General features: G+C 47.4%; 2 protein-coding genes across 2 annotated transcripts; one reads left to right on the forward strand and one right to left on the reverse strand.

Annotated features, from left to right (window-relative positions):
• Nucleotides 1–5,291: 5,291 nt before the first annotated feature.
• On the reverse strand, nucleotides 5,292–44,423 carry LOC128843167 (protein eva-1 homolog C-like). The gene is made up of 7 exons (XM_054039760.1): nucleotides 44,318–44,423; nucleotides 26,978–27,177; nucleotides 16,064–16,187; nucleotides 15,247–15,399; nucleotides 14,259–14,402; nucleotides 11,310–11,381; nucleotides 5,292–7,242 (listed from the first exon to the last, which is right to left on the reverse strand). The coding sequence occupies exons 1-7, from the start codon at nucleotides 44,421–44,423 to the stop codon at nucleotides 6,854–6,856; spliced, it is 1,188 nt and encodes a 395-aa protein (XP_053895735.1). The 3' UTR covers nucleotides 5,292–6,853.
• Nucleotides 44,424–49,802: 5,379 nt separating this feature from the next.
• Nucleotides 49,803–67,285, forward strand: CLIC2 (chloride intracellular channel 2). Its single transcript, XM_054040505.1, has 6 exons — nucleotides 49,803–50,248; nucleotides 57,664–57,773; nucleotides 58,939–59,064; nucleotides 61,767–61,873; nucleotides 62,952–63,133; nucleotides 65,059–67,285. Exons 1-6 carry the CDS (start codon nucleotides 50,192–50,194, stop codon nucleotides 65,218–65,220), a joined length of 744 nt encoding a protein of 247 aa, XP_053896480.1. The 5' UTR covers nucleotides 49,803–50,191; the 3' UTR covers nucleotides 65,221–67,285.
• The last annotated feature ends 43,585 nt before the right edge of the window (nucleotides 67,286–110,870 follow it).

Genomic DNA, 110,870 nt, shown 5'->3' on the forward strand with positions numbered 1-110,870 from the left:
CTCCATGTTCCAGCCAATTATCCAGATGTCATCAGGGATGGAGAAGCCACCATTTCTACACATACACACATCCTAGAGCATGAAATAACAGCACTTCCATGAGAATACCCCAGGGCAAAGTGGTGACAAAAACTGGCAACTAGTATTACAAACGTGTATAGTCAACTGGCTGTAAAACTGGTATGTAAAATCATACTCCCTGGTGCCCATTAGATTCTCCTCCTGCAGTGGAGGAGGGATGGGAGACTGCCTTCTTGAAAAGGGCAGTGAGAAGGCAAACCAAATTGCTTCATAGATTATAAAGCTAGAAGGGACCTCTGTGACCCTGGCAACTCTGCACTGGCTGGGGAACTCCTTTACGCAGAGGGTATTCCCCAGGGGCATTATTTTCTGCAGCATTACGACCCCTTTGTGCTGCCTTGATGCCATAGAGAAGCTGGCCTTACTTTCTACATTTTCACTGACCAAACAAATAGTTTGTTTCCCTTTTCAGAAATGCTTCCCTGGCCTCTACCTCTATCCCTGAAATTACACTGAATCGATTCAAAAGCACAGCACCTGAAACATGCTAAAAACCATTTATACCCAAAGTGTAATTGTAGCTTCTTTTAATGTTGCATAGCAGTTAGGACAGAGGAGAAGCCAGGTCCATATGAGCAGCCAGCTCTCTGCGAGTCACTAGCAAGCGTCTGCAGGCCACAGTCTGGGAATCTCTGTTCTCTGCCAAACATACAAGATGGGGTAGCAGAGTGGAGCAAATAATGGATTTTTCAGGAGGCTAATCCCACCTAGCATTTATAGAGACCTGTCATCAGTGGATCTCCAAGTGCTTTACAAAGCAGGTCAGTAGCATTAGTTCCATTTTACAGCTGGGGGAACTGATGCACAAAGTGGGCAAGTGACCTGCACAGCACAAAGGCACCAGCAGGCCAGTGGCAGGGCCCAAGACTAGAACCAGGGCCAGCGCAACCTATTAGGCGACCTAGGCGGTCGCCTAGGGCACTAACATTTGGGGGGCGGTGACCGCGGTGGCCGGATCTTCGGCCACCCCGGTCATCGGCGGTATTTCGGGGGCTGGACCTTCCGCCGCCTCTGTCAGGAGCGGCATTTCAGGGGTGGGACCTTCTGCCTCCTCTGTCGGGGGCGGCATTTCGGGGTCGGGACCTTCCGCCGCCTAGGGAGGCAAAAAAGCTGGCGGCGCTCCTGACTAGAACCCAGGTCTTCCAAGTCCCCGGGCTCTATCCACTAGGCAACATTGTCTCCAAAAGTGCCAAAGGGGCTAGGAAAGTTCACCAGAGACTTTTTGAACCAATCAGAACCAAAGACTCCCATCCTGCCCATCCCCCAGGGTGTGGGGCAGTAGAAGGGTGTTGAGAGGCCATCCGAAACTGTGGAGTCAGCTGGGAGCTCTGGGGGATGGAAGGCTCAGCCAGAGCGCTCCTAAGTCATCCTCTGCAAGGCCCAGGTTGAGTGGCAAGGCCAGATAGAGTCTGCTTGCCAATATCCTGATGCTCAGTTACTATGGTGACGGGGGCCAGGAAGACAGATTAAGAGATAGGATGAAGAAGCGAAGTTGGATGTGGAGGAGGAGTGCTAACCCATGGCAAAATGGCTTTTGGACCTACCACAAAACTGCATTCTCCCCTTTTCACATTTTAAACTCTCCCACCATTTCCATTCCTAATGTATCATCTCCTTCCCCAAACAGACCTCAGGTCAGCAGCCAATGCAGAGATTCCTGCTTTCAGAGCTCTCTAGTCAGTACCAGACCCCAGCTTTGCAGTGTCGGAAACTCAGCCTGGCAGAGATGTGTTCCAGGAAACTTTGTCGTTCTCATTTAATTTCTCCTTGGTCAGTAACTGGGATGTGACCAGCCCTTGCCCTTGTTGCCCAGCTGCAGATGTAAACATCTGGCCCTCAGCAGCAGGTAAATGAAATCTCTGCATCCCCCGTCATGGAACCCCCAGCAGCAGCAAGCTGTCGGGCTTGGTTGATTGGTTTTCATTCTGGGTATGCAAGTGAATTATCTGATCACCTCTGCAGCCCCCTAGCAGAAGGGCAACAGCCCTTGTTATCAGTAACCCAAAAATCTTTTATCCTTTAGTCCAGTGTTCTTCAAGTGGAGGGTCCTGCCCTGAGGGGGTCACAAAAGACAAGGGGGGAGCGGAAGAGGAGGTCTTGAGAGACACGGAAAATGTTACTACAATTCTAAAACCAAGTGTGTGGCTCTGGTGTTACATACACACATGTAACAGTCTATGACACAAATGGCACGCATGCATGTCTAATATACCATATGGTCTACAGGTGGGAGGCATGTGTTGGCATCAGATGCATTAAGAGGAGACAGAAGCAGTGGCTTTGCCCATGCTGCCCTGCCAAAGGGCCTCACTGCCAGGCCTCAGGGTGCATTGCAAAGAGGGAACAAGTCATTCCTTGTCTCCCGGCTGAGCCTGCCCCCAGAGAAGGCTGTAGCTGATACCAGCGCGTGCTCCACCAAGCCAGGATGGCTGTGCTACATCTATTTCTCCTCAGATTCTACGGAGCTAAGGGAGGCAAATCAGTGTAGGATATTTGCTCTAGATACAGGTGATTTGCTATAGACAAGTGACCCTTCACACACGTAACGTAACCAGGACACGATACACATTGGCACCCCCAGTTCCAGCTCTCCCCACGTCAAAGGAGAGGGCTGCTCTCCCAGCTCAGAGTGATATGGCAGCCCACTGCTAAAAGACCAGCACGCATTTGACACAAGTGTGTGTTTCCAACAGTAACATCAATGTCTGATGTGAACATGTCCAGGCTAATAACTGATTTTTTGGTTTGATGGGTGAACCAAAAAATCAGGGAGAAAAAATCATTTGGGATCGACTCAAAATGAAATTTTTTTGAATTTTTCTCAAACCAAAAAAGTTAAAAAAAAAAAATTGGTTCGGGTAGAACAAAATGTACTGTTTGACGCAAAATGAAACATTTTGTTTTGGTTTTGAGAGTTTTTAACCTTTTAAAAACAAAATTGAAATAAAATTTGAAGGAAAAAGTCATTTTGAATCAAAACATTGAAAAGTTTTGATGTTTTCAGAATTTTTTTTCTGATCAAAACAATTCAGCAAATTAGATCCAAATTTACCTGATATTTCAAACAAACTGAAGTTGCATTTTTCAGTGAAAAAAGGCTCTTCACATGCCTGTGTGATTGGCAGCAGCCCAACTTTAATGAAATGTTTAGTGTTTATTTGCTGAAAAAGGACCATGCCAGTTTAGCCTGTTACCTAGAAACTGAGTGGCGCTGGCCAAGCTGGAATAATAAAAGCAGTGATAAAGGACTCACGGAGGTGTTAAAGCTGAAATGTAGCAAAAGAATTTCACAAAGCTTTCAATGACAGTTAAGTGACTCCTTACCTTTGGAGCAGTTATGAAAGCACCATGAAGGGATAATTCATTTACCTTGAGCTATGGAAAGAAAACCTGTTTGATATGTTACAAGTGCATAGCACATTATTGGTATTTTGGGGCGTGGTTTTTCTTTCAGGGCAATAGCTGATCTTCCTGAAATCGAGGGACAGAAAACAACAACTGCAGACAGAAGAAGGCAAAACTTGAGCTGCCAGTTTGTTGCCAGGGATCGGCAACGTGGCTGTACACGGACACAAGTGTCCATGGTAAAAATGTTGAGGTCCCTGGGGGTGCTCACCTCGGGAGGCTCCCCACAAGTGGCTCTCCGTCCATGCTGTTGCTGGCGGAGGCATGGCCAGGTGAGTCTACAGGCTGCCTCTGTCCCTTCTCCCTGAGTGCTGACTCTGCGGCTCCCAGCCTACTGGCAGTAGCAGCAGTGGCGGCGGCCGTGAGCCCTGGGCCCTTTTAAATTGCCCGCGCGGGCCGCAGGGCTTCTAGGCACGTGCACCATAGCTACCCAGAGTCAGCGAGAACAGGGGGCAGCAGCAGTGCCTGCGACTAGCGCCGCCCTGCAGAGCTCTGCCCTTTCCTGGCGGAGCAGGGGGTTGGGAACATGGGGAGGGGAGCGGGGAGGGATCCTCTTGGCTGTGCCCAGAGCCAGCCTTCCCCAATGCTCCACCTTGCGGGCCACGCTCCTGCAGGCTGGGCTGGGATCTCACGGCAGTGCACGGAGCTGATCTCGCAGAGGGGTCTCTCCTTATGCCTGGCCGGACCCTGTTTGCATTAACATCCCCCTCTGCATTTAAATAGCACCAGCCAAATATTTCAGGCAGTTCTCAGAGGTGTTGAGACTGTGTCAATCTCCACTTCCCTGGGGAGTAGTGAGGGGCTGGCTGCCCCTTTGAAGAGGCACTTTGAAATGAGAACTGGGCTGCTCCGGTTTATCTGCATGTGAATTGCTGTGAATCAAGGCAATCAACTGGGGGCACTGTCCCTTTAGGAGCTCACAAGGAGTTCATCCCCCAAACCAAGGGGAGCCCCCATTTAGAGTGACCAGATGTCCTGATTTTATAGGGACAGTCCCGATTTCTGGGTCTTTTTCTCATATAGGTTCCTATTACCCCCCACCTCCTGTCCCGATTTTTCACACTTGCTGTCTGGTCACCCTACCCCCATTGCACTGCCTAGTTCCCACTCCCAGGCCTTGCAGGTGGCTCTGGATCAACCCCCCGAAGATTAGAGCAAAGGCCAGTAACATTACACTGCTGCTTCAAAACCCATTCCCATACTAGGTTACTGTTTTTTTTCAGTGTGGAAAATTATTTGCACTATTTTACAGGTTGAATGACTGAATGACATAACCCCCCGCCAATGTCAGTCACTAAGGCCGGTAATTTTGTCAAGTGTCTGTCGCACAACATGGTTGTGCTGACTCCTGTTTGTTCCTAATGCGCTCAACCTTGCCTGTAGCATTGCCAGTTCAAGCACTGGATCTTGCACAGCTCTGACCTCCTGAACCCACCTCTGTTCTAGTCCAGTGCCCAGGGCCGGCTCCAGGCACCAGCTTGCCAAGCAGGTGCTTGAGGCGGCCACTCCAGAGAGGGGCGGCACGTCCAGCTATTCGGCAGCAATTCGGCGGACGGTCCCTTACTCCCGCTCAGAGTTGCGGTCCCTTACTCCTGCCGAATTGTTGCGGCTTTTTTTTTTTTTTTTTTTTTTGCTTTGCACCACTTGGGGCGGCAAAAACCCTGGAGCCGGCCCTGCCAGTGCCTCACACAACTCGGTCTGTCTTACTTATTCCTCTCTCTCTCTCTCTCTCTCTCTCGTTTTTACTTGGCATATGCATCTGTATTGATTTTCCCATACACACCAAAAACCAGACTCTGATCTCCTTGGCTCTCTATCCACACAATGTTATCACATATCATTAAAGAACATTGACCATGAATTGTAATGTAAATTGACATAACTGGAATAAAAAACAAAAGACAGGAATCAGTGAAAAGGAGGATAAAGGGGCCTTATAAATAGGCCAATAGACAAGAAATTAATTGAGTAATTGAGTGTTAGCAACTGACTGCAACACAACCATGAGTAAGCAGAGCATTCAGTATGAACTGAATCATTAATTGGCTAAAATTAATTACATCACTAAGGCCTGGGCTACACTGGTGGGGTGGGGAGGTGTTCGAACTAAGATATGCAACTTCAGCTACGCTATTCACGTAGCTGAAGTCGAAGTATCTTAGTTTGACTTACCTGGCCGTCCTCACGGTGGCGAGTCAACCGCCACGGCTCCCCCGTCAACTCCGCTTACTTCTCCTGCCGAGGTGGAGCACAGGCGTCGATTCGGGGATTGATTTATCACGTCTAGACAAGACGCAATAAATCGATCCCCGATACATCAAACACTACCCGCCGTATAGATGTACCCCAAGAAATCAGACAAAACACCACGTAATGTACCAGTCTGATTCCTTGCTTGATATTGTTGAGATAGCTTTTCATAACTGGTCGGTTCACTGACCTTACAAACACCCAACTGTAATGACAATGCAAGGTTTCCACCTCTGAATTCTTCTTGGTAACCAAACCAGGGTAACTCCCAGTCAGAACTTTCAGTTGAAATGACAGACAATCCCATTCAATCCTGCCCTGCAGCTCTCCCTGCTGTTTTAGACCAGGATCTCAGGGAGGACAGAAGGATTTTGAGATTTCAAAATATGTGTTTTTCCTAAACTGAAGATCTCAAGTGCAAAGGAACATTCCAAAAAATATTTTGTTTGGGGTCATCCGAAATGTATTGTTTCAATTTTGACTTTTTTCATTTTGTATTATAAATATATTTTACTACAAAATGCAAAAAATTTTAAACTAAAAGTTGTTTCAAAACAAAAAAAAAAAAATCAAAAAAGTTTCATTCTGAAAATGTTGGTACGGGTCATTTCAACATTGTTGGAATCCCTTTTCCCCCATGCATTTCTTCCTAAACAAAGTTCAGGCAGAATTCAACCCAATTTTGCTAAACGTTTTGCTTTCAACAGAACTGTATATTCTGATGGAATATGATTATGTCTACATTTCTCCAACCAGCTCGCCTCTTGAGCAGAGACTGCCAATTGTAACAAATGTGCTTTTGTTGTGTGTGATATAAATACTGATTATGGAATCTATGGTTTCTATAGCAGGAAAGTTATTACATGGCGTTCACAGAATGTATATTAGTTTGCCTAGCTTTGTTTGAGTCATGATAAATCTCTATCAGGGATCAGACTGTTATCAACATACTCGTTGCACGTGACCTAAGCCTGTTATGAGTTTGGGTCCCCGGAGATGAAAATTGTCTCCCTTCCCACCCTGTTCCCACTCCATTATTTGGATCTGTAACTAGGAAGAGCTGCTTGCTGATGTGGAGCTGGCTCATTGCCCTGCCAGTGGCCCCTGCTCCTCATTCTCATTTGGTAGCAGATTTGAGTTTGTGAATAGCGTAGGGGCTGGAATCTTTGAGCATCCAGATCTCCTCTCCCTCTTGGGCCCTATGCTCAGCAGCACCCTCCAGGGCTGCGGTCAGCTCCGGGCTGAAGATGTTGTTGGATGCACGGTAGGTGCGGGTGAGGTGGCGGAATGAGGAGTCTGAGGAGCTGTCGTCGTTGTGGTTGTCCTCGTCGTGGTCATCCCGTAACTTGGTCCGGCTTAGCTCTGAGCTGCTCCCCAGTTTTGAGTCTTTTAAGACCTCCTTCATGTCCTGTATGAAGGCCATTTTGGGGCTGAAGATACAAAGCAGGAACACCAGGCCTCCGGAGACCCCACACAGAAAATAGAGGCCCACCTTCTCGGGGACACCTAAGGAGAGACGTGCAAACACTTCAGAAGAGAATATGAATTACTCCTAAAGAGCAACAGGAATCATTCTCCCTTGCAGTGAGCTACCAGTCTCATAGCCCTACTGAGCAAGCATGAGAGCAAGTGGGAAGAAGGGATGTAAAAGAACAAGGGCTCTCAGTCCTCATGCTTCACAGTATAGGGGTCAGGAAGGAACCACCTCTGTCCCCCATGATAACATATCATGGAATTAGGACAGTGTGCCATTCTATACCTTGGGGCAGTGTCTTGTAATCCCCATATTCCTCATTTTTATATAATCATAATCTTACATATAAAGCATGCCTTGTAAGGTATCAGGGGAAAGAGTATGATTTGCTGAAAGTCATTTCTCTATCCATATATGTATATCATTAATACAAATGAAGTTATGAGAATTGTGTGGTATGGTTGTCACTAAATCATGCTGTAAGTTGGGGAATCAGACAGATATTAGCTCCCCAGAGGCAACAGCAAGGAAAGTAACCAACGCTCAGGCAGCGTGTGAAACAACCCATCAACGGCCATTGTCCAGCAAGGGAGCTACAATTCAGTGACTTACCTGCATAAGGCCACACCAGGGGAATTGTTCAACGTTGCCTGGAGACTCAGCAATGTCCCCAGACATGGGACTAAGGGTATAAAACAGAACACAGCAGGCCCATGCTGCTGGGCCTCTCTCCTGCCCCCACCTATGCTGCAAGCAACAAAGACACTGAGAAGAAGACTGACGACTCCAACAGAGGACACTCGCCCAGATTTAAGGGACAAATCTGTATATTAAGGACTGCAATATCCAGTGGGGTGAGAAAAACTGCTTAATCTAGATGTTGCCCAGTCTAATATGGTTGAGAGTTTAGACTGCATGATTATATTTTATCTTATTTTGGGAACTAACTCTGATTTTTACCTATCACTTAATATCATTTTAAATCTATCTTTTGTAATCAACACATTTGTTTTACTGTTTATCTTTGCCAGTTAGTTTGTATGAAGTGTGTGGCAAATCTACTCAGGTTTTGCAAAGGCTGGTGTGTATATCCACTTTCCATTGATGAAGTGGTGAACCAATTATTAAATCTGCATTACTCGTCTTGAACAGAGCAAGATGGTATATTTCCTGTAGTGTAAGTCTGGGAGCTGGGGGGATTGGGCTGTTGCCTTTCCCTGTGTGATTCATGAGTGGCTCTGGGAGCATTCATGTAATATAGCTGGGTGTGGGGCTCCACATGCAGATGTTCTGAGTGATAACAGCACCTGGAGGGGTTTGCTGCTTGTCACTAGCAAGGCATTGTGAGTGACAGCCCAGGCTGGGAGAGAGTTAAGGGGGCACAGCAGGCCCATGGTCCCAGGCTACACCCCAGGGATCCCATCGCAGACGGTACAGGGTGTTACACCTTCCTCAGAAGAATCTGTCACTGGTCCCAGTAGGAGACAGGGTGCCAGGCTGGAAGACACTGCTTTATTCCAGCAGGATAAATTCTGTGTTTCTCTGACTAGCACTATCAAAGATGGGTTTGACTCCTGGTAGGGTGGGGGCAAGACACACAGTGAGTGGACTGGTAACTCATTTTTTTAACTCATTTACACTAGTAATTTCTAGAATGGGAGGCTAGTTCGCCAAATGGTACAGCTCACACCGAGCTCAGGGGTCTGAGCTATAAACCCTGTGAGGCACTGTCCTCTCTCTCTACAGAAACGGATGCAAAACAATGTCCCGCAAAAGGTTGAGGGTCTGGCTACACTGCAATCAGAGGTGTGACTGCAGCATGTATAGACAGACACAAGCTAGTCCTGATCTAGCTAGCTCCAGTGACAATAGCAAGGAATCTGCAGCGGCATGGGCAGCAGCATGGGCTGTACAACTCCACCCAGGACCCTGGGTATGTTACTTAAATGGCTAGCCTGCACTGATGCACCTTCACTGCTATTGCTGTTGGAACTAGCTAGATCAAAGTCAGGTTGGGTCTGTCTACATGTGCTGCAGCTGCCTCCCTGATTGCAGGAGGAAAGGGGTGGCCCTGGAGTTCCAACAAGTGGCCAATCAGACTGGCATCTTTGCTTCTCCCTAGAGTGAGTGAGGAATTCAGCGGGCATCACATTCATTAACATCCTCTCTCAGCTAGACTTAGTACTGTCTCCTTGCCTGAGGGAGAGAGAATTCAGTCCTGGGGTCATTCAGTCCTTGAGTCTCCATGACATTGCTCCACCCCTACGGATGTATCTTGGATGTGGCTTTAATGACCAGCCTACACCAGAGGAGCATTGATGGGTATAAAGGGAGCGCACGGTGCTGCGGGCTCTTCGCCAAGTGCCCCCTAACATGCCCATGTCTCCCGGCACGCTAAAGCAAGAGAGACAGACTGGAATGTGACTCTCTCCCTGCACCCTCTCCACAGAGCACTGTGCACACACTCAGCGAATTCACATACCCCAGAGGTGGGCAAACGTTTTCAGAGAGCTAGTAAAAATCATCAGATCTTCACGGAGCCTGGACAGCATCGGCCCATGGTACCAGCCACCTGCAGTGAACAAGGGGACATGGTCTTACTGGCTAGGGTACAGGGGCGAGGCGCTTCTCAACGCCCTCATCCACTCTGTGGACTTGAACCTTAACCTATCACCACACATCTGCCAACTTTCACTCCCACCCCTCCCGCCTCAGCTCTGCTCCTCCCAGGCACTCGGCACATTTCTCTTCCATGATCCTCACCATCCCATCCCTAAGTTCTTCCCATCCACTCTCAGCTCCTCCCATTGTCTGCGCTCCCACTCTTCGCTCTCCCCCTACCATCTCTCTCTCCTCCATGCCATGTTCCAAACCTTCTCCTCTAGCTTCTCCTAGTCTTCCTTTGCTCTTGGCCACTTTTCTCCCCCTCAGATCTGTTCTTCCCTTAACTCTTCCATGGTCCACTCCCCTTTGCTATGTTCTGAGGCACCCCTGCTCTGCAGGCTTCAGTGCTTCTCCTATCTGTCACTTTGCTCACTTCTCCTGGCTGGTCTGTGCCCATCTGTCATCTCCCCTCCAGAGATCCCCATGTTATTGCCAGACCATTTGGCCACATCCTCTAGATCTCACTCCTGGTTTTGCAACCTTGGTTTTCCTCATGAAAAAATGTTACAAAGCTAAGTGTGTGTGGAGGCGGTGGTGCAGAGGAGGTCTCTTCCCAGTTCTTGCTAGCCTTCCACCTGCTGCCTTTTCTCTAATTCATCTGCCATGGCATGAACTCCCAGTGCAACCTCACTGCCACTGCTACCGCGCAGGGTGCTTCAAATCCACCAAAGAGACACGCCTCACAGAGCAACTCCACTTCCCTTTTGCCACTGGCAAAATGCACCCTGCAGCATTGGGCTGGGATCCTAGCCCACACCCAGATAACTATGGGGACTGAAACCTGCCCTTAGTCAAGAAGAAGGTGGAGTCCCCAGGAAGAGCTGGGAGAGTGTGTGATACCCAGGAGAGAACAAACATGGTGAATGAATTCCCAGTGGAGAGGAGCCACCACAGGGCACAGCTGGGGTCTAGCGAGAGTATTGGTGGAGCAGCATTAAGAAATCAAAGACTGAATGAGCCATTCTAGTGACCAGCACTGCACTGAACTGCCTGTATAACCAGGCCAGGGAGCTCAAAGTAGTTTCCCACACACGGGAGACACAGAGGCTGTGTGAGTAAAGAAGGGAATAGAGCCCTCCTTCTGTCAGCACATCTAGAATAGGCACATGAACTGAATCTCTGTGAGCCCTGTGACCATCAGCCTGGTCCATGGAGGTAAAAGCCCTGATTTAGGTTTCTGCTTCCCTTTCTCTGGACTCGGACTGCATTCCTCATGGAGGGTAGAAGTGCCTGGCTTAGGGACTTCCCCTCTTCACTGCGATGCAGGAGCCAGATTTTGGGCAAACCTTCCAGCGCACAGCCTGTGTGAGAGGAGCCAGCCTGGCACATCACACACATGTGGTCCCCAGCCAGCCAGGAAACCCCAACCTGACACTCAAACAAGAGCCTTCCTTAGCCCACACAGCACAGCTCCAAGGGAACAGCAAGTGTTTACCATGTGTGTAGTCGGAGAGCGAGAAGGGGTCTGGGGAATCCTGGCCCACCTCCTCAAACAGCTGCCTTGGCACTGAAATGAGAAAGGAGACTGCTCTGAAAGGGCAGCTCATGAAGAACCCCTGGGATGGGGGTAGCAGCCAGGGATGGAGAGGAGACATGAAGGCTGCACAGATACCTCAGGTGAGGGGTGTATGGACAGAGCAGGACCAACCCACTACTGCCAGAAATTTACATACAAAATATTTCCCTATGTCAAAGCAGTGGGCGAAGAGACAGCACAGGTGCCATCCTCAGTCTGACTGGGGGAATTCTGTGGGTCAAGGAGGGAGGGGCCAGGTTGGGTAAATAATGTCCTTGGCCTTGACCACCAAAGACATGAGTTCAGTAAGTCACGTGTCATCCTTGTCTGTATTGGGCAGAGAGCAAACCCCGGGCTGGAATAGCAGGGGGGCTACTGGCAGGATGGAGGCGCATTGGTAAAGCTCCCAGGGGGTGCTGCAAGTCAGGAGGCCAGTATGTAGTAGAGCCATGCAGGGCTGGTGCAATGATATTTTGCACCCAAGGTGAAACTTCCACCTTGCACCCCCCCTTCTCCCTTCCCTCCCCCTGGACCATCACTTATTATAAACTTTCAAAATACTTTCAGAAATACACCCTTTTTAGTCACATATATTTCCTTCTTTCATATAAAATCTACTACATTTTATTCTACCTTTAGAGTATCCAATTATTGTTATTAATACAATTTATAAAATTAGAATGTCATACAACAACAACTGACAATATCAATATGACAAATTTCAATAATCTACACACTCATATTCGCACAATAGTGAGTTTGGATCCCACGCCACTCCCGGGAGTCAGTGGTGGATCCCTGGGGAGACTAGTGGATCCAATCGGAGAGAAACCGCCATGCGGCTCTGGGGTGGGCAGGTGGCCTGAACTAGGTCCTTTGTCCGATGTCCCTTGACCCTTTTTGCTTGGTGCCAGGGAGTCCCACTTTTTTGACTGCTTCTTGGGCACTGGAAGGGATAGCGGTGTCAGACTCAGCCCGGTGCCAGGGGTGCACTACAAACCGAGGCCGAGGTGCTGGGCCTAGAGTCCTGCCGAGACTGCAGTCCTGCGCCGGGCAGAGCGCAGCCCCCATGAGGAGAGCCCTCAAATGAATATCATGCTCCTTCTGCATTCTCGGACGAAAGTTTTTACAAATCCAACACTTGTCTTTCATGTGTGATTCCTCCAAGCACTTCAGGCAGCTGCTATGGGGGTCACTCACAGGCTTAGGCCTGTTGCAGGCATAACAGGGCTTAAAACCCACATACTGGCAGGGGTGGCAGGTTTGTAGAAATGTTGGTGGTGCCTAGAACCCGCCCCCCCAAACTCTGCCCCCCACCTGCCTAAGGCTCTGGGAGGGAGTTTGGGTTGGGGGAGAAGGTCTGGAGAGCAGGCCCTGGGTTGGGTCAGGAAATTGGGGTGCAGGATCTGGGAGGGAGTTTAGGTGGGGGAGGGAGTCTGGGGTGCAGGCTCTGGGCGGAAGTTTGGGTGCTGGGTGCAGGCTCTGGGCTGGGGCAGAGGGTGGGGGTACAGGAGGGGGTGAGGGGTGCAGGTTCTGGGAGGGCGTGTGAAGGGCTGCGGTGCAGGCTCTGGGAGGAAGTTTGGGAGCAGAGAGGGTGTGTGGGAAGGGGGTGGGGCTGGAGGGGTGAGGACTGTGGGGTGGGGCTGGGGATGAGGGGTTTAGGGTTTGGGAGGAGGCTCAGGGCTGAGCAGAGGATTAGGGTGCAGGGGGATGAGAAGTCCCCCAAGCCCTCTCTCTGCCGGCAGCAGGGCTCTGGGGGAGGGGCCCCCACTTTCCCCCCCCCCACCCCAGTAGCACACTCACCTTCCACCACTGTCACTGCACGTGCTCTTAGCGCCCCTCTCAGGTCCAGGAAGCCCCCTCGCCTCCCCAGTGGTGGGTGCCGTTGGGGGGCTGCCATCACAGGTGCGCCTCCTCCCCTGCTGCTGCCCCTCACTGTAGCCTCACTGGGGGTGACCCTTGCCCAGTGTGGGGCAGGAGCGGTGACTGTGGGCAGGGGGTGGGGGCTGTGCTGGTGGAGGGTCCCGCCGGAAAAGGGAAGGGTCTGAGGGGGAAGGGCAGCCTGCCCTGCCACTAGTAGGTGAGGGCACTAGGACCCTGTGGCAGCAGTTGATGCTGGGAGCAGAGCAGAACTGAGGCAGTGTGGAGCTGCAGGAGAGGGGCAGGGACGCTTCTGGGGGCTGGGGGACACTTGAGGAAAGCACTGGGGGTGGTGGAAGGCTGAAACGCTGTAAAAAAAAATTGTGGGGCACCGCTTTTTGGAGCCCCCAAATCTTGGCGCCCTAGGCGACCACCTAGTTCGCCTAGTGGTTGCATCAGCCCTGGAGCCATGGTGGGAGAGGCAGCTTGCATAGAACCTACCCATGCCCTGGCTGGCTGGATGTTAACCTTGCTTTCATGGGCCCTCAGATCCTTACGATTTGCTACTTACAGAGAAAGACAAAAATGTTTCATCTAATGGGGAGCTTTGAGGATTCACCTTCTGTCTGTATCTGTGCACCCTGAAGCTTCCCATTTCCCCACTCCCCACCCGCATGCATGTGGTTAAAGATCCATGCCACAAGAGGAGGAGACAGAGCAACAGCTGCTCAGCATCTGTCCTGTTTCTCGGGGGCTCAGCTTTGTAGCCATTTCTATAGTTCTCAGCCTGCTGTTGACGGAATGCACAAGCATCTCTCAAGGAGACATATGGCACCACTCTCATCTAAACTGACCCTGCCCGGCAGCCTCAACAGCTATGCTATTGGCTTGCTAGGCCAACAGGTGCCCTTAGTCCTCAAAACGCCCCCGTGTTGTACATCGTAAAGCACTTGCTGAAGTCCTTCCAGCCCCTCCCCAGGGCGTGTCAGGGTGACTGGGGACTCTTACCACATGTATAGGAGACCCTCAGCTGTTTCTTCACGCCAGGGAAGCAGGGGTCACCAAAGGTGGCCTTGTTAGCCAAGATGGTGCAGTTCTCCTTCCTGTGACACTTCCGAGAGACTCTCCTCAAGGCATCAGGAGCTAAGCACTCTGGAAATATAGACCAAGTGGTCACCAGGCTGTGGCCCATGCATTCTCAGTAGCAGGCAGAAAAGCTTCTGGAAACCATGTAGCCCAAAGCCATACTTGGTCTGTAATATCCCATTCACATGCACCACGTAGGAGTGTATATGAATGAGCCCATATTGGTGACCTTGTCAGGATCGCATGTCTCCCTGCCCACTGAGCAGGGAGCTGGCTGTGAAGGAAGGGTGCATGTATTGTGTCCATGTGGCTGATTATATGCATACTCCCTCAGCCCACATGGCAGCGAGCTGGCTGAGAGACTGCATATCCCAGCGCCCATGCAGCAGTGAGCTGGCTGTGTGTGAGTGCAGTGCTGTGCCTGGGTGGCAGTCATCTATCCCTAGCAATATGGGGTCTTGGCTGGGAGCGTGTATGTCTCGATGCCCACACAGCAGTGATATGGCTGTGCCCAATGTAATGTCTCTGACAGCGTAATGACTTATTAAGAACATAAGAACGGCCATACTGGGTCAGACCAATGGTCCATCCAGCCCAGTATCCTGTCTTCCAACAGTGGACAATACCACTTGCTTCAAAGGGAGTGAACAGGGCAGTTAGTGAGTGATCCATCCCCTGTCCATGCCCAGCTTCTGTCAATCAAAGCTTAGGGATACCCAAAACATGGGGTTGCATCCCTGACCATCTTGGCTAATAGCCATTGATGAACCTATCCTCCAGGAACTTATCTAGTTCTTTTTTTAACCCAATTACACTTTTGGCCTCCACAACATCCCCTGGCAATGAGTTCCAGATTCTTCAACGTGAAAGGGGCCCCGCCAGATTTCTAGTTCACACCTTCCCAACATACCTACATTGAGTCCAGTCCTGTTCGCAGAGTCACACTCTGGTTTGCCCCGCATGGATCTGCCATAGCTTGCGGAGTAAATTGCTAGGACAGATTTAGCCCTGCACTGCAGCCTCAGCTTGTCATTCTCACACACGGTCTTAATGCGGTGGTTAGCTGGGAAACAACATTACACAGTATTCTGTTGCATCATTAACAGGCCTTTACCATTCCAAAAGTCAGAAAGCAAATTTTATGTAGCCCTCTCCGAAGTGGCAGCTCTCAGCTCCTCCCATTTGGCCTAAAAGCATCCCTTCCCAATCAGTGCATAAAACACCTAACAAGAAGAAACCAAGAGACTGAGCAATTCCCTTCGCTGTTCTCTCTGCAACCAGCTGGTGAATGCACTAGCTATTTGTTAGCATTTGCTTAAATGATTTGGCAGATATTTTTCATCCTATGGGATTTTGGAAACTGTTTGCTTTGACTATTTATCTGTGTCACCTACATTACACGGCATAGTTTAGGCTCCTTAATGGAGACCATTGTCTTCCTGTGTGATTGCACAGCACATTGTCCAATAGGGCCTGATCTGGACTGAGACCTTGGAATCCTACTGCAAGACAAGCAAAAAAATTATGATCTCCCTCTCTCTTCAGGAGAAGGATGATCTGTCCAGGACACAGGTGGGGTAATTGACAATGGATTGACAAAGACAATGAATCCCCTTCTTGCCTCTGGTACACTTATAGTGCTGACTGCACCAATAGTCTATGGAACAAACAGAGAGGATGCTAAGCAAAACCCTCCTTTGCACTTTAAAGCCATTTGCAGAGCTCACCTGGTCTGCACTTGTATGAAACTATCAGGTACTTGTGTGTCCCGGGACACGGGTCGGGCCCAAACACTGGACTATGCACAGAGAACTGGCACCAGCGCTGGTCCTGGCATTCATCCAGAAGTTTCTGTGGAGGGGAGGGGGCAGAAGGGGAAACAGATATGAATTTAACATTAGAAATCCTAAGGTCACATTGACATACACTAGAACACCTCTATAATAACAGAGCCAGGCAAAGTGCATGTAGCCCTGGTGACAGTGACCTGCTGCTGCCACTCCCAAGCTCTACGTTGCTAGCAAAGCATCAGACTGCAACAACCACGCAAGTGCTGACTTCTATAGCTGACCGTTTCCTCCATAAGAACCTTTCAAACCATTTTAAAAACTGCCAAGCAAGCAATCTCCTCTTGACAAGACATTACCGAGTGGAGCAGACTGGATGATCACAATGGTCTTGGAATCTATTAAAGAGAAAACCTTACAATGAAATATCACTTTAGTTCAATTGCTCCCACTGACTCCCCTTCTTTTTTGGGCTGTTTAATATATTGTCCTGGTGGCTGAATTTGAAATAGGCCAGCCTGACTTGTCTCTGTCTTCTCTTCATCTCAGGACGTACAGCCACATCTCTCTGGGAATGACACAAATCATGTTTACAGCCTTCCCATATTTGTATCATGAGCCCTCCTCCTTAGTTTAGCTCTTTGAACCTTTCCTCAAATCCCCTTGCATTTCTCTCCCGTCCTTCTTGGGCTTGACTATGATTTGTGATGCTCAGGGTTGGCCATGCTGCCCTGTGATGGGCAGTGTGACCACAGGCCTTTGCATAAAGCTAAACCAAGGGAGACACACATAACACCCAATGCACACAGTGGTAAAGAGTGATCCGGTCGTGATTGACAAGGTCACTTCTAAGAAATCCTGCAGCCCCAGTCTGGTTTCAGGGCCCTCTACTGAGCGCAGAACTCCTCCCCCGAACACTGCTGCTCCCTGCTGAATTCTGAGCCTGTCATTGATCCAGGAAGGGCCAGCCCAACCCCAGTCTGGGCCAGCCACTCTAACAGCAGGATGAAGATGTAAAGAGACCGGAAACTATTTTTAATGTACTTAACTCCAGGTGGCTAACTTGGCTGCTCTCTTGCTGGGCCTCTGCCTCCACGGTGCGTCTATTCGCCCACTGATCCTTATCTAAGGATACCCTTCCTCTTCATGCCATCACCTGATAGTATGGCTTTGGCCATGGGGTAGGAGCAGATAGTTGCAACCCCCATCTGTAAAGTGGGCCAGACCTGCTATCACCCCATGATCTCTTTTAGGATTACTGCTTTCCAGACTTCACCCTCCCATTGAATATCTACCCTTCAAATTATCTTTTCACAGAGATACTGGCCTGGATTATTCCAAATTTAATCTAATCTGGTTATTTTCTGACCATATATTAAAACCATTGCACAAGGCCTCATCTGGAATACTGCACACAATTCTAGTCACTCCTAGAGGGATAGGTCAGTGGTTTGAGCATTGGCCTGCTAAACCCAGGGTTGTGAGTTCAATCCTTGAGGGGGCCATTTAGGGATCTGGGGTAAAAATCAGTCAGGGGGTTGGACTAGATGACCTCTTGAGGTCCCTTCCAACCCTGATATTCTATGATTTAGGAAAGATGCATTCAAATGGGAACTGGCGTTGAGAAGGGCTACAAGGATGATCGGGGAAGGAAGGGCCGATTTCATGCAAGGAGGCTGGAAGAGCTGTACTAAACCAACATAGGTTTAGTGGGGAGCTGGTTGTGCTCTATTAAATCCATCAGGAGCAAACACCAGGGAGGGAGGAGAGCTATAGATGCAAAAGGACAATGGTGGGCCAAGGACAAATGGGGATAAACTAGCCATGAATAAATCTAGGTTGGAAATTGGAAGAAGGCTTCTAACCGTCAGAGGAGGGAGGTTCTGGAACAGCCTCCCAACAGGAGCAGTGGGGGTAACAACGGAACTGGGATTAAGAGGGATCTTGATAAATTTATGACTGGATTATATGGTAGGGGTTACCAGCAACAGCAAGGGACAGGGTGTGGTGACCCAGGAGCTCCCTTCCAGTCCTGCTTCATTGATCCAGTCCCTTTGTACTATTTCTCTGCCCTCACGTTCACAGCTCGTCTCAAGTTAAAACCATCTGCCGGTTCCATTAACCATGGCATTTATTCCAACTTCTAGGCCAGTTTTCTCAACACTTTTCAGATTGGCGATGCCTTCTTCAAAGTCAAACATTTTTACTATACCGTAAATACCATTTACGATAAAAGTAAGAATAAAAAATAATAGCAATGTTATGCCTATAGAATCAATTTGTGTGTGTTTCAAGAGGTGGACAGAGCTACCACTTTGTATAACAAGATGGCTAGATCATGTCCCAACCAAGGATAGATTTCTTCAAATAATTCAAGTGTTTCGTATTGCAAAAGATGGAGAATTAGGAAAATAGGGCCACAGTTTTGCTGGACATTGTAGCTGTATATTAATCTCCTTAGCTTCCCAGGTAAAGGCATTCAGACATACTGAACACTGTTGGAAACTTAGCTCATCAGCAGATAAACCAAAGGGACCCTAAGCTAAGAAGAGATCCTGCATCATTCCAAAGTATTGCTGCTTTGTCACTCTTTGGCTCAGGGCTCTCCCGACCTGTTTCTTTTACTGCAGCCACTAGGCATCAGGCTTTTAAATCAGACTTTTCCAATGAGGACTTGCACACAGTTTAAAGACTGCCAGCTTATTTTTTCTGTCTTGCATTACAATGCTGCGTGTGCCGCTCCAGTGTCATGAATGCACAGCTGCTTTTCAGTAGCGGGTAAGTGATATACTCTCAACAGCATAGATTATTACAGGCACTGGCCACTAGATGGCACTTCCTCCCTTCACAGGCATAGTTCAACAAGCAAACACAATTACTGGCTGCAACTCAGTTGCTCCCTGAACAGAGTAGAATTTGGTCTTACAGAGAAATCCTTGAGTTAGATGCTGGCAGCACAAACACTGCAGCCAGAGACTATAACACAACATGTATTTTAGCTCAACAGCAGCAGCTCACCGAAAGCTATGGCTTGTAGCACTTGGTTTTATGCTCAAAGAAGGAACACTGACCAAGACACCAAGGTTAATAGAAGAGTGCTCAGTGCAACACCCACACAGAAATGCCCCACAGTGACAGCACTGGGTCGAAGCTCCAGACCTGAACTCATGGGACATGTAGGATTTGAGCCCATGACCTCTTGGCCCAGAGCTGAGCAGGTCAGCGTCAGGTATTTTAAAGGAGCAGTGCTCCAATGGGGCTAAAGACACCCATCAACGTACACAAAAAATAAATTCAGACGTGGCTGTTGAGGAGTTCTGTGCGGATTGTTTCCAGCAAAGGATGGAGCTGGTTGCAGCATGCAGGATCTGAGCTGAACTAATCCAAGGGTCATGGCGTTAGTCATCCTGCGTGATCTCCAGTGATGGGCTGGAGCAGGCGCTCAAAAGCCCCTTCTTAAAATACAACAAACAGTTTGAAAAGAAGTTTGGGGGTGATTGTCCCAAGATGGAGGCACTCCTGCTTTGGACTTCAATATGGTGAGTTCCTTGGGGGAAACATTCCCCAGTCCCTCCCCACTACTCTCAGCAGAGCCCATGCATCCCAGAGACATGGGGTTTAGCACACACAGAGAAGGCTCATTTTCACTGCAGTCCTTAGGTAAAATACTGGCTTTGCTCCAACCTCAGTCAATGGAAGCCCCATATATGCAACCAAAGCCAGGCCTGAGGTGGAACCAGATTTGAAAGAATTATTTTAAGAGGACAATGTCAGCTCTTCCATTGAATAGGCAGAGCAAGGAGGAGCTTAACTCTGTACGAGCGTTTCCAGAGCTCCCTAGGCTCCACAGTTCACCAACTCTAGAGAGAGGTTTAGAAGAGCCTGCAGCAAGATGCTGGGGATTTTTTCTAATGGGAGTGCCTGGGTGCCTGTTCCCAGCTTTGCAGAGGGCAAGGAAAAAAAACCCACCCCAGAATGGCATTACTGAAAGCTTGGTAGCAGCCGGGAATGGCATTGGGAGACCCAGAAATAGCCAAATCAGGGATAAGAACTGATTGGCTGGTCTAACCTCATTTAATCTAAACTGATCTACTGCATTCTGAGCCTGTGGTCAACCCAAGAAGTTCTGGCCTGACCCCTACAGCTGCCATTCACTCAGAGACAGGGGAAAGATTTAGAGAGTCAGGAGCCTATTTCTCATTTATCTTACTCCAGTCTTTTCAGAGATTCACAGATTCCAAGGTGGGAAGGGGCCATTGTGATCATCTGGTCTGACCCCCGTATAACACAAGCCAGGGAACATCCCCACAATAAGTCCTAGAGCAGATCTCTTAGAAAAACATCCCTTCTTGAATTAACAATAGTCAGTGATGGAGAATCCACCATGATTCTTGGTACATTGTCCAGTGGTTAATTACTCACTGTTAAAAATGTTTGCCTTATTTCCAGTCTGAATTAGTCTAGCTTCAACTTCCAGCCATTGGATCGTGTAAGACCTTCCTCTGCTAGACTAAAGAGCCCATTATTAAATGTTTGTTCCCCATGGTCTACTGACTAATCAAGTCGCCCTTTAACCTCTAAAAAGAACAGGAGTACTTGTGGCACCTTAGAGACTTAACAAATTTATTTGAGCATAAGCTTTCGTGGGCTACAGCCCACTTCTTCGGATGCGTCTGTAGCCCACGAAAGCTTATGCTCAAATAAATTTGTTAGTCTCTAAGGTGCCACAAGTACTCCTGTTCTTTTTGCGGATACAGACTAACACGGCTGCTACTCTGAAACCTTTAACCTCTGTTTGTTAAGCTAAATAGATTGAACTCCTTGAGTCTATCACCACAAGGCAGGTTTTCCAATCCTTTAAGTTTTCTCATCACTCTTCTCTGACCCTTCTCCAATTTATCAGCACACTTTTTGAATTGTGGGCACCAGAACAGGACACAATATTCCAGCAACGGCCACACCAGTGCCAAATATGGCTTCCTGGTTCCCTGAAGCCTTTTTTATTTTTTTTATTTATTTTTTAGGAAAAAGCTAAAACCAGAAAGGTCACATACAATAATCCCTTTCTATCTACTGATGCTACTTTAAATTTAGCCAATATGGAACAATTCTTTGACATTCTCCCTACCTAGCTTCCAAAGCTCCACCGATGGAGACACATGTTGAGAAGAATTATTTTAAAAGGACACTACCGGCCTGGGGCAGCACAGCTCTCCTATTTACTATGGGCAGAACAAGTGGAAGCCTAGGGCAAAACATTCTGTATTAGCACTTACAGATCCCCATGTACAATGAGGGGGTAGTACTGAACTTAGCAATGAAACCACAGCCGAAAGGAACATGTGCAGGCAAAGAGGCCTTAGAGTCCCAGACACTCCAAAATTTATGAGCTGCAGTTTCACTTCTGGGCCATATATGACTCTCTGTGTCTCTTCTACTGCTGTGCCCATGCACACTCTTTCAGGTGTCCGTTGTTTCTAAAACCAGTGCTGGCAAGAGCCTACACTAGATATGACAATAGAAAAATGCCACATGAAATCCAAGGCTCCTGACAGGACTCCACTGTCTGAGGGCTGTGTATCCAATCAGGTCATTCCGATCTGGTGTTATATCTGCCCTGCATCTTTCAAAGCAGGCTGCACTGGTTTCAGGGTGACCCCACACACCAAGACAAGACATTTGCCAAAGCCTGGTCTTTATGACTACCCCAAAAAGCAGGCAGCCTGCAAGATCCAGGATGCTTAGTAGAGGTGATGAGATGCAAAGGTAGACTAGGCAATGAGAGAGTTTAGCTACCGCCCTGGAAACAATCCTGGATCAGTTCAGGGCTAGACCCCAGCAGACAAGCCAGGCATGCTGCGGAGAGAAAGGATGGTTCAGTGATTAGAGCATTTGTCTAGGCTGGGGGAGGGTTTGATTCCCTCCTCTGCCACATGTTACTATGGACAAACTCCTTAATCTCTCTGAGCCTTAATTCCACACCTTGTAAAATGAGACACATAGCCCTGCCTCACAGAGGGCTGCTGGGATAAGTGCATTACTGATTCCCATGGTGGGGCCAGATAGAAACCTGGAATGTATATGTGTGCTGGGCTGAGCTGAAAGCCACAGAGTGGTGTCTCTGAGACCCCCTAGGAGGGTGAAAAAGTGCTCTCTAAAATTGTGAGATGTCTCTTATTCCTTGTACTTAGCCCTAGGGTGACCCTTGATGGAGTGTCACACCAGAGCTGTTATTTACATACCATTTCTTTGGTTCTAATCCTATCATCTTTGTGTACAATGAGATCACTGGAGGCTTGAATGACTTCATGCGTCTAGCATAGGGACTTCCCTTAAAGGGCCGGCAGCCTTCTGACCTCGTGAGAGGCAGTTGGGGGGGGGGGGGGAAGGGCACATTCCCCAGAGCACTTGGTTTAGAAAGCCCTCTAAGAAATGCCCTGCATCCTGGTTGTGGTGAGTAAGGGAAAGTCAGTGGGCCCCACAAGTGGCAGGAATAGGGGACTGATGGCTACAGGCCATAATGACAAATAACTCAATAAGCCTCCAAACCTGGTGACTGGTTCCCTCTACACTGTATCTGTAATGACACAAATGGAAAACAACTTTGACCCATTTCACACTTAAGCCTCAATACCTTAAGTCAATGGACCCTGCAATCAATAAGCATAATACATACAATGTGATATGTACAGCTAGGGTCACAGCTCGTCCTCAATGTTCATAGAAAAAGATTACCCGGAAGTGGATAAGCACAGGGTTCCTGTCCCCATTGGCTATGCAGAGCATGGGGGTGGGGCTTCAGAAGGACCAACTAAAATAAGCCAGTAAAGTTTGCAGAAGAAACAACTGAGCCATTTCAATGCCCATGCAGGAGTCAGTTGGTGAATACTATGCCTCTCAATCCATGATTAAGGCTAAGATTTAGTCACAGGTATTTTTGGTAAAAGTCATGGACAGGTCACGGGCAATAAATAAAAATTCACGGCGTGAGACCTGTCCATGACTTTTATTATAAATACCCATGACTGAATCTCTGCTTCAGGGGGCCCCGGCGCTCCCCGGAGCCAGCTGCCCGGGGACACTCAAGAAGCAGCCGATGCGGCTGGCCCTGGGGACAGCCTGAGCAGCTGGCCCTGGGGCCGTTCCAGCAGCGGCTGGTGTGGCTGGCCGTGGGACACCGGAGCAGCTGGTCCTGGGGCCATCTGTTTGAGTGGCCCTGGAGTCGGCCGTATCAACTGTTCTGGAAGTCCCGGAGGTCACAGAAAGTCATGGAATCTGTGACTTCCATGACCTCTGTGACAGAATCACAGGCTTATCCATGATTAAAATGATCAGCAGCTGGACCAGATGATATTTTCTAGTTTGCATACTTGGATTGGCCAGGGAGATTCAGTCGCTGGAGGGAAACCAGGGAGTTACCCTACCCTCCTCTAGCTGGGTTGTAACTAAAGAGAGGCACAACACAAGGACAGCTCAGGCTGATGTGAGACGTTTGATGGGGAACAAAAGTTGCAAATTGAAAGCCCAGCCCATGGGTGAAAAGCCTTTGGTGTGTTTATTAAGTCAAAAGTGAAATGGCAGACAAAGAACTAGAGCTGCTGCGCTGGGGAATCTTCGAAAGAGTTGTGTGATTTATGCTCATTATCAGCACCATTATTTTCATTGAAATCAGGTTGGTTTCCAGACAGCCAGGAAAGTTAGTTGATTCTGAGGGTTGAGGGGATTGCCCCAACGGTCACCCATGTTAAGAGTGGTGATGAATAACTCTGGATGGATAACTATGATAACTCTAGTATTAGAGGGGTAGCCATGTTAGTGTGGATCTGTAAAAGCAGCAAAGAGTCCTGTGGCACCTTATAGACTAACAGATGTATTGAAGCATGAGCTTTTGTGGGTGTATACCCACTTCGTCAGACGAATGATAACTATGAGCTATGGGGAGATGGTAACACTGCTATCCCCGGTCGGCCTCATTCCTTATTCTATTCCTGACTCAGGGAACATGACATCCAGGGCACTCCTAACTGCCTATGGAGGGTTGCTCTTATTAGTGAGACGTGTACTATGAAAGGTTCAGTCTGAGGTTATAAGGAAGGTTCTGATCAGCTCTTAGTTCTCCTGGGCTGCTCTGCACACCTCTTGCTCTAATATTCTCTTTAAGTCCCGCTGCCCTTGGCAGCCAAAGGCACAAGGACAAGGATTTCCACTCTCCTGGTGAATCTAGAACAAGGAGGTGATAGTGAGTAAAAAGGAGCTTAGTGGTGTTACCATAGGCTCAGCTACAAAACAAGTCATAGCTCTCAATTCAATAGCAAAACCCAGTTGCATCCTATCCCCAAGATAAGCCAACAAGAGGCAATAAAATTTCACAAGTATAAAGTCCCCTGGCTCATGAGATCAGAGACCCAGGATCAGTCTAGGCTCATAGCCCCATTTTGACTCCCTGATATGTCAGCTGGGACAGTCAAGAATGTTTCTATTAAATGAAGAGGATGAAGATCAGCTTGCACTAAATGGTGAAATGGCCTGTCACTAAATAAAAACATTCCACTGTGATTGTGATGAGGATCTAACTGGTGTTAGAAAAGTCACTGCATGTTCCAGACAGTCAGAGGATGCCACCCACCTCAAACAATTTTCACAGTAGTTGTCAGAACCTAGTGGGGTGGGTGAGGTTCAGTTGCTTTAAAACCCCAACATATCTCCTAGTTTCCTATCCAGACACCCCTCCTTAAAATGGTGACACACAGAATGAAAAGTTAGTTACTGCTAATGTCAAAGAACCTGTGCCTCTATCTGGCTTTCTGACTCTTTGACACACAATCTCTTTCCTTCATAAGCCCATGTGAAGGCAGATCTCTTCCCAGCAAAAGTGCAATGTTAAGGAAGTATTTAATTAGATTTAAAAATTCTTTTGCTATTGGACTCTACACAATAAAAGCACCTCTCAAAGAATCTCTTGGCATTCACCTCCACCATACATGGCTCGAGTATCCAGAGTCAAAGGAAAACAATGATTTCCTTTGGTTCTATATTAGCCCCAGTAAATTAAAAATCATGATCTTTCTTATTTAAATCTCTGAAATTTACATTTCCTAAACTAATGGTTGATACTGGGCATGTGCAAGTGAGGTAATTGCTTCTAAGAATAGAAAGGTATATTAGGAGAGAGCCACAAGTGCACCATAAAAGGCCAGCTGCCAGCAGGCAGTTTCAGAGTCCGAGTCAGAGAGAGAGAGAGGGGAATTCAGTCGGGAGCAGACGGAGGAATTGGAAACCAGTAAGAGTAGCCAAAGAAGTCAGAAAAGCTGCAGAGAGAGAGACAGAGCAGAGCTGACTGACCAGGAGCTGAACTGCAATTAAAGAAGAATAGTAAAAGATTTATCACAGCAGCAGTAGTGATATAAAGGGATACCAATGGATTTATAAAGTAAGCTTGCCAGTTTTAATATAATTTTTAGTGTAGTGTAGTCTAGCATAGTATTTAACATGTGTATGCTAGAAGTGTGTGTCTTTTAATTGTATTTTACTTGTGTGAAATTTAAAGCAGTGGTTCTCAACCAGGGGTACTCAAAGGTCTTCCAGGAGGTACTCAACTCATCTAGATCAGTGTTTCTCAACCTGGGGTTTGAAGCCTCCATGGGGGTCACGGGATGGGGTTGCAAGTGCAGAGCCAAAATCAGCTGGTGGCATGCAGGGCTTCAGCCCTGGACAGCAAGGCTTGGGCTTCAGACAAGGCTCACAAGTGAAAAAAACAGGCTCAATATCACACTGAAATGTAAGTACAATATTTATATTCCAACTGATTTATTTTATAATTATATGATAAAAATGAGAAAGGCAGCAATTTCTCAGTAAGTGTGCTGTGACACTTTAGTATTTTTATGTCTGATTTTGTAAGCAAGTAGTTTTTAAGTGAGGTGAAACTTGGGGTACAGAAGACAAATCAGACACCTAAAAAGGGTACAGTAGTCTAGAAAGGTTAAGAACCACTGATTGAAAGAACAACTGTCTGCGATTTGTTACAAACTGGCCACTTGTAACAAAGCACTTTGCTTAGAATCATAAACTATATACTATTGTGGTTTAAATGCTCTTTAAACTTGCAACAAGGGATTTTGTGTTTTTTGTTTAGAATTTTTAGGATACAGTGTATTAGGGATTATTAGTTACGTTGTTTTGAAAAACAATACTTCCTGTGTCAATTTCTTTATCCGAAGGTTATATCCGTGTCCTTTAGTGTTTCCTTAACAACCCTGGAAACTTATATCTCGGGAAGGACAGTTTAATGGGGATAGATTATTGGAGCGGCATCCCAGAATCAATTTTTTGGGGTTACACAGCAACTGGACCATCCTTCGTCTCTGGGTTAAGCCCTAACATGGATAAATTTCTCACCATTAATTTTTTGTATGCATATTCCAAAATTCATCTTGGTTAAAATGAATCTGTAACGCCTCTTCCTAGATTTATATCTTCAAATGCAGTTCCAGGAGGTGAACCCACCCAATCCATCACAGAAGGTCCCATTGTGTCAGTACCTTTCATCACTCCACTGGTAAAAGAGCATCCTGAATTCCTTCTGCATGTATAGGTAAGGGGCGAGAGTTCACTACAAGGTCCCAAACCACCCACCATTTTTTGGGATGGGACCTGAGGCTACAGTGTTTGAGGGCCAGTTGGCAGATGTGGGAGCACTTTGGGGGCCCCCAATCAGACAATCTAATCTCCCTTGCCTGAACCCAAAAGTATCCCATGTCACCCTGAACACCTCCATGCATGGTACTGCCCTGGTTTCCTGCACTCCCTTAGAATGTTGTTACTTGTGAATTTCAAGGATGTTTTTGCTTTTACCTGGCGGGCTGTGGCAGATACACACATGATGCTCTCACCAGAGATATTGCCAGTACTCGGGCAGAGGTTCTGGCTGGGCACTCGACGCCCATAAAATGCAGATAGGATGCTAATGGAGGTCTTGTGGGGACAAATGACTCCCAGTTGCTCCCCATCACAGGCGTGGGCTGTGTGGTTCTTCAGCACCTTTTGAAGGTAACCTGAGAGGAGTAAAACACACAGATGTTGTATGCAGGGTTGTTGTAGCCATGCTAGTCCCACCTTGTCTCTATAAAATAGAGAGAGTCATTAGAGCTGGGAAGTGCTAGAGCCGCAGGGAATGAGAACACAGCCCCCAGACTCCTGGCAGCAGGGGGGAGGAGGGCGGAGGGGGAGGAAAGGGATGGCCCTGAACTGGGGCAGTATCCTAGGCAAATGCAAACTCAAAGAGGGAGGGAGATGTTGTGGCAGGGAGGGGAATGCACTTTTCTGCCAGGCAGGGGAAGGGGAATATTGTACCAAGGTCTACACCAGCAGTTCTCAAACTATGGGTCAGGACCCCAAAGTGGGTCACAACCCCATTTTAGTAGGGTTGCCAGGGCTGGCATTAGACTTGCTGGGGCCCAGGGCCAAAGCCTGAGCCCCACCACCCAGGGCCAAAGCCAGAGCTCGAGGGCTTCCACCCTGGATGGCAGGGGCCTGGGGATGAAGCCCTTGGGCTTTGGCTTTGGCTTTGATTCTCCCCACCTGGGGTGGCAGAGCTTGGGCAGGCTCAGGCTTTGGTCCCCACTCCTGGGGTCTTGTAGTAATTTTTGTTGTCAGAAGGGGGTCGCAGTGCAGTGAAGTTTGAGAACCCCTGGTCTACACTAAGGGTTGTCCAAAGTGGGATAAAAGTAACAAAAACCAGCTCAGCCACTTGGAAAGAATAAGCAAGAGTTGGAGACAAAATTTGTTTTTTTTTAACCCGTCTTTAAGCTAAAAGAACCAATTGGGGGTTTTCAAGGTTTTTGGTGACATAACAAACTTACTGTAGAAACAGACCAAGATGGTTCATAGATTCATCGCTTCTAAGGCTATAATCTAATATTTTTCATAACAGAGCTTGGGGATTTAATAGCCAGGATGGGTAGTGAATTGGTCAACCTAATGCCAGCATCCCTTCTAGGTTTTAGGCCTTGTCTACACTGGAATTTCAACCCCTGATGTAGCTGCATCTGTGTCTACAGGAGTCTGCACTATTTACACCAGTTCAGATCTCACCAGAGAGGCTACACTAGGCATTTGTAGACAAGGCCTTAGAGATCCACAAACCAACAGCACCCCAGTTTTACAAGCAGGGCCGGCTCCAGGTTTTTTGCTACTTCAAGTGGCAAAAAACCCCCCAAAAAAACGATTGGCAACACTTTGGTGGCAGCTCAATCGAGCCGCTCCATTCTTTGGCGGCAGTTTGGCGACGGGTCCTTCACTCCCTCTCTTCCTCTTCAGCAGCACTTCGGCGGCAGCTCAAAGAGGAAGAGAGGGACTGAGGGACCTGCCGCCGAATTCCCGCCGAAGACCCGGACGTGCCGCCCCTTTGTATTGGCCGTCCCAAGCACCTGCTTCCTTAGCTGGTGCCTGGAGCCAGCCCTATTTACAAGCAAGAGTCAAAGTCTCAGAAACCCTTGGCCTAATCTATGACTCTGAGTAAAGGAGTCAATTGACCAGATTCTTTTTCAATCACTGGTCTGAGAAGCTCTGAATTCACAGCTGGTGAAGAATCTGGAGAGCCGTGTGGTGGGGCTGTGTACATCCAGCTATCCCCCATCCCTCCAGCTGGGCTATCTGGGGAAGGAGCTGCCATCCACACCGAGTGTATCCACACGTGCTCTCTGAATCCATCCAGAAACCCTGGTACCAAGCTCTGCTGTACAATGGCCTCTTTTACCTTCCCAGTACTCAGTGCTGACACTAACCCTTTGATGTCTGGAGTCAGAGCTCCTGATAGTGCAGGGTTTCCTGTATGCAGACTCATTCCGGGCCCCAAAGGGTTAATTATACACTTGGACACAGCAGCAGATTTTTTGATCATTTTCTTTCCTTCTCTTTTCATTGGTGAGAGAAGAATAAACATCTGAAATCTGTCCCTGGAGGGCCTCGGGGTTTCACAACTGGTTCATTCATCTTAATGTAACTACAAAGAAGAAAACAAGAAAGGAAGGGAGGAGGACGGAAATGCAGCCAAGAGGGCAGCAGATCAACAGCTTTGGTGGGGTCCCTGCAAAGCCCACCTCCCCCAGAGGGGAAGAAATGGCATTCCTTGGAACGGGTGCTGGTTCCAGGAAAGAACAGTGCTGACCCAACAAGGGCAAAAGAGGGAGGCTCTTGGGGCACTGGTGTCCATTGAAAGAGGCTGACAGGATCAACAAGGCCACAGAGCAACATTCATATCCTGGAAAAGTACTGCTCTTCAAGGGTCCCCACAGAGTACAGTGATTCAAGTGTGGAATATGGTTGCCTAGAGGCCCCAATTAGGATCAGGTCTGATTTGTTCTAGGCACTGCACATACCTGCTAAGAGACAACCCCTGCTTCAAAGGACTTATGATCTGAAGAGATGAGACAAACAAAGGGTGGGAGAAAGCAAGTGTAGTTATTCCCATTGTACAGATGGGGAAATTGAGGCAAAGAGAGATGAAGTGACTTGCCAAAAGCCATGCAAGGTGGTGGTGGCAAAGCCAGAAAATGAACCCAGGGTTCCTAATTCCCAGCCTGGTGCCTTATCCTTTAACATTTAATTTAGTGCTGTGAAACAAGACAGACTGACAGCCCCAAAGACCAAAGTGTTCCACTGAGCCAAAGGACAGGGCTGGCTCAGACGATGGCAGTGCCAATTTCCCCCATTGGGACCACTCTTCATAGCCCATTCAGTCAGTTGGTCTCTTTGTGCCATGGCCTGCAAAAGACCAATTACTGTAAATTAATGTGGGCACCTCTCCATCAAAAGCTAGACACAGTGCACGAGTTCATGTCACAAGCAATGCATCAATAGCCAGCAGAATACAGGTGTCCATCGACCAGTGAATCACAGGTCAGAGCATGCCTCCGGGGCACCACAGCAAATACACCTTAAGTGTAGGTGGCAAGCAAATGACAGAACCAGAGGCTCAAGTTGATCGGTGGAGGAGGGTTCTGACATGTGAGATACAAAACAATAGCCCACCCAAGTTAGAACTTACTGCTAAGGTGCTTAACCAGCACCAGTAATAATTCCTAGCAGAGGTGTGTCATTGATACACCAAGGAGGAAAATACACTGTGATAGGTGAATCTAAAAGCCCAAAGCTGCCAAAACCTCAGGATTCAGCATCCAAAGAAGTGTTGGCATTTCTCTGTAACATGCAGGGTGCTGGGAATTGTATAACAAGACAGATATGTACAATACACCACACTCCGTAGGGTTTAATTTTTGTAAAGAAACACACCAACCTTGGCTGTACAGCTAAAAATCCACTGAGCACAGCGACAAACCCAAAATATAACTTATTTTTAGAAACATTCATCATCTTGATGCATAGTCACGGTTGTAAGCATGTCATATTCCCTTCTAGATAAGCACATATACTCATAATCACACGGTCTTCTCCCACATGCTTCCCTCCTCTTAATTCACTTTCTTACTGTTGTCTCATCTGCACAAAGGTCCAATTGTACAAAAATGTATGCATCTGCTTAACTTAATACACATGAACAGTCCATTGAAGCATTGGGACTACTTATGATCGTATGATTTTGCAGGATGACCAGCTTAGATTGTAAGGTCTTCGGGACAGAGACTCAGTCTTTATCTATATTGTAAAGTGCCAAGCACATCTATGATTCTATGTAGGTTACAAATGATAATGTTAATAATTATTACTCCTTGTTGCAGATTCTAGGTAGTATAGTCCAAACGGCAGTGCCTATGCTAAAAAGTACTAGGATTAGAACTACCATTACATTAATAGATTTTAAAATCAGAAGATACATTTTTATCAATGACTTGGAAGTAGGGCTGTCAATTAATCGCAGTTCACTCACGCGATTAACTAAAAAAAATTCATCACAATTTAATTGCAGCTTTAATCACACTGTTAAACAATAGAATACCAATTGAAATGTATTAAATATTTTGGATGTTTTTCTATATTTTCAATTATATTGATTTCAATTACAACATAGAATACAAAGTGTACAGTGCTCATTTTATATTATTATTTTTATTAAAAATACTTGCATTGTAAAAATGATAAAAGAAATAGTATTTTTCAATTTACCTCATACAAGTACTGTAGTGCATTCTCTTTATCATGAAAGTACAACTTACAAATGTAGATTTTTTTTGTTACATAAAAACAAAACAGTATAAAACTTTAGCATCTGCAAGTGCACTCAGTCATAGTTCTTGGTCAGCCAATCACTAAGACAAACAAGTTTATTTACACTTATGGGAGAAAATGCTGCCTGCTTCTTATTTACAATGTCATCTGAAAGTGAGAACAGGTATTTGCATGGCACTTTTGTAGCCGGCATTGCAAGGTATTTATGTGCCAGATATGCTCAGTATTTGCGTGCCCCTTCATGCTTTAGCCACCATTCCAGAGGACATGCTTCCATGCTGATGATGCTCATTAAAAAAATAATGCATTAATTAAATTTGTGACTGAACTCCTTGGGGGAAAATTGTATGTCTCCTGGTCTGTTTTACCCACATTCTACCATATATATCATGTTATAGCAATCTCAGATGATGACCCAGCACATGTTCGTTTTAAGAACACTTTCAATGCAGATTTGACAAAACACAAAGAGATGTTTGTGAGATTTCTAAAAATAGCTACAGCACTTGACCCAAGGTTTAAGAATCTGAAGTGCCTTCCAAAATCTGAGAGGGACTAGGTGTGGAGCATGCTTTCAGAAGTCTTAAAAGACAACACTCCAGTGAAGAAACAACAGAACCCGAACGTCCAAAAAAGAAAATCAACCATCTGCTGGTGGCATCTGACTCAGATGATGAAAATGAACACGCTTCGGTCTGCACTGCTTTGGATCGTTATCGAGCAGAACCCATCATCAACATGGACACATATCCTCTGGAATGGTGGTTAAAGCATGAAGGGACATTTGAATCTTTAGCGCATCTGGCACATAAATATCTTGCGACGCCGGCTACAACAGTGCCATGCAAATGCCTGTTTTGACTTTCAGATGACATTGTAAACAAGAAGTGGGCAGCATTATCTCCCACATATGTGAACAAACTTGTTTGTCTGAGCGATTAGCTGAACAAGAAGTAGGACTGAGCAGGGCTGCCCGGGGGGGGGAGGGGCAAGTTGGGCAATTTGCTCCAGGCCCCGGGCTCCGCAGGGGCCCACACGAGAAGGGCTGAGGCTCCCTCCCTGGCCCTGGCCCGACCCCGCATCCGCCCCTCTCCCGGAGCCTCAGCGCATCCAGGTGGAGCCTGAGCTCCTCCCCGCTTGGAGCCGCGTGGTAAGGGGGCGGGGCTATGAGCTCCGGGCCGAGTGACGGGAGCTCAGGCCCCGCTGGAGCTTGCAGCCCCGCCCCCTTACCACACGGCTCTGAGCAGGGAGGAGCTCAGGCCCCACCGGAGCCACGCTGCAGTGCTGTCCTGGATGCGGCGCGCTGAGGGAGGAGCCGGGGGTAAGGGGCCCAGGGCCCGGGGGGTTGGATAAGGGGCAGGGAGGGGCAGAGGTTGGGGGGTGCTCAGGGGACAGGGAACGGGGGGGGTTGGATCATGGGCATTCTGGGGGTCTGTCAGGACTCAGCCGGGGGCTGCATAGGGGTCGGGGCAGTCAGGGGACTGGGAGCAGGGGGGGGGCTGTGGGGGTGGGGTCCCGGGATGGTGGTTGGGGGGAGGTCTCTGGGGGACGGTGAGGGGACAAGGAGCAGGATGGGTTGGGGATTCTGAGAGTGGCGGGCAGTCGGGGGGCAGTGGATGTGGATGGGAGTCAGATAGGGGGCAGGGCCAGGCTGTTTGGGAGGCACAGCCTTCCCTACCCTAAAGCTCATCAGCAGTTTGAGGCTTGCAGAAGAGCCAAGCTGTTAGCTTTTCCATTAGGGCTGCCGTCCCTTTCACTTCTCAAATGTCAAATTAATTTCAGTGCCATAGGGAGATTCATGTCAGGGGAGTGTAGCTTCATTTAAAATTAGCCACTGTGGGAGGGATCATATGAGAAGAGCAATATCCTACACCACCTACCTCCTACCCAACCCTAGCAAGGGAGACCCCCCTCTCTGCATTCCCTGAGGCTTCAGAGGGGTTAATTCAGTGTTTCTCAAACTTTTGTACTGGTGACCCCTTTCACATAGCAAACCTCTGAGTGCGACCCCCACCCTTATAAATTAAAAACACTTTTTTATATATTTAATACTATTATAAATGCTGGAGGCAAAGTGGGGTTTGAGGTGGAGGCTGGCAGCTCGCGACCCCCAGTAATAACCTCGTGACCCCCTGAGGGGTCCCAACCCCCAGTTTGAGACCCCCCTGGGTTAATTTAATTTTAGCACCCTGTGTCCATTCACATGCATGTGCTATTTTGAGCATTTCAGTTTTCACGACATAGGCTCATCCCAGATTCTGGAACAAGCTCAAATGCTCAGTTTGTGGAATATGTACATAAGCTATACTAAAGACAAACCCCAGTAACCGTCTCCAGTTTGTGAGGGACCCCATGGAGCCAGTCTCTAGGAAACAGAGGTTAAGTCTCTCGGAAATGGAGGTTAAGTCCATTAATGGCTATTAGCCAGGATGGGTAAGGAATGGTGCCCCTAGCCTCTGTTTGTCAGAGGGTGAATGGAGATGGATGGCAGGAGAGAGATCACTTGATCATTAACTGTTAGGTTCACTCCCTCTGGGGCATTGGCCATTGTCGGTAGACAGGATACTGAGCTGGATGGACCTTTGGTCTGACCCAGTATGCCTGTTCTTATGTTCTAACCTAAATTAACCCAAAGTTGTGGAGACAGATATGAGTCAAGGAAGCCAGCAGAGTATCAGAAACCTGGAAAAATCTCTGACTGGATGGGCTCACGCGTTTGGTCACAAGCTGAAGTGGTTCAAAAGTTTTGGATTTTTTTTTAAGCAGAATTTGTTTATTGTTTCTTTAAACAATCAAACATAGCAAGTAGCAAATATTTGACCACACACTTCTGAAACCCCAAACCATATTCAGGTTTTGGCAGACTAATTTCAGCTTTTTAATTAAAAAAAAAAACAACACAACACATTTTGAAGGAAAGCAGACATTGTCCGTGATTTTTTCTGCTTTTTAAAACCCCCTAGTTTTTGATCCAAAAAAAGTTTTGACGGAAAATATTTGTCCAACCCTTTTAATGAGCTTTAGTGCCTTTTAGCACTAGCTGATGCTGAGAACCAGTGATACCTTGTAAAGAAGTTTTCTCAAAACTGGGTTTGTGCCGAGGTGTGGAAGATTTATTTTTCCCAGGGCCGCCCGTGGGTGGGGGGTGGGGGGAAGTGCGGCAATTTGCCCCGGGCCCCACAGGGGCCCCCACGAGAATATAGTATTGTATAGTATTCCGAAATTGCTTTGCCCCAGGCCCCCTGAATCCTCTGGGCGGCCCTGGGACTGAGTGGACTTGTAGGCTCTACAGTTTTACATTGCATTCAAAAACAAAGTCATTATTTTTTGTACATAATTCTTCATTTGTAAGTTCAACTTTCATGATATAAAGGTTGCACTACAATACTTGTAATGGGATAATTGAAAAAAATACTATTTATTTTATCATTTTTACATTGCAAATGTTTGTAATCAAAAATAAATAAAAAGTGAGCACTGTACACTTTGTATTCTGTATTGTAATTGAAATCAATATATTTGAAAATGTAGAAAACATCAAAAATTATTTAAATGGTATTCTATTATTGTTTAACAGCATGATTAATCACGCAATTAATGTTTTTAACGTGCAATTAATTTTTTTAAATCACTTGATAGCCCTACTTGGAAGAAAACAAAATCATCACTGATAAAGTTTGCAGATGAGACAAAAATTGGGAGAGCAATAAACAAAGACAAGGACAGGTCACTGATTCAGAGAGAGCGGGATCACTAGGTAAACTAGATGCGAGCAAACAATGTACATTTTAATACAGCTAAATGTAGATGTATACATCTAGGACCAAAGAATGCAGGCCACACTTACAGGCTCGGGGACTCTATCCTGGAAATCAGTGATTCTGAAAAAGATTTGGGGACTGTGGTGGATAATCAGCTGAACAGGAGCACTCAATGTGATGCTGTTGCCAAAAGAGCTAATGTAATTCTGGGATGCATAAACAGGGGAATCTAGAGTAGGACTAGAGAGGTTATTTTACCTCCCTATTTGGCATTGGTGCAACCACTGCTGGAATACTGTATCCAGTTCTGGAGCCCACAATTAAAGAAGGATGTTGATAAAATACAGAGGGTTCAGAGAAGAGTCATGAAAACAATTAAAGGATCAGAAAACCTGCCTCATAGTGATAGACTCAAAGAGTTCAATCTTTTTAGTTTGACAAAGAAAAGGTGAAGGGGTGACTGGATCACAGTCTACAAGTATCTACCTGGGAAACATATTTAATAATGGGCTCTTCAGTCTAGCAGAGAAAGGTCTAACACAAGAATCAGCAACCTATGGCACGAGACCCAGCAGGGTAAGCACCCTGGCGGGCCGGGTCGATTTGTTTACCTGCCGCGTCCGCAGATTCAGGCAATCGTGGCTCCCACTGGCCACGGTTCACCGCTCCAGGCCAATGGGGGTGGTGGGAAGCAGCGGCCAGCACATCCCTTGGCCCGCGCCGCTTTCCACAGCCCCTATTGGCCTGGAGTGGCAAACCGCGGCCAGTGAGAGCCACGATTGCCTGAACCTGTGGACACGGCAGGTAAACAAGCCGGCCCGGCCCACCAGGTTGCTTACCCTGGTGAGCCGCATGCTAAAGGTTGCCGATCCCTGGTCTAACACAATTCAATGGCTAGAATTGTAAGCGAGACAAATTCAGACTGGTAATAAGGTGTAAATTTTAACAGTGAGAGTAATTAATCCTTGGAATAATTTATCAAGTGTCATTGTGGATTCTGCATCGCTGACCCTTTTAAAATCAAGATTGGGTGTTTTTTGTAAGAGATCTGCTCTAGGAATTGTTTTGGGGCAGGTCTCTGACCTGTGTTATACAGGAGGTCAGACTAGATGATCACAATGGTCCTTTGGACCTTGGAATCAATGAATCTGGCCTCCTGCATAATCCTGGTCATAGACATTCATCCACTGATTCCTGTAGTGGATGGACTTATTCTTCCCAACTATGTAAGTCAACCCTATCAAGCTCAATAATTTTGGGGCACTTAAAACATACCAGGCCAAATTCAGCCCAGGTGTAAGAATGCACCAATGTACTTGGCCTATGAGCCAAATCCTGAAGCCGACAGAGTTACTAGGGATTTACACTGGTGTAACTGAACACAGAATTTGGCCCTTTGGGACCATCGACTTCAGTGTGGCTGCACTAGAACTGGGAGAAATTTTTTGGTCGAATAGTAAATTCACCAAAAAAAATGCAGCTTTGTGGTGACCAAATCTTGATTTAAAGACTTCAATTTACAGAGAATCCACCATTTACTCTAGTTCAAACCAGCAAGTAACCTGGACCCCATGCTGCAGAGGAAGCAAAAACCCACCATGGTCTCTCCCAATCTGACCCGGGGGAAAATTCCTTCCTGACCCCAAATACAGCAACCTCTTAAACCCTGGGCATGTAGGTGAGACCTGTTAGGAGAATGTGAAATAAAAAGGGTAGAGACTAAACAATAATAATCTTGCTTCTGGCCTTGCTTTTAGTTTATACAGGCTGAATAAGCAAGCAAGAGAATGTAAGTGAAAGCACAAGGCCGCACCCCCACTCCCACCCCAAGCGGGTAGTCTTGCCTTTCAGTAACAAGAGAAGATAAGGAGCTAATCGAGCAGCGGGAGGGTATATAGGTGAGACACAAAGTCTGCAAGAAAGTGACCATGGCCAAAAGAAACCCTGCTTCTTACCCCTCTGTCAGGGTTCCCTCCCCACTCTGAACTCTGGGGTACAGATGTGGGGACCTGCATGAAAGACCCCCTAAGTTTATATTCCACCATCTTAGGTTAAAAACTTCCCCAAGGCAGAAATTCCTTTCATTGTCCTTGGACAGTATTGCTGCCACCATCAAGTGATTTAAACAAATATTCAGGGAGGGGCCATTTGGAACCCTATATCCCCCAAAATATCCCCCCAAACCCCTTCACTCCTTTTCCGGGGGAGGCTTGAGAATAATATACCAACCAATTGGTTAGCAATGTGAGCACATACCAAATCCCTGGTTTTTAGGACACTGAAAATCAATCAGGTTTTTAAAAGAAGAATTTTATTTAAAAAAAAGTAAAAAAATCACACCTGCAAAATCAGTATGGAAGATAACTTTACAGAGTAAATAAAAAGATTTAAAATGCAGAGGATTCCCCTCTGATTCTGCTTCCCCGTGACAAAACAGGAATAAAATTACCTTTTAGTATAGGGAAAATTCACAAGCTAATACAAAAGATAATCTAATGCATTTCCGTGCTATTATTTACAATTTCTGTGATTTTAGATGTATCGTTTCAGGATCTTTTTAGGATATTTTTTTTCTGCCCTGGTCCCTCTCTCTGTCTCAAGAGCAAACACACACACAAGAGAACAAACAAAGCCTTCCCCCCAGATTTGAAAGTATCTTCTTTCCCCATTGGTCCTTCTGATCAGGTGCCAACTAGGTTAATTGAACTGATTAACCCCTTACAGGTAAGTGATTCTGTACCTTTGGCCAAGAGGTATTTTATATTACTGCATACATAAAGGTTGTTACCCTTCCCTTTATATCTATGACACTCTCCCATCAGGTACAAAAGAGGTAGTCTCATCGCCCCTAGACTCAAGACCTTCCAGAATGGAACACACCCATATATTGGAAGGGGTGGTACCAAGGGAGGGGCACTACAAATGTAATTAAGTTTGCCAAGAAGGTGGGGGGAGAGGAGGGAGAGGGAGCTCCATCGGCGTGCAAACCTAGGGGTTAGGAGTAGAAGGGGGTTCTATCAGCATATAGAACTGTAGTTGGGGGAGGGGAAGAGGAAAACTCTATCAGCGTATAGAGATAGCCCGACTGGTGTGAAGGGCTACAGAATATGCTTGCTTGCTTAGCCCCAATAAACCCATTAAATTGCCTGCAGACTGGACTCTGGACTATTATTTTCCAGCGAACTGTGTCTGGGAACTGAGAGGGAGGAGGGAGATCCACTCCCGCCAACAAGACCCACCAATCAGACACCTGGGAAAAAATTATCTGTAGTAACTCAGAGTCCTCCCCATCTAGTGTCCCATCTCCAGCTGTTGGAGTGCCTACATTAGCAAGATTTTACCCAGTGAGCACATATTATTATTATATTTGCTGTAATATGTTATTCAGGAACCAGAACCATAAGTTATTTTTAAAAAACCCTTAAACGGCAAGATTCAAAGAGGGATTGGACATTTATACATATAACAAGACTATGCAAACATCAGAATTAATGATAAGAACAAGACTATTGGAAGCGATATAAAACTTCCTGCTTCAGGGCTTAAGACAATCTCTAACTAACTACACCTCTACCTTGATATAACGCTGTCCTCGGGAGCCAAAAAATCTTACGGCATTATAGGTGAAACCGCGTTATATTGAACTTGCTATGATCCACCGGAGTGCGCAGCCCCGCCCCGGAGCACCGCTTTACTGTGTTTTATCCGAATTCGTGTTATATCAGGTTGCGTTATATCGAGGTAGCGGTGTATTAGGGATCAGGAAGAGATCTTCATGGGGGACAGATTATCACCCAACCGCCTACTGCAGAGTTTCTTGCACCATCCTCTGAAGCAGGGTGGATTTGATTTAAATCAAAGTGATTTAAATCATGATTTAAATCACTAGTCAGGAAGACTCAATTTAATCATGGATTTCTACATAAAAGTGCATTCTTGTTCATTGTTATAACCTTAATACATATTCTTCACAACTCAGAGACAGATGTAGGTTTCATTTTTAGAAGGTACACACACACTATACATTTTTAAGTGATTTATTTTGAAAACTTTTCAGATTAGTTTTACAGCTATATCAGAAAATGAATGATTGTTTGGTTATTTCATTTACCAAAGGTAATTGAAGCAGATATTTATGAAGTCACTGGGAGGTGAACTATCCCCAATTCAACAGGTTAATCATTAATATTTGGAGGATTTTCTTGCTATGCTGTATTAGGAGGAGAACATCACCAGACAGACATTTAAATTGTTTTATTTAACTAAAACAACAACGTTATGTATTCTGGATTTTTTTCTTCAACAGCATCATATAATATTTTAACAAAACAAGCTATGAATTTTTGAATTTAGTTAAACATTCAAGTTTTTTAAAATCAGGTTTGTTTTTGTTAAAATTATTTTTAACTAAAATACTTAAATGAAATATGTAAAAAACACAAACAAAAATTAAATCAACTATGTCAGCTAGGAAACATGAGAAACTTAAAATACTGGCTTCTGCTAACTCGGTTATTTTCACCTTCATTTTCCTGTTTGTTTAGAATCTGGAAAAGAAAAACAAGCTTTTCTGCTTTTTCAGGTCCCAAACGATTTCTCAATTTGGAGTGAATTAGTCCAAAGGAAGAAAATATTCTTTCTACACCGGCAGAAGAAGCTACTGCTGTTAAAAGTGAGATTATCACTTCAACAGTCTCTGAATCCAAGTGCTTAAGTGACTTCCACCAGTTCACTGGTGTGACTTTCTTTAAAACATCATCAGCAAACATATATTTCTTGAATAGTTCTGTCATGGAGTGTGGGGGCAGTCAGGGCCCTGCCCCAATTCCTGCGATTCGCCGTGACTCTTAGCCAGCCAGTTAAATGGAAGGTTTATTGGACGACAGGAACACAGTCCCAAACAGAGCTTGTAGGTACAACCAGGACCCTTCAATCAAGTCCCAAGGGGGGGGGGAGGCAGGGAGCTTAGGGTTACCATACGTCCTCTTTTTCCCGGACATGTCCGGCTTTTCGGCAGTCAAACCCCCGTCCGGGGGGGAATTGCCAAAAAGCCGAACATGTCCGGGAAAATGGTGGCTCTGCTCCTCCCCGACTCTTCGGCTCTGTTTAAGAGCCGGGCTGCCCGAACGCTACCGGCTTCGAGCAGCCCTGTGCCTCCAGACCCTGCGCCGCCGGAGCCAGGGAGGGGAAGTGCCCGGCTGGGGGCGCAGGGTCTGGAGGCAGGGGGCTGCCCGGCTCTTAAACAGAGCCGAAGAGTCGGGGAGGAGCAGAGCCGCGGCGGCTGGAGCCTCCAGCCGCCGGGGCTCTGTGTAACTGACACAGTGTCAGTTACACAGAGCCGCAGCCGCTGGAGGCTCTGTTTAAGAGCCGGGCTGCCCGAGAGCTACCGGCTTCGGGCAGCCCCCGTGCCGCCGGACCCTGCGCCCCCAACAATCTTCTATTCATTGAACTTTTTGAAAATTTGCACTTTTAGAGAGAGGTAAGGGATTGTCTCTGTGTACACAAATTTGCAAAGGGGCAATAGGGTTGAGGTCTGTTATTTCTCACCTCTATATATTATTTATTTATTTAAAAGTCTTTTGCTGTTAACAAGCATGTTATCTCTGGAGACACAAATCCACAGTTTGAGAACTGCAAAACTAAGCATCTCTGATGGTATCTTCTAGACTGAGCACTGAGTCCCATTGGGTAGATAGAAAGATTAACCAAAATAATCTATACAGAAGCCCCTGGAACCCCATAAAATTGGGTCCCTAATCCATGAACTATTGGAACTCATTTACAAAACTTTTCTTAAACATTACATGAATATAGTCTCTCATACTATAGAATTAGAATGTATAATCCCTATTCCATAATGAGATTTCTTTGAGCTATAATGTATCTTAATTAAAACTACCTTTAGATAGGTTTTTTCCTCAAAAAGCATTTTATCAAAAAAGTCCATTTTTTACATTTTTTTTTTTAAATCATTGATTTGTATGCTCTGAAGCATTTGGCACCAGCCACTGTTGGAGATGACACTGGACTAGATGAACTACATATTTGATCCAGTCTGGAATTCCTAGGTTCCTTAGAACAGGAGCATTCTGGGAACTGTAGTTCAAATGGTCTCACAGGTCCAGGGTGGGGGAAGCGGGGGGGGTGTCATACTTTTGGCAGCCCACACCACCTCCAAATATGGCCCAAACAAGAGAGATTTCATTGCTTGATAGCCTGCCATACATGGTGCTGACCTGTTCTTTAAACTCCTATGTATATTGAATGGCCAACTGAGCTTACAATGACAACTTAATTGTTGCCAACTCTCATGATTTTACCATGAGCTTCATGACTTTTGATGGCTTTTTTAAAACTCCAATTCCTGGAGTCAAGTGACTATATGAAACTCTTAGCTTTTTTTTTTAAAGTAAGTTTCTAGCCCTGATGGTCATGGAGAAAAGCTTGAAAACATGACCTGAGGGCACCCTAAATGCTGAAAACTCAAAAGGCATCTAATAATCCAAATATATATAAAAATGTATTGGGCTTTTCTTTAATATCATGATTTTTAAGCTGATTTTAGGCGTTTCAGGTGCCTGACGCCAAGCATTCAAAAATAATCCAATACCGCAGTATGCTCCCAACTCCCACTCTCTCTTGTAGCTGGCACCTCCCAGCAATGATTGTCCTGATAGTTCAGCAATTTTCTTTACAACCATTAGGACTAAAAACTTTTATTTTAAAATTAAATCTGAAACGAGGCCAAAGCTGGTGAGGGCACTGGTAGAACATGGGTACATGGTATATTGCATAACACCAGAATCCAACCTCTGTTTCCACAGATGCGGGCGGATTGGGGTACATTGTTTTAGGAGTGTTAGAATTAAACAGACTTCAGCCCATACGTTTGTTTTAAGGAACAGGGCTTGCAGGGAATTGTTCCTGCCTCGAGGTTCCAGTGACTCAGTCCCTCTTCTCGTGGTTATGAAGTTACCATAACCCTGCCTGATGAAGTCATTTCCTTTGATCTTACTGCAGCCCCATCTGTTATTCTAAGTAACATCTTGATATGCATTAGTGCTTCTACAAGATGCTTAGGTTTAATGAAAGGCAGGGGGTTCAGTTTATTATCCTAGTAGCTCAGGGCTGTTTACTGTGAAACCCAAAAATACACAGCAGGTTTCAGTTTACCACAAAATGGGAAGTGGCTGGGTTTCGCTCAAACACTTTTTCGTCCAGGAGTCTTTGGACAAAGGTGGGGGGGAAACATTTTGCTCTTTCTGGCTAGGCACAAATCTCTAGAGGCTGAGCTGGGGTTTGACTGAGCTTAGTTGGAGAAATGTCACATGCTGTAATGGTCACATAGTAGGGCCAGTTTCTCTACTTGCATAAACAGATGTGGTTCCACTGAAGTCACTGGAGTTTGGGTGCTCAGCACCACTGGGCCCAGAGGTGGTACATTTAGCTGGGCTCATAAATTCTAGGGCCAGACATTTAATTGCTCCAAGAAACCCTTATCTGCTACTCCAGCACCATGAAAGGACCTTGAAGCAGCTGTAAACAGCCCCCAAGGACTACCTGCAGTGCAAGGGTGCTGGTTCAGATCTGGGCATTAGAATCCAAATCACTGCCCATCTGAACCCCTGCACAATGAAAAATTCCAGCTCTCTCATTCCAGCCAGAGACTCCATTTGTGACTGTGCTCTACCTGACCCCTCATTTCGTCCTGAACCAAAACACTGCTCAGATGAGGGTCCTAAATACATATGGCATCACTGAGTTGCCCCACTGGGGTGCCCTCCAGGGTCAGGCTGTGCCTGCCTCAGTTTCCCCAGAGTGTCACCCACGCAAAAGAATATTCTCTCCCTCTGTGGCAAATGCAAACCCTTTTAGTCATAGAAAGGGCAACAGTCTGCAGATCCTTCATGGTAAAACAAAACCGCAAAGTAAAATCCACTCACAATGCACCAGCTCTTCAATCCCATACAAAGGTCTCTGTTCCCAGATTGTCCACCCGAGTCATTAACCACTCGGTCCCAGATCCATTCCCTTGCCCCAGGGCCTCACTCTCCTCCACCTGAGAGTTCCCAGACCTGCTGCTCTCTCATGAGTCTTGAAGCCATGAAGCCTTGCTCTCTCCCTTGAAGACTTGGGGCTCAGCCTTCTCCTGTAGCCCCAAGTCAGGTCTCCTGTAAGAGGGCCCCCCTCAGGGCTCCACTGCCCCAGGGCTCCTCACCTGTGTGCCCCACTTCGCTCAATGGAACCTCCCTCCAGAATCCCTATGCCCAGCACACACTGACCAAGCTGATTCTTCCCCTCATTTTCAGGGGCCTCTGCACTAACTTTCCCACAACTTGGCAGGGTTCTCCAGCTCTAGCAAGTCCACCCCATGACTTTCCACAGAACTCACCCCAGCAGCCACAGTTACTGCCCTCATCCATACTTCCTGCAACTCTCTCTCTGGGGCTAGTCTCTGCTCCTTCTGTCTGTGTTCTGAGGAAGCTCTCTCCTACCCCTTCCTGTCTTCCTCCCCCACAGCCCCAGGTGCCTTCCCTTAAGCCCAACTGGGATGCAACTGGCCAGTCACAGGTGCATTGGACCCAACTCCCTTTTCAAGGTACCTGTCACACTATGACACATGGGTTCTAAAGGCTGTTGGGCTTTATCTCTGTGCCTCACAGCTCACTCGTTCTATGCCCAAACTTCCATGGGGCAGGGAGGGAATGTCACCGGGGTTAAAGGGATCTTCCTAGAATTCATTTTCTGCTTTGTGACTTTGCCATTCTAACTTGGCCTGCAGCATCAGTGGCAGGCAGGGCCCTGCTCCTAGACCATTTGTAGCAAACACAGAACGGCCACAGCTCAGGGAAGGCATTGTTTGCTTCGGGGTCTGATCTGGGCCAGATGGAGAATAGTCTTGCCGGTGAATCACAGCCGGCTTGAACTCAAACAGGGTGTATTTGTTTGTGTCACTCATACCCTGATTCACCAGAACTAAACACAGACTATGCTACCCCCACACCTCCGACAAATATAACCCTGCCCTACACCTTCATCTTCACTGGTGGGAACCTCTCCCTGGATAGGTCTGAGAATCTGATCTCTTGGATGTACAATTAGAGGAAATTATCCTCTCATCTCCACCCCACCCCATCCTCATTCGCTGTCTGCTAAGAAGTGGTAGTGGTAACAGGGCTAAGACTTAAGAAGATTCTTCTCCCTCCAACCTACCTTCACCCTCCACTATGCCATCTCACAAACTCACCTGAGAACTCAGGGGCTGCCTTCAGCACCGTTGAGAAGCAAAGGAAGCCCAGCACTGCCCCCAGACATGAGACCCGAGCCCCAAGCAGCCGCTGAGACACAGTCATCATGTAGCTTGTCCCGGATTCCCTGTTGCCTGGGTCCCAGAGCCACCGTGACTCCAGTCCGGGTGGGATCTCATCTTTCTTTGCTGCTGGTGCTGTAGCTCAGAGGCTCCTATTGTCCATTAACAATGGGTTGGTTCTTTGCATTGCCAGAATTACTAGGAACATGTGTGTGTGTGTCTCTCTCTCCCTTCAATGAGAAAATGACTCATTAATTAACCAGTAAAGTCTCATTCTCAGAGCTGGGATGTCTTTCCCCCCCACCACACACACTTTAAAGGGAGGAATAAGCCACAACAAAGGTCCACTGGAATTCTGCAGCAAGACCTGATGGGGAATTGTGCCATGGAGCAGGGTCCACAGAGTTTTCACTGCCAGTGAAACTGGCAAAAACAATCCAAACACAGACAACATCTCTCCACAAATCAGGGTTTCGTGTATTTGCCAGATTTCTAGCTTACACCTCTAGTTTCTCAGAAAGATAAAAAGCCATTTTCCCTGTTTAAACCATGAATAGAGATATTAAATACATAAAATCTCCATCTCAGCAAATGTTTGTTTAGTCTTGATTTTGCATTGAATGCAATGGTGCCAGGTGGCTGCCTGCCACACAAAGAGGCATTTTCCAGAGGAAATGTGCACCCTGCACCAACCTCACAAATGCTCATGAAATGATCCCTTGCATGAAAATTCACTCAGGGAGAGCGAGTGGGCTGGTTCTCCCTGCCAACGGTAAAGCCTCTACCACTCTGTATGCAATTCTAGCTGCCTCTATCCATCCACAGCTGCTCTCCTCATCCTCCCCTGCTGAGAAATCAGTAATTTGCCTGAGGCATTGAATTGACTTTTGGGGGGCACTCAGGACACACAGCACTTTCACAAGTGGTGGAAAATCTTCAACACGTTGTTGTGCCTGGCAGTCTGAAAGGGTTACAACATCGGCTGTTACTTCAGCTGCAGAACTTTGATAAGCCCAAAGCAAAGGATTCCCTCCTCCAAAGTCCAGAGAACTGGCTGCTTAGAATCTGAGGTCAGCACCAGAAAGACAAGACAACAGTGCCAAGGACAAGGGCACTGGCACAACTCTTTAAAGAGCTCTCAAATGGTTGTTAAAAATCTGTGACTCCGTGGTATCAAACAATTTACCTGGAAAATGTCACTTGCAGCAACATGGAAGGAACTTGGAGAGGGGAGCACGGGGGGCAGAAGGGAAGAGTTTGGAGAAGGAAGTCAGTTTGTGTGCACATGGTTGGCATGCTAGCTGCAGCTGCAGCATCTCTGTAAATAGGTCTCTTAAGAAAGAGTCAGGTTAGTTTTAGAAATCAGGAGCCTTCTCATGTTATTGCCCAGTATACAGTACATAAAATCGCCTTTTCTTGTTCATGGACTACCCAAGAACTGACTGCAATGTCCTTAGATTTATTTATGACTCTAAATTGTTTGTCAAATAATTTGGGTCAGCACCTCCTTTGGAGCAGTTTGTTGGAGTATTCAGTAGCTGTGCTCTTTTGATTCGTCACATAGTTTTGTTTCTGTTCCCCTACCGGACGAGCATAACTCTTAAAATCGGGTTTTCCCTTTGTGGATACCCTGATTACAGATACCAAAGGGGAACATTCTGCAGTGTTTGTGTAGCATTATCTGTTTCAGGGAATATTCCTGCCAGTGAATTTGTTGGCTGGAATATTTGCAAAATGTACCTACAAAAGGGGCACAAGCACAAGGTGAATTTTTTTTTCCAAATTCAAACAAATATCTGTAGCACTACCCTATCTCTGGCCATGGTATTTATTTAACAGCTGTACAAGGAGTTGCCCTTCAAGCTAAATGTTTCCTCTTCCCTTCCTCCAGTGGTCTTGGATGAAGGAGACAGTTCTTTGCTTTTTTTAAAGAATTGGCAGACGAGCTCAGACCATTGGTCCATCTAGCCCAGAATCCTGTTTCTGTCCCAGATGCTTCATAGGAAGGTGCAAACATCCCTGTAAAAGGCATTTATTTATAACCTGCCCATAGGGAAAGTTTCTTCCTAACTCACATTAATTAAAGGTTGGTTTATGTTTTAATATTGCTCTTTGAAAATCCACCAGTATTAATTTAACAGTCTTAAGATCAATGGTCCCTGGCTGCTCTTTCCCATCTCTTGCCCTGTCCTGTGAGCATCAATGTCATTGAATAATAATGCTTTGCCTTCTCTAATGCATTTCACCTTGGAAGTGTCTCTTTCTTCCTGTCCTTGGGCAGGAGGTGAACAGCAGAGGACAACTTCAGAGCTGCAGGGTATCACCAGGCAGGTGATGATATGCTCCTCACCAGTGGCTGTGTCTTATGGCTCCGTGCTATAACAGCAGGAGCTCCCAGCAGAAATGCTTCCCATGCGCTCTGCTGCAACAGACAACATTGGTCACCAAAATGTCCTTGCAATAGCTATTTTCTGACCAGGGGCATGCTCATTTTCAAAAATCTCTGAACTCTCTCTGCGACTCTGGGGTGACTCATTCAAGATAGGAAGCAGGGGCTTTGTGCTAATCCTCAGTATACTTAGCACTTTCATGACACTTATTATCTCAGAGAACTTTAGAAAGGGATTTTTGCCCCCATCTTACAGATAGGGAAACTGAGGCATGGAGTGGTGAAGGGATTAGCCCAAGACCACATTCAGTGTCAGTGTCAGAATGGATGAATCCACCATCTGGGTAAACAACAGGCACTTATTAGGGGGAAACAGCAGCAAAACAAACAAGCTGCCTTCCATCGGAGTTTCCAGCTTCATCCTTAAATCAAGATTGGATGTTTTTCTAAAAGATGTGCTCTAGTTCGAACAGGAATTATTTGGGGGAAGTTCTATTGCCTGTGTAGTACAGGCGGTCAGACCAGCGTAATGTCTACACTAGGAGTTTGGGGTGTGATTCCCCCCTCATGTATACACACACGTGCTAGCTCTCAGTGAGCTAGCATGAGCATGAATAGCAGTGTAGCCATGGTAGCAGCAGCAAAGGCACTGATTTTCCATGCCTAGGACAAATCTACTTGAAACCAGTGGGTACATGACTAATCCGTGTCCCCGCTGCTGCTACCAATACTACTGCAGCTATGCTACTATTTATACCATTTGAGTATGTGTACATGAGCAGGGGAATCACACCCCAACAGGGCTGGCTCCAGCTTTTCTGCCGCCCCAAGCGGCAAAAAAAAAAGACAAGCGGCTGCACTTCGGCGGCTGCTCAATCACGTCACTTCTGCTGCTGTTCGGTGGCGGGTCGTCCCTCTCTTCCTCTTCGGCGGCAATTCGGCAGCAGCTCAAAGAGGAAGACAGGGAATGAGGGACCCGCCGCTAAATTCCCACCGAAGACCCGGACGTGCCGCTCCGATACCAGACAGAGTGCCGCCCCTTTGAATTGGCCATCCCAAGCACCTGCTTCCTACGCTGGTGCCTGGAGCCGGCCCTGCACCCCAAGCTCCTAGTGTAGACGTAGCCTACATGGTCTCTTCTGGCCTTGAAATCTATGAAGCCTCCATTTTTGCTTAGTCCCACAGACCACACTCTTTCTGAAATTTTCAGTATAGCCCCTAGTTGCTGAATAGCATAACTGCAAGCAGCTATCATTACAGAGCACAGCTCCCCTGATTCCAAGGCTGGGGCTTGTGCCACTGGCCCATACATGCAGCCAGAGCACAATCGACCAGCATTTTGCACTGTGGCTGACAGTGGGTGCTGCTGCTACAATACCAAAGTATGCACTGCTGTCCCAGGCAGAGGTATTAGTCTCCGACCCTCGCTGGGGCTCAGCCTATGTCCTGAAGTATGAGAGCTGGCAGGAGATCTGTGAAAATAACTGAGTTTTTGGTTCACTGACCACATGGGAAAAGTCAATGAAATTTCGTTTCAGATGGAAGGAAATGGCTTGGTTTTGAGCAGGGGTATTTTTAAACTTTTTTTAAAGTCAATGTGAAGTGAAATTTGAAACAAACAAGTCAGTTCAAAGTCCAAATGGAAATGTTTTGGCTTCTTTCCAAGTTTTTTTTTTTTTTTAACTGAAACAATTCAGTGACTTGGACCTGAATTCACGACATGGTTTGGTCAACCTGAATTCATTGAAAAAAAGTTTAATCCAATAAATTGCCCCTGCTGTAATGGAGAGGCCTCGCTTTTGTTTTCCTAGTGGGTGCTCTAGTTCTAATCAGGAATCCCAGGGCGCAGGGGGGTGAGGGATGGAGGCGGGGGGAGGGCAGCCAGCCAGTAATAACACATTCATGACCCTTCCCTTCTGGAGAAAAAGCAAATTGATCATGTTTTCTAATGAAATGACTTCATCTCCAGTACTAGGCTCTTACGCTGAGTCTGATTGAAAGATTCCCTGATAAGGCATATGGCAGTCACTTCCCCCACTCCTGTGCTGCCAGGAAAGCAGCAGCACCTCCCATTGGCCCCTGGGAGTCTCTGGGCCAAAGAGAAGGAGCCATCCTCAATCTCTGTGTTTTTGTCTGGAGAGCTGATCTATTTGTGATGGACTTTCATTGGGCCAAACCAAACTCTTTGTCCCAACAGCCCCCAATCAGCAAAGGACAGAGTGTGGAGGGCAAACAGTAAACTTCTCCAGCTTCTCCTAAGTTCCTGGGTGTGGGGCCTGACCTCCCCCAAGCCATTCTTCCCACTCTGTCTTATCAAGCATTCCCTCTCCTGGGCGACCTGTGCAAGGGCAGAGGAGATCTGGAGATATTCCCTTGTTTACTATGGACCAAGCAGATCCCCATCTCTCCCCTGTCACGCAGCCCTTGATGATACACACAAATATCCATGACAAATCCATGAAACTCTCTAAGGAAATGGGAGAATAACACATGGAAAGTGAATTGGATCCAGAGGAGATGAGCCAGAGCCACAGAGTTCAGATCAGGATTGGAATTGAAACTCCTGCGGATTTGGGGGCTGCTCACCTCTGGGGTTCTAGATCAGCCCACAAAAGTGAGAGGCCAGAGGTATGAAATTCAGACCCTTCCCTGGATCGCTGGGGCTTTCCCCAAAGGGTGGAAAGGGATTCAGATCTGAGCTGCCAGTGTGGGCCCTGCTCAGATGTTGTTGTTTAAGGCAGATACTATGTGTTTAAAGTTGTGCTTAGTAGAGGGAAGTTTGCATCTTTTATTGGTGAATCTGGGGTCTCTCCCAACAACGCTTGCTTTCTCTTAGTGAGTGTTGTGGGGGAAGGGATGTGCTCTGGAGCTGTGGACTTTTTGCCTCCTGGACAGGATAATTAGATACATGATCTCTCCAACTGATGAAGCACAAGACACTTCCAGCCCATTTCCTGTCATAAAAGCTCTCATGGGTGGGAGTTTACAGTAACAGAAGTGGAAGGACCTTTTCTGGGACATAAGCCCATGGCTCAGAAAGAGCCCAGGGCAGCATCTGGTCTGCTTGATAGCTGACAGGGGGACCTCTTGCATGCTCTCTGTTAGATTAGGATGCTGAGTCACAACTGGGAGGCCCTTGTGGAAATACCCTTGCCACTCCAGCTGTTGCTGCACATACTCTGTCACTCCTCCTCAGTTCAGAATTCAGGAGGAGGAAGGAAAAGAACCGCGATAGAACTGCCCATTGGTGAGTGAAGCTGGCAACGGGGCTTGGTGTATCTTCATTAGAGAGGTCCTTCACCATACACCAGCGGCTTTCCCACTGGATCGCCACCTGCTTCCACTCAGAGGTTCAATAGCAGCAAAGAACGGAGCAACTTGCTGCAGTGGAGAGCGGCTAGCAGTTTGAACAAGCAGAGAGGATGGCAAGCCAGCGGCACAGCCCTCGGAAGGAGCCTGAGATCGAGCTTTTCGTGAAGGTGAGTTTCAAAGACATGCTTATGAATTCTGCATGCTGGATTTACCCCAGGCAGGAAGAACAACGACCCACTAAACTCACCAGTTACTTTTGATGAAGTTACCTGCAGATTTTTTTACAAGTGCTTTATCATTTCAGAGTGGGGGGCATTGTCCCATTTGCAATGGTCAGCGGTACATACGGGCAGATAGACCCATGACTACATGTGTGTGTGCACAGCGGTTGGCAGAAAAGGATGCCAAGCATGCCCAAACTGGGGGAATTCCCAGGGAGCTGTGCATTCTACTGCGGAGTGCCAAAGGAACTGGCAGGTTATAAAGTTATCAAGGGATCAAGTTCCTTCGGTATGATGTTGTGTTATTAATTGTTGTTATGCTGATATAAATCATATGTACAGCAGTGTAAATATGGCATGTGCCTTACAGAGACAGATAAGGTGTGAGCCTGTCCAGAAGAGATAATATATAACAACACAAACACATACATTCAATTTCAGCTTCTCACCAAGTTGTGGTTGCAAGACAGACTCTCTGAACTGCTCTGTCTCTCTTTTGCTCTGTATGTGTCAATTATTCAGCTGAAGGCTGTTTTGCTGTAGAAATGTTTCCCCCTCCGTTAAGTGTTTTGGGGACAGTTTCCTTTGGAACATTTCAACTCCCTTCTTCAAAACATTCTTAGCAAAAGTGGAGAGAGCAATAAATAAATCAAAGAGCCTGAATTTCCAAATGAATGTCTGAGAGAGACATGACCCCAAACAACTTCCATAACTTTAAATTCCCTGGCCCTGTGCTTGTTACTTGGCTGGCCATTGATTACACCATCACAGTAATAGAACAACACGTGACTTTGTCTAGGGTATTTTGATGCAAACAGCAAATGCTCAAGATTTCACGCCACAAATAATGTTGAGATTCTGAGTCTTTTAAAAAGAAATGTTTAATGTTCTAAAAGTGTCATTTAAATGAGATAGGAGGTTTTATTCCCCAACTATTACAACGAATCCTTCCCACAGCAAATAACAGAAGGCTACCTTGGTCTATGTTAGAAATCTAGGGACTCAGACTCCACTCTCATTGTTGATGTACAGAACTGTCCAAAGTAAAACTATTCAGGGGTCAGGTAAAAGATATTATCTGTCCTTAACCTCTCAAAGCCTAGGCTAAGTTGCTGAACAGAGATACTTCATTAAGATCATCTTCTGTTCACTGTCCTTCAATTGTTAAAACCAAACTTGGCCCAGGGTATTTTGCTGGTGAATTCAGCGCTTCTGTGGTTCCCTGTTTTATCACTATTACTTAGCTAGTCCCTAACTATCTTAGGGAGAGGCAGGAAAATGATACACAAGATTGTTTCAAAACTGCATCAGAATCAAGGGGCTTTTTATTAGAGAAGGGAAACAGAAAACAAACGCTTAGTCAGTACTTCCCCTAAAACTTACTTAATTTAGCAGTAAAAAAACCCCTTGGAACAAGTAGTATGGTGGTAAACTAACAGTCCCCTACCATAACAGTTTCTGTGTTTTAACCAACTTTGGCAGGCAGCCTTTAATGAAACAGGGTCTGATCTAAAGGGGTGCTGAGCAACCACCGATCCCAATGGGAGTTGTAGGCTCTCAGCACCTCTCATGATCAAGAGCCAGATCCTGCTCCCCAATTAACACTGGAGTAACTTTAGAATTACACCCCATTCACACCAGTATTGGTAGGAGAGAATCTGGCCCTAAACCCCAATCTTGTTTTGGGGGGGAAAAGAATCCCATGAGATGCTGAGTGCTTCCCACAAGGTGCTGAACACCTAGTTCCAAGCACCTCACAGGACTGGTCTAGTCTCCTGGCAGAGATATTGACCAATAGGACATGGATGGTGTGATGCAGCTGCCCTTTTACCTACCTTTGCTATTGTTCCCAGAGTGACAGTTCCTGAAGCTCTATTGAGAACCTCTTGGTCTTGATTTTTCTTCCTTGTAACTCGTGCATCTTCAGATGGTAAAAGCTATTATTTGTGATCATTATTTCTATTCCTGAGGCATACGCTATTGTGCCAGGCACTATACAAACACATAGTAAGAGACAATCCCTGGCATGGCCCTTGGGCATGTCTTCATTGCAGTTCACTTGAGTTAGCCACACTCAATTTACCCCTCTGGAGTTAGCCTTGAGTGGGTGAGAGCAGCCACACGGAGGACTAACACTTGAGCTGTTGTGTCCACACCAGCATGCATTGCATTCACTCATGTGTGGCACTACGGCAACTGGGGGTCATCCCATGGTTCTTTGCTTTTTTGTAGGCTGAGCCACTCTATGATCTCTCTGTCAGTGAGTTGTGGGGAAACTTGCCTCTCCTTTCTGAGCACACGGGGAATTGTGGGAAGGCATCAGAGGACTATTAGCCCTCAAATGAAGCTAGCCTGCATCCACACTGCAGAGTGGTCATACCAGCAGCTGACAAGTTGTACTAACTTGAGCTTTACCCTATACCCGCACTTGGGCTCATCTACAGGAAGTAAAAGCACCACCACACTAGAGTCAATGGGTTTTGTGTCCGGACAGGACTCGAGTTATAACTCGAGTCAATTTTGCGGTGAAAACAAGACAGACAAAGGGTGCGAGAAAGGAATGATTATCTCTATTTTATAGATGGGGAAGAGAGGCACAAAGACATTAAGGGATGTATTTTAAAGGCACCTAATTTCCTGTGATTTCCAGGGGGGTTAGTGCCTGAATACCTTTAAAAATCTGACTCAAAGTGACTTGCCCAAGGTCACACAGGAAGTCTGTGTCAGAACTGGTGATAGACTGGCCATCGTCTTAACTGTTAACCTAAGAGCTAAATCTTCAGCTGCTATGGATCAGTGCAGCGCCACTGAAGTTGGTGGAGCTACACCAATTTATATGAGTTAAGGAGCTATCTGTCACTTTTTTCTACAATCGTCATTCTGTTGTTAAAATTCAGCTCTGTCTAACATTACCCAGCTTCGGATTAATTTTTAAAAGAATTGAAAAAATATACCATAAATCTTTCCTGTGCCCTCACTCTGGCACTTTGCTCCTATCAATTTCTATCCCTTCACTCCCCCTTGATCTGCAATATTGGTCCTCTCTTTAGGTCACCCAACCAACAATCTTTCTGTGTCTGTCGCTCAGCGGCTGATCCCTAGCTGTCACTGAACTCTCAAGCCTGGATGATCTGACTGCCCCCATTGCAATGGCAGGGAGAGTTCCTTACAGCTCAGGAGTGTATTGTAAGGGGCCATTTGTCAAATTGTACTAGCCCCTCGCCTGCTAGAGTCTGATTGCTAGGCGATTGCTTGTGAACGTGGCAGGACAACCCTGGCGAGTCAAATCCTCTGTGTCTAATGGGCCAGTTGAGTAGAGATAGCAGAGGAAGCTCCTTGCCCTGTTGATATGCTCCCAGTGCATCTGAACGTTAATCTAGGGAGATCACATCTAAGGCTGCCACCGTAGTTCAGTTTTAAATTCATTCAGTCCTTGGCTTCTGTGATAACAGTGTCAACACACGCACCATTCTTTCAGTATCACTTGTATTGTAGCTGTGGAGTTAGGAGAACATTCACTCCTTGCAAATAGGTCTCCATAAATCAGCATGTAATGACTTCCAGCTGTCTGTGGCCTAGCCTGAATCCGAATCAGCCATCTAGCACCAAAAAAAAAAAAAGCTCAGCTTCCCATTATCAGTGGCTATAGGGCAGGGGTCGGCAACCTTTCAGAAGTGGTGTGCCGAGTCTTCATTTATTCACTCCAATTTAAGGTTTCGCGTGCCTGTCATACATTTAACGTTTTTAGCAGGTCTCTTTCTATAAGTCTATAATATATAACTAAACTATTGTTGTATGTAAAGTAAACAAGGTTTTTAAAATGTTTAAGAAGCTTCATTTAAAATTAAATTAAAATGCAGAGCCCCCCGGACCGGTGGCCAGGACCCGGGCAATGTGAGTGCCACTGAAAATCCACTCGCGTGCCGCCTTCGGCACACGTGCCATAGGTTGCCTACCCCTGCTATGGGGTAGCCAATCTCCATTTTAGGTTTATGGGTTTGGTATTTTTTTTAATTCTCTGCAGTAGTAAAGGTCTCCAAGAAAGGTAATAAAGCTCTCTAAGCTTTCAGCACCCAGAAGATTTTCCTCATTTGTAAATATGACTATTTGAAAAGATTTTATTTATTACCTTTTTTAAAATCAACAAGTAGAATTTTGTGGGCAGTCCAAATTATTTTCTTACATATCCATTAAAAGAGGGGGTGACAAACACAGCAGACAAGGGCATGAAGCGGAGGTGAGGCAGAAGACTGTCTGAGTGCTGGTAGATATACAAATTGATTTTTAAAAGTTATATTAATTCATTTGTTCATATCAAATCAGTTCATCCGATTTGTTCTACATTTGTTCCCATAATTTCGTTATTTGTCTGACCCATGGGAGTTAGGCACCCAAATACTTTTGAGGATCTGGACCTAAAAGTTGTTCCATTTCTCTTAATTCTTTTATTCTGATTTATTCTGATCACCCCCCGTTCTGTAAATGTATTTGCTTCAGCAGCAAGAGGGCACAGTCCTGCAAACACATGGGCTTGGCTTTCAGTCTCTGAATAGTCCTACTGACTTGGGTGGAAATACTCTGGGGCTTAAAATTAGGCATGTAAGCATTTGCAGTGCTGAGGCCTTATAGTTACTAGTTACTTATTCCTGTTCCATATGACTCTTGAGATGGAAATTATTGATTACACAGCTTTTTGATCAGAAACGGTAACAGAAAATACTCTTGGGAGAATATTCATTTGAATAGTTTCTTTTCAGCATAATTAAGGTAAGGGGAGAACATTTTTAAATTGTCATTTTGTTTATTTAAACAATCGGCTTTCCTTGGTTTGATTCCGATGCTCTAGTTGTCTTTACAAGAGTCCGATGGATCAAGGTAAAATTTCCCAAGGTGCCTATGTAAGCAGGGGCCTGATTTTCTAAACTATGTAGGAGCGGGAGCCTAAAGCTGCAGACAGATACCTAGTGGCATTTCTGAAAGCCCTAAGCAGGCTGGGTGCCTCTCTCCCACTGAAAGCCCATGGGAGTTGGGTGCCTAACTTGTGGGGGACTTATTAAAGTACCTCTTAGGTGTCTATCTGTATTTTTAGGCACCCGAGCACCTCTAAAGTCTGGCCCTTGACTTTCAGTGGGACTGAGACGCCTCCAGTGTCTAAGGGTATGTCCACACTGCAATAAAACCCCAGTGGCTGGCCCGGGCCACCTGATACATGGGGCTCGGGCTGCGGGGCTGTAAGATTGCTGTGTAGACATTGGGGCTGGCCAATTCCGTGCAAGTTAGGGGCCTAACGACCTTAACAAATCTACTCTTAGGTGCTTCTGAAAATGTCACCCCAAGAGCCCAGTGTAGCCTGCAGACCCTGCGCATAGCACTGATGCACAAGAAGGCAGGAACCCAGATTGGGGGTTTATAAATGTGGAACCCCCAAGCTGGCATTGTTACAGTCACTTTTCAGAGTAGAACCCCACTTGAAGAAGGGGCCCACAGTTTGAGAGTTATTATTGCCTTGTATTGAACAATCCCACCTCTCCTATACTGACCTCAGAGCCTTCCAAATACATGCAAGACTCCTGGAGGGGCCTGTCTAGATGTATTTGTTGATTAGGACTTCTACAGAGAATGAAGGCTGTAATCTGTGTCTGACAAGGTAGTCCCAGGACTTGCTCAGTAGGCTTGCGCTATTCTTCATTTTTGTTGAAGACTGACTTTCGTTTTTAAAAAGGGAATTGTTTGTCTAGTTCATGGAAAATCTGAGCCTTTGGGAATTTACGCTGTGTCCCTTTAAATCAGCAAGTGAACAGTAAAAAGAAAACAAACTACTGTTTTCCTGGAAAACGTTAGTGCATTTTCTCCCACACCCTCCCTCTTGAGTTCTTCCTCCTGCCAGTGAGAAGCCTCCCTTCCTGTTGAATCCATTATCAAACTCCATTTTGTGCCTCCCGCCCCCACCAGCGCTGAGTGTACTGGCCTGCGCCTCCCTTTCTCACTTCCTGTCTGAGGAGCCCCTGACAATCCAGCTTCTAGAGACAGGCTTTCCAAAATATGGCAACAAGGGGCACAGAGAGCTTTCATATTGTCTTCCCCTCTGACCCAGCTCCCACCCAAAGAAACAAACAACACCACACTAGCGTATAAAACAATCACTGTGAGTGGTGCTGGGTCATGAACCCAGCAGCCCCACGAGGGGCCTGGCCCACCTGCTCTGATGACGATCAGTTTTGGTGCATTTCCGGTGCTCAGATACCATAGTGACAAGGGCCGTATAATTAGCTAGATTAAATTCAGTCTTTCAGGGGGTTGCTGCCACGTTCGCTAGAGTTAGGCCACCAATTTGGATGGGACTCCAAAGCTTTCCCAGCCCAGCTATCTCCAGTCCTGAGCCCTGTGTTTGGCGAATGCCCTGGTGACGTTGGGCTGTGATGCCTGGATGCTGGAGTGTGACTTCATAATGTTACATTTGCTTTTGTATGCACTGCAGGGGTGCAATGCAGGCTATCTGGGCTAGTGAACCCAGCCCATGGCCACTGCCACCTCCTCCACTTACACGACTCCTCTGACTTAGCTCCCCAAGCCTGGGTGTAAGTTAGCATAGTAGGGGCTAATTACCCCCTGCTTTGCATCATGTGTGATCATTCACAACTGTGCAAAGGAGCTGTGAACTGCCACCAGATCAGAATGCTAGGCCTAGATCCATGGCTGTGGCAAAGCTCAGACTGGCATGGGTGCAGTACTGGCCACTGCACTTCCCCAGTACTGGGCTGGCTATGCAGTGGGCTTCCCCCACCTCTCCCCTTCATCTTCCCCATGTAATTTCAATCAGCCTGATGCCCTGTCTCTGTAATGGACCCCCAGCCTCTAACCAACCCCAGACTTCTGGGAAGGGATTTCCAAAATACAGATGCAAACCTAGATCTGAATTTGGTGCTTAGGTGTCTCTCTGTGTAATGGATCCTGAATGGACCCCTGATCCTAACATATCCCTTAAAAAAACCTAAACACAGATGCAAACTTTGCAGCCTGGGCCTATATCTAGATAGACTATAAATGTGCCATGTGACTTAGATTATAGTTGCTACAAGAACCATCTGAGCATCTCCCATCTCTGATCCATTTGAAATCTGAACCATAATGTTGCATTGAATCTCCTTGTTAAAAAAAAAAAATGGAGAGAAAGGCACTTTTGACGGTCTGGGCCTAACTCCCAATGAAACCAGTGAATCACCTGTTATGCTGCCACTGTCTGTTTACCAAGCCCGGAGCTGTGCTAGCAGCTCCTTGCCCAAAGCCGCTTGCAGTGGCCCAGCTGTGGGAGACATCTTATGCCCAGTGAGCAACATTGGTCTATTTTGCTCCTTCTGCAGGCTGGCCTGGATGGCGAGAACATTGGGAATTGTCCCTTCTGCCAGCGTCTCTTTATGGTTCTGTGGCTCAAAGGAGTCAAATTCAACGTGACCACAGTGGACATGACGAGGTAAGGGAATGGTGGTAATTCTTGCCAGTGAGATATCCAGAGTACACAGCAGGGAAGCTCAGGGCTGCCCCTTGGATTGTGTGCACCAACAAAATCTTAAAAAGCAACAGAGGGTCCTGTGGCACCTTTGAGACTAACAGAAGTATTGGGAGCATAAGCTTTCGTGGGTAAGAACCTCACTTCTTCAGATGCAAGCTTATGCTCCCAATACTTCTCTTAGTCTCAAAGGTGCCACAGGACCCTCTGTTGCTTTTTACAGATTCAGACTAACACGGCTACCCCTCTGATACTCAACAAAATCTTAGTGTCATATGGCTCAATTGCTCTTCACTCTACACTTCAGATCTCTCCCGCTGTCAGCATCACATCCCCTTTCATTACATGTGCCATGTCACTGGCATAGATGGAGCTGACTGGCATCATTACGAGGCGGTGTCCCTGCTAGCAGTCTAGCTGTGACCAAATTCTCGCCTCACTTATGCTCCATTTGCCCCCCGCCACTGACCTCCCTGGAATTACACAGGGGATAAGCCAGCAGGAAATTTGGTCCCAAAAATCAACAGTTCAGGCCATTGTAAGCAATTGGGGACACAATGTGAACAACAAAAGTTTGTCCATGGAGATTTATACAAGATATCCTGCAGAGACAGGGCCATGAAAAGATGGCAGTGAGCCCTCTCAGCAAATTGAAATGACTACACATATCCCATGTGCCGCCAAAGATGGATGTCCCAATGGCCAGTGAAGTCAATGGGAGCTGTGAACTCAGTGTAGAATTTGGGCCTTTATCTCGGGAGCTACCTCTCCTGATCAGCATGGCTCTGGCTCCAAAACACGGGGCCCATGATTCCTTCTCACCACTGTGTCTCCTCCATGTACTAATCTGTGTCTCTCACTATTTGATGCCTTCATCATGTGGTGTTTAAGAGCAGGTTGGACAAACACCGGTCAGGGATGTTCTAGGTTTACGTGGTCCTGCCTCAGTGCAGAGGCCTGAACTAGATGACCTCTCAGGGTCCCTTCCTGTCCTACCATTCTATGTTCTTCTTGGTAGTTGTGCATGGTGGGGAGATGAGATTGTGACACTGCACTTGCAGTGAGGTCTTCGCCTCAGCAGTGAATCCCTCTTTAAAAAAATAAATAAATAAATAAATCATTATTTCAGGAAACCTGAAGAGCTGAAATCTCTGGCTCCAGGGACCAACCCTCCATTCTTATTGTTCAACAAGGAGCTGAAAACAGACTTCATTAAGATCGAGGAGTTCCTGGAGCAGACGCTGGCGCCTCCTAAGTATTTATTATCATAGTATTATGCACTTCTTTGCAACCTTCCAACCAGGAGATGTGAACTGCCACCAGATCAGACCACTGGGCCTAGATCTGTGGCCATGGCAAAGCTCGAATGGCATGGGTGCAGTAGTGGCCATTGCACTTACCCAATTCTGGGCTTCCCCTGCCCCCCCCCCTCCTCTCGCCCCTTGCACTTTGCAAACATTGATCAGTTCAGCAATGGTACTCATCTTATGGGGCGGTGGGAACGGACAGAGGCACAGAGTGGGACTGGGAGCCAGTGGCAGTGAGTAGAATGTCCCTTGGCCCTAGTCCCTTGCTCTGAGCAATATATTGCTCTCTCCATGAGGGTATTGCTGAGGCCAAAGTACTGCTGTGTGTCCCTCAGAAGAAGCAGAGATAGGCTTTTGCCTAGTGTGAGACGGTTGGTTTAAGGTTGTGACCCTCCCTCCCCCTTCCTCTATGAATAGCTAAGCAGCAAGGAAACAGTTTGGCCGGTGAGATAACACAATGGGAGGAAATTCACTGTGTGATCTCTGGATGCAGGCAAAGAGGGAAAGGGGCCGGACAGGCGAGCCACAGGGGTGGGGGATGTGGTGAGAAGTGCAAGTGGATCGGTTTAGAGACCCAAGAAGCAGATGCCATTATTTTTGCAGCAGGGGAGGGGAAGGGATCTGAAAACCTTTTTTCTGCTTGTTTTTGAAAGGGGCAGGTGCATGTAGCTGAGCCAAGGTGAACACTCCAGCCCAGGGGTTAGGAGTGCAGCTAGCTCCCAGCTGAGCGGTTATTATGCGCTCATTCTTGGCTCTCTCCCCAAAGGTTCACTGCAGTGGTAAACAGGAGACACCTTAAAGAGCCAGAACAGTTCACAGCTGGGGCTTTAGGCCAGATCCTGAGCTGGAGAAAGCTGTGTGGCTCCCCCGAGTCTCCCCCCCTCACCTCCCTGATGAGTTACTAGCTGTTGGTGGCTGCATGGCTGTCTGGATGGAACCCAAAGCAACACTCTTTGGATAGCAGGGAGCAGAATCCTAGCCTGGGTTTCCTCCTTCAGCTCCATATTGCCCTGAAAACTCCCCTCTGTGCCTAGCCAAACTTTGGAACATACCTAGCTAGAGGTCATTGTTGCACGACCCTTTCCAGATGGCAGCCACGTCCCGAGCAAGCTGGCATGGGGGCACTCCAGGAGCTCATGCTAGAGGAATCCAAGATACTCGCTAGGTCCTAGGGCCAGATCTGCAAACAAGCTCAGCACATTGGGCACATGTTGGGTGCTGGGATATCTTGCAAATCTGTCCACAATGGCAGGGGCTGAGCCCCTCTGAAAGCCCCGGCCTGAGAGGCCTGATTCCTGTGGGAGTTAGGGGCTGAAATGCCTCTGGAGGAGTGCACCCTTAGCAACCATCAGACACACCAATACTCAAGGCTCAAGCCTTTCACTGGGTGACTGCTGAGCACATGAAACACTGAGGCTTTGCTCTCCATCCTCGCTCACCTAACAGCTTTCAGCCCAGCAGGCACAGCACAGAGATGGGGCAGGTGTGAGTCTCAGCTCAGTGCAATGGCATGGTGCAGTCCTGCCCTCTCCTCTCCCAGACAAGGGCACTTAGACCAACAGCTTATGGATTAACTCCTGTACAGAGTACAAAGCTCTTTAGCCCCTCAAGTCTTCCCATTCTTCTGGGAGCTAATTCAGGCCTCTTCCCCTAAGCTCAGGAGTCCCACAGCCTCCTCCACGGCCTGAGTAATAATTCAGGCAGGCTTACCTCCCTTGCATTTGAGAGTCCACCAGCCCCCCTCCAGGGCTCACAGGTCAGTCCTTCCAGCCCTGCCCTGCCCTGGGAAAGCTCAGCCAGCAGTAGTGCTGATCTCCTGGGGAATTTCCTCTAGGTGCACCCACCACCAGCTGAGCTCCTTTCCTCATGTCCAGGCCCTTGTTAACTGCCAGCCAGCCACCTGGGCATGGCATTAATGACCTACAGGTGGGCTGAGATGAGGTTGCTCTCCTTAAAGGGACCGGCCACCCTGTGACAAACAGATTAATGGGAAAAAGCATATTACCTGCTCAGATTGTCAGGTCTAGTTACAGAACAGCACCCCCTGCCAGGAGAGGTTTTGGTACCTACAGCAGTGTTATTTTGAGGCACCCTTCAACCTTCTTCACTCATTCCTCACCCCAGGCCACTGGGTAGGTACTGGAGCTGCTAGCCTGTGCTGCCGCAGCTTTGATCTAGCAGCCAGAGCTAGCTAGATTAGAACTGGCTTGGGTCTGTCTACACGGGCTGCAGTCCCCGCTCTGACTGCAGAGTGGACAGACCCTGAGTCTGGCAAAGCCCACCTTAGGGCCAGTGCAGGGCTGGGCCTAACACAACAGCTGGGATGATGTTGGCCTGCGGGGTATACTGGGATACCTCGAGAACAAAAGGCATTTCCCCATGGGAGCTGCATGAGTTTCCATATCCCCCTCGTGCCAATCCGTGCACTCCTGTCTGAGGCCAGCATCCCGGAAGTGCCAGCAGAGCTCAGAGCTTCCCCCTATCCCTTGGGCAGGAAGTTAGATGAGGTTGATCATTGCAGGGCTTTATGCTTTTGAACCCATCTCAGTGCTTGTGGGTTGTATAGTCACCAGAGGAGAATGCAGCTGACTAGCTTTCTAATGGCAGAGTGAATTCTCCATATATGACTCTATGCAATTATCTGTTTAAGGTACCCACACTTAAGCCCCAAATACAAGGAGTCCTTTGATGTGGGCAGCAACATTTTTGCCAAGTTCTCTGCATACATCAAGAATCCCCGCAAGGAAGCGAATGAGAGTAAGGAACCCTGGGGTATTTTTATTTATTATTCTGAGTTCATCATTTCCCCTGGAAATTTACTTCCCTGGATCCTGAAGCAAAACCTATTAGAAAAATAGCTCGCTCACCCAAGGAGATCCAGAGGGCGTATCAGCTGTTCACAGTCCATGAAGGTGGGGATGTCGGTGCACAGAATGGGAGCTACAGAACCTCCAGGAGAGGTGGAGGGGATGCCTCTCAACAGCAGCGGCAGGGATCTAGAGGTGCTGAGTATTGGTGATAACTCCTGTGTGCAGGATTCCTGCTCGTTGAGAGGGCATCCTATGGCTGGGCTGGAGTCCCCACTGTCTCCCACACTCCACCCGCCCAAGTGATGCCCCCAGGAAGTAAAGCAATAAATTGGAAGGACAAAAGCAACCCTGCCTTTCACCCAGCACCATTTGAGGATCATGATCCATAGCTTGTGCTGTAAATGCCTGGAAGCAGCACAGCATCAGGCTAGGTGGCTGCTAAAGGAGCAGCTCTGGTAGCTCCACCTGCACAGAGACCTGTTCTGTACACACTGTGAGCAGTTCTGGCACACCCTACGGGGGGCAGTGGGACATCGCACTGTGTTTGGTGGATCTGGGCTTGGGGAGGCAGTCTACCACTGGTTTGGCCAACCCCCTCTAACCACTCCCTCTCAGAGAAAGGTGGCAATACGTATTAGGGGCACGTTCAGATCCTAAGCTCTTTGGAAGGTGCCAAAAGGATATCTTCCGGGGTTTCTCCACCAAAATCCCAACAGCGGTCCCAGGTGGAAACCCCTCTTCATGTATGGTCCAGCTCAACGGTACAAGTATCAGGGATTTGTTTGTGAGGGTGGAAATTTTTTTTTTTTTTTTTATGGGGGCAGGGGCACGGATTCTGTCTATACCTACGCATTGGGGCAGGTTCCTTATCTGACGCCAGGGGCCCTGACTGTGATCTCAGTTGGGCTGTTGTAGATCAAGAATAACTCTACTGAAATCAGTGGAGTTGCAGTGAAATTGGTGGGTGTGAGAGCAGAATCTGCTCAAGGTCTTTCACACTAACACTGGTTTCTCCTTGGGTGCAGCTTTTGAGAAGGCTTTGCTGAGGGAGTTCAAACGCCTGGATACCTACCTGAACAACCCGCTCCCTGAAGAAATCGACCAGGACAGTACTGAGGAAGTCCTGGTCTCCAACAGGAAGTTCCTGGATGGGAACAGGCTAACGTTAGCTGACTGCAATCTGCTGCCCAAGCTGCACATCATCAAAGTAAATCCACCCACTAGCTACAGAGGCCACAATCTCTGGGTCAAAGGGCAGGCCAGCACACGAAGTACAAGATTTTCAAAAGTGCCTTCATGCCCAGGGAGTGCAAGGTCCTGTGACAGTTAGCAGGACTTGTGCTCCTAAGTCACTTAGGCCTACCACCTCATTGAGATCAATGCCAGTTAGGCACATGAGTACCTTTGAGGATCTGGGCCTTAGGCGCTTGTGAGAATCACCTCCCAAAGCAGTACAGGTCCCTTTACACTCCCAACTAGAGCCAGCTCACCACATCTGACCTTGTGAAGATTTGGGGAGCTGAGGCGCTGTCCAGTTCCAGCTCAGAATATCTTGACTCAAGCCTGTCTGTATTCATCCCTTTGGCACTATCCCCTGCTCGGTGTCTCGCTTGTCCCTTCAATAGGGCATTTACCTGGGCAGTGGGCTGGAGAGGGAGGCTAGAAGAAGGTGAGCCAGGTCTGATCATTTAAACATGGGTGCATTTCATCCCAAGGAGAGTGAAGGAAGCTCCATCACTCTAGGGAGCTAAAGCTAAGCGGGAAAAGCACTGGAGAGAAACCTGTAGGGGCAACCCCACTCCAGCCCCTGCTCTTCCATGAGGGACCAACAGCACTAGCCAGACCCAAACACAGTGCTGGTAACCAAAGTCTGGGAAGCTCCTGGCTAGATCTCAAAGGCGATGTCCCCAGTAAAGCCTTCACAGTATCACCCCTTCTGGCCGTGTGAAGCTCTGATGTTATTTTCAGGGGTATGGCTTTCACAGCCAGTACTTTTGGAAGTGCTGGGACACCTTTGTGTCTCTGGTTCAAAGCCAGACTGGGTGGACAGCTCCCCTCCTGCCTGCAACCCTCCTCTGCTTCTGGATTTAACAGCCTTGAACCCATCCATCTCATCCATAATGAACAATAAGTGTGAAGTCAGGGAGAGCATTGCTGCAGGAACAGAGCACAGTGTGTAATAGCCATCCCTGACATGCTGGATGGATGAGCCGAGAAAGCTGAGATTCTGAGCTGACAGGTCTATTGATCTCTCTCCAGCAAAGCTGGCCATCTTCTTCCTCTGAATGAGGGTATTGATCCAGAAGGGATGGGAGGGATTTGTGGGAACTCAGTGGACTTCACTGTTTCATCCACTTCATGATTTTCACTCCCTCTCTTACGTGGATTGCCTTGGCCAACCTTTAGGGGGCAGCCTGGGAGTTCCAAGTCAAGATTCACCCTTAGTTGCTCATACATATGGAGTCCTGTTTGGTCCAAGATGCTACAGTGGAACCTCAGAGTTACAAATGCCTCGGGAATGGTTGTTCGTAACTCTGAACAAAATGTTCTGGTTCTTTCAAAGTTTACAACTGAACAGTGACTTAACACAGCTTTGAAACTTTACTCTGCAGAAGAAAAATTCTGCTTTTAACCATCTTAATTTAAATGAAACAAGCACAGAAACAGTTTCTTTACCTGGTCAAAAAAATTTTTAAAACTTTCCCTTTATTTATTTTTGTAGTTTATGTTTAACACAGCACTGTACTGTCTTTTTTTTTTTTGGTCTGCTGCTGCCTGATTGCATAATTCCGGTTCCAAATGAGGTGCATGATTGACTGATCAGTTCGTAACTCTGAGGTTCTACTGTAGCACCTAGAAACCCCAGCTGAGACTGGGGCCCCATTGTGCTGGACACTGCCCAAGGTGGGATTATTGTCCCCATTTTACAGATGTGAACTGAGGCACAGAGAGATTAGGTGAGTTGCCCAAGGAACTAATGATGGATCTAGGAAGTGAAGTCTGAATTTCTGCATACCAGGCCAGTGCCTTAACAACAAAGCCTGCCGGCCTCCAGGTCAATGGGGCCAGATCTTATCTGGATACCCAGAAGTCTAATAATCACCTGCATTTTCTCACCCTTCATCCCTCTAGATTGCTGCCAAGAAATACCGTGACTTCGAGATCCCAGCGGAAATGACAGGCATCTGGCGCTACCTCCACAATGCTTACTCCCGTGATGAGTTCAGCCACACATGCCCAGCCAATGAGGAGATAGAACGCACCTATGCCAGCGTTGCCAAGAAGATGACCTAGGGGCAGCCAAACGAGACGGTTTTTGAAACCCCTCTTTCCATTGGAAACACTGCCGTGAAAGCTGCCTTCTTCTGAATGGCCATGCCAGTAGAACAGCCCAGTCCTGTCACCTGCAAACATTTGGGGATCTAGGAACTGGAGGAATCATTATGATCTAATTAGTAACAGCCTTTCAGAAAATAACCCTGTGCTTCCAGCTGCTGCAGCTATCCTCCTCATGTGTAGATTGACTGCACCCTGATTTTACAGCTATAATCATTGCATGTAGCGAAATGCCACCACCCAGCTGCCGAGGCAGCTGCTTTGTCATTCCTTAGAGGCTAGGATTCCCAACCTTTTTGTGGGATCACCAACGTTTATTGTGCAAAACTGCGCAGAGCTGGTGACCATGCGGCATAGAGCGGTTTAAGTATCCCCCTTTTGAATCTGGAGGACGGGGTACAAATGATGTCTTAGATCCCAGCAAAATGGGTTTTCACATATGCATAGAGTTTAGGCCAGAAGACACCATCAGATCATCTAGACTTACCTACCCTGTATAACACAGGGCATTACATTTCACCCACTTACCTCTGCTTTGAGCCCAATCACTTGTGTTTGGCTAAAGTATATTTTCTGGAAAGTCATTTGAAGACACCAAGAGATAGAGAATCCACCACTTCCCTGGAGCGTTTATGCCCATGGTTAATCACCCTCACTGGTAAAAAGGAATGTGCCTGATTTCTAATTAGAATTTGGAGAAGCTCCATCAAATTGCTGTGGAAAAATAGTGTGCTCAGGATGTGCACAGGGCTGCACCAGCGGGGGCTGCTCTAGATGAGGAATGAGGTGCCCTGGCGGAGCTGTGTGAAGGCTCCAGCATGGGAGGCTCTGCAAGTCACAAACATACCAACAACAGACACTGAACTACAGTGCCTTCCCCTCCTCCAATACCAGGTTTCCATTGCTTTGTCTCCACTGACTTCAGCAGAGCTCCTCCTGAGGCATGTAGGTGTAGGTTCGAGGTAGATCAGGCTCACACATATCACAAGCTCAATACAGAGCACCAGCAGCAAAGAGCCATTTCTTATACAAAGTTCACCCGGTAAGTGTCAGTGATCAGCTTGGAAACTCTTGCAAGAGATCTGCCCCGGTCTTACTGCTGGAATGTGCACTGCTAAGACTCAGGTGCTTCATCTCCAGATCTCCATGATCCCGCGCAGCAACGCAGCTTGATCAGGAGAGGTTCCCCTTGCAGGTACAGGCAGTGCAGGAGTTTTCCATGATTGGGCAGCAGACTGTGAACTTTCCCCTGATCCCACACAAGCTGTACCCACCTGCGCAGCCAACCAGAGTGAACAAAAATTCATTTGCTTTCTAAAACAAAAGGGTTTTTATAATTGATGTGCAGCGTATCAAGGTCAAACAGTGTGTGCGTGTGCACAGAGCACCCAGGGCCACTTCCATAGCTGGGTGAGCCTAGCGCAGTTCCACTGAAGGGCAAGACCAGCTAAGGATCTGGCCCATATAAGCATGGAGTGACTGATGCTGGCTTAAGAAGTACGACCCTTAAGGCCCTTTTCTACCACTGCAACCTTGGGGATTGCTGCTAGCTCTGGCATAGTCCAGGAGGCAACTGACAGAGGTTTGCTGGGAGGGGCTGGCCCAGTGCTCATGCCAGCCCTGCCCCTTCTCATCCAGCATTATCCACTCTATGGTGTGAACTGGCTATCTACAGGGACCCATGGGATGTTGGGAACATTTTGCATGGCCACACTCTCCTCTCCTCCATTAGATTTGTGCTGCTGGGGCCTCCCGCCAAAATCTGTACCCAGGGATCTGACTCCTCGCCCCAAATAGTACGGAAACCAGTGGCAATGTAGATATTCTGTAGAATGCAATGGCCTGCCTATAATGTACTGAGCGTTACAGATCTGCACTGGGCTGATGGTAAAAGCCCCCTAGAAAACCCACTAAGTTTCTCTCTTACTTGTACTTTTGCACTAAATAGTGTGTACTCGCAATTCTGCTTTTGATATATTTGTTAGTTTCATTCAAGTGATAATAAACTTTATTTTATATACAACTTTCACAACCTGGCCCCATACTGCTGTCCAGGAGACGCTGAGAGCTAGAGAAGGCAGTAGAGCATGAAAAGGTGTGTGGTTATGCTGGGAACATGAGGAAGTGAATATTAATTGCATTTCTAAAATAAACAGTAATAATAACTTCCATTTTCTGTGCAGTCCCTTGTGCTGAAGGATCCTAATATGCTGTACAGACTAGAGGGATATAGACACCACCTGCAAGGCAGCCCGCTCTGGGGTGGCACACTGCATCTGCTCTGCATCTCAAATTCTATAGAGCAGCGTCACATGAACAGGAATTTCATGACCCCTTTACTCCCCTCAGAAACTGCAGAATGGGAGAAGCCACAGCAGCATAGCAACAGCTGTGGTATTATTGACGATGTCACTCACTGGCAGTAGGAACAGTGCAAAGGACAGGGACTACTGACCACATGTTGGTTGAGGTCATGGCCCTCCATAGGACTCCCAGGCCCCGCAGTTTTGGCAGCATGGCCTGTCCCTTTGCTGTGCTGATATTAGTCCCCTGTTGGCATCTGACGTGCCCATTCCACCAGTGAGGGATGCAGAGCATATAGGGCACTTACTGCTGGTCAGTAACTTCTGCCATTGCTTTCTGCACCTTGTGCTTGGATTTGGGAGAGGAACATGCTGCATCCAAGGACTGGTCCCTGACTCCTCCCTGAGGGGTAGGCCCCATTTCACCATGTCCACGACGGTCCTCAATCCACAGCAAACATGAGTCTGTTCAGCAGCAGCAAGCTGTAGCCACTGGTGCTTTTAGCTCTGGAGGTCCCCAGTTCAGTCCCTGGTGTGCAAGGACCTCCAAGTTGCCTGTGCATTCTACATAGTGCCATCGGATGGCACCATGCAGCAGCATTTCCTGTCTTTCTGTGAGCCCTTTATGCTTCATTTACTCCCACCTGTTTCCTCTGTGCAATGTAAGGGAGGGAAGAAGAGGGGCCAAAGACACTAAACAAGATGGACTCAGAGAGTAAAGAGAAAGAGCCAAACACACAAGAAATCAAGAAAATGTATTAAACATGTCAGAGTTTATTAAATAAAATAGCTCCAAGTGGGGTTAAGCCACCAAGTGCTAGAACTGGGGGAATGAACAGCGGCAAACCTGGTGAGATGGACAATTGCTAAGTGCATATCCCGGAGGCCTGGAAAATGGTCAGTAATGGGTTTTCTTTTTCTTTTTCCCCACTTAGCTGTCTCTGTTGCCAGACCAAGTCTGGCCTTTATCCCTCAGCAGCTACACCATTCCATTGCTATAATCCACACAGCCACAAGAACGGTTTAGCTGCTTTACGAGTCAGTCATGTGATGTGCAGGAAACCAGTGCAGCTGCCTTGTGGTTTTCAACATGAGAGTTTGATCATTCAGTTTTCTTCTTAATTGCCCGCTGATCCTGGGGCATGGAGCACTCTCGCCTTGTGACCTCTGCAATGGGCCTGACAGGCACAAGAACAAACCGACAAATGCCCAGCATGGGTCATGCTCTTTTGTCTTCCTAGTTTGTCTGAAATTTGCAATGCTGAAACAAGCCTGGAACAGTTCCAGCCCTTTAAGATTCCTCCTGTGGTGCAGCACGGGGATGTCTCTTTCCAGGAGCTCAGCATTATTCAGTGGAATTCACACTGCAGGATAGGGGGGACCTTTAAAGGCACCAGATGTCTGATTCTCACACTGCAGGATACTTGACTTCAGTGGGTTTCCGTGCACGCTGTGGCAGGGGAATACAGCCCCAGGACTGTAGCCTATATTTCAATATGGACTATTTCATCTGAACAGAGTCAAACCCTGTTCTTTCTCTCAACATACTAAGCCCATTACCCTCTTACAAATGCTCTCCTCTTTCCACCGACGCATCCTCATTATTTGTAATGCTATTCACAAAGCAATGCATGCTCTTCCATGGCAGCTGCAGAGAGGCTGGGGGGCACAAAGGCAGGCAAGGAAGGGGCATACGCATCCAAGGGGGATGAGTTTGTGGAGGACTCTTGGTGGAGGACTCACAAAGTGCATGTCTGCGTTGGGATGGACATGTGACAGGCAGCCTCAGTTGGTGATACAGTACTTCCAGAAGCAGGCTGGGACAAGGAGAGTGGAGGAGAAGTGTGACAGTCAGTGGGAGGGGATACAGCACAGTTCTGATACAGCAACATGGCTGAGCTTTGTGGATACAGTTATCTAGCCAAGCACCTATAGTTGCCCTGGCAATCAGTTCCAAAGCCAGGTAGTTAGATGGCTCACTGTTAGCACTTGGACCCACCATTCTGCATTCACAATAGCTTGTGAGTAGAAAAGACAGACGCTTCTATCTGGAAATGTCAGATAGAGCACCTGACGGTGTTAAATTGAGCAGACTGATGGAGCAATGGACCTCCCTAACCCTTTAATTCACCATATAGGTGAAACTTTGTGGTGGGAAGTTAATGGTTTCAGTGGAACAGCTAAGAAGTCTCCATTTTTGAGAAAGGCTCCTGAAAATTCCTCTGTTTGGATCCTAGGCTGTCAAATTGAGGGTTCACACAGGATAGACCATTTTGCTGTCCCAGAGATGGAGACAGATCTCTGAAGAGACCCAGGTCCTGATTCAATCTCACCTCTTTTAAATTGGCTTTGCACTGGTGTAACTTCATTCACTGCACTGGGCATACAATGGCATAAGTACACGTTACAGAACCACAGAAAGGTACATCTGGAAGGGAGCTTGAGAGGTCCTGTAGTCAAGCCCATGCACTAAGGCAGGACCAGGAATACACAGACCATCCCTGATAGGGGTTTGTCCAACCTCTTCTTACAAACCTCCAGTGATGGGGATCCCACACCTCCCTAGGTCACCTGTTCCAAAGCTTAACTATCCTTATAGCCAGAAAGCTTTTCTTAACACCTAACGCTAAATCTCCCTTGCTGCAGCTTAAGCTGATTATCTTTTGTCCCACCCTCAGCTGAGGTGGAGAACAATTGATCCCTGTCCTCTTTAGAACAGTCCTGAACGTATTTGAAGACTGATCAGACCTTCCTGCAGTCTTCTTTTCTCCAGACTAAACACACCCAGTTTTGTATCCTTTCCTCACAGGTCAGGTTTTCTAAATCTTTGATAGTTTTTGTTGCTCCCCTCTGGGCTCTCTCCAATTTGTCCACATCTTTCCTAAAGTGTGCTGCCCAGAACATGGCACAGTACTCCAGCTGAGGCCTCTCCAGTGCTGAGTAGAGCAGGACAATTAGCTCCCATGTCTTACGTATGACAATCCTGTTAATATGCCCCAGAATGATGATTGTCTTTTTTTGCAACAGTATCACATTGTTGGCTCTCATTTCATTTGTGATCTATTCTAACCCCCAGATTCTTTCCAGCAGTACTGCCAGTTATTCCCCATTTTGTAGATTTGCATTTGATTTTAAGTGAAGAACTTTGCACTTGTCTTTATTGAATTGTTGATTTCAGACCAATTCTCCAGTTTATCAGGATCATTTTGGAGGAGACTTGGAGCTGGTGCTCAGCCAGCTGTTCACATTATGCTGACAGTGAAATGACCACAGGCAACATTCTATCTTTAGTCATCAAGTAAAACATTCCCAGAACATACTGGGCCAGATTCACTCCAGGAGCCAGGCCTGGTGCAGGGAGTCTGTCAGGTTTGCTGTTGTGCAAGATACCTACTGTCTTCCTTTCACCCAGGGACCTGCAGACAGGCAGTGCAGCCCCAAGTCCAGGCTGTGACCCCTACAGAGAGGGTATAGCTACAGCAGCTAGTGAACCCAGCTGGGTTCATCTACAGAAACTTGTGGGAGCTGAGGAATTACCCTGGGATCACCTCCTGCCCACCCCCTGGGATGAATCCTCTCTGGGATGCAATGGTTTTGCTGGCACAGGAGGGAGCCAATTGCCTCACACGCCAAGTCACTGCTGCTCAATATGGCCAGTCGAGTCCTTTGACATTTTTATTGAGATGTCCATGGAGTAATTGACTGTTGTCAGTCCTTTGAGCAGTCACTTCAGGCAGGTTTCACAAGCAGCCAGAGCAAGGGGATCTAGCGTTTCTATCCTCCTCAAAGGAGTGGGAGGTACTCGGGGAGCTGAAGTTTCAAGTCCCCACTCTCCCTGAATTGCACTTACCCCTACAATTCCTTTTCACGACTTGACTGGGGAAAGTGCCTTCAGCTCCTACCACTGGTCTTCCAACCCGCTCCCAGAGACGGCAAAACTAACGCTCTGCTCGATTCCTGCAGCAGGTGACAAGCATCCCACCCTGACAGACCAGACGTCTGGCCCCTGAGAACAAGGAACCGCACTCAGCAAACTGCCCCTTCCCCTCCTGGAGACTCAGGTCGGCCTTGTGGCTCCCCAAGAGCTAAGTGCTCACCTCGCTTGTTGGGTTTCTGTCGGGGCTGCTCTGATTTGGTGAATCCCTGGCTCTGGAGCTGGTCTGTGGCCACCAGTTTCCACAGGATCATCTTGACATCATTCACCTGAAAAGACACAGAGCCATGCTGGCTTACAACAGCCCTTCGCTGGGGAGAAAGTGCCCTCCTTGGAACCCTTTCCCTCCTCACCTCCCAATCACACATGCTAGTGAAGAGGCTGCCTCAGCAGCACTGCAAGCTGCAAGCATGTTGCTTGGATTCCAGCCCCCTGGCAGCAGGGCCAGTGAGAGCTCCCTCATATTGGTGCCCCGAGTCTGCACAGCAAGGTCCTGCCAATGACAGATTAAACTCCCAACAGTGTGAGCTTCCCTCCAGCAGTGCCCTGTTACAGCCCCTAGACCTCAAAACTGCTTTCTCCATCACCTGGCCTACTCCAGAATGACTGGCCCTGGGTCTAATCATTTGGGACTTGGCATCCCAAACAAGGCTGACTACTCCATAGTGAAAAACAGCAACAATGCCTGCCTCTCTCACTCACCAGGTTATCAGGGGCGTCCTCCGGAGAAGTCTCTTTGCCTCCTGAAATGACAAAATATCTATGGCAACACCATCGTCAACAGAACACAGAGCAACTGGGTTTTCCAATAGAAAGACTGGGTAACAATCAAATGGGTGTGATGGAATGCACCCCGTCTTCACCCCCTACACATGACTGTAATAATCTTTGTGCAAAATATGCCTTGTGAGCTATCATTTGAAAACTAACAACTCACTGGTCAATAATATCATGGCGAAATGTGTGCAGCAACATTATCTGTAAAGTTATTAATTCCCCCTGAGTGATGTTGGTGGCATACGTTCAGAAGCAGCCCCAATTAGGGAGGACCGGTCAAGCAGTGTGACACAAGTTTAGCACACTAAACAAAGGAGTGTGAATTTACCTCAATTTACATGTAAGTGCTAACCAAGGTCTTTGAGACAACAAGAGGGAGACAAAGCAAATCCGCATTTTAGCAAACAACAGCATGAAGCCTCTTTCATGAAGAGACTCCATGTCTCTCCCTGTCCAGCCCCTTCTTTTTCAGCTGAGACGACAAAAGAAGCAGCCATTGGACTTTGGAAGCAGGTCCTGGCCTGAAAGTTTGGTCAGCAACATTACTGGAAACATGTGGTAAGGGACTTCACCTTGAGTCAAGTCAATGTAAGGGGACTGTTGCCCCCTTACTAACATTCAGTGGGGGTGTTTTGGTTGGCTAGCTCCCAGCACAATGGAGAGAGGCCAATGCTCCAGATCAGCCTGATTGACAGGGCGGGCAGGCTAGTCAGGGAGTCAGGAGGCCAGGGGTGTCCTGTCCCCCGTGTGAGCTGGAATTGCCTGAGTCAGACAGAGTGGGGCCGAGCTAAGGAGAGAGCAGGGGCCCAAGCTAAGCTGCTGGGAGCAGAGCTGCAGCCCAAAAGCCAGAGCCAGAGGGGCCAGACAAGCAGCCAGGAAGCAGGTCAGAGCTGGGAGCAGAGTCACAGAAGCAGCCTGCAGAGCAGACCTGTCCTGGGAGCAGAGCTGTAGCAACCAGAGACAGAGAGGCCAGAGAAGCAGCCCAGGGAGCTGAAGACAGAGCAGCAGCAGCAGCCGTGCTGAGGCAGTGTGGAGCTGGAGCTGGAGCTGGGGCTGGAGCAGTCCGGAGCTGAGTGTGGTGAGCAGCTGGGGAGAGTGAGGGGGACCCTGGGCAGTGAGCCCAGCACAGGGAGACGCCTCAGCAGGCCAGACTTGGAGGGGGATCGTAACCCTGACAGGGTGGGGGCGATGCTGGGAAGAAGGGTCCTGCCACCTAGAGCCTGAGAGTGTGTGGCCACCGCCAGAGCAAGTGTCAAACCCGCAGCGTCTCTGCAGCACAGCCAGGGCCTGAGAAGGAGGCCTGGGACCTACAAGGAACAGACTATGAACTGCCCTGACGTTCCAGAGACACTGTTTGTAATGTTCCCTGCCACAAAGCAGGGTGATGTGTTTTCCTTTAACCTTTCCCATTTTTTCTTATTCTTTTTTTAAATTAACTGTTAATTAAACAACTTGTATTTGCTTTAAATTGTATGAAATGATCAGTGGATCAGGGAGGTGCCCAGTGCAGAGAGAGTACCCCGGAGTGGGGACACCCTAGCCCCTGTCCTGGGTGACCAAAGCAGGGTTGGGGGTCAAGCCCCCCAGGAATCCTGGGCCCAGCCTTGTCGGGGTTTATGAGGATTCTGCCAGACAGGAGAGTGGAAGGGGAGTCCTCAAGGGCAGGGAGGCCTCTGGGTAAAGGAAGTGGGAGCAAGGACTCAGATCCTTTTGCTAGCCCACTTCACCGGGGTAGTGCAGAAGCCAGGAAAGTTCCCCACAATAGCGGGACCATTCCCTCACTTACATCTAGTTAGTTGAGTTTAGCCCTAGAAAGTATTTTCACTTTATTTCTCTGGTAACCATTTCTGATTTTAAGGCCACTCACTTAAAACCTATCTCCTTGTAGTTAAATCAATTTGTTTCATTCTTTAATCAAAACTGATCCAGAGTTGTGAACTGTGTGGATAACTTCATTTAAAGTGGCAAACTGCTGTATATTGATCCCCTTAGAGGGGCAATGGACGTAATCTAGCTGAACTGTCAAGGAGAGGGCCAGACAGTGCAGAACACACATTTGGGGATAAAATCCGGGCCTGGCAGTGTGTTGGGGTCACACTGCAGGAGTGCAGGTAGTAATCCAGGCCGCTGGGAGCCAGTGTGTGGCAGCTCTGTTGCTGACAGGCTGCTAGGGTCAGAGTTGCTGGACCAGGACTGTACTCACAGACACGCAGGGAGTGACCTGCATACTGTCTGGCTGGTTGTGAGCGGCCCAGGTAGGAGCTACAGCAGCAAGGCACTGTGAGGCACCCCAGGTTGCAGGGCAGGCGGTGACACAGCCCTTCACTGGTCTGGATTGCACCCTGCAGTGTCAGAATGAGACCAAAGGAAATTCTCCTCTTTCAGGGGACAGAGCACAGGACACAAATGAGGGCCAGGAGAGCGGAAGGCAGGTGCCAAAGACTCTGGGTACTCACCCTTCCAAGGGCCAGCTTTCTGAATCTGGCTTATTCCTTCTTCCAGAGCAGAGAGAACTGAGTTCAGATTCCTGGACTGCCTGAGCCCAGTGGAAGGGGTGTTATCAGGTATGAACCCAACTGCATTGTCCGCCAAGTTAAAATCCGTAGGAACAAAATCTGGGTTAAATAGAGAAACTATCACAAGGTTCCTGGTACTTTAGGACAGTCCTGCTCCTCAGACAGACAGGCAGAGGAATTTGATATGTTGTGAGGGGTGGTATTGGAATCTTTCGTCACTCATGGCTGTGGGTATATCACATGGCCAGGAAGGACATCTGAGTTCATGGCCTGATCTCTGTCCCATGCCCCACAGGAAATGCACTCTGGCTTCTGGTGGGATGAAGTACTTTGGGCCACAGCTGTAGTGACCACTGTCAGCCAGGCTAGGTGGGAAGGGATGTTCCAAAGGGATGTGATTATTGCCCTAGAGAGGGCACCTTATGGCTTTGTCACTGGCATTTCTGGGCACCTAGAAATCTAGAGCTTTGGCAGTCAGCTGTGGTGACTTGGCACTCAGGCAGTATTTCCCCCCAGGCTGCCCCCACGTCCCTCACTGCCCAAGTCTGCAGCAGGGAAGCCCTGAGTGGATCCTTCTGAGGGGACAGAGCTGTTCCTGCTCACTTAGGAGCCATCCATGGGGGGTAGGCAGCAGAAGCTTAAAGAGAGGGCTGGGCACAGCTGGTGATACCAAATTTCAGATCCCTCCCACATGCTGCTGGACGCCAGTGTCCAGAAGGACCAAGTAGCAGAGGGGCAAAGACATGCAGAGGAGCCACTGGCAACAGCAAAAAGACACCAGTGACTGAGCAATCAACCTGTTGGATAACTGAGCTCTTCCCCAGCCTCCAAGACATCCCGGATCACTAATTAGAAAGATCAGTGTGTGTCCAGTGCTTTCTAATGCAATATGCATCAGCACTGCTATCGCTTTTCTATATCCATCCTATACGGCCACAGGGGCTGGCACCAGCTGAGTCCCAGCAGCTGCTGTAGGATGAAATTCTGGCCTCATTAAAGTCAGCAGCAAAACTCCCATTAATTTCACTGGGGCCAGGATTTTACCCACTGCCTTCAGTGGGATTTACAGGTGCTCAGGAATGCTGAGCATTGGGCCTGTTTGTGGTTTTCATAGTTTCCCTTATGGCTTTTGTTCTCTCCCAAAGAGACCTGTACTTCAACATATGCCTTCTAGCTCATCTGATCCTGACTTGGAATCAGGCCTGGGGTCTCTCCAGATAACATTTGTTCAAAGGTTTCCACAGAACATCAGTGGGATCTTGAAGAGGCAGCTTTGATTGCAGCTCACGATCACCACCTTGGTCATTAATGGAACTTACAGACTGAATCTCTGGGGGGGAAGCCACTGATCCCCACAGGCACTGTTCACCACTGGACTCCAACCTGAAATCCTCCCCCACACACGAGCCTTCAATAGGCCAGTAACAACACCCAGCTCTCACAGCGCATTTGTCATGTGTAGATCACCAAGCGCGTCACACATGATGAGGGGCATGCCATTACCCCGTTTTAGAGGGGGACGGGGAGGTGAAGGGATTTGCCCAAGGTCATGCAGTAGCATAACCGGAAATCAAAGCCTGGTCTCCTAATGCCCAGTGTGGTGTTCTAGCCACTAGGTCACATTGCTTTCTACTCGGCTGCCCTGTAAAATACCAAATGATGGAATCCTGATGTTTCTAACTTATGTGGTACAAATAACATTAATTACAAATCCCAAGTCTCACAGCCCTGGTTGGGGCAAATTCCCACTGATACACCACTGAGAGCTTCGCCTGAGTGCAAACAAACTGATCCAGGGATGCAGGACTGGCCCCATATATGGTGTTCATAGTCAGACATTAGTTACATTAGTTATTAGCAAGGATGGTAACTCTAGAAAATTGCTTTACACATGAGCTGTGGTTTCCAGATCTCCTGTTTAGAAGCCAGAAATGCCTATGTAATCTCCCATTCTCCATGGGGTCGTTGTATATTTACTTCTGTCTGGCTACCTATAAGGTACGCGGGGCTCTCACCACAGGCACATCTGAGCACCTCACCTGAACTCAGCTACCTGTGTCTTGTTTTAAAAAACAACAGATCAATGAGATCAGGTTGCTCATGAGTAGACTGGTCTTTAGTAATTTAAAAATAATTCTAGCCCTTATGCAGCATTTTTAATCAGCAAATTTCAAAGCAATTTGCAAAGGTCGTCAGTATCATTAACCCCAAATGGGGAAACCGAGGCACACAGAGGCAGTGACTTGCCCAAGGTCACCCAGCTGGCCAGTGGCAGAGCCAGAAATTGAATGCTGGTCTCGTGAGTCCCAGTCCACTGCCTAATTCATTAGGCCACACTGCCTATTTGAGCCTAAGAACAGGGTCTGTTGTCTCACCTCTAAATTTGACCCAGTTATACACAGAACCAGACCAGGACAGTCCATCTCACTGGCTGTAGAAAAATTCTGGCATGCTAGCTTGTGGTTCTGATGAACCAAATCAAACCAGGTCTAAGACCAAAGCAGGGAGATGCAGGCAAGTTTGCATGCACTTTCCAGCGTTCGATGCCAAACTAAATGTCAGATTTGGTTTGATTCCACTTGGAGCTGGACAGGACCTGCCCATTAGGACACTGACTAAACTCTGCCTGGCTTATCGGTGCTGCCAACCAAGTGAAAGAAAGACTCAGTAATGGCTCTTACCTTGCACCCCATCGCTCTCAGGATACATGGGATAAGTGTCCATGCGGCAGGCTGCCGAAAGCACTGCCAGGATGCACACCAGAACCCTGGGATGCATCTCCCAGACTCCTCTTCTCCTTGGAAACTTGATCAACATTGGAGGAGCCTGCCAGCCTGATGAAGGGCTGAGAAGGGACCTCTTCTTTTATACATTCCTCGCGTATCAATCTCTGAGAGATCAATATGTCATCATTGTGATTCTCATCTTCCTAGCCAGCCAGCCATCCTGGTGACAGAGCCAGCCATCACTATTGTCACCCGGGTACCATCCTTTAAATCTCCCCCATCGCTGCTTGAACAGGTGGCGTTAACAGACGTTTGCCTGGCCCTTGAAGAGCCCCACTGTTTACCTTGGCCATGCTGAACAGGAGATGGGGCAGTTCCCCTCTCTGAGCCCTGACGTCACAGGCCTGAGAGCTTCACAATGAATGCAGCAGGTTTCGGCCAACGCTGAGTGGAAATCTGAGGAGAGACGACAGTGAAACAGAACTGCCATTTGTAGAAAACCTGCAGTTCCTTTTCACAGGACACTATTTTGCAAACATCACTGTGCCATTTTCCCCAAAAACCCTTCAGATCAGGACTTTCCCAGCCAGGGTTAATGATAAAGGCCCAGATCTTCAAAGATATTTAGGCACATAACTCCCATTGATCCTAAATACCTTTGAGGATCTGGGCCAAAGTACCCCCACTTTGAGACATCCCCTCCTACTGCACCCCCAGTCAGTGATAATGCAGACCTTCTTCCATAGGACACACATCAGAAGTCCCCATTCGCCAACAACCATACCAGGTTAGTGGTCATTTCCCCCCTCCTCGCAGCCACAGGTTGGAACAACTAGCACCAGGCTGCTGCTGAAGTTCGCAAGGGAGCCACTTTCCTTTCACTGAACCCCAAGCTATGGCTAAAGGGCCTCCTTCTAGGGGAGGCCAAGATTAGTACAGTCACACCAGGGTATTGATAAAGTCCCCTCTCCCAGGGACGCCCCGACTGGGATGGTCCATGCCCATAAATGTCAGGGGATTTTCACTTGATTGTGCGATTTTGTACACACTGCACCATTTACATTTGTTTCTAAATTCTGGACATTTTTAGTTTTGAGTTTAATATTTATTCTTCCATGTGCAAAGGTGGTGGCAGGAGATCAGGGGAGGGAAAGCATTGCATTGTTGGCTTCACTCCACCCTACACACGCTCAGGTGATGTATATGAGCATAAATAGTCAGGGGAAATTGGAACTAAACTAAGGTGTCTTATGAAAGATGGAAGTTTCATGTGTCCCTGGTTAGCTCTTTGGGGCTCTCCCCCTACTTCTCGCACTCATGGCCTCCACTGGCTGATGTTCCACACCATGGTCACTATCACACAGCCAATGGCAGATTAGCCACTGAGCCCATGGGGCCCAGGCCCTGGGAACCCAGCCAACTGGGGGCCCATAACTTCTGCCCGGTGGGTGGGGTGGGGGAAGCCTCTGTGCCACCCGACCCTATCCCCCTCCGAAGCCGCATGATGAGGGAAGCCCCCCTGGCAGCACTCCCCCACTTCATCCCCAGCAGAAGCCATGGGAAGGGAGAAGCCCCTTCCCCCCGCCGGCAGCAACCCAGCCCATCCCCCGCAGAAACTGCGGGACGGGGGAAGCCCCCCCAGCAGTGGGGGGGGGCAGAAAGGAGCAAACAGATTGTGGAGTGGGCAGAATGGGGGGGACCATGAGTGGAACAGGGGCAGGGTCCCGGGGAAGGGGCAGAAAGAGGTGGGGCTGTGGGCAGGGCTGCAGATGGAAGGGTGGAATAGGGGCGGGACTGCAGGTGGAAGGAGGAGCCCCCCACTTGCTCTGGCCCAGGGCCCCAGGAAACCTTAGTCTGCCTCTGCACACAGGCCTTGCCATGGAAGAGTGGACAGGGCTTTTTGGAGTCCATCCACACCATCTATTGAGTCTATTGTGTTGAACTATTGAGTTTAACTATTGAGTTAGATGAGGTACTGTCTCCCCTTCCTCTCTGCTGTGCAGACAGGGCATGCTTCCCCATTGAGCTCCCGGCGCCTAATGAATGGAAAACGTAAGGTTCACCACTTTATGGTAACAAGCATCATCAATGGTGTTGCTGGAGCCCGAGCTCTGGGATCTTCCTACCCCTCAGGGTCCTAGAGCCTGGGCCCCAGCGTGAGCCCGGAAGTCTACACAGCCATGAACCAGCCCCACGGCCCAAGCCTGTGAGCCGAAGTCAGCTGGCACAGGCAAGCTGGGGTGTCTAGTTGCTGTGTAGACATTCCCTAAGGGGAAATGAGGCCAGCCACACCTGTGCCTGAATTAATTAGTTGCTTCCAGCCTGAGGAGGTGGGGCTAAGAGGGGTCAGATGATAGATTAATGGACACCTGGGCATATCAAAGGACTGAGAGTGTGAGCAGACTAGAGAGGGAACCCCAGGCTGGGTGGCTCACTCCCGAGCTAGGATCTGCAGGGGAAAGGGAACATCACGGGAATCAGCATGGGCCCAGCATCTAGCCCAGAGCACAGAGAGAGAGAGAGAGACTCTCAGATGTAGCCCAGAAAGGGACAGGGCCTAGACAGTGGGTTGAAGAGAAGCCCCCAATGTCAGAGGGACCTTTTTGCTTGTTTGGGACTTTTTAGTTGGATTTTGCTACCCCAGGAGGGGTCTGTTTGCTGTGATGTGGCTGGAGGCTAAGCCACATCTCCAGCATAGACCCGTGTGTGCACTGCAAAGGAGACCAACCTCAGGGAGGGAAACTGAGGCTGACAGTGCCAGCTGCACTATGCTCAGCCAGCAAAGAGCACTATGGGACGGCCATGACCTGTGATGGGGGCTAGTGTATATTCCGTAGTAACATCACATTTAAAGGCTTGTTAAAAATTGTGTTAAGATATTTCTAAAGTAATGGCAATAAAAAAGATTCTTAGAAATGTTGCTTAAAGGAGGGGTCATGACTCCAAAGAGGGTTACAAATAGGTGCCAGGGGATCATGACCACCTTGCCTTTCCCATAGTGTGTGTGTGTGTGTGTAGCAGTGGGGGGGAATCTTGGCATAGACTAAGCTTTTGGGGGGCAGGGACCATCTTTTTTTCTGTCTCTGCCCAGCACCTAGCACAGCAGGGTCTTGCTCCATGAATGGGGCTCCTGAGCACAACACTCCTACAAATAATAAATAACAGTAGAGGAGAGGAGGGATGTTGGAGGGTCTGTGGGTTGGAAAAAGCTGAGGAAGAAAGAAATATTTTGCCTTCCACTTGCTGAGAAGAGCCAAATTAGATACAGCGCAGCTGGGGGACTCTTAGACATGCATTTGCTGTTGATCCCTCTCCTAAATTGAGGCTCATTTTTCATGCAGCAGCTTGAGGGACTGGACTAGTGAGCATTACCTTTGTCTGCACATCATGAGACTGATTCCCCACTCTGAAACTTCGAGTGCAGAAGGTGGGGCCCTGCAAGGATTCTAAAAATTAATATTGGCCACTCCAAGCTTTTATTAAACTCCCAAGGCTACAGCTTCTCTCTGACCTTGGGTGGGTAGATGCTGCACCACCCAAATGCACAAAAAAAACCTTATGAGAACCTAGAAAGGCGCACTTGGGAATTCCTTCCTGTGGGGTACCCTCAAGCCCTTTCACGCCCCCTCCGGGGAAGAGCCGAGAAAGAAAAACAAAGGAAATCAGCTGTTGCCACCAGCTAATTAAACAACATGCATAAACCTCTTAAGGACACAAAAATCCAATCCTGTTCTTAAAAACGTAAATTTTATTAAAAACAAAAAGAAAGAAAATACATCTGGAACTTAGGCTTTTTGCTAGATCAAAAAAAAAAATTACAACAATTAAGCATCAAGATAGCTCTCTTGAGGTTTAGCTTAAAGGTTACAAGCAAAACAAAAGCACCTGGGATTAGCACAGAGGAGTCCACAAGCCAATAAGAAATAAAAGAAATAACCCTAATGGCATCTTCCTAGACCTTCCCTGACTTACTTACATATCTGGGGTTTCAGATAAGCAATCTCTAGGTATGATCTGATGGTTTTTCATACCTGGCTTAAAGCTTCCTACATCATAGTTCAGCCCGGTTCCTGCTCTGCATTTCCTCTCTCCAGAGAACAACAACAAACAGACAAAGGGAAAGTTTTTTCCCAATTTTAAAAAGTTCTAGCCCTCCCATTGGCTCTTTGGTCAGGTGCCCACTCCCTTCTTTTTACCTATGGACTTTTTTAACCCTTTACAGGTAAAGTAAGTAGAGAACAGCTATCAAGGGGGATTTTATAGCTACCTGGCTGGCTGGGTGTCCACAAAAGAAAGCTACCCTCACTCTCATTTATCACAGGCTTGAATGTGCCATGTGTGGTTGCCTGATTATATCCTCTATTTTATACATTTCTGCTGTTCACATCATCTCTCTGGAGGAAGAACATTATATTTGCTAGTGGTCTCATGGTCTCAAGCCCCCACTGCTCCAAACCTTCCATTCACTTTAATAAGTAATTAATAATAATAGTGCTGAGCACTACAATACTTTCTATCTGTAGATCTTAAATCATGTTACAAAGATGGGTCAGTATCTTTATCCTTATTTCAGAGCTGGGAAAATCTCTCTCCTCCTGCATGTTTTGCTACCCCTCTCAATTTGATGTCACCTACAAATATGATCACAGTTGAATTTGCACCAAAGAGACCAGCAACACAGAGAGACAAAACAGCTACATAGGATGGAGAGATGAGCTTGGGGTATTCGAGTTTAGTTGTCCAAAAAAGGCTTCTGGAAATGGCTATGTACGCGCAAAAAAGTTAGATAAAGACATAAATACTCTTGCAACATAGCACTTCTGTACTTCTTAGAATTCAGAACGGTAACACACAAGAACCCAAAACAGAGAGAGACAAAGCAGGCTGCTCCCTAAGGAGGCGATACACAATTCACCCCACCACTTCGTCTAGATCAGGAGTCTCAACATCCCAGCCTGCAGGCCACCTGCGGCCTGAAAGCCGCCCCACTACGGCCCGCGGAAACTTTTAAAAAAATTCTTTCACTCGGCCCTCGAGGCTGCCGGGACATTCACCTCAGGCAGCTCGGCTTCCTGGGAGCTCCAGGGGACGGCGCCTGCATGGGGGCAATGTGCCTGATGCCTGCAGATAAGACAAGGTGAAGATAAGAAGAAAGGAAAGAGGTTCTTTCTAGCTGTTGGCACTGCAGGTCTGTGTAATGAAATGGGGCCCTTTATTTAGTTTTTTACCCACTGTCCCATGTAATGTTGGTAGGTTGTGTAGGAGAGGGCCATCTCAGCAAGAGCACCAGGAGGCACTGAACCTGATGGGAGCAGAATCCCAGACACACAGGGAGGATTAGAACCACCCACTGCCCCATCTCTTTAGGGTAGTAGCCATGCTCCTCACCCCCTGCATCTGACCAGTGGGCAGACATGACTGTGCCTCCTCCTCAGCTGCTTTTGTGCTCAAGGAGGCCCAGCCCAGCAAGGTCCTGCTGTCAGCAGAGCTGAAGTATGGCAAAGTGGAGCAGGAACTGCCTCCTGGTAGGATGGTCTTGGTGAAAGTGCTTGGTGGTCCCTGAGAGACCAGGTTTCTATTCTTGGTGCTGCCTCTGCCAGTGATGTCCTATGTGACCTTGGACAAAGCCTCAGTTCCTCAGCTGTCACACAGGGATAATAATAACCCATTGTGCCGGGATAATAATAACCCATCTCTCTCTCTCTCTCTCTCTCACACACACACACGTGTTGCTTGTAAACAGCCTTACAGAGAGATGTCTCAACCTAAAACAAGGAAAATTGATGACAAACACCGCCAATTCCAAGATAAATGGACTGTTGATTATTTTGTCACTGAGTACAAACAAACTGCCTCATGCTTGATCTGCAAAGACAAAATTGCTGTTTTAAAAGACTACAATATCAAACGACATTACACAGTGAAACATGCACAGCAATATGATAAATATCCGGGAGAAGAGAGAGAGAAGATGGTCTTACAATTGAAAAAAGAATTAGCGAAGCAGCAGCAGCTTTTTCAGAAAGCGAGAAAAGAGTCAGAATCAACAGTTTTGGCAAGTTATATCATGAGTCCAGGGCTGGTGCAACCTATTAGGCGACCTAGGCAATCGCCTAGGGCGCTAGCATTTGGGGGGCGGCATTTTCTTCAGCGGCGGCCGGATCTTCGGCCACCCTGGTCGTCGTCGGCATTTAGGTGGAGGGAGCTGGGACGGGGGGGGGCGCGGGGAGGGCCGCCTGCAGCAAGTAAGGGTGGGGGCAGCACGCAGGGGAACTCCCCACCCCAGCTCACCTCTGCTCCGCCTCCTGCCCTGAGCACACCGCCCCACTCTGCTTCTCTCCCTCCCAGGCTTGCAGCACCAAACAGCTGATTGGCGCCGCAAGCCTGGAAGGCGGGACAAGTGGAGCAGCGACAGCGAGCTTGGGGAGGAGGCGGACCAGAGGTGAGCTGGGGTGGGGAGCTGCCGAATGGTTCCCCGGGCAGGGGGCGCCTCAAGGCGGAGGGGGGTGCCTCAGGGCGAGAGGGGGTAGGGAGCTGCCGCAGGGCTCAGGGAGGGGGTGGAGCGGAGGTGAGCTGGGGTGGGGAGCTGCTGCATGGCTCCCCGGGCCGGGGGGGTGGGGAGCTGCCGCGTGGGGGGGCGCCTCAGGGTGAGGGGGAGCTGCCATGGGGGGGTGCCTCAGGGCTGAGGGGGGAGTGAGGAGCTGTCGCGGGGGGGCACCTCAGGGCGGGGGGGGCAGGGAGCTGCCGCAGGGCTCGGGGAGGGGGGAGGGCGCAAGGTGGAAGTTTTGCCTAGGGCGTGAAACATCCTTGCACCAGCTCTGCATGAGTGAAATGACTGCTAAGTGTGGGAAGCCATTTACTGATGGTGAATTTATTAAACAATGCTTTATTAAAGTCAGTGAGATTGTATGTCCCGATAGGCTGGTATTGCTGAAAACATCTCTCCTATGTCCAAATACAGTAGCAGAGCGTATTCTTGAGCTCTCTAAAGATATCGATGGGCAGCTCATTGAGAAAAGCACAGCTTTCCACACATATTCATTCGCACTTGATGAGAGTACCAATTTGACTGACAGTTCACAGCTTGCCATATTTGTGAGAGGCGTTGATGAAAACTTGGCAGTAACTGAAGAATTGCTCAGCTTGTCAACAATGCGCGGTAGAACAACGGCCAGTGAAATTTTTCACTGCCTCACAGAAGCACTGGAACAACACGTTCTGCCATGGCACTTGTTAGCAGGCTTAACCACTGACAGGGCCCCTGCAATGATTGGTCAAAAAAATGGTCTGGTAGCACTAACACAAAGAAAGATGGCCGAGCAAAATGCTGAGCAACCAACAGCGTTACACTGCATCATTCACCAACAAGCACTGTGCAGTAAATCTTTGAAATCTGACAATGTCATGTCCGTTGTTGTGAAATGTGTGAATTTCATTTGCTCCAGGGGCTTGCAGCACAGATAGTTTCGTGCCTTCTTGGAGGAAACTGAATCTAAATATGGTGACTTGCTCTACTTCACTGAGGTGCGCTGGCTAAGCAGGAGTTCTACTTTAAAGAGATTCTTTGAATTGAAAACAGAGGTGAAAAGATTCATGGAAGAAATTAAAATGCCTGTACCACAATTTGAAGATCACAAATGGATGACAGATCTTGCTTTCCTTGTTGATGTAACACAAGAACTGAATATCCTAAACCTGAAGCTGCAAGGTCCAGGCCAGGTGGTGACAAGTAGGATGACCAGATGTCCCGATTTTATAGGGACAGTCCTGATTTTTGGGTCTTTTTCTTATATAGGCTCCTATTACCCCCCACCCCATGTCCCGATTTTTCACATTTGCTGTCTGGTCACCCTAGGTGACAGCAGTGTATGATAATGTGAGAGCATTCACAACTAAACTAAAATTGTGGACAAATCAGATTTCTCAGGGGAATCTCACTCATTTCCCAGCATGCAAGTCACTTATGGAAGAGCTCGGCTCTGAAATACAGTTCAGTGGTTCTGAATGCACTATTAAGCTTGACCTGCTTTTGCAAGAATTTGATCAGCGGGTTGCAGATTTCAGAAAGCACAAAGAAAGCTTCATATGTTTGCTAATCCATTTTCTGGTGATGTGGCAACAGCACCATGTGATTTACAAGTGGAACTCATTGATATGCAGTGCAATACATCTTTAAAGACTAAATTCAGAAAGACTGAGGATGTCACAGAGTTCTTCAGACAGCTACCACCATCTTTCCCAAATCTTTGCAAAACCTTTAGAAAAATCATGTCCTTGTTTGGCAGTACTTACATTTGTGAGAAACTTTTTTCCACAATGAATATAAACAAGTCAAAATACCGAACATAACTATCTGATGCACACCTTGCTGCAATCCTGAAGGTTTCAACTGCTCAGTCACTGAGGCCAAACATCAACAAACTGACTGAACTGAAACGTTGCCAGGTGTCTGGCAAACAAGAAAAACTCTCTGGCATGCAGAGAATTGTATAAAGTTGTATAACAGTTTTATTATTTCTAAGAAATTCAAAATAAAAAATAAAATATAAAAGTTTTCTTTTCTGAACACCATCTTCAGTGACATTATTGGCTCACTGGGAGGATTTTAGGTCTGTCACTGGCCCTAAGGTAAATTGAGTTTGAGACCCCTGGTCTAGATAATACTTAGTTTTGTCTTGAGTGCAGGGGACTAGACTAGAAGACCTCTGGAGTCCTATGATTCTATGATTTTCTAGTCCTACGATTCTATGATTTTCTAATCTAGCTTTTTCCAGAATGACTCTGAATCTCTGATCACACACTTCACCACAGAACCCCCTATCCTGTAAGCAGGCCCAGGATGAAATGCCCTTCCCTCCTCCCTGCCCCCACTCTTAAAGTGACAGCTTACAGTCCCAACAGAGTCCTCATTGCATAGAGCTACCTTAATATGCTCTGTAGCCAATGGTAGTGGCTTCTCATCTTCCACAGAAATGCCGGGGTGTGGCTGGAAAAAGGTGGCATGGCTCAGGTGTCCCTCTGTCCCCACCTATCCCAGCTGCCAGAACAGCCCTCTGGGGACTATGGGGAGCCAGTATAAAATAGAGCTGCCCCGAGGCTGCTCTAACTTGTGTCAGAGGGTCGAGGATCTGGAGCAGGGGTGGGGGGTTTGCATAGAGCTACCTTAATATTCTCTGTAGCTAATGGTAGTGGCTTCTCATCTTCCAAAGAAATGCAGGGGATGCGGCTGGAAAAAAGAGGCATGGCTCAGGTGTCCCTCTGTCCCAGCCTATCCCAGATGCCAGAACAGCCCCCTGGGGCCATGGGTAGCCAGTATAAAATAGAGCTGCCCTGAGGCTGCTCTGACTTGTCTCAGAGGGTCGAGGATCTGGAAGGAGTTGCAAAAATAATTTAATGCAATCCAAATCTTTCAACAAGCACAGCATGGTCTGGGCTCTCCTTCTCCTAGCCCACTGGCCACAAATGGATGCAAGAGAGACATATAAGAAAGGAAATAAATTTGGTTGATCTGCTGATTTAGCCACACCCCGTTGACTGCACATGGCCAACGCCCCTTAATCCAGAGGACTATCCTACACTATCTCCCTGTTTTCTGTTTTGCCTCTCATACCCATCAGAGGTCGCTAGAGTTCTCCCATCCACAACTGCAGAGGAGTGGCTCATTAGGGCTTGCTTGGACCAGAGTCAATGCAATGAACTGAAATGCCCATAGTTGTTCTAAGCACATCTCAGCCTCACTTCCACAAACACTGGAGATCATGGGCTGTGACCAGCATTGCCACCTCTGAGATACAGGAAAAGCAGACACTGGAACCGCTGAGAGGCAGGAAAGCCAGCCACTGGCCAGCCCTCACCCACCAGCAGAAAGGGGCCTTGTGCTGATGCAGCTAATTATTACTAAAGTGTTTTAGAGAATGATTGTACACATACACACATTTGTGTGTTATTTTATCATTTGTCTTACTTTATCCTAACCTGGTGCTGCAGTCTGGACCATGGGGTGTGAACCTGATGCCTGGTGCCACAGTCTGGATCTTGGTCTGGACCAAGGCTACGTTTTAGTCACAGATATTTTTAGTAAAAGTCATGGACAGGTCACAGGCAGTAAACAAAAATTCACAGCCCGTGACCTTCCATGACTTGTACTATATATCCCTAACTAAAACTTGGGCCATGGGTACTCGGGGCGGGGGGGTGTCCAGGGGTGCTGCGGGTACTGGTGGGGGCGGGCGGCAGTGTGCATCCCAGGACCCCTGCTGGTGTTGGTGGGGGCGGGCGGCAGCGCACTGCCTAGGACCCCTGCTGGTGCTGGGGGAGGGGTGATGGTCAGCGGCGCACGGCCCGGGACCCATGCTGATGCTGGGGGGGAGAATTGGTGGGGCTGGCAGGCTCCCTACTGGGCTCTGCGTGTCCCTGAAGCTCCTAGGGGGAGGGAAGGCCAGGAGAGTTTCCTGCAATGCCCCCGCCATGAGCTCCAGCTAAGCAATTCCCATTGGCTGGGAATCGCAGTCAATGGGAGCTGTGGGGCCGGTGCCTGGGAGCGCGGGCAGCACGCGGAACCCCCGGCCCCTCTGCCTAGGAGCTGCAGGGACATGCCAGCTGCTTCTGGGGAGTCCCCCCAGAGGTAAGTGCCACCCTGCACCCCAACACCCCACCTCAGCCCCAACCCCTTCCTACACCCAAACTTCCCCAGCAGCGGCCAGTGCTGCTGGCCCAGAGGCTGCCTGATCTTCTTGGACAGCCACACTGGCCACTGCAGAAGTCATTGAGGTCACGGAAAGTCACGGAATCCATGACTTCCATGACCTCCATGACAGACACGCAGCCTTAGGTGTGAGTTGTAGCACTCTAATGTGAAAAAAATCCTGTTCTTTTTACAGTACATTAAAGCTTTTAATCAGCAAGGCAGTAAAAACCTGGCCATGTGGCCAACTTAGCTGTGACCAGGGGGAATATTCTATTTAAATCTTTAGTGGGGACATTTGCAGCAGGGGCTGTATCACAGTTAGCTGTAGACTTTCCATTGTCCTCATGAAAAGACCCTTTGCCAGGCTGGCAAGCCAGGAACTTCAGAAATGGAAACATTATGAAACAGTATCTGTGAAAGATTTGTTGTAGCTACTGCCCCACTGAGCTCAAAAGCCCAACAGGTCAGGGATTTATTCTATTAATCTATCTATTGTGCTGATGTATCTGAGTGCTTCACAATCTGTAATGTATTAACCCTCACAAAACCGCTGGGAGCTAGGGAAACATTGTCTTCATTGTACAGGGGGAGGCACAGAGTGGCTAAGTGACTCACCCAACGTCACAGGCAGGCTGGGACACAGTAGCGACTTGAACACAGGTCTTCTGACTCCTAGACCAGTGTCCGCCCCACTGGACAACACTTCCTACCAATCAGTACTAAGCAGAGTGATATCGACATGCTACAGCTCTGTGGCTCAGGCTGCCAGCAGCTGGTATTACAGCTGCTGCCTGCACAGCCCAGGGAAGGAGTGGGATTCGGTTGGGCTATTTTAGACCATCATGGCTTCATATTTGTTTACAAAGCATCTGAGAACCAGCCTAAGGAGAAGACTATCCTCTCAAGCGTCTACACCAGCGTGCTCCCCAGCAGATGATTCGATGCAGATACAAAGCATGGGGGTATGTGAGGGTGGCATCAATGCTGTAGCAGACTGAGGTTAGGATGGCTGCATTACTGATGCACGCTGAAACCTTCATGTGAATTATGCAGGTCTTCCCAGAAGTGCAGCATGGACAGTACTCAGGCCTGGGTGAATGACAGGGCTAATGAAACACAAGACCTCAGGTCAGAACTAGAAATGGCGCTAACGGAGAGTGACTAGGGGCTCTCATTCTAATGAGTGAAGGTATTTGTTCTAACCCTGCCAGGTTGTGAGATAGCAGGACTTAATTCTGCAGCATTGTGATTTATAGACAAGCTCGTTTCGAGCCTTTCTAGAAATTTAAATACTGATTAACTATTTCCTAGTCAGTCACTGCTAGTAAAGCCCCCTGTCTTCCTGGGCGTTTTTCTCTTTTCTCTGAGGCCAGTACAATTAGCTTCTTGGCACTCAGGCAATTTGGTTTTATCAGAATTAGTATTAGTAATAAAAATACCCTGTACAATATTTCTGAGCTAGCTTTTCTGAGTAGGGCTCGCTTCAGCTGCTTTTTCCTATGTTCTTTGATCTGGCAACTGCAGGAGTCAACATGCAGATCGCTGAGCAGACAGCAATGGAGAGCCAGACCAGGGGGTTTAAGATCAGTCAGAGCACACACAAGCCTGATTTGTCTCCTTACATTGGTGTTTCAGGAGCTGTGGTCAGAATGAATCAAACCCACCCCAGGGCTGGCTGAAGCCCTCTAGGGACCCCACTTGTCAGGTCTGAGGCCAGGCTGCAACCCAAAGGTCTACACTGCTATTTTCAGCCCTGCAGCACAAGCCCCAGTCAGTTGACCTGGATGCTGAGACTCGCTGCTGGGGGAGGTTTTGCTGTGTAGATGTCCCCTGGGCCTACAGTACTGCAAGCCTAAAGGGACCAAAAATCCAGAGTCAGACCCTCAAAAATCATGAGCTTGCCCCCAAAATCCTGAGGACTTTTTATTTTATTTTACTATTAAATCAAATCAGGTTTTTGCAGCCTGGCTTTTTAACTCCCTGCTACTCCTCTGCCTGTGTGTGTGTGAGAGGGGAGGGAGGATTTCAGGGTGAAACATCAATCTGTAGTGCGCGTCTCTCCCTGACTGCTCAGCTGGAAACTTCACTTACCCTGCCCTCACCCCTAAGCTAGGAGAACTGCTGGCTAGTCCCCATTATTCCGCACACAGCAGCAATACTCCTCTGCCTTCTCCTGCCCTCGGACTTCTCTACTTGGCACCCAGCAACACCACTTCCCCGATTCTCTGTTCCCCTACCACCCATGGCCCCAGGACCCTCTCTGTGCTAGGACATACATGAAGGCAGGGCAGGTCTCTGCCCTCAGCCCCAAGGCTTTCTTCCCGCATGCCCAGCCCTGAAAATCGCAGGGTCCCATCATTGCGACAGCTTCTCCAGCAGGCACTAAAATCCCATGATGTATGATCAGTTCACAGGAGCTGACAATACTGCCCCTCCAGCTGCTCAGAAGGGACCCCCTTCCTCACTACTGCCTCCCTCAGCCTACCTCCTACCCCCTCATTCCCCTGCACCCCTCTGCCTTCCCCTAATCCCTATATATTCCTGTACCCTCACTCAGCCTACCTCCTGCCCCCAACATCCCTCCAAACCCGATTTCCCTCTTTGCTCTTGTCTTTCTATATAGGTTTTTAGACCATGCTAATTCCCGTAGTAATGAGTGCCTGCCAGTAGTGCATTAAGCAATGTGACCACACATCTGTCATGTGCTGTTTGTTCTCTCATGCTCTCCACAGAGGGAGAAGCGTGTGCAGTGGAATGTGTCATTTTGGGTATGTTTGGGATGGGGTGTTTTTGTTACATACACCATTACCATGTGTTTCTGTTAGAGAGGACGGTCAAAGAAATGCACCTTGCCCTGAGAACAGAAGGCAAGGAGGTTTGCAATGGTCCTTAGCCCCTAGGGAAGTAAATTCAACAGTCTTGGACCAGCCCCCAGAGAAAGTTGTGTCTAACACAGAGACGAGATTCATGCCTATTGCTGGGAGTTCCATCGGAACAGAGGAACCAAGCTGTCGACCATAGTCTTTGTCCTGGAGCTTTAGATGGTCTTTAGGTAGCCATGGAGCACTTTGAAGATAACGAGCAAGACCTTAAACTTGATATTTAGCATGTGTTCAACTCTGTGGTTTTTATTAGTTTTTTTCTGTAATGCTTTTACCTTAAGAATAAATGTGCTTGCTTAGAAAGTGCTGAGTGGCAACTTGTAACTGCAGGCAATACACTGTCTGTAGCCCTTGGAGAGAAAGCAGCACACAGACTGGCTTGCTGGGGATATCACAGCATAAGGCCAGGAGCTGTGCACCCTTAAAGCACCCTGTCAGAAGGGAAGGGGGAAAGGGTCCCTGCCCAGAGACAGGTGATGGCTGGAGACCCAAGACCTGATGGAGCACTCCTGGAGTGGACCATAGACAGGTGCAGTTCCTCTGAAACTGCGACAACTGGAAACTAATGGGCAGGATCCCCTGGAGGCTAATATGAGGGGCAAAGGAGTCCAGGAGAACTTTTATATAAAGCCTTATTGAGGGCGCAGGAACAAATCATCCCGATGTGCAGAAAGAATAGCAAATATGGCAGGCGACAAGCTTGGCTTAACAGAGAAATCTTCGGTGAGCTTAAACACAAAAAGGAAGCTTACAAGAAGTGGAAACTTGGACAGATGACTAGGGAGGAGTATAAAAATATTGCTTGAGCATGCAGGGGTGTAATCAGGAAGGCCAAAGAACAATTGGAGTTGCAGTTAGCAAGGGATCTGAAGGGTAACAAGAAGGGGTTTTACAGGTATGTTAGCAACAAGAAGAAGGTCAGGAAAATTGTGGGACCCTTACTGAATGGGGGAGGCAACCTAGTGACAGATGATATGGGAAAAGCTGAAGTACTCAATGCTTTTTTTGCCTCGGTCTTCACAAACAATGTCAGCTCCCAGACAGCTGCACTGGGCAGCACAGTATGGGGAGGAGGTGAGCAGCCTTCAGGGGTGAAAGAACAGTTTAAGGACTATTTAGAAAACCTGGACATGGACAAGTCCATGGGGCCGGATGCAATGCATCTGAGGGTGCTGAGGGAGTTGGCTGATGTGATTGCAGAGCCATTGGCCATTATCTTTGAAAACTCATCGCAATCAGGGGAGGTCCCGGATGACTGGTAAAAGGCAAATATATAGTGCCCATCTTTACAAAGGGGAAGAAGGAGAACTCGGGGAACTACAGACCGGTCAGCCTCACCTCAGTCCCTGGAAAAAATCATGGAGCTGGTCCTCAAGGAATCCATTTTGAAGCACATGGAGGAGAGGAAGGTGATCAGTAACAGTCAACATGTATTCACCAAGGGGAAGTAATGCCTGACCAACCTGATTGCCTTCTATGATGAGATAACTGGCTCTGTGGATATGGGGAAAGCAGTGGACGTGATATACCTTGACTTTAGCAAAGCTTTTGATACGGTCTCCCACAGTATTCTTCCCAGCAAGTTAAAGTAGTATGGATTGGATGAATGGACTATAATGTGGATAAAAAGCTGGCTAGATTATCGGTCTCAATGGGGAGTGATCAATGGCTCGATGTCTACTTGGCAGCCGGAATCAAGCGGAGTGCCCCAAGGATTGGTCCTGGGGCTGGTTTTGTTCAACATCTTCATTAATGATCTGGATGTGGGATGCATTGCACCCTCAGCAAGTTCACAGATAACACTAAGCTGGAGGGAGATATAAATATGCTGGAGGGTAGGGACAGGGTCCAAAGTGACCTAGACAAATTGGAGGATTGGGCCGAAAGAAATCTGATGAGGTTCGACAAGTGCAGAGTCCTGCACTTAGGATGGAAGAATCCCATGCGCTGCTACAGGCTGGGGACTGACTGGCTAAGCGGCAGTTCTGCAGAAAAGGACCTGGGGATTACAGTGGATGAGAAGCTGGATATGAGTCAGCAGTGTGCCCTTGTTGCCAAGAAGGCTAACAGCATATTGGGCTGCATTAGTAGGAGCACTGCCAGCAGATTGAGGGAAGTGATTATTCGGCACTGGTGAGGCCACATCTGGAGTATTGTGTCCAGTTTTGGGGCCCCCACTACAGAAAGGATGTGGACAAATTGGAGAGAGTCCAGCAGAGGGCAACAAAAATGATTAGGGGGCTGGGACACATGACTTATAAGGAGAGGCTGATGGAATTGGGCTTATTTAGACTACAGAAGAGAAGAGTGAGGGGAGATTTGATAGCAGCCTTCAACTGACTGAAGCGGGATTCCAAAGAGGATGGAGCTCGGCTGTTCTCAGTGGTGGCAGATTACAGAACAAGGAGTAATGGTCTCAAGATGCAGTGGAGGAGGTCTAGGTTGGATATTAGGAAAAACTATTTCACTAGGAGGGTGGTGAAGTACTGGAATGGGTTACCTAGGGAGGTGGTGGAATCTCCATCCTTAGAGGTTTTTAAGTCCCCCCTTGACAAAGCCCTGGCTGGGGTGATCTAGTTGAGGTTGGTCCTGCTTTGAGCAGGAGGTTGGACTAGATGACCTCCTGAGGTCTCTTCCAACTCTAATCTTCTATGAGTCTATGATTCTAATATGGTGGTAGTGTCTGTGGGATCTGTGACAGTGTGAATAAGTGCCAACAGCAGTGAGAGCAAGTACCGTGGAAGGAAAAGCACAGAGACAAGTGTCTCAAATCTTTTCAGGAAAAAGAATAGCAAAAAGAGAAATAGGAGCAGGAATTAGGAACCGCTGCAGAAAGAACAGCCATTGAAGTTTTGTGAGCAGCAAAATTTGTCTGCTGCTGATCTGAAGCAATCGGAGGTGGTGGCTATGCTGTGCTCATCTGATCTGAGGCGGGATGAGGTAGCCCCTCCAGACAAGGAGTGAGGAAACATCCCTTTTCCTCGTACACAGTGTGCTGGGGGCTGAGGAGACAGTGCCATACAGACAGTCCAGCAGAGGTAACAACTGTGGTCACTGGTTAGAGGTCCAGAGACTTGAAGGCTATGTGGAGAAGGCTGCTTGTGCAGAAAGCAGGCCTGGAGCCATAGAACCTTGGTCCCCAGGATAAAGGCCTCTGGTTCACCCAGGAGAAGAAGGTCAAGGCATACCTCTGGGAGCCAGGTGGAAGGACATGGAGACGGTACCTTATCAGGGCTAGCAGGCAAACAGATGTGGGTGTGGTGAACCCCAGCACTCTGCCTGTGGCCTGAGTCAATATGGCCACCACAGACGGCTCTGGGATTCTGACTGCAGGCAGCGGCGGCTCCAGGCACCAGTGCTCCAAGTGCATGTCTGGGGCGGCAAGCCACAGGGGGCACCCTGCCGGTCCCTGCGAGGGCAGCAGTCAGGCAGCCTTCGGTGGCATGCCTGCGGGAAGTCCACTGGTCCCGCGGATTTGGCAGCAATTCGGCGATGGGTCAGCCGAAGCCGCGGGACCGGCGGACCACCCGCAGGCATGCCACCGAATCCATGTTACCAGCGGACCTCCCGCAGGCATGCCACCGATGGCAGCCTGCCTGCCGTGCTTGGGGTGGCAAAAAAAGCTAGAGCCGCCCCTGACTGCAGTGCAAGCCTGTGTTTTGGGATGTGTTACTTTAAACCGAATCCAGCTTTTTCTCTGGGAAGGGCAGGGCAGGTGAATCAAACTCCCCCAGTGGTTCCAAACATGCAGAGAGAGATGTTAGCCAAAATGCAAACAGAGAAGGGCAGGAGGGAAGTTGAATTTCCCACTACGGGTAACACAGGAACCGAGCCCTGAGACAGCTGGGAAGGATGGGGAAGGATGTGGGGTGAGAGCTCCTTCAGCAAGGGCCAAATCATCCAACCAATAAATGTGGGAGAGTGGGCAGCACGGATCATCACGCATGCACACACGCGCACACGGATGCTCACATGCATGGGGGATAGGCAGAACAAGTTCAGACATCAAACAACAGATCCCAAAAAATCACAATATAATCAGTTTTTTTAAAATTTCCTGATTTTGGGCCAATCTCTTGATTTTTGAACTTTTGGAGTTGGCAATACTGTTAAAGTGACTTGAAAAATGTGGGAGACCTGTCATGATCCCAGCCAAAATACATTTTTATGCACTTGATACAGACAATTCACAATTGTATTTATACATTTATTACATAATAATCACATTTAATTTCTACTGCATGAAAAAAATCATACCTATTTATTGTTATTGATTTTAAATGTGGAGAGAGATGGGCATCAGAATTTCCACTGAGGCAGGGTGAGCAGAAAATTCCCTAGCTATAGATAATATTTTGTTTAATAAATCAGTTAGTTTTAAATGCAAAACATGTTTTGATAAATGTTTTTTTTCTTTTGTATCCAATATATTTAAGAGTTTTATTTAACATTTCTAATTGAATTTCAATTTCCATCCAAGTAGATTTTGATACAAAACACAAGTAAAAAATTAATCATCATCTAGTAAATAAGAAATGCATCACATTTTGTTTCAGAGTAGCAGCCGTGTTAGTCCGTATCCGCAAAAAGAACAGGAGTACTTGTGGCACCTTAGAGACTAACAAATTTATTAGAGCATAAGCTTTTGTGGGCTACAGCCCACTTCTTTGGATGCATATAGAATGGAACATATATTGAGGAGATATATATACACACATACAGAGACCATGAACAGGTGGGAGTCGTCTTACCAACTCTGAGAGACCAATTAAGTAAAAGAAAAAAAACTTTTGAAGTGATAATCAAGATAGCCCAGTACAGACAGTTTGATAAGAAGTGTGAGAATACTTACAAGGGGAGATAGATTCAGTGTTTGTAATGGCTCAGCCATTCCCAGTCCTTATTCCATCCTAAATTGATTGTATCTAGTTTGCATATCAATTCCAGCTCAGCAGTCTCTCGTTGGAGTCTGTTTTTGAAGTTTTTCTGTTGTAAAATAGCCACCTGCAGGTCTGTCATTGAATGACCAGACAGGTTAAAGTGTTCTCCCACTGGTTTTTGAGTATTATGATTCCTGATGTCAGATTTGTAGCCATTAATTCTTTTGCTTAGAGACTGTCTGGTTTGGCCAATGTACATGGCAGAGGGGCATTGCTGGCACATGATGGCATATATCACATTGGTAGATGTGCAGGTGAACAAGCCCCTGATGGTATGGCTGATGTGATTAGGTCCTATGATGATGTCACTTGAATAGATATGTGGACAGAGTTGGCATCGGGGTTTGTTACAAGGATAGGTTCCTGGGTCAGTATTTTTGTTCAGTGATGTGTGGTTGCTGGTGAATATTTGCTTTAGATTGGGGGGTTGTCTGTAAGCGAGGACAGGTCTGTCTCCCAAGATCTGTGAGAGTGAGGGATCATCTTTCAGGATAGGTTGTAGATCTTTGATGATGCACTGGAGAGGTTTTAGTTGGGGGCTGAAGGTGACAGCTAGTGGTGTTCTGTTATTTTCTTTGTTGGGCCTGTCTTGTAGGAGGTGACTTCTGGGTACTCGTCTGGCTCAGTCAATCTGTTTTTTCACTTCAGCAGGTAGGTATTGTAGTTTTAAGAAAGCTTGATAGAGATCTTCTAGGTGCTTGTCTCCGTCTGAGGGATTGGAGCAAATGCGGTTATATCTTAGAGCCTGGCTGTAGACAACTACGCAAAAGAATTAATGGACACAAATCTGACATCAGGAATCATAATACTCAAAAACCAGTGGGAGAACACTTTAACCTGTCTGGTCATTCAATGACAGACCTGCAGGTGGCTATTTTACAACAGAAAAACTTCAAAAACAGACTCCAACGAGAGACTGCTGAGCTGGAATTGATATGCAAACTAGATACAATCAATTTAGGATGGAATAGGGACTGGGAATGGCTGAGCCATTACAAACATTGAATCTATCTCCCCTTGTAAGTATTCTCACACTTCTTATCAAACTGTCTGTACTGGACTATCTTGATTATCACTTCAAAAGTTTTTTTTCTCTTACTTAATTGGCCTCTCAGAGTTGGTAAGACGACTCCCACCTGTTCATGCTCTCTGTATGTGTGTATATATATCTCCTCAATATATGTTCCATTCTATATGCATCCAAAGAAGTGGGCTGTAGCCCACGAAAGCTTATGCTCTAATAAATTTGTTAGTCTCTAAGGTGCCACAAGTAATCACATTTTGTAACATTATAAAAATGTGAAAAATAAGAATCTGAGTAAGTGTAAGTTAAGTTATATAATTCCTTAAATCAATATGTATAGCTACAGTGTATACTCCTGGTTAGCAAAAGAAGCATCAAATTTAGTGTTAAGGCTATATTTAGTTGCAAATCATTATATTTTAATGCTTACCAACCAATGAGAATTAACCTTTCTTTAGAAAAATAACTAAAAAGTACGAATACAAAATAAGATTAAAATACTTATTTAAATCAAGGTTTCCTACTTGTCTTCAATTTAAATCAATCCACCCTGCAATGAGGTGATAACTAGTTTAAAGTTTTAAATTTTAACCTACTGTCCTTGGCTAACAGTGGCGATTGTCCAACATAACCTAACAAAACAACTTCCAAAGTCCTTCATGAGTATTGTCTGATGTATTCTTCCATTTCATACAGTTCTTCCGAGCTGCAGAATGTCTTCCTTTTGCCAGACGTCGTTGAAATCATGCAACAGAAGGACCATTAAGCTTGAGTCACCTGCAGGATGTCAGTATGCGAACATGAATGGATGATCTTGAAGAAGTAGTTGTTCATAGCACTAAATCCACGTTCAGTGATGGCAGGCAGTAATTTCACACAAATTTAAAGGCTTTTCAGAACATCAAGACATAGTTTCACTCCAAAATCTTTGTAAATTCAGGAGGCTTGCAAAATCTCATGAACATACAGCTGAAACTGACAGCAGATTTCCTTTATTTCCTTTTCTCCATGCAAAGCACTCTGTTCTCCAGTTGGCCAGAATACTGGATCGAGAACGTTTATACTGGCTATGAGCTCTGTGTCCGTCTCTGGGGCAAATAGTTTCTTTATGTTGATGGAAAAGCTTTGGTAATATTGCATGGCATTTATTGATACATATCTTGTGGCTCCTCCTTCCACAATGGAAACAGTCTGAAACACACCATCCTCTGCTACTTTCTGTGCTTTGAATAAATAATCACCTGGTGGTTCTTTCACGGCTTTAAAAAGGTCTGCTTGCTTAAGTAACAACTTGTTTGCAGTCACATTACTTAAGTCATTCTTCTGTAAACCTCTGCTAGTTCCGTGCATTCTAGATGAGCATCATTCATCATTCCCAAGTCTTTCAAAACTGCATTAGATGTTATCTTTGTCTTAAGGCCATCATACTTGCTTCTCTCTCTATTGTCTTGAGACGTGTCTTGGGGGGATTCTTCAAAGTGCCTATGTGAAGCTGAGTAGGAGTTCCAGGCGGCATTTGCGGTTTTAAAACTTGATGCCACTCAATGGGTGTCAAGAATTTTGCCAATCTTTGGCAATTTAGATCCAGTTTCACTGACATATCTTTCAAGGGCTCCCTTGTCTTTTGGTGACAGGCTGTAAAGTAAATACAGAGATCCTACCAAAAATATGAAGTGGTTGACACCAGAAGTTTCATTAACTGTATCTTCAACAGCCACTCAAGTCAGTGAGCCAAACAATGCCAGGTAACAACCAAGATGGTTAATTCTAGCTTCACCAGACTGCTGTTTATCCCCAACATTTTGGAAGCTTCATCAAAACACATTCTTACCCAGATTTCTTGAAGAAGAGATTTCTCCGTACCACAAGTTTCAAAATATGCCAGGAGGTGCCCTTTGATATCCTCAGCTGTCATTTCACTATGCTCAATCAAACCAAATAATACAGTAATTGGATTATCTTCATTTCCAAATAGGCCACATAGATAAATAATCAGCGTAGAAGAAACATTACTTATGGCCATGTTTTTGTAATCAAAATAGATAGTTTTAGTTTCCTTTCCTTATGTAGCTAACAAGTTTCTTTTTTATTTCTAGAGCGATATGACCAATAATGTCTGCAGCATCATGTTGCTTTGCAGAACTCTACCTATTTCAATTCCATTAGCCTCTTGAAGACTATTAGCTTTGGATGATCAACAAAAGTCAGTTTTTTGTTTTTTTTTTAAATATAATACGCAGTCCTAAACACTTGGGTAGTAGTTTCTGCATGGCTGGAATTACTAATATTGACTGAGGTTTCTAACTTACCATCCTGTCTTTTATCATAATTTCTTCTGCTGCAAGGTGTGTTGTGCTACTGGATTTTTTTCAAAGCTGTTTCTGTCTAAAATTCCTACCATTTCAGAAGATGTTATGTGTGTGTCAATCCACTTAGCCAAAAATAATCCCTGAGGGAGCAGAGGCAGAGGCAGAGACTGGGCGCAGCATGATCCCATGCGCCAGGTCCAATACCACTCAAATTTGGCCCGGCTACTCCTCTGTCATGCCAGCAGGGACCGGGCTCCACCATTATACTACCAGCTCTGGTTACTGCCTCCCCATTGGCAGAGGTGCATCCCGACCCACCCCACCATAAGTAACGGAGAGGTGGTGGGGCCAATGAATGGTGTTGTGACCTGGTGCGTGGGCTCTTGTGTTGTTCCTCATCAACACAGATTCTGGCCCCATCCCAAGCCGCCCAGCTCTGATTACTCCCTCCCCATTGGTGGAGGGGTGCCACTGGGGCCTCACCAGAACCTGGAGTACTCCCAGCCCCCTATCAGACAGTGGGGAGACAGTACCTGGGGCTGGGTGGCATGGGGCGTGTTGATGGGGAAGCAGAACTGACTCACTGAGTGGGGCAGAACAAGGCAGCATCCATCCAGCTCAAACATAAAAAAAACAACCCACAGTCTGGGACTGCGATCCCCTGTGAGAGCCCTCACTTTAATCACTGCCCGTGTCTGGGTGAGAATCGGTAGGTCTGAGAGGTGTGAACCCAGAGCTGGTAGCTCTGTGAGGCGTGAACCCTGACCCAATAGCTCAGAGAGGGGTGAACCCAAAGCTGGTAGCTCTGAGAGGCGTGAATCCAGAGCCGGTAGCTCTGAGGGGTGTGAATCCAGAGTCAGTAGCTCTGAGAGGCATGAACCAAGAACCGGTAGCTTTGAGGGGTGTGAACCGAGACCCGGTAGCTCTACGAGGCATGAACCGAGAGCCAGTAGCTTGGAGAGGCGTGAATCTAGAGCCGGTAGCTCTGAGAGGCATGAATCCAGAGCCGGTAGCTCTGAGAGGCCTGAACCAAGAGCCGGTAGCTCTGAAGGGCATGAACCCAAAGCTGATAGCTTGGAGAGGTGTGAACTGAGAGCTCTCAGAGGTGTGAGCTCTGAGGGGTGTGAACAGCCGTAATCTCTCAAAGGGATATTAAAGACATTCAGACATGGTGATGGGACTGCAAACAGCAGCCCAAGAGAGGACTGTGTGTGTGGCTGGGCCTGGAGAAGCACTTCATCTGCTGAGCTAAGTAATGGGGGCCTGCCTCTCTGTGAGGCGCAGGTGACCCTGCTGATGTTCCTAGGGGGAGAAGAGAGCTCTGGCGGGAGGGAGGAAGGCCACTGCCCCTGCAGATGAGGGGCAGGGCAATGGCATAGGGTGGCACAGTGAAGCCACGGGAACCCCCGTGTCATGGTGCAGCGAGGGCCCTGAATTGCCTTACCCCAGCCCTAAGCCCAAGTGCCAGCAGAGCTGCTGCCATGTTACAGCAGGACTGGTATCGATGCTCCTTTTCAACATCTCAGACCCTGAATCAGCAGTCACATGTGATGATCCCATTCAAACTTGCATATATGATGCCTTCTGTAATACAGACAGCATCCCTCCAGCACAGACACAGAGCTCTGGAGCAGTTGGACAAGCCTCCTCAGACAGACCCCTGGCCTACGCGCAAATTCGCTGCACACTGACATGCTAAGTCCTGGAAACACACGGCTACTGAGACTGGATATAAAGAAGCCTCCCCCACATCCTCACCACCCCATCTGAATAAAACCACAGGAGCCTTGGCAGCTGCTCTCTGTCTCACAGTGACAGGCATGACTGTTATTAATCACTGGTACCAGGCATGCCTCATTTTACTGTTGTCTTTAATCTTATAGCTGCTGGAAAATTCTGTGCAGCATGCTTCTAACTGAGCACAGCATGGATATAGCTCGAGAAAGTGAGAAACCCTATATGTCTCCTCGGAAACTTTGGTTGTTCAAAGGTTACACTGAAATGTCATCAGCCTTTTGTCTTTTTTCCATTGTTAATGCTTCTGTTGAATAAAGCACAGACACCATTAGCTACCTCATCTATACTGAGCATAGGGCTCGGGTAATTCCCCAGCTCTTGTGAGTAATCCATCCAAATTCCGAGAGATCCATGCATCAGCGAGAGATCCATGCATGTGCCAGCTTCCCAGATGAGACACATTAGTTGTTAAAATCCAGAACTGAGTGTCAAGGTGTCTGGGGTCTATACCCAGTTCTGCTACTGAAACATTGTAAGAGCCTGGGCAGGTAATGTAAATGATCTGTGCCTCAGTTTCCCTAGCTGCAAAATGGGGATAATAAAATGGATTTAGCTCACAGATAACAGGCTATGGGGATTAATTCTTTAATGATTGTAAATTGCATTGAGATCCTCAGACAGAAGGTGCTAGAGAAATAGATCACATTAGCAAATTCAGTATCTCACCTAGCTCTCTTTGCAATAGCTGCTCTACGAACAGATTATACAGGGAGAAAGAGAGAGTGCCTCTTTCTTGCTCTGCTCATCTCTCTCCGTCCCCATATTTCTAATATTATTTTTTTCTAACATTCAGCTGGGCACTTAAGTAACCCGCCAAAAGGCAATGATAAACATGGACTCAAGAGTGCAACACAGAGTCAGTGGAGCTGGTGGAAAATTTCTGCATTCTACTTTGTGACTGGAAAATATCGTCAACATTTCAAATTTTAATTTAAAAAAACCCACAGGGAAAAAAATTCAGAAACATTGGGAAATGTCTTTACCCCCATTTTTCACACACCTCTATTAACTACCAAATCTGTGTGTTAACGTCTTTTTTTTTTTTTTTTTTGCTTATAGACCAGTCGTTCTGTATCCTGCCAAGATGCCAAGAGTCGACTTTTTTTGTTTTAGTTTTGCTTGTTTGCAACCAGCTATTCTTGCTGCACCTGAATTCAGTTTTAATTCTTAATCTGAGTTGATATCAAGGATTAGGCATGGTTAGGCAGGGCAGAGACCTGATTGGCTGGATGCTTTAAATCTGAATTTTATATAGTACACTTCTACCCCGATATAACGCTGTCCTCGGGAGCCAAAAAATCTTACCGCGTTATAGGTGAAACTGCGTTATATTGAACTTGCTTTGATCCACCAGAGCATGCAGCCCCGCCCCCCCCGGAGCGCTGCTTTACCGCATTATATCCAAATTCATGTTATAGCGGGTCGTGTTTTTCAGGGTAGAGGTGTACTTTCACCTTGACTTCTAAAGTTGTTGAGTTGGGTCCTGTATTGGTCATATGTTTAGCTGTCATTCCCTAATGGGTGATGGAAATTTCCCTATCAGACTCTAAACTTGCAGCATAAAGTATGACAATCCTTGGTGGCTGGTCTCTGTTATGCCATTCATTTTTCTTTCAATTAGCTTGTCTTCCTCTTCAAGTGAAGATAAATGTCTGGAGACAGCAGCCACCGTACCTATTTTTTTCTTTCTACTTCAGGACTGAAAATACATCTGGTGACAGACTGGGAGATTTAAATCCACTGAGTAACAGTTGCAAACACACCCAAGTGATTTAGAAGCCTGACGTCTTGTCTACTCTAGAAGGTTGTCTCACTTTAATTAGTTATATAGTTAAAGTGGTACAGCCCCCTGGTGTGGATGCAGCTGCACTGGTGAAAAGGTGCTTTACACTTATAGAGCTACTCCCATCAAGGCAGGGGAATGAGCTGTGCCAAGATAAGGCACCCACACTACAGCTTGTATCAGTATAACTATTTCATTAGAAAAATGATACCCTAACTGACACAGGAAGGACGCTCCAGTGATTAGCTATTCTGGGCTGGGTTCAATTCCCAGCTCTGCCACACACATCCTGTGTGACCATGTTCAAATCACTTAGCCTCTCTGTGCCTCAGCTGCCCATCTGTACAATGGGGATGAGAGCCCTGCCCTGCCTCACCGGGGTTGTGAGGCTGTTGGAGATTGTGAGGCACGCTGATACTATCCTGATGGGGCAACATGTAAGCACCTCAGATCGGTAGTTATACTGGCAGAACGTTGAAGTGCCTAAGTCCCAGTGACTCTCATCTCACAGATAAATGATTGTACAATTGTCAAACATAAAGGCCCAGATTCTGATCTCCCTGACACCAGAAGTGCATTGACTTCAGCATTTCTCCCACAGTATTCTTGCCGCCAAATTAAAGAAGTATGGGCTGGATGAATGGACTGTAAGGTGGATAGAAGGCTGGCTAGATTGTCAGGCTCAACGGGTAGTGATCAATGGCTCCATGTCTAGTTGGCAGCCGGTTTCAAGCGGAGTGCCCCAAGGGTCGGTCCTGGGGCCGGTTTTGTTTAATATCTTTATTAATGATCTGGAGGATGGTGTGGACTGCACTCTCAGCAAGTTTGCAGATGACACTAAACTGGGAGGCGTGGTAGATACACTGGAGGGTAGGGATCGGATACAGAGGGACCTAGACAAATTAGAGGATTGGGCCAAAAACAACCTGATGAGGTTCAACAAGGACAAGTGCAGAGTCCTGCACTTAGGATGGAAGAATCCTATGCACTGCTACAGACTAGGGACCGAATGGCTAGGTAGCAGTTCTGCAGAAAAGGACCTAGGGGTCACAGTGGACAAGAAGCTGGATATGAGTCAACAGTGTGCTCTTGTTGCCAAGAAGGCTAACGGCATTTTGGGCTGTATAAGTAGGGGCATTGCCAGCAGATCAAGGAACGTGATCATTCCCCTTTATTCGACATTGGTGAGGCCTCACCGGGAGTACTGTGTCCAGTTTTGGGCCCCACACTACAAGAAGGATGTGGAAAAATTGGTAAGAGTCCAGCGGAGGGCAACAAAAATGATTAGGGGTCTGGAGCACATGACTTATGAGGAGAGGCTGAGGGAACTGGGATTGTTTAGTCTCCAGAAGAGAAGAATGAGGGGGGATTTGATAGCTGCTTTCAACTACCTGAAGGGGGGTTCCAAAGAGGATGGAGCTTGGCTGTTCTCAGTGGTGGCAGATGACAGAACAAGGAGCAATGGTCTCAAGTTGCAGTGGGGGAGGTTTAGGTTGGATATTAGGAAACACTATTTCACTAGGAGGGTGGTGAAGCACTGGAATGCGTTACCTAGGGAGGTGGTGGAATCTCCTTCCTTGGAGGTTTTTAAGGCCCGGCTTGACAAAGCCCTGGCTGGGATGATTTAGTTGGGAATTGGTCCTGCTTTGAGCAGGGGGTTGGACTAGATGACCTCCTGAGGTCCCTTCCAACCCTGATATTCTATGATTCTATGATTCTCCTCGTTTTCACTGGTACAAGTGAGACCAGAATCAGGTACATCTCACACACATCCACCACTTGAAAGAAACCCACAGGTCCGATCAGCCATTTGATAACCCAGCCAGTCACATTCCACCCTGCTGCAGTTTTACAGGTAACCTCAGAAAGTGCCTGTGCACACTGGCAGGAGTCTGGCACATTGCTAACAGCGCCCAGTGTTGTACCTGGTGGTTTCCCCTGGAACCAACCAATCTGAAATTGGAAGATGAAGGGGCAGGACTGGAAATCTGGGTGTAGGGACAAGGCTGCCTGAGTAGCTGTCAGGAGCTCCAGTGGGCATGTAGCACATAAAGGCAACTACTAGGTCTCTGCTGAAGAGGAGCCAGAGAATTGTGGTGTGTGGTGCACACTCCATGCTGCAACTATAGACACTTGGGATGGACTCCATCTCCAGGACCTGCTGACTATTCTAATATTTCACACTCATATTGAATCCTTCCTTGGAGGATCTCAGAACGCTGCCCTCAGGATTAATCAAGCCTCAGAATAAGCCTGTGAACTAGGTCTATATGCAGGCATAGAGAGGTTACACCTCTTGTATAGGCTCACATAGCAAGTCAGTAGCTGAGCCAGACACTGAACTCACGAGTCCTGATTTGCAATTGCTTGCTCTCCAGCTATGTAGCCCACACTCCCTGCCTTACACTGACTCTTTAATGAGAATAGTTTAGATTCAGCTAGCACTCCTCAGGGCAAAGCACTTTACAAATCATACCCTGACAGCACCGCTCTATACCGCCAGCCTCTGGGTGCTCCGGGAGATCCAGCCAAGGCACAGCCTGCAGCAAAACACAGTCAGCAGAGCAAATTCCAAGTAGAACACTCAAGTATCTCTTACAAATCTTGCCCAGGGATCCTCAGTGACCAGGCTTGTTTTTTAAAGTCTCTTCTAAAAGACCTGCCCATGGTAAATTATGTCCAACAACCTGCCTGAGAAGAATAATAGGCTAAGCCGGGGTGACCTGAGCCTTGGGTGCAAACGCACCCCCAGAAATCAAGCCTGGAGAAGAGCTGAGCCTGCCCAGATTTCAATCTCTTTTTCCAGGGCAACTAGACGTTTCAGACCTGATGCTTGCTCCACTAAGCCATCCCTGTGACATTATTGACATATTTCAGTGAACTGCAGAGAGGTGTGGCCCAACCTCAGGGTCTGTGCTGAAGCTGACTGGAGTGTCAAACTCAGCAAGCCGGGAGTAGAGGGAAGCCTTCTCTGGCAGGGCGGGTTTGTTCTCAGTGGTATTCCAGCACATCTAGTGACAGTCTTGAGGGAGTTTCTGTGACCAAACCCGTCATAGTCCCCTCTGATGACTGAACAAAAACCAATGATATTTTACAAATAGCTTTTTAATCACTGTCTCACCCAGCACAAGACATACAGCTGGCTTCAGCCCTGGCTGATTTCTAGAAAAGCATGATTAATTCCTAGCAAACTATTTTTCAGAGGATTTGAGCCTCTCTGATTTCAGCGGGACTAGTGTAAATCATACTGAGCTCAGTAGAGTTACTCCAAATTTACATGGGTGTAACCAAGACCAGAACCTGTCTTCTTTCCTGCTCGTCGACTGTCTGTGGGCAGCTTGTGATTTTCATCAAATGCATTGGTTCTTCCCAGGTTTCTAATGGACATTTTTGGTGAGTTTAATCATCTCTGAGCAGTTCAAAAAGGTCTTTCCACCATCAGAATGACCACTCACAACACTGACACTGCCTTGCATCCTCTCAGCCCATACCCACACCAAGAGAAAAATAATAAATTCTAAAAAACAAGCAGAGGTTTTACCCCAAAGGTAGAAGTACCAGAGACTGCATGAAGTCCACTAGGGACTGCACTATTGCTATTGATTTTACATGGAAGGTGCCCAGATACTGTGGTGATGGGCAGCAGTCTAAAACCCTTAGATAGGATGGAGAGATTAGATAGGAGTTTGCTGTGAGAATTCAATAGTTGATAGTTAGAGGAAAAAACCCATAACCACATTTTGTTAAGATGTGATCAACTGCCACCTTGAGCACTCTAGTTAGAGGTCCTACTCCTTCCTTCTAAACACTATCCCTGCATCTGTCTGTCATACACTCCTAGGGGAAAGCATTATTTATGCCTTCTTTTCAGTTTGGAAAGGATATAGTACATTGGGTGCCCTACTAAAAACAAACAAGAAACAAAATAAGTGTGAGCTGGAGGTGACTGGGCAAATAAGCACATGGTATTGTTTCTGTTTCCTGTCTGGCTACATGTTCAGTGCATATTAAAATCCAGTTTCCATTAATACTACAACATGCAGCTTCAACATTTGCTGTCTGTGAACAATCATGCCAGTAACACTTGACGGCACGATCGCTGGCAGAGTCAACACAAATGAGGCATGTACACAGCCAAAGCAAACTCACTGACACATGTGAGCAAATGCTGCCCAGTTTTTTCAGAAGAGCTCTGTATGTCAGGAACAGGTTTTCAGCAGAGCTCAGCATGTCAGGTGGCTGTTGGGTGCAGAGCTCTTTAGAAAATCTGGCCTCAACTGTGGATGCTGAGCACTTGAGAAACTGGCTCTTCATTCTTGAAAATTTGACCCATTGGGCTGCAATGGTGCATCTGTACGTGGTGCAAAGGGCGTACGCTGGTGTGTTCTGCAGTACTCATCCAGCTGTAATGATTTCATTCTAATGAGGCGAGAGAGGATGAGATCCGCCGAAAGTTTTTCTTGCCCTTGTTTTTTTTTTGTTTTTTTGTTTGTTTGTTTGTTTGTTTGTTTGTTTGAATAAAATTATTTTAGATCCCAAGTCTCTTGCCATCAAAGTTCATAAGAATTTTGTCATTGACTTCAATGGGAGTAAAATGTGGCCCTTAGTTGCCAATCCATAATGGAAGAAAACAGACATTTACAGGAGAAGGATGAGTATTGTTTGCAGCACAGTCTCCAAAAAGAGTTTCAGAATGACAGCCACAGACAGAGTCCTGGCCACCCCCAAATCACAGAACAGAGCTGTTGAGTGAGAATAACTCTCGCCAGATTTAGAAGCTCAGAAATGCCTGTGCTCATGAGGAGAAATGGAACTCAGGATTTCAGTTTGCTGCTGGAAATGTGGCTTTTCTCAGAGCACAGAGAACCAGGGGCTCCCTTTACCAGTACGCCCATCAGAACGGCTTCCTACACAACAGTCCTGGAGTGGATCCCAGCCAACAGCCCCAGTGCTCTCGCCCTACTCAGCCCTGAGCAAAGACATTGGAGCTGTGGCTACACAGCATGCTCTAAGTGGTGTCTATGGTAGATCTGTATTCCCAGGCAGAAATAGAACAGTCACCTGCAACATGTTTATTATTTCCCTGGCATCCATTGTGACCTGCAGCCCCCCTACTCTTCCTGCCCTGGGCCTCACACAGTTTTCTAATGCACCTCAATCCTGACTTGCAGCACCTTGTTTTCTTGTCATCATCAGGGCAGGGCAGATATGGCCAATCATGCTCTCCTGAATGATGACTTTGTGATGTGGAGAAATACTGATTGTAATCTCCCCAGGGTAAGGACTACCTTTTTTGTTCTGTATTTGTGCAGTGCCTAGCATAATGGGGCCCTGATATCAGCCTGGGTTCCTCCAGACTCTCCAGCAATACAAAAAAAAAAACAAATAATAACAGACACTAGATCAGCTAGATCAAACACCCTTCTGTTTGAGAGAGTTAGAGCAGGCACATGTCTGCGCACACCCAAGCACTTAGTGTGTGTGTTTTAAACTAGCCTCTGTCAGTTCATCCAGAAATTCTGGTAAGGGACAGGAAAGAAACCTTGTTTTAAATTGCCATCTCATAACTGCAGCTAATAAACCACAACCTGGGGCCTCTGGGAAGGTGCCTCCATGAGCTTTTCGTTGTGATTTGTAGACTAGTTCAGGGCTGGGCATTTCCAGATATGAAGAAATCTTGCTGGGCAGCATTTTATCTCATCTTAGCAAAACTGAGGAGTCCCATCCCCCCAAGAAAGATGTTTCTAGGGACACAAAATTGGCTTCCTGTTAGAAAAAGCTAAAGGATGATATAACACAGCTCAATAGAGATCACATAGGGCCAGATTCCTCCCTGGTGTGGATCTACTAACTTTGATAGAGTAGCACCCAGGGTGAATTTGGCTTGTAGATTCTAATAAGGCCGTTGCTGGATCATTATATCTTAATGTTTAAATCCCGCTCTTTGTTTTGCTGTAACACATTCTTAGGTGCCACTTTATGTGCTTGACTTCTGTAGAGATTGACTGGAAATGAGCTAAAAGGAAAGTGTTTCTCTCCTTCCAAGCTATCTCTGTTTTTCTTCTTACCTCATTTTAAGTTCTGTGCCCTGGCAATCTCACTCTGGCAGTGTGGGCTGGGGAAATTTAATTAGATGGGGAAAATATAATGAGCTGGAACAGGGGATAGGCTTCAGGCAGCATGATAGGCAATGTAGGCTAGTGGATAGGGCACTGCCAGGCGAATTGGGTTCCATTCCTGACTTGGTCTCTGACCTGTTATATGGCCTTGAATGAGTCTGGCCTGCGTCTCCCTTATTATCTCATGTTGATCTTGTCTATTTAGAGTGCAGGCTCCTTGGGTCATGGACTGTCTGCTATCATAACAAGAGAAAGCCTGGAGCATGGGGCCTGCCTGAACCAAAGATAGCAAAGCCAGGCCATGCTAAGAGCCAAAGTCAGGCCCTGTCATAGAGCAGACACTTGCTCACAAGTTCACTGACCAGTACATGAATATGGCAAAAAAGGGTTAAGCGTTGCTAAAACACAGGCACTCCTAAGAGGTGCTAGGCACTGGGTATTCATGTAAACACATTCCAGAGTGCTAGCACAGGCACACCCCAACCTAGAGTTCTCAAGTAACAGCATAAACACAATCCCGGGTGATGATACAGGAACACACCGACCCTGAGCCAGACAAGGATGGGAGGACAGGATAATGACGGGGACGTTTTGTTCGAACCAGCATGTTCAAGGTGTAGGGTAGGTAACTAACCACACGTAACTTGTTTGTATCATTGTATAAAAGAGAAATCACAGGAGGGGCATGTTTGTCCAGCTGAGGGAGCAGAAGAAAGTCCTGCTGCTGACTGAGCTGGTCCATTGATTGTGGGCACACGTGTTTGTGTGCCTGTAGCACTTACGGGGCACCAGGACCGTGCCTCAACGACAATAAATCTGGCTGAGCATCTTCACCAATGAACCAAGTCTGTGGTCTTTCTGGGTAGTACTATCGATGTCTGCAGAGTAGGCTATCTGCAGGGCTGGTACAGCACACAGCGAGAGCATACACGCACGCCAACTGGACATCAGTTACTATGTGTTTGCACAGCACCTAGCACAACCAGGCTTCCGCTCACTAGTGTCTCTAGGCTCTGCTATAATAACAATTGTTAATATTACTTGGGGCTGGGTTTCCTTAGATCTATGGCACACAGAGCCCTGACTGTGTTCATTGTAGTTAAGACCGGAGAAGATTGAAGAACTTCAAAAAGATCTAACTAAGCTAAGTAAAATGGTTGCACAATGACATACGAATTGGTATTATTGTAGTACCCAGGAGCCGCAGTGATGGACCAGGACCCTGTTGTGCTAGGCGCTGTACAAACACTGTATGAAAAGACAGCCTCTGCCACCAAAGAATTGACAATCTAAGCATCAGACAAGAGACAACAGATGGATGCAGACATCCCGCCGGGGGCCTGGAAGGAAACAATGACAATATTGGTCAGCACGTGAGGCAATGGTCTCAGCAAAACAGAACTTCAGTGATCTGGGCCCAAGACCTCTCCCACTCTGAGACGAGGCTCATTGCCTACTACTGCACTCTTCCGCATGACAGAGTTGTCTTTCACAAGGGTAAAGCCTATGTGAGCTTTCTCAGGGTCTAGCCGAAAGGTATGGAGCTTGCTGTGAGGGGAATCTGACAACCATCACAGACACTGCCAGGTCCCGTTCCACCTTCAGCCAGCCTCACTCATAAAAGCACAGGAGCACATCAGGCATAATTCAACATTTCAAAAGTCCTCACATGGCTTTTCCCCGGGGGTAGAGAGAGAGAGAACCACACGACAGCTACTAAGCACCCCTTTAATGTATCTCAGCAAGATGTTCTGATACCACAGTGATGGACGAGATAAAAACCCAAATAAAGTTTCTCTGTTTTGAAAACT

Source organism: Malaclemys terrapin, chromosome 9 (assembly GCF_027887155.1).
Source record: "Malaclemys terrapin pileata isolate rMalTer1 chromosome 9, rMalTer1.hap1, whole genome shotgun sequence".
NCBI classification, from domain to species: Eukaryota; Metazoa; Chordata; order Testudines; family Emydidae; genus Malaclemys; species Malaclemys terrapin.

Coding starts and splice junctions, on each gene's coding strand:
- LOC128843167 (XM_054039760.1), bottom strand. CDS start 44,423: ATGACTGTGTCTCAGCGGCTGCTTGGGGCTCGGGTCTCATGTCTGGGG. Junction 15,400..16,063: donor TTCATACAAGTGCAGACCAG/GTGAGCTCTGCA, acceptor GTTGTTTCCCAG/CTAACCACCGCATTAAGACC. Junction 11,382..14,258: donor GAGGGTCTCCTATACATGTG/GTAAGAGTCCCC, acceptor TTCTCATTTCAG/TGCCAAGGCAGCTGTTTGAG.
- CLIC2 (XM_054040505.1), top strand. CDS start 50,192: ATGGCAAGCCAGCGGCACAGCCCTCGGAAGGAGCCTGAGATCGAGCTT. Junction 61,874..62,951: donor CCGCAAGGAAGCGAATGAGA/GTAAGGAACCCT, acceptor CCTTGGGTGCAG/CTTTTGAGAAGGCTTTGCTG. Junction 63,134..65,058: donor CCAAGCTGCACATCATCAAA/GTAAATCCACCC, acceptor TCATCCCTCTAG/ATTGCTGCCAAGAAATACCG.